Source organism: Bubalus bubalis, chromosome 1 (genome assembly GCF_019923935.1).
Source record: "Bubalus bubalis isolate 160015118507 breed Murrah chromosome 1, NDDB_SH_1, whole genome shotgun sequence".
NCBI lineage: Eukaryota > Metazoa > Chordata > Mammalia > Artiodactyla > Bovidae > Bubalus > Bubalus bubalis.
In genome coordinates, this window is record NC_059157.1 from 126519352 (window position 1) to 126644345 (window position 124994).

Sequence of the window (124994 nt, forward strand, 5' to 3'; positions counted from 1 at the left end):
CCTGGAGAAGGAAATGGCAACCCACTCCAGTATTCTTGCCTAGAATACAGTATGGACAGAGGAGTCTGGCAGGCTACAGTCCATGGGGTCACAAAGAGTCGGACATGGCTGAGCACACTTACACAAGAAGTCACTCGCACCTTCACATAGTCATTCATTTTTAGTGACCTCCTGCTAAGCCACAGGTGCTGTGTTTGGGGCTGGGTAATTCACAGGCATCCAGGAGGGTCCCTATTAGAGGAATTTTTCCCTTGGGCAACACAGCCACACAGACAATGTGATTGATAGACACTCTCACGGAGGACAACACAGGAGAAGTCGTCTTTGTGTGCCTTTTGGTTGATATCTGAAAGCACCTATGTGTATCCTGTGATTTCAAAATGTGAATGATCCCCCTTTAATGACTATATAGGATCCCTGATGCCCTGTCCCCAAGTACCCATTCTAGCTCCCCTCTCAGTCACATCTCCTCCAGGACGGACCATCTACAGTTTAGCCACACCCTCCAGAGACCACCAGGCCTCCGTGTATGTGCACTGTTCTCTCTGCCTGGAAGGCTCTTCCCTCCTGGCTCAGCCCAGCAAAGTTCTAGTAATTAATCACTCAAAGGTTGGCCCAAATGTCAAGCTTCTCTAGTTCTTCCTTGACCCTAACAGGAAGTACTCACTGCTCCTTCGTTTGTACTCCCAGAATCCATTTACAGGCCTCACTTATGACACCTGTAAACATTGTATAATAGCTATTTGTTCCTGTGCCTTTCACCCACCTCCCACCAGACTGGGAGCTCTTCTCAGCAGACAAGCCCCACGCGGAGGACACCAGTCAGTCAATAAATGTTTATGGACGTGGAAATGAAGTTTATGGCTGGGTAAACCCCCGTGTGTCTTACCTTAATAAGGTAAGGGCCCATTAAAAGTGATGGCCCAGCTTTGTCTAACAGATGGGAAGTGCTGTTCACCTTCCACGGCCAAACACTCTGACCTACTTATTGCTGAGCCTCCAAAGTGCTGGGGTGAGGGGGAGGGTGTGGGGGGTGGGAAAGGGCAGGGTGCAGAAATAGAGGGTGGTAAAGTCCAACTTGTTTTTTAAAGGCTAAAATGCATATACTTAGGTATGATTGTCTAGGCAATAGAGCATATCTAGAAAGTGTTACTAGTGTAGGATTTTGGAGAAGGAGTACAGGCTAAGAGATGACGTAGTGGGGTTTTCCATTCTGTACCTTTCTGTGATGTTGAGATTTGTCATGAGTCTGTGTCACTTTTCAAACAAATAAGACATGAAAATGAATCCTGTGACTATATCTTAAATGAACAATGAAAATTAGGTGGTGGTTTACCAAAGAACATACACTAGAGTCTCACTGGAGTGTTCATGGGCTTCCCTGGTGGCTCAGATGGTTTTAAAAAAAAAAACAAAACAAACAAAACAAAAACTGCCTTCAATGCAGGAGACCTGGGTTTGATCCCTGGATCAGAAAGATCCCCTGGAAAAAAAGAATGGCAATCCACTCCAGTATTCTTGCCTGGAGAATTTCACAGATAGAAAATCCTGGCAGGCTATACAGTTCATGGGGTTGCAAAGAGTTGGATACAGCTGAGTGACTAACACACAGAGTGTTCACAGCAACGTCATTAATAACAACAACAACAAAAAAATCTGGAAACCACTCAAGTGTCCATTAACAGTTGAATGGAAAAATCAGTTGTAATGTATTCATACAATGGAATACATACAGCAAAGAGAATGAACAAGACACAAGTACACACTACAGAATGGATGGCTTTTCCAAACATCATGTTGAAGAAAAGAAGCCAGATACAAAAGAGTCTGTACTGTAGGATTCCACTTTTATAATGTACAAAACCAGGCAAAACTCATCTGTGATGCTAGAAGCCAGGACAGTAGCTACCCACGTCGGGGGCGGGGTTATGTTAGTGACTAGAAGGGGGATTGAGGGGGTCTTTTGGGAGGGGTGAGCTGAAATGTTTTGTAATCTGGGTCCTAGATGCACAGACGTGTTTGCTTTGTGAAAATTCATTAAGTTCCACACTTATGATCTGTGTACTTTCCTATATGTACATTATACGTCAGTGAAAAACAAACAAACGCATGAAACAGGCCGCAAACGAGGTGCCTGAGCATTCCATTACATCAAGCTGATAGTCCCCCTGGGAGTCAGACGCTGAACTTCTAGTTTCCTAGACGTCCGGTTGATGGCATAGCAGTGGGAAGTGGGATCTAAACCGTGGTTCCCTAATGGTTTTAGGAGCACCTATGCCCACACAAGGGAAAAGTGCAGAGCACCTGAGCACCTCCAAGACTCAGAGCAGCCCGAGTTTCCTGGGAGGAGACACTGTTCTCATACTTCGCCTTTCTAACCAAGTAGTTTGGCTTTATAAGGACTTCCCAGGCTGCACTAGTGGTAAAGAACCCGCCTGCCAGTGCGGGAGACTCAAGAGACAGAGGTTCAATCCCTGCGCCGGGAAGAGAAGACCCAAGTGACTTAGCATGCAAGCACAGGGTTTTTGATGGGCGAAAAGGGAGAGGAGCAGGGGTAAGGAGAGGTTTTCAGGTGGGCTCTGGTTTAAATGGAAGCTGTCTTACATCCCAGAGATGAGGTGTCAGAGACAGACTATTAGTAAGAATCGAGATGGGGTAACATTAGCAGAGCCCATCTGTTAGTTGTGCAGTTGCTAAACCGTGCCTGAATCTTTTACAAACCCAGAGCCCATGGACTCTAACCTGCCAGGCTCCTGTGTCCATTGGATTTCCCAGGCACGAACACTGGAGTGGGTTTCCATTTTCTTTTCCAGGGGATCTTCCCGACCCAGGGATTGAACCCATGTCTCCTACCTTGCAGGAGTCGTCTTTACCACTGAGCCACCTGGGAAGCCCCAGAGGCCACCTCCGTGTTTTTAAACACTCTGTTTGGCTTCAGGTGACAACAGGCAGGAAGACTGCTGGACGCCTGATTTGAAGCCTTGGGATGGAATGCACACTGGGGGAGTACTTCACCTGCGGGCTCTATTACCAGTCAGGCACAGTTGATCTCTTTGTCCAACTCAAAATAAATACAACCCCCCCTCCGCAGGCCTGACAGAGCCAGGGCAGGCACTCACAAAACAAGCCAAGAGCCAAAAAAACCGTCCTCCTCACCACCCGCTCTCCGCTGCCATGGTGAAGCAGGTCCATGAGAGGATGGGCCTCTCAGCCCGCCATTCACTCAACCTGCTCACCCAGCATGGCCAGAGCAGACTTCAGAGCCTGAAGTCTGAGCCCACCCAAGCAAGGGTTAACCTTTGGCCAAAGGAAACTCTCCATTAAGGGCACAGAAAGAAGCAAAAGGCAAACTCCAAAAGGTCAAAATAGTTTTTGTCAAGTCTACACATTCAAGTTCATTCACTTCCTCATTAGAGGGGACCCTTTTGCTCTCACTCAGAACCCACGGGCGCAGTTTCAAACTCCCTTGGGTTGCGGGTTTCCAAGGTCATGGTCCATCTGAGGCTGAAAATCCTGGCAAATATGAAGAGTTGCTGGAAAAGCATGTTCTTAACGTACTGACAAGTTCTGATCAACAACCTATCATGGAAAAGGAGCAGGAAGACTCTCAAGATCAGACACGGGATTCCCCAGAAGCCCATCAACCTGAGGCTGCTTCACACAGGAACCCTTCACAGGCCTCAGAGGTACAGTAGATGCTGACAGGTGACTGGCAGCTGCGTCCTGCATGGCCAGACCCAAGGGCCCAGGAGCCTCAGGAGTGACTGCAGGGCCCCCAGGGTGCAGTAAAGGTCCTGCTGCTGGGCTGGACTCCTTTCTGAAGGCAACAGGAAGTCACAGGAAAGCTCCAAAGATTGACACCCACTGTTTTGAGAAGGTTTGAGGCTTAAGGAAGAAATTCCCCAGTTATCAGAAAATCTAAATATGTCATGTGCCCCCAGGTTTTCTTGATAGTGGATGTTTTATAAAGTCCAAGAATTGACAGTTGGGAGAAGGAGGTAGGAGAGAGGGTGTCCTCGAGCTCAGAAAATGAGCCAGGAGAGGAACGAGGTACCACTAGGCCATGAGTCACAGGGTCAACCTGTTGGGTCAGAGGCCCTGCTTGCTCCTAAGTGTGAAGACTCAGACATCAGCTTTTAACTTTTCGCTTTGTTTTCACATCTGCAAATTGGGTTCAATCACCACCTTTGAGGAGGAACGGGAGCACTAAGTGACCATGTACGTGAAGGGTCTTAGCCCAGAGCCTGGCATCTAGGGCATCCTTAGTACAGGGAATTTCCAGTCTTTCTTCTGTGACTGATAAAGACAAATTCTAGCTGGCCCGGAATAACAATGCAGAAGTCTGCCTGGGATTGCTGGAGCACGTTCCTAAGAAAGCAGAGCAACTCTCGTGGGAGAGCCCAGGAAGCAGCCCGAGCCCCAAAGGCAAGACGAGGAAAACCGACAGAGTGGGAGATGGCTGGAGTGAAGACCGTATGGTAAAGTGGCACCTAGCAAGGGCTGCTCACGATCTGAACTGGGCTCCTGACTCCAGCTCTTCCTGGCTGTGTGATCTTCAGCAAGTTACCTCTCTGTGCCTCGGTTTTGTCATGTATGAAACAAGGACAATAATGGTTATCTACATCACAGGGTGGTTAGGGGGTAAGTATAGGCAAAGCCTCTCAATGGCCTGGCATAGAAAAAGATCTTTCTGTGACAGCTATTGTCACTAAGCATGCGCGCCTTCCCTGGAGCTGAGATGGCCCAGAGAATGGTTACTGGCCGGGCTCCAGAGGGGGCCCAGTGGGTACCCTCACCCTCTGAACATGTGCTAGCCACATAGCAATTTACGTAACCTCCCTGTACCTAACCTTCCTCCTCTGTGAAAAGTGGAGGTGATAATAATAGTACCTCCCTCAGAAGGTTGTTGTTGGGACTAAATGTGCTAATATGTGTGAAGTGTTTAGAAAAGTGTCTGGCTCATATGAAGCACTCAGTAAATGTCAGCTATTATTATTCCCTGACTACAAAGAACCCTGAAGACAATATGGCACCTAGCTGTTTAAAGAGACGTTAAAAATCTAAAAGATTTTCTTTTCTTGCCTCAGTTTTTAGGGTATTTATATCTGAATTCTACAGAGGAAGGTGTGCCAGCCAGAAAGAATTCTTTATGCCATGAGGACAAGAAACACATTGCTGTACCTTTCAGATGTAGTCCTCAAGTTCCTTCAACCATCCTGAACAAAAATGGAAAAGGACTCTCCACAACCCAGGGTCGTGAAGCCCACACCATCACCTTCAGACAGAGTTACACTCCTCACAGCATTTTTTTTTAAGATTTTTTTTTCATGTGGACCATTTTTACAGTCTTTATTGAGTGTATTGTAATATTGTTTCTGCTTTATGCTTTGGTTTTTTTGGCCACAAGGCGTGTGAGATCTTAGTTCCCCCACCAGAGACCAAACCCTTACCCCCTGCACTGGAAGGTGGATTCTTAACCACTGGACCACCAGGGAAGTCCCTTGACACTACTTCCAAGAGAGGAAAGGGAGGCACTGTCCCCTGTGAGGGGCGAAAATCGCCACACTGCCACATTTCCCACTGCCATTTTGGTGATCAGCTCAAGGCAGGGTTACCTGCCTTATACTTAAACATGCTTTGGGGGTTTTAGAGGAAGACTTTAAAACCAGTCCTCTAACGGGAAACAGAAGTTTTCAGGCTGGGGGCAAGGGACTCATTTTTCTATCCTTCCATGTTGCTTCTCTGAAGACACACTGCAAATTGAAGAACAAGGGGCTAGTTATCCTACTGTGACTGAGTTTTGCTGCTGCCAGAGAACAAAGGCTAGATTGACACGAGATAAATGTTTCTGAGGGCTGATCTCTTTTTGTTATCTTTCCCAGTCCCGTTTCTCTCCTGAAGAGACAGTATGGTACATCAGAACACAGGCTAGAAAAATCCTCCAATGATGTTCTTAGGAGGACACACTCAGTGTACTAAACAAATAACTTCAAAATATTGACCCATATTAACTCTTTCAAAGGGCTTCCCAGGTGGCACAGTGTTAAAGAATCCACCTGCCAATGCAGGAGATGCCAAGTGACACAGGTTTGATCCCTGGGTCTGGAAGATCCCCTGGAGTAGGAAAGGGCAACCCACTTCAGTGTTCCTCCCTGGGAAATCTCATGGACAGAGGAGCCTGGTGGGCTACAGTCCATAGAGTCAGACACGTCTGAGCGTGCACACAACACAACTCTTTTTTAAAGCAAAGTTCATTCAAGCAGATGGGGGTGGGATGGGGATGGGAGCTGAGGAGGTAAGTCATTAGAAGGAGAAGCAGGAGAAAGAGGTGAAGACAAGAGACATGATAAAAACTTATCAGTAAGGAACCAACTCTGGGCCCAGGAGTCAGTCGGGCAAGTTCATCATGAGTTATACCCTCACATTTCACAGCAGAGCCAAGATGCCTATGCCCAGGGCCTGATCCCCATCTAACACAAGCTCCTAATCCTCAGAGTCATATTCTTCGATCTGGAGCAATCCTTTAAGTTCATCTAGCCCACCCAGTGTAATAGTCTCTCTGCACTGAATCTTTCTGCCCTAATGCCTCTTGTGACAGGAGACTCATTACTAGCAGCGGTATTCCTTTTGGAGCCACTGCACACATTCCAAATTCCTTCCTAACCCTATACTGAGTTAAAAACCTGACTCCTTATGACTTCAACCAGTTCTGCCCTTTACGATTTGGGGTTCAAATTATGTTTCCTGGTGGTTTTCTGAGCAGAGACACATGCTCTGTCTGCCACACATGGGGTCTGAAGCCTACTTGCCTTAGCGCTATCCAGGTTCACAAACCTACAAACTGTGCAACTATTGGCAGATTAGTTAATCTGTGCCTTTGTTTGTTGTCTATTGTTAATATCTGTACTTTATAGAGACCACTTCAATTCTATTCTTATGAGGATTAAATGAGAGACTCTGTAGAGAATTATACATGGCATGCACAGGTTTTACATTAGGTAAACTCAAGTCGTTGAATGGTACAATAGATGGTGGGCTCCTCCAAGACAAGGACTGGATCTTATTCATTGCTAACATTTTTGCTGCACACAGGGTTTGGCTGAGTATTGGGTACAAAATAAATGTTTACTGAATGACTAATAAGTTGGCAAGAGCTCTGCTCTGGTGCAAATCCCTCCATGATCTTCTGTCAATGACAATCTTCTCCTAAAAATCCATCCTCCAACTCCTTCCTTGCCCCCAGTCTAGCTGCTATTACCACTTGGGCTTCCCAGATGGTACAGTGGTAAAGAATCTGCCTGCCAAAGCAGGAGACTCAGATCCCCTGAAGGAGGAAATGGCAACCCACTCCAGTATTTCTGCCAGGATGGGCTACAGTCTATGGGGGTCACAAAGAGTCAGACGTGACTAAGCATACATGCATCATTACCACTTAAACACCCAGCTTTTCTTCCCAAGGCAGGATGGAGAGCCTTGGCTTGAGGCATAGGTCATCCAAGTTATACTTTAGGCTTCAAGTCCAACCCCATGGAGGAATTCACTGAAGTGTCCTGTATAGTTTCCCTGTAGCCAGTGTGATTGATGTGCCAAGACTTGTATGGTAAAGGACATGTGGCCCCATGGGCTGCAGGCCTACCCAAAGGTTGGGGCCTGAAGACAGATTGAAGAGGAGTTCTGAAGCTCTTCTGGAGAAACTAGATCAAAGGGCAGTACAAGATGGGATGAAATGGGGCAGGAGGAGGGCAGACAAGCTGGGGAGGAGGAGGACTGGAACCTGGAACTATCTGGGCCTTGAGTCTAGGGAGGGAGACAGCCCTCAGCAAAACATAGGGAGCACAACTGCTCTAGGGCTGTGCTCTCTAGGGGAAAACTTCACTGCAGCTGGGGTGGGTAGCATATTGCTCTCCTAGGACACTAGATGGGCTTCCCAGGTAGCTCAGAGGTTAAAGCATCTGCCTGCAATGCGGGAGACCTGGGTTTGATCCCTGGGTTGGGAAGATTCCCTGGAGAAGGAAATGGCAACCCACTCCAGTATTCTTGCCTGGAGAATCCCATGGGCAGAGGAGCCTGGTGGGCTACAGTCCACGGGGTCGCAAAGAGTTGGACACGACTGAGTGACTTCACTTACTTACTTTCACTTACTTAGGACACTAGATATCATGGAAGTGAAGTGAAGTAAAAGTTGCTCAGTGGTGTCCAACTCTTTGCAACCCCATGGACTATACAGTCCATGGAATTCTCCAGGCCAGAATACTAGAGTGGGTAGCCTTTCCCTTCTCCAGGGGATCTTTCCAACCTAGAGGTTGAACTCAGGTCTTCCGCATTGCAGGCAGATTCTTTACCAACTGAGCCACAAGGGAAGCCCAAGAATACTAGAGTGGGTAGCCTAGCTCTTCTTCCCGACCCAGGAATCGAACCAGGGTCTCCTGCATTGCAGGTGGATTCTTTACAAGTGAGCTATCAGGGAATCCCTAGATATCATGGAACTGCTTGCTAAAAGTTCAGAGCACTTTCCCACCCACCCACTCATGCCCATCCCATTCTTTTGCAAAGGTTCATGCCTTGTCAGCACTGGGCCTAGGAATTACAGGTTTTCCTTGGTGAATTCCGATCTTTCTTAGCTATAAACGACAGACCAAGGCTTCCCTGGTGGTTCGGATGGTAAAGAATCTGCCTGCAATGCAGGAGACCTGGGTTTGGTCCCTGGGTCAGGAAGATTCCCTGGAGGAAAGCATGGCAACCGACTCCAGTGTTCTTACGTGGAGAATCCCATGGACAGCAGAGCCTGGTGGGCTACAGTCCACAGGGCCTCAAAGAGTGGGACATGACTGAGTGACTAACAAGAACCCTAAGTGGAAGCAGAAAAGAAAGTGGGCAAATTTTGACTTAAAAAAATTTTTTTTCTCTAAAATCCACACTCCAGGCCCATGGTGGTAGGAGGCAGCACCAGAGTTGGCTAGGGCCCCCTTTTATTAGGGGCTCTCTCTTGATATTTGGCTTCTTCCCTCTCCACCCCTGGCACATGGGGTGAATGGCAGGGCACACAAACTAGAACAGAAGAACTCCCTCACAAGCCCCAGGATCCTGGGAGAGTAGAGAGCTGCCCCACGGCCTTCACAGGAGGGGACAGAGGGGGCGGAGAGGGGAGAGGATTGCTTATTTGTTTCCTGGAACACTGTGTTAAGAATCTCAGCAATTGCAGTTAGTGCCCGGTCGTTTGGCAAGCAGAGTAGCTTCTCATCGTTCCCAGCTGCACGGGATCTAATTCGCAAATACACCATCTTGCATTCAACACTTAAATGGAAAACAGCAGCCCCAGGAGGGAGGCAGGCGATCTACCTCTGTAAGCCCCTTTCGGAGGGATTTATGTTTCTAGGTCGGCTGACTGACTGGCGTCGTCTCCGGAGAGGATTTCTTTGAGCGCCGACCCTCTCTCATCTCGGGTCCTAAAACCCACTCTGGCGGTTATAAACTGCAATTAAACGTCGGGAGAAATCGAGATTTGGTTGGGCCTTGGCCTGCCAGCATAAAATAGTAACTAAAATCTGTTTGAGAGCTCAGATTTTAAAAGGAAGATACTGCTTATTCTTCCCCCACTGGAAACCTAGTTAAAGGAAATTAAGGCCTCTCTTAAAGGTAACTAAGATTAGAGAGCTCGGTTTCCGTTTTCTGTGTTTCTGTGGGCCGAACGCCCAGGTCGGTCAGCGAGTTTCTTTCTGGGTGGAATGACGGATTCCTCTCTCCTGAATCCTAAAATGATAGCTTCTCTTGGTTCTGCAGCTGCGAACGACTGGCGCCCAGTAGCCCTATCCTGGCGGGGGTGTTGCTGGGAGTGGGGGGTATTGGGGGAGAGACGTAGGAGTGAATGGGAAAGGGGAAAGAGCCAAACCTCGGTAAAAAGTTGAGAGAGCTGCGAGGAAGGAACAGCGGCTCCTCGAGGCTCTCTGCCCCTTTAAGTGCTTCACTGACTCAGCTAAGCTTCCCCCTCAGGTCGCGTTTTTTATGAATGAAAAACGTCCTTATATTCATTATATAAACAAGCCTGAGCTGATTGGTCAATGGTCCCCCACTGCATAAATTATGCAAAACAGACCCCTGAGGGGGTAGGGAGGGACGCGCTGTTGACCAATGGGAACCGGAGTTGATGGGGCGGCTTGGCTGGATTTGCCCGCAGACAGGGTAAACAAGAAGCGATGGACAGCCGCTGGAGCGGCCTCGGGCCAATGGGAACGCGGCTGGGCTACAGCCGCGGGCCAATAGCAGAGGGCGGAGCGGCAGGCCGCTGGGGGCCGGGCCAGCGCTCCAGCCTGGTTGGCAGCTGCGGCGCAGAGTCCAGCCGCTGGTGCGCGGAGCGGTTCAGTGTCCCCGGAGCGGTTCGGCCCAGCCATTAGCCTAGGCTCCCAGGCCCGGTGCGCGCGTGCGTGAGCGCGCCTGCGCCCCGGGGCCGCTGCAAGGGGAGGAGAGCCGCCGCCTCAGGTGAGGGGGCGTCAAGTGGACAACGGGGGCTTCTGAGGGGGGTGTCCAGGAAGGGCCCAGCTGGCTAGAGTTCACTGGCTGATCAGAATCCTCAAAGTCGGGGTGCACTTTTTAAATCGAAGTTGGGCCCCCCTCCCTCGCGGAGCTCACCTTCCCCCTCCCCTCCCGGGGCCCGGTCCGGTTCGGTTCCTGGGAGGCGTCGGACGGGGGCGGCTAACGGTTCCGGAGCGCGAGGAGAACGGGTTTCCGCACGTCGCGGGGGAGGCCGGCGGGAACGCGAGGTGCGGGGGCTCCCGGGTGGGGATGGAGGGGTGCGGAGTTGCGGTCTTTACAGTCTCTGGAGATCTGAGAACCTCGAGGGGACTTGGAGGCTCGCGAGAAAAGGCACTCCGCCGATCTTTGCAGTGGGGAGGATGGGGGAGAAAGCAGCTTAGGGGGAATGTTTGAGAGGTGATGCACCCCCACCCCAGTACCAGGAGGGGTTAAGTGACATAGGCATGTGCAGCCTGTGGCGTTGGGGGTCTGCCAGGAACTTATGCAGGCCTTGCAAGTTTCAGGTTGTGGAAAGCGGACACCCAATCCCCCCCATCTCTGAGGGCGTCAGGTTGCCGGCGATTCTGGAGAAATCGGGGAACATAAGAACCGCGGCCTGGGGATGGTGGAAAAGAAAAAGATGGGTGCGGAGGGGGATGGAGAGACGATGGAGCTTCGAGCTGGATTTGGGATCTGACCGAATTTTCAGAGGGGAGGGGACCTCTAGGGGGGAGCCGAACTCCTGATTGAGGAGGGGTGCCAAAGAGAGATGTTTGGAAGGGTTTTTGGGGTGGGGGAAGGATTGGAGGCGGTTGGTAGCTCCCGGCGCCGCAGCTCGTTTTTATGAATGTGGGTGACTTTATGAATGAAGCGGGTTTCTTTCCTTGGCTCGCTGCTCCCTGCGGCTTTTTTTTTTTTTTTTTTTTTTCCCCTTTTTTTTGTGAATGAAGCATTGAGCTTTCTTCCTAAAACGCTGGGGTGAGGGGCCTGCGTCGGAGGCAGGGCTTGCGTTGGGAGTGGGGGCGGGGGCTCATCTGAAGGAGTTTTCATGAATGGAGAAGGCTGGGAATTGGGTGGAAGTGTGTCTTGTTTTGTGAATGGGGCCCAGTGCGAGGGATCCAGTTACAGCCTTTACCTGATGTGGCGGCTGCGGCTCGCTCTCTCATTCATAAAACCGGGCCCGCTGCGCGCCGCGGGGGAGGGGCCTCGATCGCGCCGCTAAGCTGTGTTAAAGTTTTTCCTGGGGGTACCGGGAGGTGGGGGTGGGGGGGGGCACAAAGGAAGTGGTATAAACTCCTGGATGAATTCGAGCTCTCCCTTCAAGCTTAAAAAAATATGTATACTTTGAACGCGATTTTTCTAGCCCTTGAACTTTAAGAGCTGCTTTAAAGACCTTCGATACCTCTTCTTTTGAGTTTGCTTATAACAGCTTTTTAAATTTTTAAAAACAATTTTTGCTGTTCCTGGTGAAGTATTTTTGCGTCGTATTTCATTGTGAGTCTCTGAAAATATCTCCCCCTCCGATCTCCTACCCGTTGTCCACTTCTCCTATAGACGTTTATAGGCTTTCTAAGGCCATGATTTATTTAAACTGACAAATTTTTGATGGCTACAGAGAACTCATTTTCTTGCCCTTCAACTCGCTGCTGATGCCCTCTCTGATTTTGTTTACGGGTTGGTGACATTTGGGAAGAAAACTTTATGTTGAACTTTTTAGCGCTTGTTTGGAAGACATTCAGGCAAGCTACCTGGAGTGTTTTTCTAGGAAGTTACGAAGTGTGTAGTTTTGCTTCTCTCCCTCTGACTTTGAAAATATTTTATTACTTGGACTAAGGTGCGGAGGGGAGGCTGGCGGTGAAGGGTTTCCTAGTATACTAACATACAAAAATTTGATACGCTTCACATAGTATGAAAAACAAATTGGATGCCATTGCCCACTGAGAAAAGGTTCCCTATTTAAAATTTGTATACTAGTTAAAAAGATTTATCCTTAATTATTTTGAATTGCTTAGAGCTGGGATGAGTGAAATTAATATTTCTCTCATTTTATTGACCTAACTGCATTTTTATTTGAAGAATGGTACCTTCCTGACATTGTTACTTTATACCTCCCAAATTAGAAACAGTTCCCTCCTGTCCATTTGGATCCCCAGCCTCTCTTTCCAAAACCCAATACTTGAGAGTGCTGAAACAGTTTAATTTTCTAAATCATGTAAGAAAAATTGATTTCACTATAATAAACAGATTTTTCTTTCCATTAAACTTTTACTTTTAATGATTTTTAAAGATCTGTGGTAGACATGCATTTAAAATATGTGTAATGGAATTTAGTTAACTTTATGCATTAGTTTTCTTAGCTGTTTTATTCTTTTAAAAGTTGGAAATGTTATAGCTTTCTTTGTGAGTTGCCATGGAGAGATCTGTGACATTACCAACACTATACCTGTTTGGACAAAAGATTTAAGTTTTAATGAAGAGTTGTATCTGAAGATAAGTATATCTCTGGATCCTTGTATTCTTGGAACTATATATAGTTCTTTACAACTGACCTACAAAATACTTTTAGAAGCACTATGTATGTCAGATTCTTAATTGCAAATAATTTGGTATGCTTAAACCCAGTTTCTCTACTTCCTGTCACTGTATTATCAAAAATTAAATTCTCTTAAAAAAAAAAAAAAACCCTACAAACACCCTGGGGAATCTTTTTACAGAAAGAATCTTGAAATCATCTTTTTAGATGAAAATAAGGTCCTTTTTTTTTTTTGGTAGGAGACAGATGATAGTAAACCTATAATCTTAATAATTAAATAAAAAAGATTAAAAGAATGACTAGGTGAGTGGATTTGGCACTAAGTGTACCATGAATCTTTGATGCCCTTAATCAAGCCCAGGTTAGTCTATAAGGCTTACACCTTGAATGGTGGTCTTTAAGTACCTCAGAGAAAGTGAGTGATTTCCCACAGAAAAGAACATTGCTAAAAGAACAAGCAATATAAAATCACTTTATTTCTTTCCCCTCACCTGGGCTAAAATCTCCCAAATTCCTATTACAGGAGGACCCCTTCCCCCCAGAAATTGCTCAATGCTGAGAACTTCCAAAGTGATATTAGAGACGCTGGAAGCACCATGGATGGGTTTTATGATCAACAAGTCCCTTTTATGGTCCCAGGGGTAAGTTTATGTGGCTTTTGGTTTGTTTTGTCTTCCTTCTTCGAACGTGAGTCTTATGGCACAGCCCCCTTTGGACCCCTTTACTACACTTACATCTTAACTGTCTATTGGCCTCTTTCAGAAATCTCGGTCAGAGGAGAGTAGAGGGCGGCCTGTGATTGACAGAAAGAGGAAGTTTTTGGACACAGATCTGGCTCATGATTCTGAAGGTAGTGCAGCTCTCCCCTCTGCTGTGGCTTGTTCTTATGGCTCCCTGTGAAAACCGCAGCACACAGCCAGCTTCTTCCCTCTTCCCCCTAGGAGAATTCTCCTCATTCTGGTTCTTCTGTTTTCAATTCCAGAGTTGTTTCAGGATCTCAGTCAACTTCAAGAGGCTTGGTTAGCTGAAGGCAAGTTTCTTGGCTGTTCTGTTTTCCACATAAAACATTTTACTGTGCTTTTTAATCAAACTTAAAGATCTAAAATAAAAAATCTCTTTTCTAGCACAAGTTCCTGATGACGAACAGTTTGTCCCAGATTTTCAGTCTGATAACTGTAAGTACCTTTCTGGTGGTGGCACATGTGTTCTGAGAGTGTTTGGTCCTCGATCATCCGTGTCTAGAATACTTTTCAGCTGTAGCCAGCCTCTTTGGACAGTGGTATGTGTTTGGTTTCTTTTAATAATTCAGAGTTAACCCCCTCCCCAAACTCTTGTTTCATTCCTTACTGAAGTTATTTCTAAAGTGCTTTTATTTTATTGCGGGTAAGGTTTCCCAAACATGATTTTATCTTAAAATTTTTGCCTAAAGAATTTTGCAAAACTTCAAGCTTAAAAAATCCTAATTCTTAAGTTAACTAAAGTTATATATAAGTTACTGGACCAAGCATCCATTAATCAGACATTCTCTTCCAGTGGTTTTTTTTTTTGGTTTTTATAAATTAAGTCCTTGATAGAAATCATGAGCCTGACATTTTTTTTTCTTTTAAAGGTGCAGAAAATAGTTAATTAAAGATTCCAGTTAATTGTGGCTTCACCCAACATGTTGTCAGTTTCTTTTCTAGCTCAAAGTTGACCAAAAAATGGTCACAGAGTGACCTGATTTACACTTATTTTTCATGTAGTTGTCAAGACTATCATTCAAAGAGTAAAAACCTTTACTCAAAATGGTCTTTAAGTGCTCATATCACTGAGATAACAAATGCCGTGGAAGCTCAGAAGACGGCTCTAGGGTACTGGCAAGGGCACAGTTAGCTTTGCACTGATCTTTTGGGGGCTGTCCTCAACAGGTTTGGGAGCTTTTATGGTCCAGGCAGAGCTATCAAGGACAAAGCTGACTGATGAAATTTGAGCAGCACAGGGCAGCTCTAGAGAGCATTAGTCACTGGCGAATGAGCAGGTTTAGAAGAGAGGCCTGGAGAAAATGCTGCCTCTTGAGAGTTGCATCATAGAAAAATTTGTATCTTAGTCATAGTTTATAATAGCAAGCACCTGAGCCAGGCAAGGATTTGATTTCTCATTTTGCACCAACGTATTTTTCCGAGCTTTGTTTTATCTTGTGTGTGTGTATGTAAAAATGCCACTGGGAGAGAGGATATCTTTGGATCTAAGTAAAAGCTGTATGTTCTAAATCAATACATGAAAGGCCAGAGATACTAGCTAAACATTCTTTAATGATAGGCCTCATATTCATGGGGAGATGCTAGGAAATGTGAAAAGGGAACAAAGTGTAACTCACAGATGCAGGGTTACCTTAGCTTTGTCACAGCTTGATGTGGATGTTTTCCATAGGAAAGTAAATGCATGTTAATTATTGCCCTCTGATTGCTTTCAAATGATTGGGAAACTTGCCACTGAAGGGCTAAAGAAAGATAACCTAAAGTGTGTGTGTGTGTGTGTGTGTGTGTGTGTGCACACGCTCGCGCATGTGTTTGCAAGATAAAAGACAGGATTGTAATCCTACTTTGTTCTGTGTTGACAGTTTGGCCCAGCCTTTCCAGTTCTTGCTCAGAGCAGCATAAACTGCAGTCTGTTTGGGAGGCTTTCTTGGCAGAGGTTCTTTGAAATGCTTTTATGACACTTTTGTTTGTTTCTCTATAACCCAAAAGAGTTAGAAGGGAGGTGAGATGACTGCATTCAGATAGATTTCATGTGCTGAAGCAGAGGTAGGTTCCTTAGAGAAAGATGTCAGCAGACAGGATATTTGGATAGATAATTTATCTGCAGGAAGAGGCTTCAGTAAAGGAATCAATAAATGTGTTCTGGCTCCTTAGAAATAATTCCTGCTTGGCAAATAGAACGTGCTAAGTTCTTTAAAGCGCCATACCTAAAATGGAGCTGCTTTGGGAGATGTTTCTGCTTAACAAGTGTGATGTGTTTCTTTGTTTGCTTTTTGCTTTAACTTCTTAAGGTTGGGGTTTTCTGTCTTTAAGGATAAAGCAGATGTTTGAGTAGCCTCAGAGAGTCTTTGAGAATACAGCCCCCGCCCCCTCCCGCCCCGACTCTTCTTTCTAGAGATGGAGCTGAAAGAAGGATAGATTCAGACAGAGGTTAGGCAGGAACACAGATGTGGGGAGGTGTATTCTTGAACTATGTCTCTTTGCTGTTATATGTGTGACTTCTCACTGCAGTTGAGACAGGCAGTATAGACTCACGGGAGCTGGCAGAGCCCAGGGCTGGGCAGACCCTTTCTCTGTGAGTACATCTCACAGTCTCCTATTGAGGATCAGCTTCCACTCCAGCCCCCTTCTGGAAGAGCCCTGACTGTTTCAGGGAAGTAGGAGAAGCTCATGCAAATTTAATAAAATCTTAAACGAACTGGTTTAAATCACTGGATCAATGAACTGGAAACCAAACTTGCACTTGCAGGGTAAAGCAAATCCCTCCCCTAGGGTGGCTGAAACATTTGTAACAAATACTCTTATGTGACCTGCCATGAGTAGTAGTCTACCTTTCCTGTTACTGTTGACTTCACTAGTTTTCCATGTTGAATGTGAGAGTTTTGGTATGTATGTGAGAGAAAAAGAAATACCAAGTAATGTGGGTAACTTATTTTAGAAGGTCAGGTTTGAAGATGATGGCTTACTTTTTTTGGTAAACGCTATCAGCTCAGCTTCTAAAGAGATTTTTGTATATTTTCGAGATTTTGGTTCCTACCCATAGGTACCCATTCATAAATATTTTTTTTTAATAAATGAAACCACTGTTCTTAAGAGTTAAAAGAGAGGTGAGACATTTCTTAAGTCTTAAAGAAATGCCCAGCCTACTTCTAGTTGTATAGATTTCCCTTTACTTCACAAATACAGAAGTTAGTTAAGTATCCCTCCTAGAATCTCTTAAAGGTCATGTTCAAGGGAATAAAAAGTGCCACCTGTAGACATAGGGATTCTGCCTTTGCCACCCATTGTCCCTTGATCCTGATAAATAACCCTGAAGATCCCAGATTGTTTGAGCTACAAGTCCCTTTTAGAGATGGTCTTGCCTAACCCTTTCATTTTATTAAGGGGATAATATAAGGTCCAGACAGCTGGAGACACACTGGCGATTAGGGGCAAATGGGAGGGGTTAAGTAAAATGAGGGAGGAAAAGTATATAAAATCCTGTCCTTAAAGAAGCTGTCACAAAGCTGCAGAGCCAAGGGCACTGTCACACTCAGAGGCTCCCTCATGATTTCAGATGCCTGGAGCTGGCCTTCAGGAAAGCCTGGTTGAGGGTGGGCTGCCCAGTCTAATCCATAGTTCTCTTCATTCTACAGTCCCAAGAAACTTATTCAGTACCTTGGTGCTTTGAGTTTTTTGCATAGGGTTTGAAAGAAAGAGAAATGATAAAACAGAAAAATCAGAAAACTGACATGTTTTCCAAAAGACGTTTGTGTGTGTACACACTATTGTATCCTGTGTGTTATAAATGTGTTTAGCTACGTGTGCAGTAACACACAGAGCTACCAAGCCACGGAATCTGGGCCAGTAAATAAGTGTGTACTACATTTTACAGAATTAGCTGCAAATCGAAACCGAGGATAATAATGGAAAATCAAAGTGCTTAGTGTTGGGTTAGGGGTGGGAGTTGATAATTCAGTGTTCTGAACTGTTTGTTTGGACACCTTAATATTCAGTTTTCTGAACTGATTGTTTGGGCATCTTAGGGTATTACTCACTTTTCTCAATCTGGTTCTTTGGGACCCATGAACTGTAGCCCACCAGTCTCCTCTGTCCATAGGATTTCCCAGGCAAAAATACTGAAGTGGGTTGCCATTTCTTCCTCCAGGGAGTCTTCCTGACCCAAGGATTGAACCCGTGTCTCCTGCATCGCAGGTGGATTCTTTACCGCTGAGCCCTCAGGGAAACCTAGGGTATTACTAGGTTCTAGCATATATACAGGGAGAAGGCAATGGCACCCCACTCCAGTACTCTTGCCTGGAAAATCCCATGGATGGAGGAGCCTGGTAGGCGGCAGTCCATGGGGTCGCTAAGAGTTGGACACGACTGAGCGACTTCACTTTCACTTTCATGCATTGGAGGAGGAAATGGCAACCCACTCCAGTGTTCTTGCCTGCAGAATCCCAGGGACAGCAGGGCCTGGTGGGCTGCCGTCTATGGGGTCGCAGAGAGTCGGACACGACTGAAGCAACTTAGCAGCAGCAGCAGCAGCAGCATACATACATAGTGTTTTTAAATGCAGATTTAAGTTTTGAGTTTTTAAAATTTCACTCGTTTCAGTGTGATATTGTGACTGTTATACCTGTCAGCATTTTGAAGAACTAAAATATTTTACGCTGAGAAGACACGGTAAAATCTTATTTTAAAACATGATCTCTAAACAAATATAGTTTAAAGAATGGTTTTAAAATCCAAATGGCCATGTTTTCCCCTTGAAGTGTTCTTTTTAGATCTGTGCTTCAAAAAGAATGGACTGACTGGAGGAAGTAAGGGTAATTTCCTAAGACTGGCTAATTAACTGATAAAATCAACTTTTCATAAAGACATTTGCAATAGATGGCTGGGAAATAGGATTAACTGTTATGGCAGCCCTTGAACCTAAAGTATATTGATCTTAATCCCATTTCAATATGAGATTATTCATCTGGATTTTTTTTTTTTTTTAACTGCTCAGGAGGTTGATATGGTGGGGGGAGGGGTGACTTCCTTTGGGAGAGAGCAGTCATTTTGGCCCCAGACATACTGTAGCAAACTCGCCGTTTACTTGCTTTCTGTTCTTGGGCCATTTGTATATGAAAGGAGCATCCTAAAGTCTTTCTTAGCACAAGGTGAAAAAGACAACAGTAGGCACTTTAAAAATAAGAGGCTTGAGGGAGTTGAGGCTCTTATTTAATCCTTTGCCAGAGCCTATAGCTCTGAAGGTAGGAGAAACGAGAGCTAAAGCAAGAGCAGGAAAGCTAGAGGTTATTTGACTCCAAGTTTTACAAACCTTTCAATGTCTTTGTTAGCTAGTCCACTCCCTACCTTACCACTGAGAAAGAGCTAAATGATTTGAAATCCTCTCCTTGATAGCCTCCAAAATCCTCGTAATGCAGGACTCCTAAGAACCAAAGCCCTAGCATTCCCATTTATTGAACAGAGCCATGTGTTTACACAAAATCTGTTTTCATCTAACTTTAATTCAGTTAGGCTTATTAAAAACAACAGACTTTTTCTCTTCCTCTTCTATGTCTCTCTGCTCTCAGTCCTCTAATAAAACCCAGTAACCCTTCCAGCCTCCCATGTTTGGTGCAAAAGACTTGGGATAGAAAATTACACCTGTGTCTGCTGGGCAGATCACTTTTGTAGATTCCAGAGGTAACAAAATCCCAGCATCACGAAATTACAGTCTGTCCTCTGTTTTTCAGCATTCTTCTGCCTTAAGATTAAGATGTGGGTAGTCTGATAAAGCTGAGAATTTCTATTATCTGCCATTTCACCCACCTAGTATCACTGTTTTAACTTCAGTCCTAGAAAAAACATTACCACTGGTGGGGTGGGGTAGGGTCGGATGTGTAATCCTCTACCCAGAGACTGTTCCTCCACATGTTTCTGGGGTTTTAATTGTGATAAAGCTCATCTGGGCTCAGAGGCTGACAGCTCCCCCTTGGGCACATGGCTGCCCTTGAGGCAGCCTGGGCCCCATCTGTGCCCTGGCACATAGCGCTTCTCCACTTGCAGTCCAAGGAGCTCAGAGTCTTGTCATGTTGCAGCTCCCAGCTCTTGGACAAGCGCCAGGCATGCTGATGCCAGTACCGGATTAGGTTTCTTTTTTAAAAATTCATTTTGTGAACTCATCAAGCTCATTTAACAGAGGCTTTGGTCGTCAGTTTCTATCATTGTCCCATTCCTGTAAAAGACTCAGCTTAAAATAAAGGAGACACAAAGACACTAGGCCCCTAGTGTGTCTGGGTGGGTGCGCACGTGAGTGTGCGAGTGTGTAACCAAAAGGTTAAGTCCACCTTTGAGTTTGGCAGGTAAATGACCGTGGACTAGCAACTCAGAAACTCAGATGTTACAGTTGAGAAGAGTCCTTTCATAAAGGGGCCCTGCCTGGCAAAGAGGCACACCTGCCTAACAGGAGGAGGCATCTAGACGAAAGCTGCAGCTGAGGGTGAAGATTCCAGGGAGCAGGACATGATCTAGCCAGGAGTTTCAGACTGTTCTGCAGAGTAGCCAAGGCACTGAATGGAGAGTCTGGTTAGTTAGATTCAGAGAAATGCTTCCAGTGGTCAACCATCTGAGTTCACTGGCTTGTGGCAGTGGGGGCAGGCAGTGAGAAGCGGTCCACATAAGACATTTGAAAATAGTCCAATATGTTTTGAAAAAGAGGGAAAACCCACGTGCTAACATTTATCCCCTGGATCTGGTTTTCCTGAAGCAGCATATTCTTCCCTTGAAACGAAGTCTACACTAGACTGGCTTCATAACATCTTCCTTAAGGTGATTATTGAAGGTTTGAAAAGACTAGAAACCCAACCAGTTTTTAGCCCTGTACTTTGTGTTGCCCTTGGAGTAGGTTTCACCCACAGACGATAGATCTCTTCTCTTTTGATGTCTCATGAGCATTCAGGGGGAGTATTATAAACCTTTCAGGCCGGATGCAAAGCCAGGAAAAGAAACTGTGAAACTTCATAATAGATAGCTTGACCCCTCCCCCCTTTGCAGCCAGACTCCTGTAGTGTCTCCAGAGACCCACTCCCTTGGGGAGGAAACCAGGTGGCTCCCAATACTGTTATTGGAATGGAAAAGCAAGGAGTCTGGAAAGGCTGGCTTCCAGAGAGAGCTGCCCTCTAATGCAAACCAGCTCACCCCTGGGAGCAGGAGAAATACCGCTGAAGTCTGTTTCAGCTGGTAGCTACAGTCAGTTTCTGAAGTGGGCAGCGCGAGATAGATTCCTTTTGCCAGAGGGCACTTGCCGACCTCACTTGGAGCTGACTTGCACACCCTTGCGGATTTCAGCCAGGGTCTCGGCCATCTGAGTCTTAGGGAGAGTGTGGAGCAGGCAGGCGCCTGCAATGTCTGAATTTCTTACATAAACACTGCGCGCTGGGCGAGCAAGCGTCCCTGAGGCGACAGCTGGGCTCTGCTCCGTCTGCCCCAGCGAGCTTAGCTGCTGAGTTCCCCCACCCCCCTTGCCTGAATGGAGCATTCCAAATTGGTTGTGAATGGAGGGCGGGGCTCCCTTGCAGACTTTTTCAATGAATAACCAGACCCCATTGTGCAGCCTGTGGAAAAACAACCAACTCAAACAACACTGGGACTGTTAGAAATATGCTTGTGATTGGCAGTTTGGAGAACCTCCAAAATTAGTTTCCTTTGGCTTCCCTGCTGCTCCCTGTTCTCCAAGCCTGGGCTTAATAGGGTTTGAGTTTTCTTTTAAGTGCTGATTTTTAACCCTCCAACTACCAGGCTGGTGGCCTGGGCTTAGGCGGAAGGGCTGCTACCGACCCTCCGATCTGCCCCCACCCCTTTGTCTTTCATTTTAGACCGAAGCTGTCTAAAGGGAGTGATAATAGGAGAGGGTGGTTTAGCTTCCCTGGAGAGAGAGGTGTTGAGACTTGATCTGAGAATATTACCCTTTTATCTCTTGGTTCCCTTGGGGCTGAGGCTTTATCTCTCCACTGAAGATTCCTGCCTCCTCTTCTCCAGTCTTTATTCCAGTCCTGAAGAACTGGTGGGGCGTTTGCCTGCCACAGCACTCACATGTACCTTTTAACATGGGAGGACCCAGCTGTAACTTCTCTACTCCTTGGCAGTCTCTCCCCCATTTAATTTCCCACTGTGGCCAGAAACATACCATTTTAAAGTGACCCTTCCCAGACTGCTCCTCAGGTAAACTCTCCCACCGGGCACTCAAATGCCTTGCCTCATCAAATGAGCATCTCAGGAAGTGCTAGAATGAACCCAGCCTCTGATGAACCCCCAAATCAGAGTGGCCTCCTCACTCCAAAACTAGGCCAGCTTCTAGGGGTACACTTGCCTCAGTATTGCCCACCCTAAACATCTCCCAGGCTCTTGGCTAACAACTCACAGACAACCCCCACCCCCAAAAAGGACTGTGTGGGCTAGGCCATGGCTGGGCTTGATAAGCATGGAGGACAGTCCATTAAAAACCAAAACAAAACTTGATAGTAATGATCCAGTGCCATTTTCTCAGGGTTTTCAACTGAGATCTCTTAGTTCCTGCTCTTCATCCTCACAACCTAATGAGGCTATTTGCATTTGTGTTTTGCTCTAAGGATTTTTTTCCTGAAATATTTCCCTTGCTATAAATTGGTTTTCCAAGGATGTCGTCCTTTCCCTATTAAAAAAAAGAACAGGCCTGGGCAGATTGTCCTTTTGTGAGAGTTTGAAACCTCTCAGGAGGTAACCCTAGATATCTGCTGTGTAAGAGGATGCTGATGTTTGTGCTGCTTCTCCAGAGGGGCTGAGGAGGACTTAGCTTACATAAACACTTTTCAGCTGAGTGCCTGGAAGTGCTTTGTAATTGCCTGAAAGGGCACTTAATGAGGGTCTTTTATACTTTTCCCATAGAAAAGGTAGAATAGAAGGAGAGGCGGGATGTGTCCTCCACTCAGCTGCCCACTGTAAAGACCAGATCCTGGAAGGCCTACCCCACGTTTCCTAATCTGAATTTTAGTAGAGAATAATTCAGTGGTGATCACGTCACTGGGTTGGGGTACCCTCAGAGTCAGAACATTTCTGCTCCTCCCCAGCTTCCTTTTCTTTCTTTCCCCACCAGCCTTGAAATCTTTATTTCTTGAGGAATAAGGAAATAGCAACATAGGGCTTTAATGTGGTCTGTATTTTGACATATTAAACATAGTCCCTGCTTCTCAATTCACATTCCTGTTGAAGCAGGAAGCAACCAGTTTCTCTTAGGCTCTCAGTGTCCAAAAGCAGAGAACCCCTGTCTTTTGTTTCTTCACCTCTGTCTGAGCCACAGCATCCTTCTCTGCGCACAGCCAACCCTTGGGGAAATGTGTTTTGCTCACCACCACTCCGTTCTCTTGCCTCCCTACCCTGTTCAGCAGCCCCCAACACCAGCCTCCAGCCTTCAGGGAGGTAAGTCTGTAACATTAGTTCTAAGAGTCCTTGGGGTGACCTTAGGGGTGAATAGGAAAAAAAACGAGCTAGGGCCATTTTCCATTTTCTAATTCTTTTAAAATGCAAACTCTACCCAAGTCTTCCCAGGCTGCCTCTAGATTTTGTGCAGCTAATGCTGTACCCCAGTAAGACTCTGTGCGAGGGGTCAAGTCACCCTGTAGGCCCTCTTCACACACTTGATGCGTTTCTGCCTTTAGGAGCAGCAAAGCTGTAGATAAAGAGGAATGATTCTCTTGGAGGGGGAGCCACTTTCCTTAGGGTTTGAGTTTCCTCCTGTTACATTTTTAAGATGAATTTTATACTTGAAGGTAAAATTTTCCACAGTGATTAAATCCCACTTCAAGTATTGTTGCTGCTTTAATGCCAGTTTGGATGAGAATCAAATGAATTGGGAATAAATTATAGAAGGGCTGTTAAAGAAGGCTTGTTTTGCATTTTTTCTCTATTCAGGAGGATTGCCCTGTTTCCCTCTTTCCTGACGGTGTGTTCCATCTTGAGCAGCCCCTCATGGTAGAGTCTGCTGTGGCTGACGGAAAGCCTACAGTGGGGCAGGCCAGCCCTTCACTTCCAATAGAGCTGGGAGAAGAGGGCTCTCTCTAGGCCTCTCTCTTGATGGTGAAAGTTAAAGAAGTTGTCTATCATATTGGTTTCTCCACAGCCCAGAGTTTGCGGATGTGACACTCTCATGCAATTAGAATACACGTACTGTGCAACATTCTCTGATGGCAGAGCCCCAAATCTACTAATATGCAAGCCCTACTTCAGTCAGAGTTGGGCCTCTTCTTTTCTAAGCTCCTTTTTCTCCCTTTCATTTCTAACTCTTCAAGGCCTCTGGGTTTCCATTTTCGGAATTCTAAAATAACAGCCCTAAATTGTTAGGATAAATGAGTTGCTGGAAGAAAAGGAACTACACAAATCCAAGCTGTTTGAAGAATAATGCTGAAGTGTGGCAAGAGTGTGAACTTGAAGGAAGTCAATCTGAAACTAGTTCATCCAGGTCAAAAAAATCAACCTGTCTACTACCATTGGCATTAGATTATCTTCCCTGTTTGAGAACACCCGTTTTCTGTTTAGAAATGACTATTTGAAAGATGCAGTTTTGTGCTGAGGACATGTAACTGTTCAGTAATAGGTCCTCTTTCTGACCTGTAGTTCCCTTCTGTGAGTCAGGACATTCCTGATTTAGTACATTCATCCAAGGTGGGTTCCTCTTACTAACATGACCACTTCTTTTGGGAGGAGAAAAAAGTATTAAAGAGTCTTTTCCCGTCTATTTTAGCCAGACTTAGAATAGAAACCCTTAAAAAAAAAAAAAAATCACCTGTCATTACTGTTAGTACTAGTAGAGGTGAAGAAAGGATAAGGCCAATATCCTAAATTCCAGTTAGAAACTGGTCCTCCTAGTCGATAACCAAGGACATGAGCAGCAACCTCCTTACCCTGGCAGACTCGCCCCTGGCCCACAGGTTCCCCTTGAGGACTCCTTGGCCATTCAGGCTTCCCTGTGCTTAGCCCATCACTTTGACCTCTTCCCAGCTTCTCCCAGCGTTTTCAGCCCCTTTGCAGAAGAAGAGGTAAATAGACGGCCTTGAGGCCCCCTTCTCTTCCTAGCCAAAGCTATGCCCCCTGCCCACCCTTTAGGACTTGGGCATCTTCCTTGACTTGGGTCATGATTTTTCTTCTCTGGATGGGGGGAATAAAGAGGTAGGGGGAACCTGGAGCACCCCCTGGAGACTAGAGGACCCCACACACATTTTGAGTGGTCAGCCTGGGTGGTGCAATTCTATCTTTTGGGTTGCAAGCGTACATTAATACCTGCCAAACTGACTTCCATAGGTGAAATTTAGTTTTTCATCTTTGCCCAATGGTATTTCAGCCAGCAGCTGCTGTTGCTGGAAGAGGCAGTGGAAGAGGAAGGAAACTTGGTGGGATGATGTAATTAGTCATTGAGCTGGGCCTAACAGAAGCAAACCTCCTCTCACCTCTCCTCCCCATTATATGAATTTACTAGAAAACATAAACATGCGTGCATGCTAAGTTGCTTCTTTGCAACTCCATGAACTGTAGCCCACCAGACTCCTCTGTCCATGGGATTCTCCAGGTAAGAATACTGGAGTGGGTTGCCATGCCCTCCTCCAGGGAATCTTCCAGACCCAACCCATGTCTCTTATGTCTCCTGCATTGGCAGGCAAGTTCTTTACCACTAGCGCCACCTGGGAAGCCTCTAGAAAATATAAACATTCTAGTTCAAATAAGATCCCAACCTAATAAAAATGCCCCCAATAAAGCCCTTTCCTATAAAGTATAACCCCCTTGTCCAGTCAGTTCCTCTTTTCCACAGAGAAATTAAAATCCCTTTATAAGTAAAACTGCCACTTATCTTTTCCTGCTTTTACCCTAGCCGCAGGGCTTTGTTTGGATGTCTAACAGAAGCTACAACCTGGGGGCCCCTGAAGCTAGAGCTTTGGTATCTTCAGAGCTGGAGTTCTCCATTGAGAGCTCCAGTATATTAATATCTAATATCTCCAAGATATTAATATGTTGTGTCATATATTTGACATTCCAGGGAACGATAAGAGCATAAAATACCGTAACACCAGTCCCGCCCAAACACAAGTTAGCAGCACGTTACTCTCCAGAGCCAGTATGAGCATCGCAGCTTCTTGCCATTGAAACGCCGACCCCATCTGAAGTCTTTCCCCCAGAGACAGCAGCGTTTGGCAAGCCCAGTACTTGTCTAGGACACAACCTAGACCCGTATCACTCTTGTCAGCTTGAGTCCATAGCAGAGATTTAGGGTCATCGCTGGTAAACAAAATGGAAGAGGGGCTTACAGAGCATGGTTTTAACTTCTTCGTGGTATCAATTCTGTTGTCTAATTTAAAACCCAGGTGGGAGACATTCTATCAATAACCCTTAATTCCTGTCTTCCAGGAGAAATTCCACTGCCTTTGCAGGTGACCTCTCAGGAGTTTCAGATACCGCTCTCTACTGATGCTATTTATACCTTTTCAAAGTTGGGCCATTTTTTTCTTTTTGAGCTCCTTTTTCTCCCTTTCATTTCTAAACTTGTATTCAAGACCTCTAGGTTTCCATTTTCAGAATTCTGAGGTAATCTCATGTCCCTGCTAACCCTGTTTTTCTGCCCGTCCCATTTGTGAACTGATAGGTATGGAGACTGTCTCCAGAGAGACCCCTGTGTTAAAAACTTTTTATTTTATATTGGAGCATAATTGACTAACAATGTAATGTTAGTTTCAGGTGTACAGCGGAGGGATTCAGTTATACATATACATGTATCTATTCTTTTTAAAATTCTTTTCCCATTTAGTTTATTACAGAATACTGAGCAGAGTTCCCTGTGCTATATGGTAGGTTCTTGTTGGTTATCTATCTTAAATATAGCAGTATATACACATCCAATTCTCAGTTTCCCCAGTGGCTTAGCAGGTAAAGAATCTACCTGCAATGCAGTAGACACAGGAGACTCAGGTTTGTTCCCTCGGTTGAGAAGATTCCCCTGGAGGCGGAAATGGCAAACTACTTCAGTATCCTTGCCTGGAGAATCCCATGGACAGAGGAGCCTGGCAGCTACAGTCCCATGGGGTCGCAAAGAGTCGGACATGACTGAGCGACTACTCATGCATGCACACACACATGCATTAATCCCAAATTCCCAATGCATACCATCTTTCAAGTAAGTGCCTATCATTTTTTATATAAACTCACCAACAAAGTATTCCTGGACTTACATTCCCCCAAAGGTTCCTGCCCTAGAATTTCCAAGTATTGATACTTGGTATAACCTCATTTACTCTTATGAGTAAGAGAAGTGTCTTCTGCCCTCACCTCTTTTTCCACTGTAGCAAGACCTAGCTCTGCTTCTGCAGGTTATTATTTCGCTCTGGTATTCCCTAGCCATCTTCATGCAGAGTTGTCAAGATTCAAATCTTGCTCTTAGGTTGTTTCTGTTCCAATACTGTGTAATTCTAACCCTATTTGTTGGGATCTGATAGCCTTTTCCCGTAGTCCATACCACGATAATAAGTTCAAAGACGTTTTTCTCAAGCTGACCCATATTACCCCAAATTTCTAGCTCTAAATCATGAAAAGTAGAGTGGTTTTTTTTTTTTTTTTTTGTCCACACCCCAATTCCCGAAGCCTGTCTTATGCTGACTGTAGGTTTTTCCCGCAGCATGGAATAAATCTGATTCCTGGCACCAGATGTTCTAGGAACTAGCTTTATCAGTTTCTAATTTGGCTCTTGTGTTATTTATTGTACAGAAGATGGTATTGGCCATATAGGAAGGACTTCCATAGTTGTTAATTGATGAATTCTGCTACTTCAGGGTTGATTCTTTACCCTAGGGCCCTGAGATATACCACGAGGGTAATTAATATCCAGTCCTTTGGTCCTCACTGAGAAACAAGGAAGTAATAAACTGGAATAATCAACACCATAATTCCCTACCACCATGATTAATCTCTAGTCTAAAACCCTGAATATTATTGTTACTCACCATAAACCTTATAGTTCTATTTGATTTCTTAAACTATGTAAATTTATTAGTATGATGGAAAACAGATTACTTAAAATCTTGAATACTATTGCTGTGACAGTCATGAAGAGATCTTTTTCTATACCTGCTGCTGCTCCTGCTGCTGCTAAGTTGCTTCAGTCGTGTCCAACTCTGTGCGACCCCATAGACGTCTGGCAGCCCACCAGGTTCCCCCGTCCCTGGGATTCTCCAGGCAAGAACACTGGAGTGGGTTGCCATTTCCTTCTCCAGTGCATGAAAGTGAAAAGTGAAAGTGAAGTCGCTCAGTTGTGTCAAACTCTCAGTGACCCCATGGACTGCAGCCTACCAGGCTCCTCTATCCATGGGATTTTCCAGGCAAGAGTACTGGAGTGGGGTGCCATTGCCCTCTTCGTTTCTATACCTACTGATACTAAATTCTATCCCAGAACAGAAACCTTGCTTTCTCCATGTAGGACTTTGCCCAGGACAAATATAGCTGTTCTTGCTGTGTGAGATTCAGAACGAACCTACCCGGAAATCTCAGCCCCTAGATGTGGTCTGCTCACCCAGGTGTTGGCTGCACCAGACGTTTGTCATATTTCGCATGAGTTATATGGAGAGCCTTGTTTCCAGTCCAGAGTCCTGCTGCCATTCTTGATTCCCAAGACAAATGCACAGAGGATTCTCCAAGCCAACAAACTTAACACAATTTAGGTCTTAAGCTCCACCCTTTTCTGATCGCTTATCCTAATAAGCTAGGTTGGGCCAGTTGGAGCCCCCAGAAACTCTTGTGCCTTTCTCCCCACCCCCAGGTACTCAGGGCCCCAAAAGACCAGGTCACCCAATCCCAACCTCCTGTCTGGGCCCTGGCCGTGCTTAAACCTCTTTGGGCAGAAGGAACCAAACCAGCTGCTTAGAAGGAAACATGAAGGAGAACACTGGGGAAGAGAACTTTCATTCCTTCTGTCACCAGCACAGGTTGGTGATGGCTGCAGGCTGCCCTCCTGAGGACTCAGGGGATGAAATCTTAGTTGTCCTGCCTTCTGGTTGTGTTCTAAACCTGTTATGCACATACATTCACAAGGAGTGGGCATTCTCCATTTTATTTTTTCCAAAAATGCTTTGTGATCTTGAGTTGAGCTTCTGTTTTAGTTCCTGTTGAATGTGTTATTAATGTGTATACGGAACTACTGGTCGATTTTACTTTTGTTACTGTTTTGTACTTGTGTAATTGCGGTCTTTTTACCCAGCAGCTGTAGAGATGGCATGGATGGTCGTCATGGTGATAACAGGGGCAGTTCATTTTTCCCTCTCAGGTGTTCCCTTCTTCTTTCTAAGTGGGCCAGGGCCAAAAAAATATTTGAGAACCACTGGCTTAGATGTTAGAGTATGACAACATTTGTCCTTGTGTAATTTTAGATTCCTGGGGCTGTATTATCCAAACATGGTAAAAAGTACAGATAAACAGGACAGTCTTCTTCAGATTTGGTAATAGGCCAGGGGTGACTTCCTTCATGTGTAAGGGCATGGTTTTGAAGTTGTTAGCACGTCTGCTGACCTGTTCAGTCAACCGTAAGATAGGTTTTTTTTCTCCAAGTATCTCAGAGGAGATGATATAATAGCCATTTTATTGATTTTTTTTTCAAGACATATTGCTACATTTACTTCATTTCTCTATATATTCTTCCCAAGTTATTGGAAAGTTGCAAGCTTTATCACATTTCACCCCCAGATACTTCAGTGTGCATCTCAAAAGACTGAGGACATTCTTCTACATAGTCTAAGCATAGTCTAAGAAACTTAACTTTTATTCAGTAATACTCAGAATTCCCCAGCTGTCTTTTATAACTGATATCAATATTGTTTTTGATATAGGATTTAAGAATCGTACATCAAGCTTATTGTTACATCTCTTATCTCGGACAAGAATCTGCCCACCTTGCCCTCCTCCCCCCAGTAACACTGACTGTTTTGTGTTTTTGTTTTTTTTTTGAAGAGTCCTTGCCAGCTGTTTTGTAGTTGACTTTTTAGGGTACATATTTAAAGGATATGTAGAAACACAAACATACAGAAATGCTGACCTTAGGCGTGGAAATTCCCTATGTTGTGGGTTTTCTCACCTCATATCCATGTTATTTTGTTGACCTTAAAACAGTGGTGAAAGAACTGAGTAAGTCAAATGGAGAGGTTTGTGCACGGTTGAAGAGAAGGCTTTTGAGGGACTTACAGTTTTTAGCACAGCTTACTAAATAGTTGATTTTTTACTATTTATGGATGATTTTTGCTACATTCAATTTTTTAATTTATGCTTACAAAGGTTAGCACTGTCAGATATTAGAGAAAATGGCAGTCCCCCATATCTCCACCAATTTTACTTTTAGAACTTGTGCCCCTAAATTTGATAACATTTCAAATTTTTATTTTTGGAAACTGTTGCCAGGCAGAAACAGTGCTAACCATCCATTCAAACGGGTTTGAGCATGTCTCTTATTTGGTTTAGAAATCCAAAAGGCATCCAGATATTTTTCCAGATATTTTTAAAGTGCCAGAACCTGTCCACTTAATCTCCCTTGAACCTATTTTGTTTCCCAGAACAGGGAATTATAGCCTGTCCTTGTCATTTGCTATAGCAATTACAAGAAATACCAAGATTAGGAATATGTTTTATGTTTGAAATGGTTTCTAATCTACTCAAAGTAGTAGTAAACTAAAATAAAGACTGATTTCCAACTTCCAGTAATATGGTAGAACTTAAATAAACCTCAGCCTGTCTATCCTTTTCTTACTAACTGGCTGACTATGCTTTGTCTCAGAGTTTGTCCAAGGAAGGCCAGGACTAAGGAAAGTCAGCAATATGTTGGAAAGTAGGTCTTTTGGGGTTTATTTGTGTGCAGAACTCAAGGGACACCACATCTAGTGACTTAAAGCCCCCTCTCGTCTTTGCCAGTGGCACCCTGACAAGCTAGGAGTAATCAGGAGAGTAGAGACCACACATGCTCTATTTTGCCAACATCATTTTTAAATTGACATGTCCCTCTGTCTTCTTTCCTGGTATTCTACTCGCTGCCACAACCAAAGAGCAGTATAGGCAGGTGTCTCGGGCTCCCCCTGCCACCATTCTTGGAACTACACAGTACGTATTCCTTACGGAGAAGGAGGTGAGGTGGTAGTGGTCTGAGAAAGGAACAGTGACCCACCGCTGGTGGCAGAGAGAGCAGTAAGCTGAGGGATGAAGCTTCTTTGTAGGATTATGGCTCTGGGAATCCTGAAAAGTCTCTCAACGATGGCCATGTACATCCGCACCACATTTGTTTACAAGTGCTATGAGAGGCTCTGGAGACATGGGCTAGCACTGGGGCATAGCCGCAAGGACGTGCCATGTGGAAGCAGATGTTAGTGTTCTGGTCAACTTGCATCATGAGACACAACCTTCCATGTACAATAAGATCATGGCTGTCAGGCGTAACCAAATAAGGTCTGCCCTGAGGTCAGGCCTGCATGCTGATTTGGGACAGATGAGTCTGCTCTAGATGAAGGTAATGAAAATGAAACTGAAGAAGGTGGAGAGGAAAACCCCAAAACAAAACCTTAACAGCAACACCTAAGAGAAGCAGGCCACTGTGTGAAGCCAAAGATGCAGGACTGGCTTAGTCTCTCCCCGGTCAGACCGCACTATGACTGATTGGCAGTTTCTTTAACACTCAGTATCTATTACATAAATGCTGTATGTATTCACAACAAAGGCTGTGGCAAATTGAAACTTTGACGATCATGAGGCACCAAAGGAAAGGCTTATTAGACAAGGTGGTTTTTGTCTTTCTGAAAAAATTCCTTTTGACTCCAACTGTCATTTATCGTAACATTCAACAAAAGTGTTTTCCTTTGTTTTGCTCCTCTGCGCTGCAATAGTGAAGTTCACTGCCAGCACTGGCATCGTAGCTGCCTTGGACAGAAGCCACAGGCCTGTACTTGTGGGCAGGAAACAGATTTTGTCAGAGGGAATTATTATTTCTCTTGAATGGGTTAGTTTGTCTACTTATTTCTATTTTGAAACAATTGGGTTATTTCTTGAAAGGCTGCTTCTGCACCATCACCAAAGAAGGATTTTCTAAAGCTTGAAGAAATCTTAGTGTTAACTCAGTGGTGCTGTTTGACCAGGACAGGAGCTGCCTTTTTGGGGGGCCGGGCCCCAAGGCATGTAGGGATCAAACGTAGCATGGAGTCCTGACCACTGGGCCACCAGGGAAGTCCCAGGGCTGTTTGTTTAAATAGAAACAACTGAAATAATGCATGACAAGAGTAGCTTGATAAATTTTCACAAATGGTACAGGTATTTAGATCAAGACCTAGAATTTATGAGAGTGAGGAGACTCTACGTGCCCCTTAAAGAGGCACCACCCCTAGAGACAGGAGTAACCGCCATCCTGACTTGAAACACCATAGAATAATTCTGTTTCCTTTTGAATATTATTGTAAATGGGGTCATGAGGTATCTGGCTTTTTTGGTTTTTTGTGAGACTCCCTGTTAAAGCTTGATTGTAATTTCTTCATTCTCATTTCTGAGTACTGAGATTTTGTGGTGACTGCAGCCATGAAATTAAAAGACGCTTACTCCTTGGAAGAAAAGTTATGACCAACCTAGATAGCATATTGAAAAGCAAAGACATTACTTTGCCAACAAAGGTCCGTCTAGTCAAGGCTATGGTTTTTCCAGTGGTCACGTATGGATGTGAGAGTTGGACTGTGAAGAAAGCTGAGCACCAAAGAACTGATGCTTTTGAACTGTGGTGTTGGAGAAGACTCTTCAGAGTCCCTTGGACTGCAAGGAGATCCAGCCAGTCCATTCTGAAGGAGATCAGCCCTGGGATTTCTTTGGAAGGAATGATGCTAAAGCTGAAACTGCAGTACTTTGGCCACCTCATGTGAAGAGTTGACTCATTGGAAAAGTCTCTGATGCTGGGAGGGATTGAGGGCAAGGGGAGAAAGGGATGACAGAGGATGAGATGGCTGGATGGCATCACTGACTCGATGGACTTGAGTCTGAGTGAACTCCGGGAGTTGGTGATGGACAGGGAGGCCTGGCGTGCTGTGATTCATGGGGTTGCAAAAAGTCGGACACGACTGAGAGACTGAACTGAACTGAGATTTTGTTTGATATTGAGCCTATAGATAAATTTGAGAAGAATTAATATCTTTGTAGTATCAAGCCTTCCAGCCTGTGAACTGATGTATTCTTCTATTTATTTAGAATTCTTTGATTTTCCTCGGGGCTTTATAGTTCAGTTTAGCTACCTTGCATGTCTTTTATTAGATGTGTTCCTAGGTATTAGATGTGTTCCTGGGTATTTGATGCTGTCTGTTGCTATTTTAAATGTATTTCTTTAATTTCACATTGTTTAGGTTACTATGTATGTAAGTCATTCTTTTTATGTACTTGCTTTGTAGCCAATGATCTTGGTAAGTTAGCTTATTGATTCTCATACTTGGTGGATACTTTCATATTTTCTATGTACCCACTTGGCAATAAGTGATTGAGGTATTTTTCCTTCTCTTTTTTCCTTTAATTCATTTTTCTTAACTTACTACACTGGCTAGGATCAGGCTTGATTTTTGATCATGGTGTCAGATAGAAAAATCTTCCAAGGAGTTTCCTAGTAAGAAAAGGAACTATGAAATTAAGTTGGTTGATTTGTGAACATCCTATCTAAATTTTAAATGGTGTTATGGTGGTCTACAGAGCAATACATTGTACTTTGTAGTGCATGCCCACGGATGTAGACATATCTTATCAGCCAGCCAACCCGTCTTTCCTACCCCTGACAAGTGGAGACTCTCATTTGTGTATGGATCCTTAACAGAGTTCTGATAGTCAAGTAGAGGTCCAGAGAGCCCACTCACAGTGTTCTTGTCTCAGAGGTGGCATTTAGGAGGGAATTGTCAAGCAACAGCTTCAGGAGGGGCGGGGCATTTGGGGGTGCATGAGGGTATCCACAGCAATAGTGTGGCATCTGACTGGTCAGTGACTGGCTGTAGATGCCAGGTCTTCCACAGTGCCAGCTATCTGGAAAGATTTTGATTAGCTGGACAATAGAGGGGGAATGAGATCTTATTAGATGGAATACTGGGATGGGAGGCAAGGACTAAGAAGTAGAAACCGCTAGAATCAAGAGATGTTTGTTGCTAGTAGGAGTGAGGGAGGGAACCTGAGCGTTTTGGGGACCTAGAGACAGGAGAAAGTGTAAGTCCTTGAGTGGCTTCAGATGTGTCAGGCATGTCAGCAGCTGGAGAGTAGAGTACTCGAGGATACAGACCCTGAGAACTAGCAAAGAGCATTCCTCTGCTTCTCTGCAGTTGTCTTCTTTCTCCATCTCTTTCCCTATTTGTTCTAATCCCTTTTTGATTTAGTCCTTTTTGCTCAGATTCCATTTGGGAGGCAATATAATGGAATGACTGACAACTGATGGGTATACTGACCACTGAGAGCTATGAGACTTTGGCAGATTACCTTTAGAGCCTTGATTTTTCTTATCTCTAAAATGGAGACAATGAAAGCAGCTTTCTCACTGGGTTCGGAAGATTGGATAAAATAATGTTAAGTAAACTAGCCAGGGCCAATGATAAGGGATCCGTCTGGTTGCCTCTTTCTTGGTCTACCTGGTTCTTTTCCAGAAGTATTAGTTATCCATTGTTCTTTTGTTCTAGAACACTTTCTCTTAATAAGGTGTAATGTGGTATTTTTGTTGTTTTCATTGAAAACAGGGTTTATGTCCTCTTTTTGATGAACATAGTGGGTGAGTGCAGTATCGCCCATTTCTGCCAATGTGGCAGATGACTGAGATGACAGTTGGGGGCGCTCTTCCTTCCTTTCCTCTCCAGTATCAGCAGCTTCAAGACCTCAAGCCATTCCTTTAACTCCTTTGGTCCTCAGGGTCCTTATCCATAACTGTAAAGGCCTAAATTAAGTGGACTATCAGACAGACTCTAGTCCAACTCTAATTACATTTATCGGAAGATGCTAGAAGTCAGATCCCTCACTAAATTATGCATGCCATGAGAAAAGGACCACCATGTCTTTTTGTTTACCAGCATATCCCTAACACCTTCAGGAACCTGACCCATGGAAGATGCTCAACAAATGAATCAATGGATGAATGAATGAAAGAAATCTGTACAATAAGGAAGGTGGCCCATATTTGCCAGAAATTGTTCATAGGACATCATTGGCTTTATGGGTCCATCTTCTGTAACTGAGCTTAATTAAACTCAAGTTTTCTGTTGTAGAAAATGTTTATCAATTCAAACAGCTTTTTTTTTTTTCTTTAACTTCTTCAGGAGTTCATGCTCCTCTTTTAATTGTGATTCATTGCCATGGTTTATAGTCCTCAGTCTCTGTCATGGTTTAGTAAGTCACCTGTGTGAAGGTAAGTACTCTATTTTTGAAACCATAGTGTATGATTATACAACATCATAGCACTATCTGCAAGGTGCTGTGCCATTTTCTCTATTTCTCAAGGCAGCATCATATATCTCATTTTACAAAGAAGGGACAGGTTAAAAGTTACGAGCATTCCTTGGGCTTCTACTTTCCTACTTAAAACACATGCATATGACTATCAGGCTCTTTCATACATCCTCTGACCCAGCAACCTCTCTGTGGAGACTGAGCGTCCTTCCTTACCCCTCAAACGGCCCCCTCCTGGCTTTCCTGTCCATTATCTGTGAAACTTCCAAATCTCATTCCTGCCACATTCTCCTCTCCCTCCTTCGAATGGTTGACTCCCAAGGAGAAAAAAAATATGACTAACATCATGTCTAGCCTTCAAAGGTAAATGTGGACCCTGCCATCAAATTTTAAAAATTAATTGGAAATATAACCCCTGAATCTTAGTAGAGCTTGAAGGGAAAAATTGAAGGCAAAAGGAGAAGACGACAGCAGAGGATGAGATGGTTGGATAACATCACTGACTCAATAGACATGAGTTTGAGCAAACTCCAGGAGGTAATGAAGGTCAGGGAAACCTGGCGTGCTACAGTCCATGGGGTCACAGAGAGTCGGATGCAACTTAGTGACTAAACAAGGATACTACAGACTGGGGAGCTAATAGACAACAAAAATTTATTTCTCACTGTTCTGGAAGCTAGAAGTTTGAGACCATGGTGCTGGCATGGCTGGGTGGGGGCTCCCCTTCATTGACTTGTGTCCTCAGACACCTCTACCCTCGTGATCTAATCATCTCCCAAAGGCCCCTCCCCCTAATATCACATAGGACATTAGAATTTCAGCATATGAATTTGAGAGGTTACAACAATTCAAACCACAGCACTCATTTACTCCTTGAACTCCTCCTTTGGATAGAGAACATAAGATTCCAGGTATAGGACAGTTATGGTATGATAGAGGGTACCATATAATGTAGAGCCCAAATGGTGTGGTACACACTAGGAGTGCCATGTAGATTTGAGGAAATTAAGACATCAGAATTGGGCTCCCCAGGTGGCATTAGTGGTAAAGAATCCACCTGCCAGTGCAGGAGATGCAAGAAACATGGGTTTCTTCCCTGGGTTGGGAAGATCCTCTGGAGAAGAGAATGACAACCCATTCCAATATTCTTGCCTGGAGAATTCCATGGGCCGAGGCACCTCGTGGGCTATATATATAGTCCATGGGGGCTATATAGTCCATGGGGCCTCAAAGAGTCAGACACAACTGAGCGCCCACAGATATCAGAGTTAGCCAAAACTTAAGACTTTCAAAATGGGTATATGGTATTTCTGAAGACATTATAAAAGTTTGCTTTCTGGAAAACTTTGGTTTACCCTCTGGTATTAATCTTGTCAGTAGAACTGATAACTTTTATAATACCGTGAAAATGTCAAAACATTTCTTAAGCCTGAAATGAGGAAGTTGAACAATGCCATTACTGTTTACTCTCCAAACTTAGGAGAAACAGTGATTATAAATGATTTTCTTAAAATAAAGTCAGAAAAGTACTTTCTAGGACATGTAACTGCTGCTTACGTTGGGGCATCATCACCAGTCCAAAACTTTTATGACAGAAAACTGGTAAGAGGAGAAGCAATGACCCAGGAGCAGTGCCGAGAACCAGAACATCCCCTGCATACCCGACTCTCCCTTCTCGTTTACCAACAGCATTCTAACAAGAGCAAGCTTAGCCATTTTCTGTGTCTGAATGTCTGAAAACATTTGATAGCAATTGAGGGTTGGCTGCCATGATGTCACCATCAAAAAAATCACGAGAGAGACTCTAATGACTTCTAAATATAATCTGCCAGTTCCGAACTTATTTTGTGTGTTTGGGAAAAGCAGTTGGCGTTTTGTAGGAAAGGAATTATGAAAACCTGCCCTTGCCAGTCAGTCACTGGCAGGACTTTGCTTTATAAACTTGTCATCTGTGATCAAGTCTTCAGTCTCATTTGTTCACTTCTGAGTCCAGAATTCAGGGTTGGAGGAAGCACCTGAGAAACCAGTTGGTGGAAAGATTGTTCAGTCTTAGAAAAGAATTGTCATTTCACTAATTCTACCTAATATAAATCACTAAGAAAACTAAGCTTCTGGAAGATGGCTCAGGAGTAAACATTGAGTGCAACAGAAAAATTCGGTGGTCACCAGAGCACTAAGCACTGTTAGCCATTTAACGAGAACTGCAATCCCATGGATAACAGCCGGTAGAGAAGCTTAACTCGTTCCTTTCCCTCTCCCTCCCATAGCCAGAAGACAATCCTTACAGTACAGCGTCTTCTAAGAGTTTGCCCTTCTACTTTGGGTAAAGCACCCTCTTTAAAATGAGTTAGCCCCTAAATACATTTGAAAAACTCTTAACTCCTCTGCTGTCTCAGCATCACATATGGAATGTTCGATCGACTTCCATACAAAGCAGCAGCTCTGCTTTGTACTATCAATTTAGGAAGAGTAATTGGCACCGTCTGTGAAAGGATTGGTTATGAGCGCCTGCCCTTCCTGGTAGGGCACTGGAAAGGCATGAAGCAGACACAAGCATGGAGGTTTTCCAGGCCTCCTGTATGCAGCTAGCCTCTCCTCATTTGTGGTTTGGGGTCCATCCTTGTATTCCTTTGCTTTTGAAAATTTGAGATTGACATGTACACACTGCTGTATTTTAAGTGGATAACCAATAAGGACCTACTGTGTAGCACAGGGAAGTCTGCTCAATGTTATGTGGCAGTCTGGATGGGAGGGAAGTTTGGGGGAGAATGGATGCATGTATATGTATGGCTGAGTCCCTTTGCTGTGCACTTGAAATGATCACAATGTTGTGAATCTGCTGTACTCCAATATAAAATTTAAAAGTTTTTGAAGTGCCCCTAAAGATTGCGTATTTCTTACTCAGAGCTAATATTTACAGTTGCTTGAGGAAGGAATTTAAAATCATATATTTTTAAGTCATATTTAATTTGTATATACACCTCTTTTTTTTTTTTTTTTTTTTTTTTTTGCCATGGCAATTTTAAGCCTTAGATAAGCTAACGTGTAATGTCTACCAGTATATTTTTGGGTGTTTTGTCCTTCTCAGAAACAGAATTGTTCTTGTCTGCAATCCTTGGTATTCTTATCACACCTGTGTTTTTCTTGAAGCACCATCACCTACAGGATCTTTAAGGGCTTCAGAGCCTCCAGGCAGTGGACCCAACACAGAAAAAGTTTGCGGGGGTGGGATTGGGGGTGGGGGTGGGGAACCTTGGCTAATTTAAAGTGTCAGATGATGATTTCTGACTTTAAAGAACTTTTCATTGGTTTTAGATGGAAGGCTCTGTGTTAAGTGTTTGGCTTCCTCTGGCGTGTGACTGGACATGAGTTCCAAGAACAATCAGCTAGTATAGGGTTTGCAGAAGGAAGCATTGTGCTCCCTGTTAATCACTGTCGTCTCTGTCCCTCCCCTCATCCCTCTTCTGATTTCAGTGGTGCTTCATGCCCCACCTCCAACCAAGATCAAACGGGAGCTGCACAGCCCCTCCTCTGAGCTGTCGTCCTGTAGCCACGAGCAGGCTCTCGGTGCTAATTATGGAGAAAAGTGCCTCTACAACTATTGGTAAGTGGAGCCAGAGAAAGGCTGGCCAGGAAGTGGCCGGCTCGTTGATTGTTTCCAGTATTATTCAGCAGACGCTCAGTGTAGCACACCCGTCTCTGGTGGCAGTATAATGATCCTCTAGCTGTAGCCAGTCCAAATGGGCTTTGTCTGCATGTAACGTGCAGAACTGTTAAATCAGCCCTGCAGGGGACTGATTTCATGGGGCCCTGAGCCCTCCCAAGGGAAAGAACCCTGAATGCTGGGCTATTTGATCTGTGGCTTCAAGGGAGGGACTATATACTCCTTCATGTCTATCATATGTTAATGTGAACTTTAAGCACCAAAGAAGTAATCTTCACATCAGAATATATGAAGAAAATCCCCATGCCAGTGCCCTTTACTTAAGAATATCCAAGCCCCAGGAATGAAGCTTTAATTTTAAATCATTCTTTGCTCTAGAAGATAAACATAGATCTGCCTGAAAATGGGAGGAGAAGCTTTGTTAAGTGATGTTACAGCAGAAATTTGTCTTTCAAAGGTTCTTGTTCCTGGGAACCCTGGAATTCTTGGGAGAGGGGGCCAGAAAACTCCCCCAGGACCTAATTTCTCCCCTCATCCATCCACCCCTGCACGCGCATACATGGAGAATTCTTTTAGAAAAGGGGAAAAAGGAAACCGGAAGCTGAGGCTAAAATTATCTTTGAGAAGAATCACTAGAAGTGTTAAACAAGTCCCTGTGACGCAGTGTGTTTGTCACTTTTCAGAGGTACAAATATTCCCTCGGGGCTGCCAGCAATTTAACTATGTTAATGCTGTCATTTCCTGGCAACCGTGGGCTGCAACCTCGAGTTCTGCTGGACCTGGTGACCACGCTAATGGCTTCATTGCGGCTAAATGGTTCCTTCTCTTTTTCTGTTTACAGTGCCTATGATAGGAAGCCTCCCTCTGGGTTCAAGCCATTAACCCCTCCTACCACCCCCCTGTCTCCCACCCATCAGAATTCCCTATTTCCCCCACCTCAGGCAACTCTGCCCACCTCTGCGGCACATGCCCCTGCAGCTGGCCCAGTCCCAGGTGTGGGCCCCACCCCCACCCCTCATTCGCTTCCGGAACCTGGACCACAGCAGCAAACCTTTGCGGTCCCCCGGCCGCCACATCAGCCCTTGCAGATGCCAAAGATGATGCCTGAAAACCAGTATCCATCAGAACAGAGGTGGGTGCTGATCTGGGCTTCCTTTACCACCTCCTCCCACCCCTCTATCTCCCAGGGCAAGGGAAAGCAGTAGTCATTTACCAGGTACCTATAAAGCTCTCATTCCACTGAGGTATGTTTTGAGGTAGGACTACTAATAATATGAATATGACCTGTTTATATTATCACTTTGGGGCTTCCCTGGTGGCTCAGTGGTAAAGAATCCCCCTGCAATGCAGGAGACTAGGTTCAATCCCTGGGTCAGAAAGATCCCCTGGAGGAGGGCATGGCAACTCACTCCAGTATTCTTGCCTGGAGAAGTACGTGGACAGAGGAGCCTGATGGGGTCGCACAGAGTCAGACATGACTGAGCAACTAAACAACGTATCACCCTGCTCCTAAGGTACTGCAGAGGGGATATAGGCCTTGCAACACCCTTATGAAGTAGGTAAGGGAGAGGTGGCTGGTACTCTTCCCCATTGTAGAAGCAGAGGAAGACGGACCTGCTCAGCATGTTGACCCTGTCTGTTGACCTTGGCTGAGGGCAGCTTCGCTGGTTCCTCATTGGATACCACCTGCTAGAATCATACCTTGGTTCATGCTACCCACTAATACTTTATTACTATTTTACTTACGTATTAGGGAAGATTGCTGAGTTATCAGAGGTGTTATTACTCATTTGATTTTAATACATTTTCACAGTAGGGGATTACCTGAGGACTGTATTTTTTTTTTGGACTGTATTTTTAATTTTCTACTTTTGAGATAGAGATCTTGATTTCACTCCAGGTATTTCTGCATTCTTAATAAGGAAATAGAGGCATCAGAATAACTTGTCCAAAGTGATTCATTCTCAGAAAAACTAAGATGTAAAAGGAATCTACTCTGCAAGCACCAAACTTAACCTCTTAGGTCCCAGCCTTTGAAGTTCATTATCTGTGGTGTTCTAGAACTTTGTGTGTTTGTGGCCTTCCCTTAATACAGGATATTCTGGGGGCCTTTTTTATTTCAGTCCCTCTGGAATGAAGTGATAAGGTAGGCAGGTAGTTATCTGTGGTTACCAATGGCTACAAGGTGATGACTGTTGTTTGTCCTTTCTTGCTCTGCTTGGGGGAGAGGAAGAATATGTAAGTTATCTTCCTCTGGCCTGGTCCAACCCAGATGCCTGCTGGTATTTAATTGGAGGTCACTATTTCTAGATGAAATGCAGAAAAAAGCAAGTACTCTTGTCTGGTTCCAGTTCCCTTCCCCCTTTGCAGTGAAAGTCACCATAAAGAACTGCATAATTTGTCTGGTTAGTGTTTATCCCCCTGCTGATCCAGGGGCCGTGAACACCACTGGTACACAGGGCCTGAGGGGAGAGAGTGTTGACTGTGGGCTGGCTCAGTGGTGGGCCTCAGTTTCCACAGGAAGCCGCTTCATCTGAAGGAGGCAGGTACCCCAAAGTGTGTGTTAGTCACTAGCTTGTAATAACAGTTGTACTTTAAGAGAATTTGGAAATTTGGAATTTTAGTGTAGAAATTCCAGGGGTTTTGTTTTTGTTTTTTAAAGCTGGCAACTAATTCAACTTTACTGCTGTAAAGTATTCCAGCAGTAATACTTTGCAGACTAAACAAAATCTGTGGGCAGAATCACCCCCGAGGCCTGCCAGTTTGTGAACACAGGCCTGGATGCCATTTTTATTTCAATAATTTCGGTTTTGTGTTTTTAAATTGTCTTTTCTGATTGTATGCAGAGATTAGTAATTGAAGAGGCGGGTTGGGGTGGGGTATATATTTTGTATTTGAAATAATTAGCCAACTTTAATTTGTTATACCATATGTAAAGGGAAATCACTTTGTGTTAAATCTCTTATTCATATTTTCCCTTAATCTGTTTCATGTGCAGAGAGCCTGTGTAAACAGGTTGTATCAATGGCTCACTGAACTGGGGGAGAATCTCCTATTACTAATTCTGCTGGTAGTTATTCATCTTCCTGCAGCCCTGGAAGATAGGATGCCTTAGTCTCAGTGATGGAGTAGCTTTGTCTCCAGGCTACCCGGCCTCCTCCCGAAAGGAGGACATTTGATCCCTGCGATTTGAGTGTCTGTCCTCAGGTATCCAAAGGCAGGAGCCAGAAAGTAGATATTTCTTTTAGGGGGCAATTCCTCCCTGAAATCTGCCTTCCATCTTGCACTCACCTCCCTTTACCCTCCGCCTTTAGGACTGGTGGGTCTGAAATCAAGACCTCACCCACACACAGAGTGATACTGAGATCTTTAACAGAACTGAGGTGAAGGGCAGGTGCCTGCATAGATAAAACACAACAAACATGGGCTCTTGGGCTTCTGTCCCAGAGCACTGTATTATCAGATCTGAAGGTGTACTAGAGGAGTCTTCAGCGGGGGATTATTAGTAGCATAGACTTCTTGCTCTATTCCAGAGATGGAGTTGTGGGTCTGGGGCAGGACTTGGAAATATTACTGTCGTACTTTGAGAAATCATGGTGCACCCCTGTCTTTTACCCCCACACCTATTCAACTTTTTTTTTCCCCTAAGAATCAAGTGCCCAGTACTCAGTTTTGTTTTATTGTGCTTGTCTATTATTGAGATAATGATATCTGTGTGATGCAAAATACACCAAAAACATGACAAGTGATTATGCTTGTAGATAGAGGATTGCACACAGAAAATGAGACAAACTAAAATCCGCAGTCCAATTCTGGCTCATACTGTAAAGAATCTGCCTGCGGTGTGGGAGACCCAGGTTCAGTCCCTGGGTTGGGAAGACTCCCTGGAGGAGGGCATGGCTACCTACTCCAGTATTCTGGCCTAGGGAATTCCATGGACAGAGGAGCCTGGCAGTCTATAGTCCATAAGCTCACAAAGAGTCGGGCACAACTGAGCCACTAACAACACAATAGAAATTGCAGTCAGGTATGATAAACTCCAGTACTCTTGCCTGGAAAATCCCATGGATGGGGGAGCCTGGTAGGCTGCAGTCCATGGGGTTGCTAAGAGTCAGACACGACTGAGCGACTTCACTTTCACTTTCATGCATTGGAGAAGGGAATGGCAACCCACTCCAGTGTTCTTGCCTGGAGAATCCCAGGGACAGGGGAGCCTGGTGAGCTGCCATCTATGGGGTCTCAGAGAGTCAGACACAACTGAAGTGACTTAGCAGCAGCATGATAAGCTTAGTAACTACACATTTAATAACTTATGCCTGCTTGAAACTGGAGTAGATTAGTTAGTAACTGGAGTTTTTCTTGTGCTTTTAAGTTAGAGGGAATGTTACTTCAAAATTAGCCCCATAACAAAAATGTGGTATTTTGCAGGATAGAAGGAAATCAGTCTTATCTGAGATTTTCTAAATAGCTCTGTAACAAAGGCAAGATAAAAACAAACAAACAAACAAAATGTATCTTACAGGTTAAAAAAAAAAAAATTAGACCTCAGAGCATCTAAAGGACTTCCTAAAAGTCACATAGCCAAATACCAGGTCCTACCTTTAGAAACCAAAAACATAAGTACCCCACTTTGGTTATGCTTACAGGAGAGGGGTTGCTGACAATGTACTAAAAGCTAAGTAAGGGACCTTGAAAAATCATTTCAACCTTGAATTTTATCCATCTGTTTCTTTAAACTAGCAGGACTTTCTCTTAAAACTACAAAATCCTACTTAATTCCTACATCATTTATCTAAACCCATGTTGTCACACCTTTATTTTTTGTTTTGCTGAGTGCTTTATTCCTTCAATTGAGTAGAACAAGTTCTTTTGAGGTTTAAAAACCATGATGTATACCCCTTTCTTTAGGCCATATTTCGCTCAATATCTTGTCTTCAATGTGTTTATTGACAGTGATTGTTTGCTAAGACTATATAATCTAGTCAGTTATATTCTTAATGTTTTATATAATCAGTTTATAATTCTTTACAACTCAAAATTTGTTTTAAGAGATAAATACTGTATTTGAAAGCCATGATTTATATTTGTGATTTCCTCCCCCCAAAGAGGAAAAAAATGCCATGTAATTTGGCATGTTCAGACATGTTTCATTTACCCTTAAAGACCAGCTGCTCCTTGAAAAGGAGGACTGCTTCTCATTCAACCTTCCCACTCTCATAGGAGTTTATTGTGCTGTTTACAATGTGCACAAAAATCTTCCTATGTTATGCCCATAGTACTAGCCAGATATGGTATAAAGAAAAACTGTCATTCCATCTCAAGTTGAGTCCCCGCAGTGCAACTGAAGAGACTCCTCTAAGAAATGCAGCATCTAGAAATTTTGGGAAAGATTGAAGGCAGGAGGAGAAGGGGGAAACAGGATGAGATGGGTGGATAGCATCACCGACTCAATGGACATGGGTTTGAGCAAACTTTGGGAGATAGTGAAGAACAGGGAAGCCTGGTGTACTGTAGTCCATGGGATCGCAAAAAGTTAGACACGACTTAGCGACTCAACAGGAATTTTGAAATCCACTGCACACTCATGTGACAGCAAGAAGCAAAAAATCAAAAAGCAAAATTTAAGAAGATACCCCTGATGGGGAAATCGTCTGCTTCGGGCTTACCATGGTGGCTCAATGGTAAAGAATTCACCTGCCAGTGCAGGGGACATGGATTCGATCCCTGGTCCTGGGGAGGTCTCACATGCCTCGGAGCAGCTCAGCTCCATGCACCACAACTACCAAAGCCCACGTGCCTAGAAGGCTGTGATCTGCAATGAGAAAAACCACTGAAATGAGAAGCCCACGCACTGCAAGAGAGTAGCCCCTGCTCACTTACAACTGGAGAAGGTTCTCGCACAACAATTTTTTTAAAAACTCCCTTTTTAAAAATCCTCTACTTCTTGATGCTCCCTACGGGCATTAGTATTGCAATAGGCTATCACGCTGAAATTGGTAATCAGAACCCAGTCCCCAGAGTCATCAAGAAAGGGTCTGTTGTCTGAATGGCCTGTTGAGAAGGTTCTCTCTGTGGTTGTGATCAATACTTCAGAGCTTAGAGGATGAGCTTACATGTTCTATAATTGTGATTTAATAGAAAACTACTTATTCCCTGAAGATGCTAAAGAGACATAATACATGCAGGTTTTTCTCTTCTCCTTTCTCTCAGGTCTACCCTAATTGTTCATTTTTGTCCTTCACATTTTGTAGTTTTTAGACAGGGAAGAACCTGACGGTGAGTCACACTTGTAGCCTGTCAGACACATCCCTTTCCATGCACTCCTGTTAACAGTGTGTTACGTGTGACAGCACAAATTCACTTTACTATCCGAAACTGAGTTTCATAGACGCTTAATGGAACCTTCAGCAGACTGAGTTGTGTACTTCTAGTCAGACATGACTTAGCAACTAAAAACAACCACAGTTCGAGTATGGGAAGTTTTTTGGGTTCTGCATCTTAAGAGGGCTCATTTTCTGCATTTCCTTATGTTTAAAATAGGGTTGTTTTTGTTTTACCTTTTATTAAGCTGAAGAAAATTTCCTTCTATCCCTAGTATGTTGGGTTTGGTTGTTTTTCTTTTTTAATATGAATACATGTTGAATCTTATCAAATGCTTCTTCTGCCTCTATTGAGATCAAATGAATAGCTCTCCTTTAATTTTTCTATGTAGCGAATTACACTGATTTTATATGAAACCAATCTTGTATTCTTGTGATAAACTGAACTTTGTTCTATATAATCATATATACATTGCTGGGCTAGGTTTTCCAACATGTATTTAGGACTCCTGCATCTGTATTTATGATTGAGAATGATATATAATTTCCCTTTCTTATATTATCCCTGTTGGGTTTTAGCATTGAGGTTATTCTCACCAGATGAGTAATGATATTTTCCTTTCTATATATTCCAAAATAGCTTGTGTGAAATTGGGGGTTTTTACTCCTTGAAATTTTGGAAGAATTTACCAGTACAGCCATTGGGGCCTGATATTTTCTTTGTGGGAAGATTTTTAATTACTGGTTCAGTATCCTCACCTTTTATGGTCTTGGTCTGGATTTCTGTTTAGTTGAGTGAATTTAACAAATTTTTCTAGGAATTTGTTTCACAAGTTTTAGAAATTGGCATATGGTGTTCCCTGGTGGCTCAGTGGTAAAGAATCCGCCTGCCAATGCAAGAGATGTGGGTTCGATCCCTGATCTGGGAGGATCCCACATGCCACAGAACAACTAAGCCCATGTGCGTTAAAAATGAAGAAGTAAAAATTGGCGTAAAGCTGTTCCTAATGTCAGCATGCTGCAGTCCATGGGGTCACAAAGAATCAGACGTGACTGAGCAACTGAACAAAAGTGCCCTTTTAACAACCTCTATAGCATCGTCTGTTTATCCATTTTTCATTTTTTATTCTATTTATCTAGACTGTGTTAGTCTTAGCAGGTTATATCACTTGTCTTTTCAGTAAATCAACTCTAGATTTGCTTGTTCTATTGGATACTTTCTATTTCATTGGTTTCTGCTCCTACTGAAATTTTCTATATTTTTTGCTTATTCTGTTTTAGCTTCTTTGGTTGGCTAACTTGTAGCTTCTTTATACTCTAAATACATGACCAAATAAGATTTCTCCCAAGGCTGGGGTGACCATACCTTCAGTTTTTCCTGGGTCACATAGCTTGTGAAAGTAATTCCTGATAGCTTTTCTTTTCACTCCCCAAAATACCCTGGTTACAAGTAATCGATTATTTGATCTCCCTACCAAGTCCTGGTTTAGGTATACCCAACAAGTTCTGACCTGTGGTATTTTGAAAATTCAGTTTCAACTATTTATTATTTCTTTAATCCTAGAGTTCTTCAAGTGTATATTTCTGAATTTCCAAACTTAAGTTTTCTAGCTGCCTGGACTGTATGATATTTAAATGTCATCAAGAAGGTATTTAAAAGCAATTATTGAAACAATTATATGAATAATATAGGCTCTGGAGTTGAACTGATTAACAGATCTGGAATTGAGTCCCATCTCTGCTACTTCCTATCTGTATGACCTCAGGGAGGCATTTAACTTTCCCAAGCTTTGGTTTCTTTATCTGAAAATGGAAGACTACTAGATACTTACCACATAGAATCATTGGGTGACTTAATCACAGTGGCATAGGGAAAGTACTCAAATGTTAGCTTCCATGACAATCTTGTTTTAAAAATCACTTTTATGTTCCATAAAGAAAACTACTAAAGGAATCTTCCTAAAATGCTATAGATACTATTACCTAGAAACTTTTAGCTCTTTGTTTAAAGTTTTAAAAATGTAAAGTTCTCTACCCCTAATCTTTTCATCTTTAGATTCATTAATGTTGTATACATAAAAAACTAATACTTTTACCATCTAATCTCCTGGGAAGATCTTGTATTTATATCACCTTCCACATTTGATCTTGAAAAATCAAATATCTAGGCCTTTAAAAGGCATACTTGGTTTCTCATCTCTGTGTTCTATCACAGTTTGGATGGGCCAATTTGAGTTTAATTGCCGACAGGCCTAACACAAAGTTCTGAGAGCTGTTTCAGAGCTCTTTGGTGGGCTTTTAGGGACAGCGTTTGGGTTTTCTTTTGCAACAGTGCCTGGCTCTTGGTATATGGCAGGAAAATAAATATTAATTGAAATTGGGTGGCACGATGCTACCTGGAATAAAAATCAGCATTCTCTTTTTGAGAAAGGAGACTAGAGGCTGTCTAGGTAGCAAGGGAACTCATGTCTGTGAAAGTCTCCCAGTTCCTTAAGATCTTCCCTACCATTTTGCATAATTTCTGAATTTAGCTTGTGGCAGGCTGTAGGGAGGAGGTTGGATCGTTGATGTTTGAGAGTAATGGTATCTAAGAACCTAGCAGTGTGCTGGGACCTTTTACATGGATTGTCTTATGTAACCTTTACAACAGATCTATGGGACAAGTAACCTGATTGTTCTTACTTCCCTGATGAGGAAACTGAGGTTCAGAGCAGTTATGTAACTAGCTTTGTGACCTTGGGTCAGTAAGTGATAAAGATCGGATTTCAGCCCAGGATGTGCCAACTTCGCAGCCAGAGCCTCTTTTACTGAGCTGTGCTGCTTTGCTGTCAATTTTTTCTTTGCTCTAACGGGAATATTAAGTGCATGGTGGTTGTTTTTTGGCCATTTTTCCATATCATTTCAGCTGGCCTTTGAACTGCTCACTCCTTCACTGGGCACCCAAAGCCACTGTGTAGCCTTCGTTGAATCCACACTTTTCTCCTTTTTTTCTCTAAGTATTGTGTTTACTCTGTGTTGGCAGCAGAAACCAAAAAGGAAATGCAGAAAAAGCATCTAACGGTTTTCATAATGTAAACCAAATGTTGGTAGCGTGGGTGAGCTCTTGGGAGGAAAGGCGCTATATAAATCTGACAAATAAATAAATAACTGGTTCTTTAAATAAATTGGCACTGAGAAAGCCTTAATCTGTAACCTATTGAATATAGGCTTGCTCAGTAGTCAGAAGTGTCCTTTTGCTCACCAACTGTGAGCTCATGATGGCCTGAGCTCTGTTGGGATAATGGGTGGGGGTAGAGGGTGGGGTGGCTAGTGGGGGGAGGAAGAGGTCTGTTAGGAACCAAGCCTTCCCTCCTTGGAAAATGATTGCCTGCCTCAGTAAACAGCAGGCATCTCTGTCGAAGCTGTACTATGTATACAACACATTCTCAGCTACTTCAAAAGGATTGCGGGAAGGGGGTTCAAATGAAGGTCAGTGGTTGAAGTGCAGAGTGTATTTTGAGGACAAAAACTGAATTACTTTACTAATCTCTGCAAATAAAAGCTGTTATCGGCAGCAAGCTCGGAGAGAAATCTTTCTTCCAAATATGCTGGTTTTATGACCTACCCTTAAGCTGCCCTTTGCAACAAACCAGGACAAGCCAATCCCAGTTGTAGAATGTGTTCCACAGATCCCAGGCCTGTAAGCTTCATACATCCTTAAAGTTATGCTGCAGGGAGGGGATGAAGGTTGCTGGCTGGTACCCACATGGAAGCACCTTTTCCTGAGGGCATCGGACGAGGCCAACTCTCGAGTTTCATTCTGGAAAGTGAGACGATGAGCTCTGAGTGGAAGTGAAGAGGTGGGCCTGCCAGCTGCACTGGCTCTGGTTACAGAGCGGAGTTGGTTCCGTGCCGTCTCAGAGCCATCAAGGAAGCGATTTGGGGAGGTCACCTTGGAAGGGGCTAGGAAGGTTGCAGAGGCAGGAGGGGGGAAACCGTGGACAGTGGGTGCCCTTGTTACTGTTCTTGCTGGCATAAGCTCTGGGTACTTTAATGAAAATAAGCCTAAAGAATATCTTTACTTTCCTGCCCACTTCAGAATTTTCTTTACAAAATTAGGTTTGCAGCCTGTTGCTGGTGCCTGTATTCTAAATATCAAGCCTAAACACAAGTTTCAGATTTATACTTCAAAGACCATGTGCAAGGCTTTCCTGAAACAGCAGTAACCTTGAAAATCAGCATGCCTGATTGCCAGTCCACAGTCACAGCGTTCAGTACCCCCTGATCCTTAGAGTTCATAAAACTTGTTTCAGTAATTTCATCAGGCAGATCCTGAGCTTTTGGTATAAAAGGATAAATGTATGTAAAATAGTTCGGGATCTTCCTGTTATAAAGGATCTTGTGGTACTGCTACTGGTAAGATAGTAAAGACTCAGAGAGCGAGCCCTGATTTAAAACGTTTTATTCTACACACGAATCTCTTCACTAAAATTTTAAATCTTGATATTCTAGAAATCTGTTGGCCCTTAGATGTCACAAATTGATTCAGATCAAGTTATTTGCTTCAAGCTATTGATAGGATTCAAACTAAAAGTAGAGAGTAAGACCTTATAGGCTTACATTGTTGATTTTTAGACTTATTTTTATTACTGATGAAGTTGAACTTTGTTTATGACTGTTTGCATTTCTTTAGTGATTTTCCTATTTGTGTTCTTTACCCATTTTTTTCTGTTGGCATGTCCATCTTTTATTAATTTCCCCCACCGCAATCTGTATTCTTTTATTCTATTGCTTTGCAACATTCTTGAGTTGGGGGTAGGTTTTCTTTCTATAGGCTACTAAGAATACAAAGCATGGCCCTTATATCAAACCGTATGAACATTGCTATAGCTGCTAGAGATTTTCAGTTTAATTTGAAGTCTTATTTCTCGTATTTTCTGACTATTACAGAATTATTCCCACAGTTTGTTTTTCTTTAGGTTTTGTTTCTGGTGTTTGACTTACAGAAATTTATGCAAGGATACATACCCATGTTTATCTTGATTTCTGCTATTGGTATGATATATAGAAAGGTTTTTCCTCCACCCCCCCCCAAGATTATTTTTTCTTCGTATATGTTTACTATCATGGTTTCACATTGAAATCTTTTTTTTTAATTTTATTTTATTTTTAAACTTTACATAATTGTATTAGTTTTGCCAAATATCAGAATGACTCCGCCACAGGTATACATGTGTTCCCCATCCTGAACCCTCCTCCCTCCTCCCTCCCCATTCCATCCCTCTGGGTCGTCCCAGTGCACATTGAAATCTTTATATAAAATTTATTTTGGCATATGGTATAAAACAGGACTTTCCAAGTCCTAAACATTTTATCTTTAATTAGATCTGTTGCTCAGAAAAGTTTTAAGTTTTGTTGTATAGCCTACACATTTTGTGGTTTTTCTTAGGGATTTTGTTTTTGATTGCTGTTACATATGGCTTTTTTTTTTTTTTTAGAACTATGTTTTCTAACTGGTTAATTTCTGGTTAAATACTCTTTGGTCTTTAAAAATTCTGTCTACAGATGAGCAAATGAATCAATGAACAAACATAATCTAATGTTAGTGGTATTTGCAAATAGTTGGTTTTATATATTCAGATACATAATCTGGCTCAACTATACACATAGACTGTGCATAAAGTAAACGTGCACAGAAAATAAACCATGATGTAGTAATTTTTTTTTTTTTTTGGCCAGTCCCTGACTCACGAGGTTTAAAATGTGTGATATAATTTTGGGGAAAAGGATGAAATATCCAGAACTAAGCATTAATGAGTACTTTGAATTTGTAATCCTCAATGCTAAAATCATAGTAGATATTCATCCTATATTTACTTAAACAGTGTAACTACTTTCTTCTTGCAGATTTCAGAGACAGCTGTCTGAACCCTGCCACCCATTCCCTCCTCAGTCAGGAGTTCCTGGAGATAATCGCCCTAATTACCACCGGCAAATGTCAGAACCTATTGTTCCTGCAGCTCCCCCACCCCCTCAGGGATTCAAACAAGAATACCATGACCCACTCTATGAACATGGGGTCCCAGGCATGCCTGGTCCCCCAGCACATGGGTTCCAGTCACCAATGGGAATCAAGCAGGAGCCCCGGGATTACTGCGTTGATTCAGGTGAGCAAAACATCATACGATTCTTTTCTTCATCATCTCATTCATTTGTCTGGTTGTTACTGAGTGCCTTCTGTATGCAGGGCTTTGGGGACTAGTTTTCTAAAATTTGCCCTCAAAGAAGTTAGGAGCTACTAAAGCAAACATGTTTATGCATAACTTAATACAAAAAAGAAAAGTCATGCAAATGGTAGGAAGCACAATAGACATTCAGATGTCATGCAGAGTATACCTGAGTCCATACCTGAAGATTGCTGGCACCCAGCCTTCAGTTCAGTCGCTCAGTCGCGTCCAAGTCTTTGCAACCCCATGAACCGCAGCACACCAGGCCTCCCTGTCCATCACCAACTCCTGGAGTCCACCCAAACCCGTGTCCATTGAGTCAGTGATGCCATCCAACCATCTCATCCTCTGTCATCCCCTTCTCCTCCTGCCCTCAATCTTTCCCAGCATCAGGGTCTTTTCAGAGGAGTCAGCTCTTCGCATCAGGTGGCCAAAGTATTGGAGTTTCAGCTTCAACATCAGTCTTTCCAATGAACACCCAGGACTGATCTCCTTTAGGATGGACTGGTTGGATCTCTTTGCAGTCCAAGGGACTCTGAAGAGTCTTCTCCAACACCACAGTTCAGAAGCATCAATTCTTCTGTGCTCAGCTTTCTTTATAGTCCAACTCTCTCATCCATACATAACTACTGGAAAAACCATAGCCTTAACTAGACGGACCTTTGTTGGCAAAGTAATGTCTCTGCTTTTTAATATACTGTCTAGGTTGGTTATAACTTTCCTTCCAAGGAGTAAGCGTCTTTTAATTTCATGGCTGCAATGACCATCTGCAGTGATTTTGGAGCCCAGAAAAATAAAGTCAGCCACTGTTTCCCCATCTATTTGCTATCAAGTGGTGGGACCGGATGCCATGATCTTCGTTTTCTGAATGTTGAGCTTTAAGACAACTTTTTCACTCTCCTCTTCCACTTTCATCAAGAGGCTCTTTAGTTCTTCACTCTGCCATAAGGGTGGTGTCATCTGCATATCTGAGGCTATTGATATTTCTCCCAGCAATCTTGATTCCAGCTTGTGCTTCCTCCAGCCCAGCGTTTCTCATGATGCCCTTTAAGGCCTGTTATCTTAAAGTCACTGGACAAAGGATATTTCTGCATGTTAGTCCTGCCTCTAGTTTTGTGACCTTTTTTGAATACAGTGACCCATTGAACTCCCAATATAAGTATAGGAGAGTCCACACGTAGGACGGGACTCTATTGTTGAATAGTGTTCTGAGAAAGTATCTGGTTTGTCATGGCTGTATGGGATCTGGGTATGCCATGGAAAAGTTTGTCCTGTTGGTTGCTTCATAGGAGTCACTACTCTGTTGCAATACTTTCATCTGGGAAAATTCCTGTGTCCTTCAGCTGCCAGTGTACACAGGGAGAGGTGTAACATCTTCAAACACCTATTGTTTGCTTTTGGGCTTCTTGTCTAGAAAGTTAAACACAAAGTACCAGCTGTCTTTGGGGGTCCTCTTTACTCCCACCCACACATTCACTGATTACCCGTCTTGTAGGCCAAGCTTATCAAATGAGATCATTAATGGAAAGAGTGGGAATTTGCAGCTTGCACGTTTAGAAACTCTTTCCTCTTCTTTCAGTTAAGCTCAGTCGCTCATTCATGTCCGATTCTTTGTGACCCCATGAATTGCAGCACGCCAGGCCTCCCTGTCCATCACCAACTCCCGGAGTTCACTCAAACTCACATCCATCGAGTCAGTGATGCCATCCAGCCATCTCATCCTCTGTCGTCCCCTTCTCCTCCTGCCCCCAATCCCTCCCAGCATCAGAGTCTTTTCCAATGAGTCAACTCTTCACATGAGGTGGCCAAAGTATTGGAGTTTCAGCTTTAGCATCATTCCTTCCAAAGAACACCCAGGACTGATCTCCTTTAGGATGGACTGGTTGGATTTCCTTGCAGTCCAAGGGACTCTCAAGAGTCTTCTCCAACACCACAGTTCAAAAGCATCAATTCTTCAGTGCTCAGCTTTCTTCACAGTCCAACTTTCACATCCATACATGACCACAGGAAAAACCATAGCCTTAACTAGACAGACCTTTGTTGGCAAAGTAATGTCTCTGCTTCCTCTTATTTCCCCTTATTTTAGATTTTTTTTTAGTGGGGGGGTGCAAAAAATGGGTGGTATGCCTTTCCCAAAACAAGGCCAGAAAGACATGACCTCAGGGCTGGAGGTTTAAGGGCTTTCCCTCTGCCAGTTTCAGCTGCAGAGACCATTGACAGAAGTGTGTTTCTCTTTCAGAAGTGCCTAACTGCCAGTCCTACATGAGAGGGGGCTACTTCTCCGGTAGCCATGAAGGTAAGTAACTCTTTAAGAAATCATAATACTCAAGGAAGCCCAAAGTGGCTCAGTTTCCAAGCTAAGATTTGAGATCATAGTTCAAACCTTCCTTAGCTCGTGAACACAAGCGCTCACTGATTGTGATCCCCAGTCATCTCGGACACAGAGTTTGAGGCACGCCCCTGACCTGTGAGGGCTGCCATCCTTTTCGGTAGTAATGACCCTAACTTTTAAGAAAGAAGTGAACTGCCTGGTTTCTACTTTTCCACGCAAGGAGGCCATACAGCTGTAGATAACGCTACCTAAACTGGAACTTAGGAACCCCGTCATGACCTTCAGGACTTCTTTTAAACATTCAAACAGGGAAGTCTTTCTTTCTTAGAACGGTTCCTCAGAAGTATGTCTTATTTCCTATCATGCACATCTCTGTAAGTGTCGAGAGCGGTGTGATTCTCCAAACCTGCAGCATCAGCTTCACCTGGGACTTGCTAGACATAGAGATTTTCAGGCCCCACTCCAGACCTACTGAATCAGTCTCTAGGGGTAGGGCCCAGCTCTGTATTCCAACAGGCCCTCCAGGCAACCATGATGCACCCTCACATTCAGTTCAGTTCAGTCGCTCCGTCATGTCCGACTCTTCACAACCCCATGAATCACAGCACGCCAGGCCTCCCTGTCATCACCAACTCCCAGAGTTCACTCAAACTCACATCCATCGAGTCAGTGATGCCATCCAGCCATCTCATCCTCTGTCGTCCCCTTCTCCTCCTGCCCCCAATCCCTCCCAGCATCAGGGTCTTTTCCAGTGAGTCAACTCTTCACATGAGTTGGCCAAAGTATTGGAGTTCCAGCTTTAGCATCAGTCCTTCCAATGAACACCCAGGGCTGATCTCCTTTAGAATGGACTGGTTGGATCTCCTTGGAGTCCAAGGGACTCTCAAGAGTCTTCTCCAACACCACAGTTCAAAAGCATCAATTCTTCAGTGCTCAGCCTTCTTCAACAGACCAACTCTCACATCCATACAAAACCACTGGAAAAACCATAGCCTTGACTAGACAGACCTTTGTTGGCAAAGTAATGTCTCTGCTTTTGAATATGCTATCTAGGTTGGTCATAACTTTCCTTCCAAGGAGCAAGCGTCTTTTAATTTCATGAGAGAACTACTAGAGTTGTAAGGCTTAGGTTTGGCTACACGTTAGAATCACCTGTGTGCATATTGCTCAGTCCCTAAGTTATGTCTGACTCTGCAACCCCATGGACTCTAGCCCACCAGACTCCTCTGTCCAAGGAATTCTCCAGGCAAGGATACTGGAGTGGGTTGCTATTTCCTCCTTTAGGGGATCTTCCCGAGCCAGGGATCAAACCCACATCTCTTGCATCTTCTGCTTTGATAGGCAGGTTCTTGACTGCTGAGCTACCTGGGAATCCCTAGAATCACCTGGGGAGCTGTTAAAACTTCTGGCGTCCAGGCTTTACCCAGAGCAACTAAATCAGAAATTCTAGGATGGGGCTCGGGCGTTAGTAGTTTGTGAATCTCCCTGGGCGGTTCTGTTGTGTTCAAGGATGACAACCACTGTTCTAGAGTTTTAGAGCTAGTTTGAAAGAGCTGGTAAATCAGCACTAGCTGGTTATTATGAGTGATTTGGTTCACAAGAGTGATTTCTATGGGTGGCTGTCTCCCAATGACTTGGTTGGAAGGGAGACCAAGTGTGGCTGCCACGTGCACCCAGGGATATTCTGAGTGAGTGTCCAGCCCTGGGAAGGAAGGGTTGTCTACTGGACCTCTGTGATGGGCACACATGTGTAGTAGGGCTCTCTTCCAGGTTCCCAAATGTTTCTGCAGCAGTTGATGTCTGCAGCAGGTGAACTAGGAAAGAGGAAAACACTTTGCATAACTACAACATTTAAAGAGGCGCATGCTCTTAAAGGAAATACTTTTAGTAAGGTACTGGGGCTGCTTACTACACACAGAATATCTGGCAAGCTTGTGTTTTCCCCCACTTCTTCCCTGAATCAAAGTAGTTAGTTTCAAAGATATCTGCATTCTTAATTACTCTAAATTACTCTGACACAGTTTTTCTCTCCTTATCCAGGCTTGACCACAGATGCCCGTGAAAGTTAGTGAGACAAGTGTCTCTGATTGGCATCTGTGATGACTAAGATAGCCATCCTGCCTTAGCATTCACCTGGAATCTTTACATACTATTTTGAATCTTTCATTTCCACTTTGCCCCTCAAGCAGGTTCTTCCTTCCTGCCACCTTTGAGTGATTAGATGGTTGTGACCACAACTGATGGCAACTGCTGTGCAAATGCAACTGACAAATTCACTTAAACCAACAGCATCTTCCAGATGTTTTAGAGAACCACAAGTGGCAATGACTAGAAACCGCAAAATATACCAGAACGATACTCATGGGCAGGGCTTCATCTGATTAGTTTGAAAACCAAACCTAGAATTTAATCTAGGTTTACATTTTTTCCCCTATATACTGTGAGTGTATTATGCTCAAAGAAAAGCTCTAAATATAAGATAGCAATTTTGGCAGGTGTGTAAACTTTGTAGTTTACTTTTGACTTTATATTAAGGCTGTTAAAACATCAGAGTAGCAAAATTCATGTAGAAAATCAGGAAATACATAGCTTCCCAACAGCCAAGGCAGTAAATATGAAGCATGATGGATTATGCAATTCTTAATATACATTGTGACAGTTTGTTGTAAGTCAGTTTCCTAGTCCCAAACTGGAAAATTATAGGAGTCCCTGAGAAGTTAGCATTGCATTCTTAAATCTTTTAATGGAAAACTGTAGATTCCTTCATATTTATTCCAGTAGTTATAGAGCACTTACATACTAGGTGCAGTAAGGATGCTAAGATATTCAGAATATGGTCCTTACCCTCTAGAAACTTAGAATTCCATGACAGAATAAGGTAAGTGCTAATAAGAGATTAACTGTAGAGATTTATCATAATGTGCAAGTCCTTACTGTCTTGATTTCTTTTAACTATCCTGCATTGCACACCTATGACTGGGAGCTATTCTTAAGCTCTCTGTTGTAAGGATAAATCAGTCAATGAACAGAATATATATCAACTCATTAAACTCTCACTAACAAGCCTGTAAGGTAAGAATTATCTTCCAAATCCTTAGATGAGAAAAACGGAGCACTGAGAGATTAATCTGTTCTAGGCCACACAGTTAACCTAGGTCCAGTCAGTCTGGCTTCAGGGCCCATGCTCTTCACATTACACCATGTTTTGGGGTTTTTGTTTTTTTTTTTTTGCCTACTTTGTCATCTGTCTCCACTAGTTGGGATGCAAGCTCCATTAGAGCAAGCACCCAGTCTACCCTCTTCTCTAGCACAAACATGTGCCCAGCATAAATATCTATTGGATTACATAAAAATATACTTCTTTGTAGTTAAGCAGAGAAAAAAATGCTTGGGGCTGAGGAAACAAAATGAATAATACGAAACCTGAAAACAATCCGTTTCCAAGTTGGGCAGTGTTTTCCCAACCCCAGGCCTCTTTAAAATTGTGCTGATCCTGCCAAGAAGAACTTGATCCAAGCTGATTGTAATGAACAGATTATTTCTTGGAGCCTTTACCAGGGAGTTTAAGTCATAGAAAATCCCTCTCAAAAATCTAGTGCTCATTCTTCACTGCAAATGGCCTCCCCTGCCTGCCGGGACCGCATACTTGACACTCATAAGCCTAGTCCACATGCCAGACGAGTTGACCGGAGAACTGAGCGTGGGGAGTACCGCCATGCAAACAGGAGCTCCTGGTGCGTCCTCTTGAGAAGCATGTGGTTAGAAGGGAGTACACAGGGATGCTCACCCCTGAAATAGGCTGGACCCCAAGCAAGGGTGTGGTCCCACCATGCCTGTCTATTAACTGGCTTTGCTCTGAGCTGCTGGCCTCGTCAGGGTGCCTGCTGACCTGGTAGTCAGCACTGAAACCCGTATTAGGGGTTAGTGGGTTTACTTTTTTGGCCCTATCATGTGGCATAGTTCCCCAATGAGACTGAACCGGTGCCCCCTGCATTGGGAGCCTGGAGTCCTAACCACAGGACCACCAGGAAAGTCCCAGATTAGTGGGTTTAGAATGCCAAGCCATCATCCTTCCTTCTCCTGGACACCTTCCACTTTTTGCCCTGCCTTCCTTTCATTTCCACTTAACATATGTTGTTGGCCCAGTCAGTTCCCCTCTTTTCTTAACAATGCAGTAAGTGTTACTGCTGGAATATCTCTTCATATTCCTTTCACAGTGTCTGGAGGTGATGATCCCTCCAACTTACCTTTCAAATTATTGTTTGTCACAGTCTTTACTCATTTGGCATCATTTTCTACCTTCCAAGCTCTTTCATAATTGAATGAAGTGTGTGGGCAGCATGGACAAGCTGTACGAAAGATGGAAATTAATATTTGCTAAAAGGGAAACGGCAAGACCACATATAGGTCAATTAGATCCCCCCCAGTGAGGCCAGCTAAAATAGATGAGATATCATTTCAGATATAAAGGCTTAGTCACTGATCCATGCAGACCTCAGGAGTAAGATGTGCAGGAACGTTCTGGTGATTCAGTGCCTCCCTGCAGTCTCGGCTCTAATAGCAGGAATCGATGCCGTTCTGACTGCAAAGCGGGCAATTGCATCAGAACACAAACACCTAGGTTCTTGTGAAGTTCTCTCGCAAATTCAGTCTGGCATAGATACAGCAGTTCATTGGACTGAGGACCTGAAATGGTAGAAAATTCTGTTTTAGTCCTTCAGAGTTTTCATAGCAGAGATTCATGTTAAGCAACATCTTTCTAAATTCTCTTTCAGGTTTTTCATATGAGAAGGATCCCCGGTTGTACTTTGACGACACTTGTGTCGTTCCCGAGAGACTGGAAGGTAAGTAGCCCCATCTGGTTTGGTGCAAAGCTGGAATTCTTACCGTGTCAGAGCACCTTCATCAGTCGTCTTGATGCCAGGTTGGCGACATTTGCCCAAATCAGGTGAGAAACTTGAGACTAAAGTACCGCATATGTATCTTTATCCCAAACAGGCAAAGTGAAACAAGAGCCCACCATGTATCGGGAGGGGCCCCCTTACCAGAGGCGAGGTTCCCTTCAGCTGTGGCAGTTCCTGGTTACCCTTCTTGACGACCCAGCCAACGCCCACTTCATTGCCTGGACAGGCCGAGGCATGGAATTCAAGCTGATAGAACCCGAAGAGGTAAGCACTGGGTGCTGATTTTTGATTTGTTGATGTTTGTTCCTATTTAGTTCTCCATCTAGCCTTTATTACTGTGTCAGATATGCTCTTCTCATTCAGATTCTGGCCTGGCCAATGGGCTTGACAGTGCGTTTTCTATTAATGGGACAGGCAAAGTTCTCCACTGCAAAATATGTAAAAAGTATTAGTAACCCTTCTGCAAACTCTGGGGAGGGAGGCCATGAAGACTTACATTCTAAAAGGGTCTGCTTTCTCTCTTGGAAAGTCTTTCAAGTGTTCTTTCAGTGATACCAACTCTTTTGGTGCAAGCCCTCATATGACACAAGCCCTGTGTCAGAGATTATGTGAACAGATTGTAAGACATTTTTGGTAATATAGGTTGCAACCATCCTATGGTGTATTTAAAATGGCTCTAGAGAAATAACATTATCAGAGATGAGTCAATCTCAATCTCAGAAACCTAGTGTTTTGTTTTGTTTTCATGTAATATCACAGGAGCTTCCCTGGTGGCTCAGTGGTAAAGAATCTACCTGCCAGTGCAGGAGACACAGGTTCAATACCTGGTCTGGGAAATCCCCACATGCCGCAGAGCAACTAAGCTCTGTGCACAAGTACTGAGCCTGTACTCAAGAGTCAGCCATAACTGCTGAGCCCACAGGCCGAAACTACTGAAGCCCGAGCACTCGAGAGCCTGTGCTCCGCAAAAGAGAATCCCCCGCAGTGAGAAGCCCAAGCACTGGAACTAGAGTCGCCCCTGCTCACCTCCGCTAGAGAAAAACTGGTGCAGCAATGAAGACCCAGCACAGCAAAAACAAAAAAGTTAATGTCATCAGATTCTTACTATCTCTTTTTTAAAGTACCACAATGAGATAGCAAACCTTCCTTATTTTGTTAATAGAAAAAATCTCCCTTATTTTGTTAATAGAAAAAAACATTGTTACAATCTTTTTGCCCAGATTGACAGAAAGGCCAGTGGACAGAACCAATGCCATTTCTTCAAAGGAGAGGACACATCATAGAATCTCCCCTTTCCTAAATATCACAAAGCAAATTAAGTCAGGCTCTGGGCTTGCCATTATTTCAAAGGGGTTGATTTTTGTTTGATTTAGAATCTAGAGGTTAGAAATGGAAAAGAAATAACTTCCCTGAAAGTCTGACATATGCTTCTTTTGGTAGCATATACTTGAGCGTTACACATTAAGCCAGCAGAACAAAAAGGTATCTTTGGGTTGGTGTGATTAGAATGAGACAATGCTCTCAAAGGCCTCTGAACAGGAACTGCGGTTGTAGATGTTCAGTCAGTTCCAGGGCTCACTTTAGTACACCCAAGGGGACAGGTGTGCATGGGGGTTGACGGCAGGAAATTGGAGGGAGAAAATGGCCTGAAAGTTAAGATGAGCAAAGGAGAATGTGTGAATTGGAGGCTTAAGGAGAATCCTGACTGGTAGAGGAAGGCAGGCTTCATTAAAGGCCGTTAGAGAAGATATACTTATGTACATACATATACAATTTCTGTTAAGACTTGTTCTACCTTCAAAGCCAAAGTTTGGTACTGCTGTGTTCTCCTGAGGGTGTCTTTTGGCTAAGTCATGTAGAAATGGAGCCATGTTTCTGGCCACACGGAAAAGCATCCACCCCACATTCTTTTCTTCATAATGTGGCCTGGTTTGTATGAGGCTTGAGGAAAGCATGTCGCCCAGACTCACTGAGGCTTTTTGAAAGTCAAGTCTGTCATGTGAGCAGCCCTTTTTGATTTATCTCATTTCACAAAAAGGAGCTTTTAAGACTTTTTTGCCACTGCCTTGGGCCTAAGCAGAGGCTGTACAGCTGCAGGTAAACCTGGTTACGACCCTTTGTAAAGCTGTTATTGAATATGTTGCTCTCCAACCAGTGGTAAAGAAAATGATGAACAGATGGCAAAGGACCCCGGCTTTCTTAAAGAAACTAATGCTAATCCAGAATGCTCACATAAATGCCAAGCTGCCCAGTCACAGGGGAGTCTCCTGGTGGCCTTGCACCTCTCTTAGCTGATTAAACAGCTCTGTTTCTTCAGAAAGTACTTCTTGCCACCGCAGCTTGAAATCCCCGAGCATTCCATGAACTCTGAAATATTCCATTCCCTTAACCCCAGGATCAGCTCTGTTCCAGTGTGCACTTTGGCCCCAGGACATGCAGCACTTTTTTCCCCACTCTCTAATCCTTGTATAACTTGGCAGGCCCTCCTCTTGGTAGTGTCAAGAAGATACCAACTCCTCGAAAAATGCTGTAAGAAGTTGTCATGGGGGGAGCTTGAAGGGTGAAGCGGAGGAGGAAGCTGTTTGGGACGTAATTGTAGGCAGCTGTGTGGCTGAGTAGTGCACTCTGGGTAATTATCCATAATATCCATTACACTGTGCATGGAAATTGTGGTTTTAGAACTGCGTTTTGGCAGGCCCCCTAATCAAATGTCTTTTGATAGTCATCCAGCTTAGCACCCTCTCAATTATGACTGACTCGGCTTTAATCTGGAGCCATTTTAACTGTGAATCTGCATTAATGAATATTTTGGGGGGTAGGGTTGTTTGTTGAACATGTGGCAGATAACTGATGCCATCGGGAGGTTTAAAAGGACGTGCTGCTTAGAAAGAGCCGCTCCCTGTGCTGTGGCTGCGCTCTTACAAAGAGAGGAAGAGAGATGTGAGTTTGGGTTTTTGTTTTGTTTTTAACTCCTTCGGCCTCCATCCTCAAGATGCTATCAAAGTAACAAATGTGAAAGAGGAAGGAAAGAAGGAGCTGGCAGCAAGCTATTGCCTGCTCCCTCCACCCCCCCAAAAATGGGGCAGCCGTTATTCCCAGCTGCTCTGCAGTTGTGCCGCATCATGATTACTGCATTAGGAGCAGCCCCAGTGAGGGCTACTGAATCACAGGGCCCTGGCCCAAGAGGATGAGTCAGTAACTATGGCCACCAGAGCTGCTTTGAAGTCGACACATATACAAAACCTGTCTCCAGTACAGCTACTGCATATGCAAGTGACAGCAAAGAAAGGTCATGGCTGAAGTTAAATAGTCAAGAACTGTTTTCCACCATTGCAATACAGTCAAATGTGAGGCTGGGCCTCTTTTAAGGGTTCCTGCATCACTTGTGGCCAACAGCAGTTCAATAATACCTTCATGGTGTTATTTCTTTTGGGAAAAAAAAAAAAAAAAAAAAAGGACATGTATTGATTTACCAGCTTTTCTTTCTTACCACTATTTCTATTGGCTTAAACTGTTTTTCTCTAAACAGGGGATATGTTTTTGCTTAATTTTGCCTTTTTGGTCATTTCAAAGAGTTGAATGGGTGCAATATGGAGAAAGGCAGAGAACCAGGGTATCGTGTGCTGTGGGGCATGCAGCAAATGAATGGAAATTTAACCTTCACATAGTTTCTTACAAGGGAAAAGGGAATCATGACTGTTGAATTTTTGTAATATAATTAGGACAGATGCACTTCTTCCTTATCAGATCATTTCTGATATTTATTAAAGGTCATCTTGAATCCTGAGTTGAGATGTTGCTTTCATTCTGCCCCAAATACTTTTGAATAATACTTTAAGTGAAATGTGGCTTTATGATCCACTTTTCCATTTGCAACCCACTCCAGTATTCTTGCCTGGAGAATCCCATGGACAGAGGAGCTTTGTGGGCTACAGTCCACGGGTCGCAAAGAGTCAGACACGACTGAGCAACTTCACTTTCACTTTCCATTTGCAGTCTCCCTACTTCTCATTCCATGTTTACCTTTTTTTTTAAATGAATGTAGTTATTTTGGTTAAGTTTCCAAAACTGACCCAGAATGTTCCAAATATGATCGCTGGTTTGCATGCATTTAAAGGCCTCATATTTCCAAGGTTAATCTGCCTTGACAGTCATCCTTATACATAGGGCTTGGGATGTTGGATACTTGAGCAGAGTTGCTTGACTGTCTTGCTGAGCTCCACTAGTAAGTGTTCTTGCTTTAAGGCTTCTTTGCCCCGAGTTCCAATTACATCCCCCATCACTGCACCTCAGGTGGATCGGGTTAGATATAATGCACTTCACAACTATTTGGGAAGCCATGTTAATTTTTCATTAAATGGATAATGGTGCTACATGTTTTAATGTCCATTCTGCAAGTCCACTGGGAGCAGGGGATTGGATGGCAGCAGGCTGAAATGATCTGATTCCCTTTTACTCCATGAGCTGCAATACGTAAACATCTCCCAGCCCCTCTCCAATCTTATTAGAATTGAACTTTTGCTCTGCTGGCCCATTAGCAACTCACTAGTGTGTTTCTAATGTTTCAGGAATGACCATTCTAATTATTCCTTATTGACTGCTACAGAAACCATAGCACTTAATGGCAACATGTTAATGGTCTATGGGTATTGGTCAATAATTCATATGTGGAGAAACAGTAGAGAGCCTGCTTCCTCTGGGATGCTAGCCAAGCCCTCTGCAATCTTAAAATACTAGGATTCTTCCACCTCCAGGTCTCACCTCTTAGCATCTATGACTGAATCATCACCTTTGTTGAATATTGGTCTTAAGGGAATTAAGTGCTTTTCCATTCAGGTCAGAGAAATGGATCACTGACCAGAGCAGTTGGGTTCTAGAACGCTCTCCTGGGATTGGGAGGAAACCCACTAGACCCAAGGAATGAGTTTCCATTGCTTTCCTGTCTCTTCAGGTCGCTCGGCGTTGGGGCATTCAGAAGAACCGGCCAGCCATGAACTATGACAAGCTCAGCCGATCTCTACGCTATTACTATGAAAAGGGCATCATGCAGAAGGTGAACAATTATGAGAGACAATTAAGATCACTCTCAGAGAAACTGTCCAGGGCTTCTGTAATAAGACTAATGGCTTAGAGGAAATGTTAGCTTCATAATTCTGTGGTAGGAAAAATCTTGGAAAAATGAGTTTAAATGTGATACAAAGAGCACCTTTAATACTCTCGGGTACCTGAAAACCAGAGGTTGTGGAAGACTCTGTAGGAAAATTAGCCTCCTCTGCTTTATTTAGAGAAATAAACCATCTCTACTTACAGAAATGTCCAGATAGGACTTCCCTGGTGGTCCAGTGATTAAGAATCCACCTGCCAATGCAGGGGACAAGTGCTCGATCCCTGGTTCAGGAAGATTCCACATGCTGTGGGGCAACTAAGCCCCTCCGCCTAGAGCCCATGCTCTGCAGCAATGAGAAGCCACTACAATGAGTAGCCCCCCACCCTGCCGCAACTAGAAAAAACCTGCATACAGCAACAGAGACCCAGTGCAGCCAAAGAAAAATATTTTTTAATTGTCCAGATACTTAGGCCAACTATTACATCCATAAAGGAGCCAGGGAGAGAATCAACTTAAAGGTCTCTGCTCCCACAAGAGCTTAGTTGAAGTCTTTAGTTGTTAAGACACCAAGACCTCCAAATATGTTGGTTTAATACTCTTAAGTGTTAGGACTAAGAAAATCTTCTTCAAAAACTGGAAACTACAAGTTAAAAAGCCAAGATTTGCAAAATGGGAGCAGAATCGCCTGATAACAAGTTGCAGAATAAAGGATGAAGCATATTTTGAGGAAGCCAGAACAAAATCCTTATTGTGATAGGTGGTGAAAGACCAAAATCTTAAAAGCCGTGTATAAGCAGAAGATGAAGACGGCAAATCTTTGGTTTTTCTTAACCAGATTTTATACTGTACTGTTACCCAGATTCTAGCACTTATACATTTAGGCAGTCTTTACATGGTAGATGCACTCAGAATTACATGGTCATTGTTGCTGAGAACTTGTGCTAAAACCAGGCTTATCTTCTCATAGGCAGGTGGTAGTATGACCCCATATTCCTCTCATCTCCTTAAATTATTAAAACTTTTCATGCATGGTCTTCTGGATAAAACTCAGACTTTCATGCTTCGTACAGGCTCTAAGGCACCATCCAACCATCATTTCCTCACTTGCACTTGTCTGCTTCCACTACCACAGCCATCTGTCTCTTAATATGTATTGTTTGGTAAACAAACACTATCAGTCATGTAAGTTATTGAGCGTATTATAAAATGAAAAAACACCTATTAAACTACCATCCTACTTAAGAACATTCCTAACACCTTCATTACCTGGCCAGCTCCTACTTGTTTATCAATCACCTCTTTACTCCAAGAATCTGAAGTTCTCAAGCTGAGTTACATGGTCCCATCTGCATCTGAGACCACCTGCGTTCATCTCCATCACTTCCCTACTCACTGTATTGCAAATCACTCCCTGGCTTGTCAGTATCTGCCACAGGAATATCACCTCCTTTAGGGCAAAATTGAGAATTCGACTTCAGTGCTTGGCATGGTTAATACTCTAAAATGGGTTATCACCCCACCCTACCTATTCACCCCCTTTTTTTAAGTACAATTCAATATGGTTTTAATATGTATGCAGAGTAGTACAACTGTCACTCACAATCAGTTTTAGAACATTTTGTTGTTCAGTTGCTAAGTCGTGTCTGACTCTGCAACCCCATGGACTGTAGGCCCACCAGGCTCCTCTGTCCATATGGTTTTCCAGGCAAGAATGCTGGAGTGGGTTGCCATTTCCCTCTAGAGGGGATCTTCCCAGATCAGAGATTGAACCCATGTCTCCTGCACTGGCAGGCGGATTCCTGACCACTAAGCCACCAGGGAAGCCCATTAGAACAATTTATCACCCTAAAAAGAAACCCTGAACCCATTAGCAGTACTACCCCTGCAGTGCAAGCTTCACACATTCTCCCCATTCAGTGTTAACACTACCAGGTACAATTCTAAACTTAGGAAGGAGGGCCAGTAGAAAAGAAACCACTGGCTTTGTGGTTCCTAAATACAGACCCAATCCAAGGGAATGTAACCAAGACAGTTAACTTGAACTATCAGCAATGAATTGCACCTATGAACTTCCTAGGTTTTCGAAGAAAGAAGAAGAGAACTCTGAGAATTAAGCATAAAATAGTACAGAGGAAGGCATAGAAATGAGACTTGGGTAGGCTCAGATCCTAACACTCCTATTTATGCTTTAAGGGAAGTCAACCTTTCAAAGCCTGTCTCCAATGAAAGTGTAGCTAATAATTCTTGATCTGATCTCAAAGGGGTAATATATATGTGAAAATGCCCTAGAAATAGTAACATGCTATCCAGTGTAAGAGATCATTGCTTTATTATGTGACCTGTAAGAAATGAAAACTAAATGAAAGGGGAGTGGTAGCATACTGATCCGGGGAGGGACTCGGAAAAGCATTAGTTCCATACCCTCAGGTTTCGAAAGGGAAAACTGGGATTCATCGAGATTGAGACTTGCTAGTGACCAAGCCGGAGAAGGCAATGGCAAGCCACTCCAGTACTCGTGCCCAGCAAATCCCATGGACGGAGGAGCCTGGTGGGCTGCAGTCCATAGGGTCGCTAGGAGTCAGACACGACTGAGCGACTTCACTTTCACTTTTGACCTTCATGCATTGGAGAAGGAAATGGCAACCCACTCCAGTGTTCTTGCCTGGAGAATCCCAGGGAGCGGGGAGGCTGGTGGGCTGCCGTCTCTAGGGTCGCACAGAGTTGGACACGCCTGAAGCGACTTAGCAGCAGCAGCAGCAGTGACCAAGCCAGGGCTAGAAGCCATTCGCTCAACTTTCAAAGCTAGCATTACCATCACTGTATCCTCCTGCCTATCTCTTCCACATGTGAGCTGACTCTGGCTGAGGAACCAGAGATTTAACAGTAAACTGGCTTTTAAAAAAAACCCAAATAGGAATGAGTGATTGTATACACCTGCCACCCTTAATCAAGACTAGTTGGTTCAAGTAATGTTATAATGCATAAAATTCATATAAAGGTAGTTTGCAATTCCTTCAGTGTAGCAAAACCATGACATTAGTCATTTTCAACTGCAGGTAAGCCAAAAAGCAGTTCTATTTGGTTTGGGAACAAGCTGATAAAATCCCACATAGCTTCTGAATTCCTAGTCCTGTGGGACAACAAAGCTGTCCTGTGAAGACTGTAAACTTGAGGAAGCTGAACACATGGGCTGACTCCTGCATCTTTCAATCCTTGTGAGGATGTTCTTTTAAGAAGAACCTGAGTTTGATATTCATATATTCTTTTCAGCTGCTAAGCTGTGGTGTCAAAACACTTAGCAGGTAACACGTACCCATGATTTATCAAAATAAATCGAAGAATTTGGATAATCAACTACCATTGAGCCTCTGGTCCCAGGCTGCCCAAGAGCTTGGTGGCTTAATCTCATTCTTCCCTTAGTGCCCACACCCCATGCCCTGGTCCAACCGGGCCTCATAAGGTGCATTTTCTCTCTAGGTGGCTGGGGAACGGTACGTCTACAAGTTTGTCTGTGACCCTGATGCCCTTTTCTCCATGGCCTTCCCCGACAACCAGCGTCCATTCCTGAAAGCAGAGTCTGAGTGCCACCTCAGCGAGGAGGACACCCTGCCGCTGACCCACTTTGAGGACAACCCTGCTTATCTCCTGGATGTGGACCGCTGCGGCAGCCTCCCCTATGCCGAAGGCTTTGCTTACTAAGTTTCTGAGCAGCTGAGCGGCCAAACCTTAGAGCTAGCAGTTCCCATGCAGGCAAACGAGAACAGTGGTTTTGTTTGTGTTTCTGGCTGTTCCTAAAGCTTGCCCTTTGAGTATTATCTGTCTCCGGAGATAGAGAATCCAATCTGTCTCCGGATTGGCACCCTTAAGGACAGAAACTTTGGCGGGGGAGTGGGAACAGGGAGGGGCAGAAAACCACCCAAAAGCTGGTGCCTCAGCTCTTGATCCTGACAAGGTTTCTGGGAAGTGATTGAAATGGAGCCTCCTTCCCATGGACAATATATATGCAAAGCAATACCTTGTTCAGGTTGGTACCCGCAAACCAGGACAGAGTATGTGACAATCTGCATTGATCAAGGACTACTAAATGCCTTTACATAGAAGGGCTCTGATTTGCACAATTTATTGAAAAAATGAGTCACAAAACCCATAGAACAGGAGGTAGGCTAAGTTGGGGAGGCTCAAACCACGAAGGGTTGCCAAGTATTACCTTAAAACTTGGACAGCTCTTGCAGCTCACTGAAATGTTTCCCCTTGGTCTAGAAAGAAGGGGAAAAGGATGAATAGCTGTTACCCACTCCATGGTTCTCAAATAAACCATTGCTACTCTTGGGAACCTTCTGGCCATGTGGTCACCAAGTAGAGCAAGCCCCCTCTCTCTTCCCAGTCACATGGCTGTGTGTGGATGGCTTTAATTTTAGGAGAAGGTGATTAACACTTTTGACAGTATTTTGTTTTGCTTTGATTCGGGGGATTGTTTTGTTTTGGAAAACCAGTTTATAAACTGATTTTTGTAGTTTTGGTATTTAAAGCAAAAAAAACAAACCTTTTGGTAACTGTGCACTGTGCCCTATAAACAGGGCAGTGCCGACTTCTGAAGACGCTGCAGCTTGAAAGGGGCTTTGCTGGGGGCGTCCCCTTGGCTGAGTGCAAGCCCTCTTTATTGCCTGCTTTGTGCTTTCTGCACCAGACAGCCTGACGGAACATTTGCACCTGAGTTGTACATTTTTGAGGTGTGCAGGGCAGCCTGGACACACCGTTTAGATTCTATGTGTATAGTCCCCAATGTTCCCTCCCATGCCCTCTCTGGAAAGCATATGTACATAATACATGTCATGTCCATTTGAAACCTGGTCACCTGATGGAAACCCTAGGGAGTCTTCCCTGGGCATGACGGATGACAATTTCCATTTCATCCATTTTTGTTTTTCCTTTTTCTTTAAATCCTCAGACTTTAAACCCTGCATATGATTCAATAGGGTTTGAGACGTATGCGCGACACCAACAGGTAAAACAGTGCTAGCGCCTTAGTTTCCTGCCACTTTACAAAAGAGTTCTCTGATCACTGGATTTTATTGGAAAAGTTTTAAACAACCCAGCTAAAGCTACATGAAAGCTCAAAGTAGAGGAAAAGGCATTAGAAAGTGGTAGCACCTTGGTGCCTGCTGTTGAGAATTCTGTGCTTCCCCTGACACTGAGCACAGAAACAATGATTATGCTACTCTTCATACACAAAGGACAGTGCTTTGTTTTTCTATTGATGGAATGCTCTGCAGTCTCAAACAGTCCCCCAGGTGACCAGGAGCACATTTGTGAAGAGGGTCACAGATAAGGGGTGCATTTCATAGCTGTGGAAATACAAGGTTTCCCTCTTGGAAGCTAATTAGCCCACAAAGGTATTGCGCCTGTAGCTTGGGCCTTAATTAGCATTGTATTCTAATCAAAGGACTCTTTCCAAATGGTATTTATAGCTTTCTAACCTACACATAGTCTATACATAGATGCATATTTTACCCCAAGCTGGCTAGAGGTTAATTTGTTGTAAATGCTGTATAGGATTTTTTTTCCTTTCTTATCTGGGTTTGGGTTTTGTTGGGATTTTTTTTTTTTTTTTTTGATGGATTTATGCTGTCTTAGCAAGTATGAAAAGAATCGTCTGTAGCCTGAGCTCCCCTCCCCCGCTATGGCCACGTGGCCCGTGCGGTCTCGGGACACAGGATGGCGGCGTCACCGTTGCATTCCCATCGGACTCATGCACCTCCCTGATGATTTGGGGTTTTTCGGTTTTTCGTTTTTGCTTCTTTTCCGGAGTGTGGAAAATCTACAGTGCAGAAAGGCTTTAACCTGCCAGTTGATTTGAAATACTTTTCCCCTGCGCAGGGCTGTTTGCATCCTGCCAAGCTGCGTTATATTCTGTACTGTGTACAATAAAGAAGTTTGCTTTCAGTTTACCGAGTGCCTGAAACCCGCATCTTTCTTGCCCCCATCTTAAAGTAAGCAGAAGTCACCTGGCACCTTCCTCTCCCTGTCTCTCCCCCCTTAGCTATCTAGCCTTATGACTGTAGAGTTGAGAGTCAACTTGCGCACAGCTTCTCTCTTCTAATCTCATCTCTCAAACTCTGGCTAAACATTTGATCCAAAAGAGTAGAAGGAAAGTAGAAAGCAGAGAGGTTTTCCCAGCCAGTGGGGAGCTGACACCATCCCATCCCTCCCGTCGAACCCACCTACTCGCCAACTCAATTTTTTTTTTTTTTTTTTTAAAGCATAGCTCGCTTTCCTTAGGCCCTGGGTTCATTGTGAGAAGATCACTAACTAGGCTGGGAGTTTGAGTTCCAGGATGTCTGGCTCAGCCCCTTAGATGAATTCTTGGAAAACCAGACAGAAGACGACCACCTCTTTTCCTAGTTTCTCCCCAGATTTTGACCTTAAATAAAAATTTTATTAGTAGTTCCCTCAAAAAATAACAGCTTAGGAAGATCGTGGCTCTTTTGTTTTTTCCAGCCATAGAGAAGAAAAACCTTTCTTCTGAGTTTGAACCCTGTTACCGAACCAGGTTCATTTTGCCTGATGCTCAGCAAGCCAAAATGCTGAAATGCCGAGGTTTGCAGCAAAAAGAGGAGACAGGAAAACAAGCCTGAAAACTGCCTCCTGGAAGGCTTAGGAATAAAACATCAGGGTAGAGTGAGATGTGGGGAGCCTGGGGAAATGTGATTGGGAAAAGATGAGGGATGGAAATTCTGCACAGGTGTAACCAGGATACAGGCACATTGTGAGGGTGGAGTTTGCAGCCTTCGGAAATCAAAAGATCACCCACTTGTGCATGCCCAGTGGGAGAGCAAACATGTTTAAGCCACATGCTGCTTGGGGACATGCAGGTCATTAAACAACCTTGATTAGGGAAGGCAGGTGAAATGAATTTAACCCACAATTTTAGGTGCATATATATCACTTGGATAAAGTTTGCAGGACTCCGTGCAGTATTAAGCTTTTAGTGCTCTTATTTCACCCTTTTTCTGCACCTTAATTTGGGCTTTTCAAGGCTCCTATTACAGTAGAGAAACAAGTAGATCCTTTTTTCTAGTCTGTAACAAAAGGCTTTCTGTGAGTTATCTGTATCTTTCTTTCACTGTTTTACAAGCCCTAAGTGTAGAAACATCTGAGCCTGAATCAGTGCACAGCCGCTTGAATCGGAGCTCGTGAGGAATGAATGCCTGCCACATAAACCCATTGGCTTCAACAGCTTAAGAGATGCTTGGAGAGAAGGCTGGGGAGCCAGGACAAAGTAAGCCCTGCCACTCAGCTTCACCACAATTAGACGTTAACAATCAGCTCCCCATTCTTCATGGGATCATGATCCCCCTGGGCCCAGATCCAGATTGTTAACCTAATGCAGGAGGTCACCAAACACTGGGCCACCCTTCTGTAGAGCACTAGGATAAGAAAGCCTAGAAAATAGGAAGTTTACTCTTCATCGAGGTCCCCTTTCTTGAGCCAGGCCAGTAAAACAATGCTTTTTCAGTGGTTAGATGACAGAGAAGTAGTGTGAGGGCAAAAGAATGTGGTTTTGAGAGCCAGGGTATGCACAGAATCTAAATTCTAGTGCAGCTGGGACCAATGTAAACCAATGTGGCAGAAAAACACTCACGTACACAGACAGTCGGAAATCTTGGAGAGCTGGTCGATGCCCAGTGGTACAGGTGGCTGGAGCTTAGTGTATGGCTTCTAAAACACACAAAAAAGGGGAAAAGATCAGAAAATGATCATGTGTTAAAATTATGTTTTAACACATACATAACATAAGCATCCAACTATCTTACTCAGCAAGAGTGGATTATACTTGGTGGGTGGGGGTGAGAGACAAGCCCCTGTGTCCTGGTCCCAGCAAAGACACCAGTGTCCCGTCTGGAAGGGGCCCTTGAATGACCAACTTTTTTTTGCTCCTCTGATTTAAGAACTGGCCCTACACCCAGGTCTTGTTGACCTTGGCAGTGGACCTCAGATAACTAACCTCTGGATAGCACTTCACAGTTTACACAGTACATTTTTATCTGCATTATCTTTCTGGCAGGCTTTCTTAAATGGTAACACTTTGCTGAAATTAAATCTGAAAATATCCATGGCTGTTAGCCTCCAAAATTATGTTCTTGGAATGTTCTCAGTGGCTACTACGGAAAGAGAGCTAGACACTAGGAGGCGGAACATAGGGGTTCTGGTTCCAGCTCAGAGATTGATTGGATTTGACTAGATGATCTCAGAGGGCCATCCTGGCCTAATCTCCTACATCGATGAAGCCCCTGATGAATTGTTACTTCACAGATCCCTTAGGAGGTAGAGGAGAAAGGAGTTCCTTGGGAACTCAAAGCGGAGGTTGGGGGTTGGGGGGATGGGTGTGTGTGTGTTGGCAGATTTAACAGATATCTCATCTTTGAACAAACCCTGAAGGTTGCTTAGCCCCACCATTAAAGGCATATGTTTGTTCATTCCCTGAGCATCCCCTGAACACCTACTAGATGCCAGGCACTTCTGGATACGGAAAATAAAGGTTTAGGATGACATGTTCAAATAAATCCCTATTCTTGACCTTATAAATGTTTAAGTGCTCTACTCACTAGCTCCTATTGCAGCACCACTGGCCTCATCTTATTCAGACCATATTTCAGAGCCTGAGGAGGCTGGCACATTTACCCACCAACTCCTGCCCTTACTGGTTAAGGGTCATCCCCAGGGAGGCCAACCCTTCAATTAATTCCTACAGGAAGGGAAGAAGAGCAAGTATTCAGTGTGGTGGGCAGTAATGGCGGGTGCAGTAACTCAGGTGGGCTCAGGAGCAGGCATCAAGATCTGTGACATTTAACACCAGTATGTCCTGGTTTTGTCGAACTTAAGGTGGGTGGGTGATTCTTTGCTTCCATTATTCCATTAATGGACATATATCAAGTGTTTATTGTGCAGGGACCACCCAGTGGGTAGGGACTACCCAGTGAAAACCCGCACCCCCTAAATAGCTCACAGGCTAGTGGGGAAACATTTGTCCACCTGAAAGTAGAATGCTTTGGAGAAGGCAATGGCACCCCACTCCAGTGTTCTTGCCTGGAGAATCCCATGGACAGAGGAGCCTGGCGGCCTACCGTCCATGGGGTCACAAGAGTCAGACACAATTTAGTGACTAAACCACACCATCCGATACATAGTGCCTATTCTATGCCAGGTACTGCTCTAGGATTACTGGAGGGGGAAAAAAACAGATAAAAATCTGTGCTCTCAAGGATCTTACATCTGGGGAAGGGAGCAAAAAAAAGGAAACAAATGATAGCATTTTTTAGATAATGTTGAGTAACTTATGGAGAGAAATTAAGCAGAGAAAGGGATGTGATGAGTGGTGGGGATGGGGGGGGGGTTGCAATTTTAAATAGGAAGATCATGGAAGACCTCACAGTTGAGCAAAGACTTAACAATAGATAAAGAGCCAGATGGTTATCTGAAGGAAAAGCATGTAGACAGAGGGAAGAGCAAAACCCCGAAACTTTAAACATGCTTGGACTATTTATGGAATAACAAGGCCTGTGAAACAGGGTCTGAAGGAGTGAGACAGGACACAGTAAGAAAGTCTAAAAAGTAACTGGGGTGGTGGGTATCATCTGGGGTCCTGTAGGTTTTTTATGAACTCTGGCATTTACTCTGTTAATGTTTAGCTGTTAGAGGCTTTGAGCAGAGAAGTGACATGATCTGACTTATATTTTAAAGGATCACTGGCTGCTGAGTTGAAATCAATTGCAGGAGAGTGAAGAAGTAAGCAAGACCAAGGAGTAGGCTGTTGCAATAATCCAGATGGGGCGAGAGGATGTTCTGCATCACAGCACATGGAGGTCATAATCTGCATTTATTTTTAAGATAGAGCTGATAGGTTTTGAATGTGTAGAATGAGAGGAAGAATGGAGTCAGTTACGACTCCAAAGCTCTGGGCCTGAGCACAAAGAAGTGTGAAGCGCCGTTCAGTGAGATCGGAAAGCCTGAGGAGGACAAATGCAGGGTGGGAAAGGGGGAGGAGAGGCACTCTGTTTGGGACATAATAACTTTGAGACGCCTATTAGAAATCCAAATGGGAATGTCGACTTGGATATACAAGTCTGGAGTCCAGGGGAGAGATCCAGACTGGAAAGAGAAATTAAGTGCCATCATTGTGGAGAGAGTATTTAAAACTGAGACTGGATGAGATCACTAAGGCAGTAAGTCTGGATAGAAAAAAGAAATCCCGGAGACACTCCAAGATTAAGAGGTTGGGGAAATGAAGAACCATCAGAAGAGACTGCAAAAGAGTGGCTGGTGAAGTAGGGATAACCAGGAGGGTATTTCCAGGAGGCAGGAGATCAGCTACAGCAGGTGCTTCTGATGTGTCAGGCAGGGTGAGGATGGGGACTGAGTTGACAACATGGAGTTCATGGGTTACTTGCACAGGCCATTTCTATGGAGTAAGAGAGATAATAGAGAGAGCTGATTGATGCTACTAGAGAGCCAAAGGAGGTTTGCATTTAGTCTCAGTTGGGGGCAGAGATCAAAAAAAGCTCCTTGGATTCCAAAATCCTGGGTTTGAGTTTAGCCCAGTCTCTCTCACTAAGCCCTTCCATTCTCAAACTCAAAATCTGAGAGACTTAGGAATCCTGGCCAGTATCCTGCCCAGAAGGTATAGGGTGAGCCATTTGAGGATAAAAGAGAAGAAGATGCTGTTACCAACACCTTTCCCATCCCAATGGGACTCTATTCTTGTTTTGTGCTCTTAAATTTCTTTTTCTGAAATGTTAAGTGTTTTTTTAAATAACTTTTTTTCATATTACACAATTAGCATATGTTCCTTGTAGAAAAACAGAAAAAAACCATAGCCCAAATTTAAAACTACTCTGAAAACTCAACATGGAGACCATAGCTAACACTTTACATCTTTTCAGAAGGCTTTTCTCTGTAATGTTATTCAAATGGAAAATGTGGCTATACCATATATTATACATAGTTTTGAAATTTATTTTTAACCATATATTTTAAACATCCTTCCATATCATGAAATAGTCTCTTATAATTCCTGACCACATGCTATCCCTAAGTTCACAAGTCTTATGACATATTTAAGCAATCCCCTTCATTGGAGATTAAGGCACCACAAATATACATCCAAAATCAAGCCAAGTGATGTCCATCCCTCAAAATCAAATTAACAAAAAATAATAATTTGAGCTTTTCCTAGGGTTACCAATTAGCAGCCAACTCCTATTAATTTTATCTTCTATTAATATTTCTCAGATCCATCTCCATCGTCACTGTCATAATCAATTCACCGTCATCTCTCACCTGCACTTCTGCTGGCCCCCTTAGCAGGGCTCTTAGCCAGTCTTACCACATCACTCTTACCCCATTCCCACTCTTCTCCATATTGAAGTCAGAGTGATTTTTTTTTAGCCCAACTCATTCCCTTTCTTGGGACTTTAATGACACCCACTGGAATACCTAAAATTTAAAAAGACTAACCACATAAAATGTTGGCAAGTATGCAATGCTGGTAGGACTAAAATGGTACAGCCACTCTGAATATCTGTTTGATAATTCCTTTTTTTCTAGAAACAAGTAATATTTTGAGTTGGTAAAATGCTTTTTTGAATACACATTTCTGGTATCTGGGACAGAAAACCAAATATCCATTTTTGTGTAACTCATGCAGCATTGGTTTCATCTATGCCACCTCTCTTACCTAAGTATTAAAAACATTTGACATTGTTATTCTATGTCTTCACAACACACCCGGTAAGTAGTGCGGTAAGTAGTATTGACCCCATTCTACAGATGGGGAATTCAAGGTACAGAAAGATTTAGTGCCTCCTCGAAAGCCGCATGGCGTGGCGTAATGTGGCAGCACTTCCATGTTTGGCAATTTCTTATCAAAGTAAACATGCATCTACTCTATGATCCAGCAGATCAGGAAGCAACAGTTGGAACTGGACATGGAACAACAGACTGGTTCCAAATAGGAAAAGGAGTATGTCAAGGCTGTATATCGTCACTGTGCTTATTTAACTAATATGCATAGTACATCATGAGAAATGCTGGGCTGGATGAAGCACAGATTGGAATCAAGATTGCTAGGAGAAATATCAATAACCTCAGATATGCAGATGACACCACCCGTATGGCAGAAAGTGAAGAACTAAAGAGCCTCTTGATGAAAGTGAAAGTGGAGAGTGAAAAAGTTGGCTTAAAGCTCAACATTCAGAAAACAAAGATCATGGCATCCAGTCCCATCACTTCATAGCAAAATGATGGGGAAACACTGGAAACAGTGTCAGACTTTATTTTGGGGGGCTCCAAAATCACTGCAGATGGTGACTGTAGCCATGAAATAAAAAGACGCTTGCTTACTCCTTGGAAGAAAAGTTATCACCAATCTAGACAGCATATTAAAAAGCAGTGACATTACTTTGCCAACAAAGGTCCATCTAGTTAAGGCTATCGTTTTTCCAGTAGTCATGTATGAATGTGAAAGTTGGACTATAAAGAAAGCTGAGCACCAAAGAATTGATGTTTTTGAACTGCGGTGTTGGAGAAGACTCTTGAGAGTCCCTTGGACTGCAAGGAGATCCAACCAGTCCATCCTAAAGGAGATCAGTCCTGGGTGTTCATTGGAAGGACTGATGTTGAAGCTAAAACTCCAATACTTTGGTCATCTAATGTGAAGAGCTGACTCATTTAAAAAGACCCTGATGCTGGGAAAGATTAAAGGCAGGAGGAGAAGGGGACGACAGAGGATGAGATGGTTGGATGGCATCACTGACTCAATGGACATGAGTTTGAGTAAACTATAGAAGTTGCTGATGGACAGGGAGGCCTGGCGTGCTGCAGTCATGGGGTCACAAAGAGTCAGACACGACTGAGCAACTGAACTGAACTGAACTGAACACAGGTTCAATCCCTTGGTCAGGAAGATCTGATCCACTGAAGAAGGAAATGGCAACCCACTCCAGTATTCTTGCCTGGGAAATCCTGTGGACAGAGGAGCCTGGTAGCCTACAGTCCAGGGGGTCACAAAAAGTTGGACAAAACTGAGCAACTGAGTACACATATCATACCTTGTATATGACACATTATTTTAAATAATTCCCTTTGGTGGTTAGGCTTTACAAGTTAAAAAATTATGCTATATAGAGTGATTACTACAATTATTAGTTCATAATTGATCAAAACAGCATAAATATATGACCAAATCTGATATGTAATTATGAAACATAAAAAGTAAAAATTTGTCAGAAAAGAAAAACTCTCAGTGATCTTATTGGGATAGAAGTGTTATTGTTTTTTCCATTTCTTCACTTCAAGAATGAGACATGGTTTAGCATCGGTTCTGTTTCTAATTTTCAATTTAAAGTAAGTGCTAAGAAATATCATATAACAGAAAGTGCTAGCTGTCCACCAAAACAAGTTTTCTTCTTCCTTGGTAATAAGATTGCCGGCAGACAAGTGGCTGGACTACATTTCCCAGCATCACTTGTAGTGGGCTAGGGCAGTTATCAATGTATTACCTCTCAGCTCAAATTTATCCTTTTTGTTTGCTCTGTGAAACAGATCTGGGCCCTTTAAACGTCTTTCCTTTGTTAGCTGGCACTGAATCTCTGTCGACAGAGGGCACTGGTGTGACATTAAAGGGGAAGAGGGTTTAATTCCTAGTTCCTGTGTGCAGCCTCCTGACGTGATCAAGGTTCCCCAGTATCCAACTGCTGCAGGGCACAGTAGCCAGCTTCCAGCAGCTTTCTATGGTACCACTTACTTTGGGTGATTTTGCAGCAGAGTGCCTCTGACTCCTGCTATGCTCAGCTTCTCCAGTGCCTGTGAGGGTTCCTGCAATACACAGTAGTCAGCAGTACCCAGGAACCAGCAGCTCCTTTGGCATCATTCCCTCCCAGGCAGTTAGATAGCATAGTGCAAAGGTAGATTTCCAACAAGTTCCACCAGTCAGGCATTTCTCTGCCTTTTGGTGAGCCATAGCCATGACCTCTATTGCAGTTTTACATTGTCTGAACCCTGCACATTCCAAAAAAAAGTTTCACCTTTGCTTGGCTTCTGGAAGATAACCTCTAAGCCCTTGGAATATTCTGCTTGAGAAGGGTGACTCTCTTTACCTAGGACCTTGGACCTTACTGGTGGTCTGTGCTAACAATGTGACTTATGGTGGGGCAGTAGGGGGAGGCCTTGGACCACACAGTATCAACTGACCTCTGGAGACTGAGTGACCAAGGTCACCCATGTGGGCAGTAAGCCTTAGACAGCAAGGCTCGGGTGAGCTTCTGTCATTGGCAGTACTTCATAAATATATTCACACATCATTGCTGGGAGAATTAAATGCTGTCCATATGACTCCCCTGGAACAGGACAAGCGGAAGCTTGCCACAGGGTCTCCCCTGGACTCTGCCTAGTGCCTTTTTTCTTGCTGATTTTAATCTATATCCTTTTACTTTCATAAACCGTAACCCAGAGTACAGTAGCCTTTCTGAGTTCTTTGAGTCCTTCTCACAAATCATTGAACCTGGGTGTGATTTCAAATACACCTCTCCAATGAGTGTGACTCAGCCCTGAGGGTGGAGAAGAAGGAGGGTCCCTTCCTTGGGCACTCCATATCAGCTCTATGAATAGTACCTGCTCTGTATCTGCTATTTCTTTACTTCTGAATGACCAATCTCGTTATTTCAATCTCCTGTCACAGTTAATAAACTCTTCCTATTCAGATTACTTTGTGGCTTCTCTCTTGAGTGGACTCAGATAGATACGGTAGTCATGTTACTTAGTTCTCTCTCAGGGGAAATACTGTGTGCTATTTCTGGACTGGGCTTCCCTGGTGGCTTAGCAATAAAGAATCCATCTGCAATGCAGGAGATGCAGGTTTGATTCCTAGGTCGGGAAGATCCCCTGGAGGAGGAAATGGCAACCCACTTCAGTATTCTTGTCTGGGAAATCCCACGGATAGAGGAGCCTGGTAGGCTACAATCCATGGGGGTCTCAAAGAGTCAGACATGACTTAGCGGCTAAACAACAATTTCTGGACTAGGGCTATGAAGAAAGCGTGTGTACTTCCTCCACGCACTATTCCAGTTGGATGTAGATGATGACAAGATGCTGTAGGGTGATGGAGGCACAAGGTGGGAGAAGCCAGGTTCTCTGATTCACCACCTGCAGAACTCCTGCCAACTAAGAAATAGCAGTGATGATGTTTGAACCATGTTTGAGTCTATTTGTAATAGCAGTTTAACTTACCCTAATTAATACACCTTGGTCACTTAAACAAGTACTGAGGAATGGAAGGGGTTGTGTGTATGTGTTGTGGTTGTTGTTGTTTTAATAGAAATGCCACTCCATTCTTGGAAGTCTTTCCAAATTCTATGCCAAAATTCACACACTGATCTTTCATCAGAAATTATCTAACAACTAACAGCTCTATTAGGCTGTCCTTCAATTGTTGAAAATAAAGGATTGAAAACAATTTAACTTGACAAAAGTAAAAGTTACCAGTTATTATAATCTAATCATTTTTTCATTTTTTTATAAGTATACCAAAAAGGTTTTACCAAATGCTTCCGCATCAGTGGTTCTAAAAAATGTGGATTTCGGATGAGTTACATTAGCGTCCTCTGGCTAGTTTATTAGAAATGCAGTTTCAGGCCCCACCCCAGGCCTGCTGAATCAGAAACTCTGGAGGCAGGATCTGTGTTTTACCAGCAATCTGTGTTTTACCAACAAGCCCTCTAGGTGTTTCTGATGCAAGCTGCCCCTTATGTCTGTGATTCTTTCACCTGGACTTGTATTTAATCTGACAGTTTCCAACAGGGTTCAAATATTGAAAAATTAACTTCAATGTATCTTTACTGTTTGTATTAGGTATCCATTAGCACACAACAGTATTACCACAAACACAGTTTCTTCAAACAGCCCACATTTATTTTCTCCTAATTCCTGTGAATCAGGAGTCCCGGAACGACTGAACCAGATCATGTACTTCAGGGTCTCACACGGCTGCAGTCAAGGTGTCAGCTGGGACAGCAGTCTCCTCTGGGGCACAATAGGGACAGGATCAACTACTAAATCCGTGTGGTTGTTGGCAGCTTTTATTTCTTTTAATTTAATTGACAAATTGAATTTAATTGAATTGAAAATTTTTTCCACAGGCCAGGGGTGGTTTGGGGGATGATTCAAGGACATTATATCTATTGTACACTTTGTTTCTATTATTATTACTTAGCTCCACCTCTGATGATCAGGCATTAGATCCCGGAGGTTGGAGCCTCTCAATTTAGATCATTCAATACTGCTGCTGCTGCTGCTAAGTCACTTCAGTCATGTCTGACTCTGTGTGACACCATAGACGGTACCCAACAGGCTCCTCTGTCCCTGGGATTCTCAAGGCAAGAATACTAGAGTGGGTTGCCATTCCCTTCTCCAGTGCATGAAAGTAAAAAATGAAAGTGAAGTCGCTCAGTCATGTCCGACTCTTAGCAACCCCATGGACTGCAGCCTACCAGGCTCCTCCATCCATGGGATTCTCCAGGCAAGAGTACTGGAGTGGGTTGCCATTGCCTTTTCGCATTCAATACTAGACATTCTGAAAAACGTTTACTAGAACATCTTTTGGCAGAGCTGGAACTCATGATCAAACCTATCAGCCAACATGACTACGTACTACTTTCTAATAGAAACAGTATGATGTCATTTTTCAAATCAATGTGTCAGTAAAAATTTTAAGAAACAATATAAAAAGTTTGGAATATGTTTTGTAGCACATAATGTAAGAAAGATTACTAAAAGCAGGTCAAGATCAAATTGATGCAGAGCTAATATAATTAATCATATCAGAGTTATCAAAGCAGGATGATAATGGTAGTATTCATTATCTTCTAATTATCTAGTATAATATGTGGCTAAAGTTATCAGTTATTATTAATGGGATGAGGGTTACTGACAGCAATGTGCTCTTTCAGTAAATGTGTGTTCATGTGAATGTTGAACTCTAGTGGACAGTTTTTGGGGATAATGCAATAAAATAATGCATTAAAAAGCCAAAATAGCTCCATTTACTTCATTAGACATTATGATTAAATTTCCCAAAGGTATATATATTGCTAAAACTAATTGGCCTGGCAGCTAGCATATAATTTTATTTTTAGTTAATAGCAGCTGGAAAATCTTATTATAAGCTGAAATAAGATGAGTATTGACTATAATCGTAATGCACATTTCACAATATGATTTGACAAAATAGGTTTTAACTATTTAATTGAATGATGCACACCAAATTTGTAAACACGTGAGATTTTTTTATAAGAATATATTTTGTGGGCTTATATGAAATATTTCCTTTGCAAATTTGTCTTATTTCAAGTCTATGAAAAGTTATAAAAATAATATAATGAACACAAGTAAATACTTCATTTAAATTCATCTATCCTTCTACCTACTTACATACTTTTCAGTGAAAAGTGTATGAAGTGCAAGCTCTGAAGTGAATGGACATTTTCTGAGCCTGTTGTGTAGTAGATTGTCGCACAAGCTGCGTTTGATGTTTTCAGATTAAACATTTTTGGCAGGACTGCTACTTTTGTGTTACTGTGTTTCCTACTACATCACCTCAACAGACACATGACGTCAATTTACCCTGATATAAGTGATGCTGAGTTCTGTCACTTGGTTAATGCACAGATGCCAAAACAAAAAGTACTATAAAAGTACTTGGTTCCCTACTCATAATTAATAAGCAGCCTGTTCCTCAACTAAATTTCACCTAATCATGTTATTATCCTCTGATAACCTGGCTGAATAAATAAATATACACATTGGTTTTTGCCTAATGTTGATTTTCTGATGTGTCTTGAAAGGTGAGTATATCCAGAAAACTTGGCAGATACATTTAAAAAATTAATATCCTTAATCTGCGTTGCTTCAGTTGTTAGAGAGGCAACTCTCTCCAGATAGTGATTGATCCTAGGAATGAGAGTTGAGGACATCTGAAAAGAATTCCCTCTCTCTTAGGTCAGGTCCTCCAGAAGCAGAGCCTGAGACTGGGATTCTGTGCAAGGGATTTATTGGGAAGTATTCTCAGGAGAGAAGTAAAGGCAGTCGAAAAGGGCAAGGGGACAGGCTAGGCAAGAATGCTCCAGAACAGCGGTCTCCAGCCTCTGGGATCTAATGCTTGATGATCTGAGGGGGAACTGATGTAATAATAATAGAAATAAAGTGCGCCATAAATGCAACGTGCTTGAGCGCATGCTCAGTTGCTCAGTTGTGTCTGACTCTTTGCAACCCTATGGAATCACCAGGCTCCTCTCTCCATGGAATTTTCCCAGCAAGAATCTGGAATGGGTTGCCGTTCCTCCTCCAGGGGATATTCCCGACCCAGGATCAAACCCGTGTCTCCTGCATTGCAGGCAGATTCTTGACCACTGAGCCACCAATGATGTGCTTGCATCATCCCCAAATCATCTACCCCCCAACCCCCGTCCTGGTCCATAGAAAAATTATCTTCCACGAAACCATCCCTACTGTAAAAAAAGGCTGGAGACTGCTGCTCTAGAACATAGTCTTACTTTAAGAAAAGAAAATTGCCCTTTTTCAATTATACGACAGTCAGTCACTAGCAGAGTCTGGGGGCCCCAGGGGGCATAGCCTCCCTGGTAGGAGGGCTCTCCTGTTTGACCAAGAACAATTCTCTAAAGAAGAGGGCAGTTAAAAATTATTACCAGCCAACACTCACAGCACATTCAAATTCAAAATGTTTAAAACATTGAGCCAACTAAGCAAAAGTTACCTGAAAATAAATTTCCTCTAATTTATGAAACTTGGAACAGATAAATAGGTCAATGAAAAAGATTAGAGAGATACATTCATATCATAATTTTATATATGATAAAAATATTATTTCAAGTCAGTGGATTTTTTCAGTTACGGGTCTTTTGCTGACAAATGGAAACTGGAACTGTGTATGTATAAATTGGCTCAGGTCACTGAAAAGTCCAGGGGTAAGACACAGTTGGATCCATAGGCTAGGATATTTTCATCAGTATCTAGTCTCTTTCCATCACAAAGACTCTGGCTACACATGGTGGAAGTCCCTGAAAACCCAGGCTTAAACTTTTACAGCTTCAAGTCTAACAGAAAAAAACTATCTCTTCTGAAATAATACCAATGAAAGTCTTAACGCTGAGTCATCTTGACTCTGATCATCTTAGCTTGGGTCATCCCCCAGCCCTGAACCAATATCCGTGGGCAGGGAGATGATACTAAGGTTGATTTACATACCCAACCCTGGAGCAGGAGCTAGTGTCAGTTCCAAACAAGCCATATGGACTAAGAGGAGGTTCCCCAAGGAAGCTCAAGGGGCTGCTATTAAAAAAAGAGGCAAAGGATTCTGGGCAGGAGGCAAAAACAACAGATGTTTCCCATAAACTCATTATTCAATAAAGATGTTTAGACATCTGATAAGCCATCTGAAAAGACCAAGGTTGGGGAGCGGGGAGCGAAGAGAGGCACCTACTTACTCTTTACATCAAAATAAATTCCAGATGATTTTAAAATTTTTATGTAAAAAGCAAAATCACAGAAGTACATGACTAAATAATTTTAAAAGCTGAGAGTAAAGACAGTCTATTAAAGCATGACACAAAACACAGAAACTATAGAGGATACTGATAAAAGTTGACCACAAAACACCTTAAAAGCTTTTGTACATCAAAAGTATACTGAATGAGATAAGATTCACAATGAAGGTATAATAGTTATGAAAATCTATATACAATGTAATGTAAAACACCATAAATTATAAAAGATATAAGAAGAAATAAACACAAACATGTTAGTAGGAAATTTTAATTTTCCTCTCTCAGTCCATGACAGGTCAAGAGGCTAGACAATGATGGATAAGATCCTTTATATATATAAGTATTAGTAAGGAAATCTGATAGACAAAATTTCAACTCTGCACGCTGAAAAAAAAAAACAACTTTCTCCCTCCCCCAAGGGCCCATGAAACATTCACAAAATTCCATGAAGTGTTAGGCTGTAAGAAAGCATACTCAGAACAATATACAATAAAAAAAGAGAGAGAGAGAGAGAAAGACTACAGCAACAATAAGAAAATGAGAAACTAAAAATCCTTCCACCTTCAGAAAAAAAGAATGTTAAAATTCTATCTTTAACATTTCTTGGGCTTAAGGGAGAATAACAACTAAAAGTGTACTCTGTCTAGAAATGATAACGAAAACAACATATCAGAACCTAGAATTAAGCAATGTGAAGAGGAAATTCCATATCTTTATTTGTACGGATAAATAAGATAGAAGAGAAACCAATTTAAATTTATGACCCCCAAATTATAAAAAGAACAAGATAAAGAATAGAGAAGTAGAAAGAAGAATAAATCAATGTGTTGCATGCGTGCTAAGTGGCCTCAGTCGTATCCAACTCTTTGCGACCCTATGGACTGTAGCCCACCAGACTCCTCTGTCCATAGAATTCTCCAGGCAAGAATACTGGAGTGGGTTGTCTGCCCTGCTCCAGGGGATCTTCACGACCCAGGGATTGAACCTGCATCTCTTATGTCTTCTGCATTGGCCAGGTGGGTTCTCTACCACTAGCATCACCTGGGAAGCCCAAATCAATGTGTTAGGAAATGGAAAATAGTAAAAATAAGAATAAATAAAAATGAAATGAATAAAAGAAAAAATAAAAAATAGCTTAAAATTTAACCAATCTTTTTAAGAAAAAAAAGAATACGGCAGGCAGAATAATGACCTCCCAAAGATGCCCACACTCTAACCCCTAGAACCTGTGACTACATGGCAAAAGAGACTTTGCAGATATGATTAGGATGAAGGACCTGGAGACGGAGAGAGTCTTCTGGATGATCCAGGTGGATTAAACCTGATCTATGAGTCCTTAAAATCAGAGGACTTTTCCTGGTTGTGAACAGAGAGAGAGAGGTAGGTGATGGATCAGAGACATGTGAGACTTTGTCCTGCCATTACTGGTTTTTGAAGATGGAAAGAGGAGACCAGAAGCCAAGGAACACAGGTGGTCACTAGAAACTGGAAAAGGCAAATAATCGGCTTCTCTTCTAGAGCCTCCAGAAAGGGACACAGCCCTGTGGACATCCTGATTTTTAGGCTGGTGATGACCAAGTTGGACTTCTGACGTACTGAAATTTAAGATGATGAGCTACTATGCTTGTGGTAATTTGTTACAGCAGAAAAGCAGCAACAACAACAACAATAAAATTAATTCAATGAGAAAGTGAAACTTCACAAAATAAGAAATGACAAGGGAGAAATAAACCTGGCATTGCTACTGCTAAGTTGCTTCAGTCGTGTCTGACTCTGTGCAACCCCACAGACGGCAGCCCACCAGGCTCCGCCGTCCCTGGGATTCTCCAGGCAAGAACTCTGGAGTGGGTTACCATTTCCTTCTCCAATGCATGAAAGTGAAAAGTCAAAATGAAATCACTCAGTCATATCCAACTCTTAGCGACCCCATGGACTGCAGCCTACCAGGCTCCTCCATCCATGGGATTTTCCAGGCAAGAGTACTGGAGTGGGGTGCCATTGCCTTCTCCAACCTGGCATTAGAGAAAATTTAAAAATCATGAAACTGATTTGTTAATTCTATGCAGATAACTTTAAAAATGTGAATGAAATGAATACATTTCTAGGAGAATACAATTCTCTAAAATGAACTCCAAGCATAGGTAGAAAATAAAAATAGACCAGTTTCCACAAAAAAGAGGTGAGAAATTTATCAGTGAGCTACTCGCTCAAAAAGCAGCACACTCAGAGAATTTCATAGGGACTTTTTACCAGCCATTCAAGTTGATACTGCCAGTGTTATTTAAACTATTCCACAGCTTCGGGGAAAAAAAGAACACTTGTAAATGTTTTTCATAATAAAAATATAATATCAATACACCAAGACAGAATGCACAAGAGAGATAAATCTAATTTATAAATATGAATGCAAAAATCATAAATAAATATTAACAAATACACCCAGCAGAATTTAAAAAATAATAATAATAATAAAGCCTATGTGACTTTTACTCTGTGAACACACAGATGGTTCAATACTAGCAGACCAATCAGTATCACTTCACTTCAGTTGCTCAGTCATGTCCGACTCTTTGTGATCCCATGAATTGCAGCGCACCAGACCTCCCTGTCCATCACCAACTCCTGGAGTACACTCAAACTCATGTCCATTGAGTCAGTGATTCGATCCAGCCATCTCATCCTCTGTCATCACTTTCTCCTCCTGCCCCCAATCCCTCCCAGCATCAGAGTCTTTTCCAATGAGTCAACTCTTCACATGAGGTGGCCAAAGTACTGGAGTTTGAGCTTTAGCATCAGTCCTTCCAAAGAACACCCAGGGCTGATCTCCTTTAGGATGGACTGGTTGGATCTCCTTGCAGTCCAAGGGACTCTCAAGGGTCTTCTCCAACACCACAGTTCAAAAGCATCAATTCTTCGGTGCTCAGCTTTCTTCACAGTCCAACTCTCACATCCATACATGACTACTGGAAAAACCATAGTCTTGACTAGACGGACCTTTGTTGGCAAAGTAATGTCTCTGCTTTTCAATACGCTATCTAGGTTGGTCATAGCTTTCCTTCTAAGGAGTATGCGTCTTTTAATTTCATGGCTACAATCACCATCTGCAGTGATTTTGGAGCCCCCAAAAATGAAGTCTGACACTGTTTCCACTGTTTCCCCATCTATTTCCCATGAAGTGATGGGACCAGATGCCATGATCTTCATTTTCTGAATGTTGAGCTTTAAGCCAACTGTTTCACTCTCCTCTTTCACTTTCATCAAGAGGTTTTTTAGTTCCTCTTCACTTTCTGCCATAAGGGTGGTATCAGCTGAATATCTGAGGTTATTGATATTGCTCCCAGCAATCTTGATTCCAGCTTGTGCTTCTTCCAGCCCAGCATTTCTCATGATGTACATTGCATATAAGTTAAATAAGCAGGGTGACAATATACAGCCTTGATGTACTCCATTTCCTATTTGGAACCAGTCTGTTGTTCCATGTCCAGTTCTAACTGTTGCTTCCTGACCTGCATACAGATTTCTCAAGAGGCAGGTCAGGTGGTCTGGTTTTCCCATCTCTTTCAGAATTTTCCACAGTTTATTGTGATCCACACAGTCAAAGGCTTTGGCATAGTCAATAAAGCAGAAATAGATGTTTTTCTGGAACTCTCTTGCTTTTTCCATGATCCAGCAGATGTTGGCAATTTGGTCTCTGGTTCCTCTGCCTTTTCTAAAACCAGCTTGAACATCTGGAAGTTCACGGTTCACATATTGCTGAAGCCTGGCTTGGAGAATTTTGAGCATTACTTTACTAGCGTGTGAGATGAGTGCAATTGTGCGGTAGTTTGAGCATTCTTTGGCATTGCCTTTCTTTGGGATTGGAATGAAAACTGACCTTTTCCAATCCTGTGGCCACTGCTGAGTTTTCCAGATTTGCTGGCATATTGAGTGCAGCACTTTCACAGCATCATCTTTCAGGATTTTAAATAGCTCAACTGGAATTCCATCACCTCCGCTAGCTACCTTTGTTCATAGTGATGCTTTCTAAGGGCCACTTGACTTCACATTCCAGGATATCTGGCTCTAGGTGAGTGATCACACCATCGTGATTATCTGGGTCGTGAAGATCTTTTTTGTACAGTTCTTCTGTATATTCTTGCCACCTCTTCTTAATATCTTCTGCTTCTGTTAGGTCCATACCATTTCTGTCCTTTATTGAGCCCATCTTTGCATGAAATGTTCCCTTGGTATCTCTGATTTTCTTGAAGAGATCTCTAGTCTTTCCCATTCAGTTGTTTTCCTCTATTTCTTTGCATTGATCGCTGAGGAAGGCTTTCTTATCTCTCCTTGCTATTCTTTGGAACTCTGCATTCAGATGTTTATATCTTTCCCTTTCTGCTTTGCTTTTCACTTCTCTCCTTTTCAGAGCTATTTGTAAGGCCTCCTCAGACAGCCATTTTGCTTTTTTGCATTTCTTTTCCATGGGGATGGTCTTGATACCTGTCTCCTGTACAATGTCACGAACCTCTGTCCATAGTTCATCAGGCACTCTATCTCTCAGATCTAGTCCCTTAAATCTATTTCTCACTTCCACTGTATAATCATAAGGGATTTGGTTTAGGTCATACCTGAACAGTCTAGTGGTTTTCCCTACTTTCTTCAATTTAAGTCTGAATTTGGCAATAAGGAGTTCATGGTCTGAGCCACAGTCAGCTCCCGGTCTTGTTTTTGCTGACTGTATAGAGCTTCTCCATCTTTGGCTGCAAAGAATATAATCAATCTGATTTCAGTGTTGACCATCTGGTGATGTCCATGTGTAGAGTCTTCTCTTGTGTTGTTGGAAGAGGGTATTTGCTATGACCAGTGCATTCTCTTGGCAGAACTATGTTAGCCTTTGCCCTGCTTCATTCCATATTCCAAGGCCAAATTTGCCTGTTACTCCAGGTGTTTCTGGCAATGGCACCCCACTCCAGTACTCTTGCCTGGAAAATCCCATGGATGGAGGAGCCTGGTAGGCTGCAGTCCATGGGGTCGCTAAGAGTCGGATACGACTGAGCGACTTCACTTTCACTTTTCACTTTCATGCATTGGAGAAGGAAATGGCAACCCACTCCAGTGTTCTTGCCTGGAGAATCCCAGGGATGGGGGAGCCTGGTGGGCTGCCGTCTATGGGGTTGCACAGAGTTGGACATGACTAAAATGACTTAGCAGCAACCAGGTGTTTCTTGACTTCCTACTTTTGCATTCCAGTCCCCTATAATGAAAAGCACATCTTTTTTGGGTGTTAGTTCTAAAAGGTCTTGGAGGTCTTCATTGAACTGTTCAACTTCAGCTTCTTCAGCGTTACTGGTTGGGGCATAGGCTTGGATTACTGTGATATTGAATGGTTTGCCTTGGAAATGGACAGAGATCATTCTGTCTTTTTTGAGATTGCATCCAAGTACTGCATTTCGGACTCTTTTGTTGATCATGATGGCTACTCCATTTCTTCTAAGGGATTCCTGCCCACGGTAGTAGATATAATGGTCATCTGAGTTAAATTCACCCATTCCAGTCCATTTTAGTTCACTAATTCCTAGAATGTTGATGTTCACTCTTGCCATCTCTTGTTTAACCACTTCCAATTTGCCTTGATTCATGGACCTAACATTCCAGATTCCCATGCAATATTGCTCTTTACAGCATCAGACCTTGCTTCCATCACCAGTCACATCCACAGCTGGGTATTGTTTTTGCTTTGGCTCCATCCCTTCATTCTTTCTGGAGTTATTTCTCCACTGATCTCCAGTAGCATATTGGGCACCTACTGACCTGGGGAGATCCTCTTTCAGTATCCTATCATTTTGCCTTTTCATACTGTTCATGGGGTTCTCAAGGCAAGAATACTGAAGTGGTTTGCCATTCCCTTCTCCAGTGGACCATATTCTGTCAGTATAATTTATATTAATTCTATCAGTATAATTTATATTAGTAGGCCTAAGAGGAATAATAATATCATTTCCATAGACACTGAAAAGGTATTTGACAAAAGTAAAAGAGCATGCATTTAAATCATAATAAGTGTAAAAGGAATGAAGAAATTCGAAAATCATCATTTGGGAATCATTAGGGTAATGTAATTAATTTAAGCTAAGAATCATCAAGAGTGCTAAAATTAGTACATGAAATGTTTGAGGACTAACAGGATACTTGCAAAGTCTCAGTGTATCTCCCCAAAGATAACTGCAATGGAAAAACGTGGAAAGACCACGAAGTAATGAACTTTAATATCACAGATAATAAGACAAATCAACATCATGTGCCTCTTGGTATGATGCACGCAGAAAACACAATACCACTTCTGTGGTATTCCTGCCAAAGAAGTATAACCCTGTTCTAATCGTGAGAAAACATCAGACAAACTTAAATTGAGGGATTTCCTACACAGAAGAAAAAAACCAAAAACCGACAACAACAAACCCTGGCCTCTACTGTTTTTTTTTTTCTTTAAACATTTATTTATCTGGCTGTACTGGGTCTTAGTTACAGCTCGAGGGATCTTCGATCTTCGTTGAGACATGCCGAATCTTTAGCAAGCTCCTAGTTGCATCTAGTTCCCTGACCAGAGATCCAGCCCAGATCACCTGCACTGGGAGCACAGAGTCTTAGCCACTGGACCACCAGGGAAGTCCCTCTACAGTTTTTAAAATGTCAGTGTCTTGAAACACAAAGAAAAAACTGAAGACTGTTTCAGATTTAAAAAAAAAAACTACAAAAACCAAAATAATTTCTAAAGGAACATGACAAATGAATACAAAGCATGCATGATCCAGAATTTTCCTTTGCTATAAAGGACATTATTGGGACAGTGGGTCAATCTGAATAAGGTCTGCAGATTAAATAATATTATGTTAATAATAATTTTCTTATTTGATAATTATATTTACATTTATAGAAAATGAAGTATTAATATTTAAGGGTAAAGGAGAACCCTACATGCAACAGCTCAGGAAAATACATATATGAATAAATCCATGTGTTAGAAAACACAAGGGGAAAATAGTAGAAATAAGAAGTCAAAGATATAATGAAGGAAATAAAGGGATAAATATATACATATAAACATATGTTTATGCATTTATATTAGAGAAAGCAAATATAAAATGCAAGCATTTGGAAAATCTGGGTAGAGTATGTGGGAATTCTCTGTACTATTTGTGTGATTTTTAAACAGATTTGATTGTGATAAGGGGAGAGATAAGTTGGTCAAAGTTTGGAGTTGGTTTGGTTGTTTTTTTTTGTTTGTTTGTTTTTTCGATTTTTTGAAGGAGAGAAACTTGAGCACACTTAAATACCAACAGGAAGATGTTGCTGCCACAGGCAAATACGAACAGGAAGATGTTGGTGACAGGGGGAGAAAGAGCATGAGAGCAAGAAAGGGAAAGAACAAATGAAAGATAAGGCAATGGCTGTGACCGTGAAAAACAATACGTGTGGAATACATGTAGACTGCAAAAGGGCTTCTGTAAAAGAATACAAACCATGACGTCAAGAGCTAAGCACCAAGGCTCACTGATGGAGGTGTTTCAGGAGCAGGCAAGCCAGGAGGCTGGAAGCACGGAGGAATAGAGGAGACCTAAGAGGACCTCTGGACCTGCTTCCTCATTGCTTAGATGTGGAAACGAAGGCTTGGAGACATGAAATTACATTCTTTAGATCACAAAGCTAGTTAATGGCAAACATCATTTTCTAACCCCCAGCAGTCCATAGTGTCACAAGGAATCAGACACGACTGAAGCGATTTAGCACTAGCACATCACCGAATTTGTCAACAGGGAGGTACAGTTCCCTTGATGCCATGGAGTGTGTGGGAAACTTTTTGATTGTCATAAGACAAGGGGATGCTGCTGCCATTTAGTGGATGGGGAACAGATGTTAAACTTGCTACAGCAGCCAGGAAGATGTGCACAACGAAAAGAGCAGTGTCCAAAACACCATCTCCCCCTCTGTCAGGAAACCTTCCAGAAGTTGTGCCTAGAAATCAGACTTCTGGAGTCAAGGTTCAGGCCACCAGTATTGAGCTATGTGACTGGGCAAGTCATCAATCCTTCTCATCCATCTTCAAAATGAGCATTTTATAGTAGAAGGAAACTCACATCCTTCAGTCTTTGACTTGTCATCACATGCGGTTGGCTCCTCAGAGAACGCCAACAGCGGCTATGAGCTGCTTCTGCCAATGACACACAGGTGCAGGCAGAATATTACTAAGTCCCCAAACCCTCCACTTTGTAACCTCCTTGGGCTGGGCTGGTTCACAGATTCACTAAACTAGGCATCTAGCATCTTAGGTGGTAACTACTCTCTTGTTTGTAAAACTCTTTGTAGTTACAAAACCTTTTCATATGCATTATTTCATTCAATCCTCCCATTAACCTTGTGAAATCATTATCACTACAAGTCCAATTTTATAAATGAAAGAGACTAGGTTCAGAGTACAAATGACCTGCCCCAGTAAATGGGTCAGTAGTTGAAAGATGGGGCTTGCCTGGTGGTTCAGATGGTAAAGAATCTGCCTGCAGCGTGGGAGACCTGTGTTCGATCCCTGGGTTGGGAAGATACCCTGGAGAAGGGATAGGCTACCCACGTCAGTATTCTGGCCTGCAGAATCCTCATGGACAGAGGAGCCTGGTGGGCTACAGTCCATTGGGGTTGCAAAGAGTCAGACACGACTGAGCAACTAACACACACCCACATTTTAAAGATGGAGCTGGCTTGAAGCCCTGTCTCCTGAAATCAAATTCACAGCTTTTTTCAGGTCCCCTCACACTGTCCCCCATTGCCTTGTGGACAAGTGCCAGTCTCGAACCTGCTCCCTTTGGTCAGGCTGAGTAACACCTTCTCTTTCCCATCCTCCTTCTCTCAGACCACTCCTTTCACTTGGATAAGAAATCAACTTAAAAACAAACAAAATGACCTCAAGCCTGCTCTCAGCTTCCTTACGAAACAGCTTTCTGACATGAACAATAGACAGCCAACTGATTTGAAAGGTAGTGAGCTCTCTGTCACTAAGGGTGTTTAAGAAGATATTGGAGGACTATCTAGCAAAGATGTGGTAAATTCCTGATTCGCAAACTAAAGGTCTCTGAGGTCCTTCCCGAATTTGAAGCAGAGGCCTCTATGCTTGGGAAGACAGCACCGTTCAGAAGCTGGCTGGGCAGAGGACCAAGCTGTGGAATAGAGACAAGTCTGGAGAAGAGAAAGAAAAAAAATCTGAGAGAGATTGTGAAGACGAAAGCAGAGTCTGGTCTTCCAAGAAAGAGACAGGATACCCAACAGGGATGGGGAGAGAAACTGGGTTGATGCCTAAGGAGGAAGCTAGGGGAAATGTCAGTATTTCTCAAATTGCCTTGCCCAGAAAACGTGTCCACGAACACCCAGCCAAACTTCACTGCCTACAACTCAGGCACCACAGACCAGAAACAGAGGAGCAGTCTCTTGAGAGAGAAGCACTTAAATTGAGTTAAAAATATATTAACTTCACAACAATCAAAAATGCTAACATCTCAAAGAGTATCTTTGAATGAGACGTCTTCCATTTCCCTGAGAGTAGGTGGTGTGGGCTTCTTTTTAAAGCATTACCTGAATCAACATGTGGGGGTGGAGGGTGGGGAGGACTGGCCTTTGGTGGGAAATATGCATTTCATCTTTCAGTTGGAGCCTTGTTTTGAACACACTTCCAGAGGAGTTCTGGGACTACTGCTTTTCTTATAATGGACACCAGGCTCAGAATGTATCTTGGTGGCCTGGAGTCATAAAGAATTTCAGGTGAAAAAAGGATTCTCATTTACAGTATCCTACAGACTGCCCTTTCCACAAAATCTTTTAGAAATTCAATTCCTCTTTTAACCAAAGGTACAAAGACTTTTAATAAATTTTGAAAAAACTTTTAAAAGTAACTCCTTTTCTTACACATATAAAATACAGATGTACCAAGAAGAGGAAATACCTGTTTCTCCAGCACTCAAAAAAATAAGCGTTTTGGTTTGTTTATTAGAATCTTTTTTAATTTTAGTTTTTTGAATAGTTCAAAATCAAAGTGGTATTAAAAAGATATTCCTTAAGAAGTGGTGTCACTAACCTGCCTTCATCTATCATGTTTCTTGTGCACTCCCACCCTCTTGAAGTATTAGTCACTAGTCTTATGGACTACAGCCCGCCAGGCTCACGCTGCCCATGGAATTTTCCAGGCAAGAATACTGGAGTGGGTGGCCATTACCTTCTGTAGGGGATCTTCCTGGCCCAGGGATTGAACCTGCATCTCCTGATTGCAGGCAGACTCTTTACTGTCTGAGCTGCCAGGGAAGCTGACTCCCACCCACCCTCTTCAGTGAACACTTCTTGATCGTTTGTGTATCCTTCCCATGTTTCTTAATGCAGATACAAGTACAAACATAAATTCTCATCTTACATCCTATAAAAAGCAGCATATTACATGTACTGCATCTAGTGTTTTGCACTTGACAATATATCCTAGTTCAGGTTTTTTCCATGTGTTTATGCAAACATTCTAGTTTTTTACCAAAACAGGATCATACTTTTGTAACTTGCTTTCTTCATTTAGGAATTTTTTTTACGTAGATGTATTCTACAGCATGATTTTTTAAGGGCTATGACATCAGGAAAAAGCTGTGGGATACTAATGTGGCTGTTTTTTGCCTCCCGTCCCAGGTGGTGCTAGGGGTAAGGAACCCACCTGCCAGTGCAGGAAACAAAAGAGACCCAGGATCCATCCCTGGGTTGGGAAGATCCCCTGGAGGAGGGCATGGCAACCTATTCCAGTAGTCTTGCCTGGAGAATCCCGAGAACGGAGGAGCCTGGTGGGCTCCTGTCCATGGGGTCGCAAAGAGTTGGACACAACTGAAGCAACTTAGCATGGATGCACAGGATAATCTCTGGAATAATAGGGAAGAATGCTCTGGCTCCTGTAGTCAAGAGGTTTATGAGTGAGTTCTGGCTCAACCAGTTACCAGCTGTGTGCACACAGGTAACACTGAAGCTATGAGCATCAGTTATGAATATTTACGCCTTTCACCCACAATACTGCCAGTCTAGCCTCTAACCCAGGACTTTTCAGTTCAGTTCAGTCGCTCAGTCTTTGTGACTCTTTGTGACCCCATGAACCTCAGCACGCCAGGCCTCCCTGTCCATCACCAACTCCTGGAGTCCACCCAAACTCATGTCCATCGAATCAGTGATGCCATCCAACCATCTCATCCTCTGTTGTCCCCTTCTCCTCCTGCCCTCAATCTTTCCCAGCATCAGGGTCTTTTCCAATGAGTTAGCTGTTCACATCAGGTGGCCAAAGTATTGGAGTTTCAGCTTCAACATAAGTCTTTCCAATGAACACCCAAGACTGATCTCCTTTAGGATGGACTGGTTGGATCTCCTTGCAGTCCAAGGGATTCTCAAGAGTCTTCTCAAACCCACAGTTCAAAAGCATCAATTCTTCGGTGCTCAGCTTTCTTCACAGTCCAACTCTCACATCCATACATGACCACTGGAAAAACCATAGCCTTGACTAGACGGACCTTTGTTGGCAAAGTAATGTCTTTGCTTTTTAATATGCTGTCTAGGTTGGTCATAACTTTCCTTCCAAGGAGTAAGCGTCTTTTAAAGATTAAATGAGACAATGGTTAGGAAAAGACCATTCAATATAAGACAACAAAATGTTAAAATATTGACATCATACACACACACATACACAAATATATACACCCATACATGCATAAATATCAGCATTTTAATAGGGAACTCTTTTCATTGCTATTTTATGGTTTTTCAAAAACATTTTTTGCAAAATGTAAGCTTTCTAAAAACATTTCTCTCTTTATATATTTAATGTATATGCAATATAGAGAAATTAGGAAGGAAAAGGAGAAAATTGAAATAATCTACAATTTATAAAAGTCTTCCAAATTTTTCATATATAAACATACATGAATGTATGTGTACACACACAAATACAAACATAATTTACAAAACTGGGCTCATACTGTTTAGTTTGCTTTTGTAATCTCCTATCCCTACTCAGTAATATACTATGAGTACTGTTTCATATTCACAAATGTAATTTTATTGTTATTAATCATTATATAGAGTTCTATTGTATTAATGAATATACCACACTTTGTCTAAACAATCCACCATGGTTGGAAATTTAGATTCTTTTGCTGCTGCTGCTAAGTCACTTCAGTCATGTCTGACTCTGTGCGACCCCATAGTCGGCAGCCTACCAGGCTCCCCCGTCCCTAGGATTCTCCAGGCAAGAACACTGGAGTGGGTTGCCATTTCCTTCTCCAATGCATGAAAGTGAAAAGTGAAAGTGAAGTCGCTCAGTCGTGTCCGACTCTTAGCGACCCCATGGACTGCAACCCACCAGGCTCCTCCATCCATGGGATTTTCCAGGCAAGAGTACTGGAGTGGGGTGCCATTGCCTTCTCCGAGATTCTTTTGAGATTTTGTATTATTAAATATGATGCTATATATAGGTTTCTACTCGTAGGTCAAGACCCAATCCAAATATCCCTTGCTCTTTGGAGACTTCTCCGACCCCTCAAGAAAGAATAAGTCTTTTCTACGGCCCAGAGCGCCTGTCTCATTCCATTTGTAATTATCCATATACCTTTCTATCTTATCACTTTCTCAGCAGTGTAGATTCCTTGGAGTTTAAAACTTTGTTGTATTATTTCCAGCTATGCCCACAAGATGCCTAACACGGAGAAGGTGTCATCACTGAATGTTTATTGAGTGGCTCACTAGTACCATGTGCTTAGTACAATAACAAATAAACAATTAAAGTTACATTATTGGAAAGCAGGCCTCTTTTTTTTTTTTTTTTTTAGCAGGCCTCTTATCTTAGCAAAAGCCATGGTCAGCAGTCTGTTTAAGGGAAGGTTCAGCTGTCCTGGCCACAGGATGAGCCAGATTTTCCCACGTGCATATTTTGTCATTCTTTCTCTTGATCCTGACGATTGAAGCCCTCTGCTCCTAAGTGTCTTGGCTCACTTAGGCAGTCAAGGGATACCATGGGCTCACCAGGGCCTAAAACTTTTATAATTAGGGGAACTTTTTAAAAGAAAAATACACAAAATCATGAATATGAAATAGGTACAAAAATTATGTTTATTTTAACCATGGAATGAAATCACAAGTTACAAATCTTAAGAGCTGACCAACATCACAAAATCCATCTGTCTGACACATTTCTCTAATTTAAAAAAAATTTTAAGTTATTCTGAGAAAAACATACATTCATCTGAAATTGAGTACACAAGAACAAATCAAATACATTTTAAATGGCTACAGTCTGGACCAGGAAATATGCACCATCAGCCTGTAGCATGTTGTTATGCCAGAAAGTAAAGACACACTAAAAAAAAAAAAGATGTTCATCTGTCAGAGGGACAGAGGAGCTGACCAGAAAAGCTACCAATGGCCAAAGCTGGAACAATTTGAGCAACAAAAATAAAGAAGTATTGGATTATATGGGACTTCCATGGCAGTACAGTGGTTAAGCCTCTGTGCTTCCAATGAAGGGGGTATGGGTTCAATCTCTGGTTGGGGAACTAAGTAAAATCCCATGTCTTGTGGCATACCCAAAAAAGTAAAAATATTGGGTTATAACCCAAAGAATAAATATTGAGAGTCCATACTGATATAAATAAATGATTGAATAAGTAGTAAGGAAGGAGGGGGGGAGGGAAGGAAGAAAAGGAGGTGGGAAGAAGAAAGGAAGGCAGGAAGGAGAGAAAAGTCTTCTAAGTCAAAGAATTCCAAATGATTTATGTAGTTACCACTCCCTCAAGCAAGGTTATCTAACTCCCCATCCCTTAAGGGTGGGCTCCTGACAGAAATTCCTTTCCAAAGAGTACAGTAGGAAAGGGAAGTGTTGGGAAGAGGACAGTGGAGAAAGGTGACAAATGACTACAGCCAGTCATTAAGGTTGGCATCAACAGTGACAAGCAATGTCGACAGCACATACCCTGGATATGACATGAGAGAACAGCACTTTTCCTCTGTGGTTTCTGTCCCCCAGCTCATAACCCCAATCTAACCATGAGAGAAACAACTAATTCCAACAGAGGGGCATCCTAGAAGAGCTGACCAGTACCCCTCAAAGTACTGGTCAAAGTCTTCCGAAGAACGAAAATTCAAGAAACTGTTACAACCACGGAGAGTGTTAAGGATACATGACACCTAATGTAATGTGGTGCCCTGGTCGGGATCCTGAAACAGAAAAAGACGTTAGGTCAGAACTAAGGAAATCTGAATAAAGTATGAACTTTAGTGAATGAAATGGCAACCCACTCCAGTACTCTTGCCTGGAAAATCCCATGGACAGAGGAGCCTGGTAGGCTACAGTCCATGGGGTCGCAAAGAGTCGGACACAACTGAGTGACTTCACTAGTTAGTTAATGATAATGTAGCAATACTGGCTCACTAATTATAGCAAATATACTTACGTAAGAAATTAATAGAAGGGGAAAACTGGGTACAGGGTATGTGGGAAACTCTGTACTGTCTTAACAACTTTTCTGTAAATACAAAACTGTTCTCAAAAATAAAGTCTAGTAGGAAAAATTGCTCTAGTGTTGTACTGAACTCCATAAATGTTTAATTAAATTATTCCTCTTAATGAATATGTGTTGGAATTTTATCATGAGGCTACTTGTTCTTAGGCCATCTTGCTGCATCAGGAGAAATTTTCCCTGTTCTTTTGTGCGGCAACCTGCTCCAAATATTCTTGCCTGGAAAATTCCATGGACAGAAGAACCTGGGGGGTTACAGTCCATGGGGTCACAAAGAGTAGGCACAACTGACCACAGCACACATTTGTCTAAAACAACCAGACTTGATCAGTATATGACAAGCTTCCATATCCTACCTGGAAGTATATATTTTAAAATTAACAGATAAAAATGAGGACCTGGTGCCCAGTAAATTGGCCCTCATCTCCCCAACCATCAGTGGCATCCAACAGACTGCCCAGGACTCCAAGGAGTAAGTCTAATTATTCTTTCAACAAATATTTGTGTTGCTAGGGGATACAGTGGTAAACAAGAGAAACAAGACCTCTGCCTTCAGTAAGCAATGGTCCAAAACACTTGCCTGGTTCTATGTCCTGGCTGGACTTTAGACTCACCTGGGAAGACTTTTTTTTTTTTTTTTTTTAATATCAATCCCTTGGCTCTCTCCAGCCTCTCTGATGGTGTGACCCATGAGCGTGTATGCTTTAAAAGCTCCCCAAGAGATTCTAAAGTATAATCAGGATTGAGAAACCTTTACTAAATGATCTAAGAACAACCTGCTCTAAAATGAGTACCCTGTGGTCTTAGTCATTATGGAAAAGGAGAAAAGGGTTGAAGTCCAGACACTGGGGAGTGTGCCCTCCCCCTGAGGGAGTCTCAGGGGTAAAGGAGCAGGCATGGCAGAGGTTCCTCAGCTGAGAGCAGGGCTGGCGCTGACAGAAGTGGGGGCGAGGGGAGGCGCCGAGCAGCAGCCCTGCGTAGCAGCCCACGCACTTGCTCCTTTTAGAACAAGTCAGCTCTTCTCAGACATATGTACTGAAGAAGCCTCCTCCTGGAATTTTCCAGACAGAGCTGAGGACTACTCCCAGCATAAAAGCATCAAGCCTAGATTTTTGGCTTATCTTGGTACAAAGAAACTCAAGACTGGAAGGTCCTTAAAGGGGCGCTATTCTCCCCCCACCCACCCCTGCCCCGACGTGCACACACCTCAATACCGATAGTGCCACAGGCTATTAAGTTTCACAGGGAGTTTTCGTTGCGGGTCCTCACAGACCATGTAGTTACTTGATCTTCCTTTTGGCATGTTTGCAGCTGTAACCAAGTACTCTGTTAAAGGAAACGCCGAGAAAACATGTCTGAGGGGTAAAGAAAGGGAAGAACATAGACCTGGTGGCCTAGAGTTGACCGATTTCACACCCCATTATAACCTTATTGGGAGGGTATGACTCGCCCCACTTTACAGAAGAGGAAGCTGTGCCTTAAAGAGTCAGATGTCTTCTCCAGGGTCGTTTAGCAAGGACAAGCTAGGATTTACTTCATCTGTACAACTTGATGAAGGAAGTATTATCATCTCTGTTTTCAGATGAGGAAACTGAGGCAGGAGGATGGTGGACAGCAGCATTAACCATTCACGTTGGTCTCCTTCTCCAAGGTCAGTGCTGTGGTGTCAAGCTGCCTGTTGACCTGGAGGGCGCTGCGCTTCCTACCTGGCCCACACCAGGCAAGATTCTGGAGAACTCTGTGCACCATCTTTGCAATTTTTCTGTAAAATCATCCCAAAATAAATTAATTTTCAAACAGAAAATACTCAATATTGTTGCTCTCAAACTCTTTACATGCAATAAACAAGATAAAATTATATTTAAAATATTAGTTTTTTATTTTTACACATTTTAAATACCTATTTCTATATATATTTTATAATATGCATAATATCCCAATACAGTAACACGTATCTGAGTTATATTAGTTTATTGGAGTTGCTGTAACAAAGCACCACAAACTACATAGCCTAAAACGACAGAAATGTATTGTCTGTTCTAAATGCTAGAAGTGTGAAGTCAAGGTGTGGGCAGAGGCATGCTCTCTCTAACATCTCTAATGCATGCGTGCATAGTTGCTCAGTCACATCCAGCTCTTTGCATCCCTATAGACTGTAACCTACCATGCTCCTCTGTCTGGGATTCTCCAAGCAAGAATATTGCAGTTGGCGTTGGGGGGTGGAGGGAGGGCGGGGGGTGGAATCTTCCCTTGCAGCCCAGTGGCAAAGTCTCTGAGCTTCTACTGTGGTGGGCACAGGTTTGATTCCTGGTAGGGGAACTATTCCTCATGGCACGTGGTGTGGTTAAAAAAAAAAAAAAAAACAAAACCTGGGGACTTCCCTGGTGGTGCAGTGGTTAAGAATCTGGGCTTCCATGGCAGGGGGTATAGGTTTGATTCCTGGTTGGGGAACCAAGTTACTGCAATGCTGTGCAATGTAACCCCAAAATAATTAAAAACTGCAGATGGGTTCTTTACCCTCTGAGTCACCAGGGAAGCCCTTTGAAGGCTCTAGGGGAGAACCCATTTTGTGACTTTGGTGTCTTCTGGTGTCTGGTCTTTGGCATTCTTTGGCTTCTAAACACATCTCTCCCATCTCTGCTTCCTTTGTCACATGGTCTTTTCCCTGTGTGTCTCTGTGTTCATCTTTTCTTATAAGGACACCAGTTATATTAGATTATGGGCCCATCCTACTCCAACATGAGCTTATCTTAACTTATATTTTAACTGTATATGCAACAACCTTATTTTGAAATAAGTTCAAATTCTGAAATTCTAGGAAAGACATGAATTTTGGGGACACTAGCCAATCCAGTACAATCTGCCCTCTGGCCCCCTAAAATTCATATCTGTCCCATGTACAAAATACCTTCACCTGATCCCAGCACCCCCAAAGTCATTCCAGCATCAATTCTTAAGTCCAAAATCTCATCTAAAAAATCATCAGTTCAAAAATTTCATCATCTAAATCATTTACGACTTATGGATATTGTACCTCCTGGAGCAAAATTCCTCTCTATCCGTGAACCCAAGAAACCAGAAAACAAGTATGTCCTTCCAAAACACAACGGTGGGCCATGACAGGCCCGGTATGGATAGTTCTAGTCCAAAAAGGAGAAAGAGGAAGGGGAAAAGTGGCTCACGGGTCCAAAGCAAGTCTGAAACCCAGTGTGCAAATCTAAGTAACGGTCTAGGTTTAATAATCTAGTATTGCTATTTTTATATTTGTTCAAAATGTTCCAAAATTAAAAAAAAATAAAAGGAAAAATAGCTTCTTTTCTCCCTACTATTAAAAAGTGCAAGCTAATTGCAGGAAAAAAATATAAGCAAACAAACAATAAATAAGTCACTCTCAATTTTGCAACCCAGAAGTAACCCAGTGTTCACATCTGGCACATTTCTTCATATACATCAAATTTGTTTTGCATATTTTTCACTTTTCTACATTATATCTGCACTATATATATGAGAAAAGGAAAATGATATATGTTAGACATAGGCTGTAACTACTTTGGCCAAGCAGTCTGTGTCCATGCCACAAATTTCCTAGCCATTGTTACAAATAGCCTTGTTGGAAGAGGTGGTTGTAATTTCAGCTGAAATCCAGCCACCAGCCAGCAGCCAAGGATCACCAATAATGAAATTTGTTGGAGCAGGGAAGATTTCTAATAATAGAATGAAAAGTTACCTTTTTCAGATCAAAGTCCTGGGTTTTTTAAGCTTCAGAACAATGACTTGCATTTTTTCTTTTCTCTTCTGGCTATGATCGAGGCTCTGAAGAAGTTAAGCTCTGAAATATATCATCACAAAATATTGTGGAGGGAAAGGATCACAGAAATAATTTTTTGAGCTAAGGTATCCATAGCTGTCAGAATCTGTAGAGTTATTTATTTTGTTTTCAAGTATGGACCAAACTTCTAGGACTTTGCATCAATTCTGGGAGGGATATTACATCAACAAATAAATGTGGATGGAAAAGAAACTTTCCTACTATGACTAGAGAAAAACTAGGATTGAATTAAACTGGTTGATAATACAATATTGAAAATTATTCAAAACGCCTCATAAAGTTCCATCAGCATATTTGTATCTCCAAACATTCAATAAATTCCCTTTACTGATTAGGGTTTGGTAATAATGTTGAAGTTCAACTATTTAATAAAATGTTTCATTTTTCTTTAAAAATAAATAAAATCATAGTTAAATATAACAATCCCAGCAACCTAGCATCCATCACCTCCCCTTCCATCAGACCATGCATCTTTCACCCACGACTGTTTTTATTAACTGGGATTCTGTCCACCTCTGTGTAACTTTATGAAATATGTTTTGGCTTAGAGCACAGAAAATCCATTTAGACATTAATAGTCTAGCTGCAAGTTATGTGATTCATTCACAAGAGTAACAACAGTGTGCTGTGATTTTTTTCCAGCGTTTTCCCCTTAATTTTATTGGCTAATAAAATCCAAACACTGGAACTTTTTGCCCAGAAAGTGATGCCAAAGGAAAGCAGCTCCCCAACCAGACCCCCAGGGACCTGAGTCTTGGGTAAGGCCCCAAGGAAAAGAGGAAAACCTGAACTCCAACTCATAGGCCTCCGCACTGGGTCAGCCAGAGGTCTCCTGCTGCCTTCCTGACTGAAGGAGAAAGGCTCGGGACACCCTCTAGTTCTAGAAATTCAAAAGGACAGTATCACAACAGAGCATTCCCTCACTTAATTCCTTCACTCAAGCATTCTTTTTCTTCCAAACCTCAACAAGCAATTTTGAGCAAATATCATATAAAAAATCCTATATAAGGTGTTGGGGGTATAGAAAGGAACTGATGGATCACCAGAAGAGTGACATATAAACCAGTAATTGCAGTCTAGCCTGGTAGGCACCAGAATGAAATGGAAACAAAGTACATGGAAGCCCAGGGTAAATTTGGCACAAACTCAGGCAATGGCAACCCACTCCAGTACTCTTGCCTGGCAAATCCCATGGACGGAGGAGCCTGGTAGGCTGCAGTCCATGGGGTCACTAGGAGTTGGACACAACTGAGTGACTTCACTTTCACTTTTCACTTTCACGCATTGGAGAAGGAAATGGCAACCCACTCCAGTGTTCTTGCCTGGAGAATCCCAGGGACGGGGGAGCCTGGTGGGCTGCCGTCTATGGGGTCGCACAGAGTCAGACATGACTGAAGCGACTTAGCACCAGCAGCAGCAGCAGTTAAACTAAGATTTAAAAAGGAGAACAGCTGGCCAGTGTAACCATTTGTAAAAATAATTCTCCAAGAGCTATCATTTACACTGTATAAAAACAAGTTGCCAGTCCAGGTTTGATGCACGATACTGGATGCTTGGGGCTAGTGCACTGGGAGGACCCAGAGGGATGGTATGGGGAGGGAGGAGGGAGGAGGGTTCAGGATGGGGAACACATGTATACCTGTGGCGGATTCATTTTGATATTTGGCAAAACTAATACAATTATGTAAAGTTTAAAAATAAAATAAAATTTAAAAAAAAGAGTCAGACATGACTTAGCAACTAAGCTACAACAATAAAGTTCAGTATTAATGAACTCTTAAAAAAAAAATGGATAAAATATATTTAAGAACATCACCTTAACCCCATTAGACAAATGAGAGCAGACCAAGGTAGGTAATTAACATGATAATAGCAAAAGTAAATAAACAGGAGTTTTAAAAGATCCTTTACTTTAATGGTCTTCAAAGACACAAAAATCAAAACAATAAAAACAAAAATGAATAAAATCCAATTCACAGAAGTCTACAGAAAAATTGAAATTCACTTAATCCAGTAGCAACATAAATGTATGCAAACTTCTAGGAAGACAGTGGGCAATATGACACAAGTCAAAATAATAATTATATTTTAAGGGACTTCCCTGGTGGTCCAGTGGTCAAGACTCTATGCTTCCAGTAAAGGGGGTTTGGTTCGATCCCTGATCAGGGAACTAAGATCCCACAGGCTGGGTGGTGTGCCCTCCCCCAAAATATCATATTTTTAAAACCGAGCTTCTCAATTCCACAGAATTTATCCTAAGACAATAATTGTAGTGAAAGAAAAAAGCTGTATGTATAAAGATGCTTGCCACTGTTACTTCTACTGTTATTACATATTACTGTCACTGTTATTTACATTAGGGATAAACTGGATATAACATAGATACTAATACAAGAGGAATGTTTTAGGAGAGTACAAAAAATAATTATAAAGGCTCTGTCATAACATGAGGAATGGTTTTCTTCTTAATATAAAATTTAATAAAAGAAAAACACAACATTGTACATAAGAATAAATATAACTCTAGCCTCCAGACCCATCTAGGACTTCAGCATTAAAAACCCTCAACTGGAAGGGAGGTCCAAGAGGGAAGGGATATATGAATACACACAGCTGGCTCACTTCATTGTACAGCAGAAACTAATGCAACATTGTAAAACAATTACACCTCAATACAAATTTTTTTAAATTAAAAAAATAAAGAAATCACAATGGAAAAACCCTCAGCCGAAACAGGTTTCAAAACGGTTTAGGGAACATTCAGACAGATAATTTCATAGTCAGAGTGAATGCACCCTTCTCTTTTATGTTTCTTTCTTCCTTAGCCACCTCCCACTCTTGTCATCCCCTGCTTGATTTATTCCATTTTAAGATTCTTTTTACCTCTCCATCTCCCTCCCTTTGAGGGTAAAAACTATATCCTATATATCCTATATTTTTGTAACCACCTACCCCTTCACCAGCCGCCAACAAATTCAATAAAGTCATGATTATCTAATTTACTTAACAATGTACAAATATGTATGAGGGAGAATGCAGAGAAATGACAATCATTTTGTTAGGCTGGTAGAACTGAGCATTTAAAAATTTCTTTCTTTTGTGTTTTGTTTTACAATTTTTTTTTTAGATAGAACCCCAATTACCTGGGCAAGGTTTCAGTGTGCTAACAGAAATCAACCTCTAGACATTTCTATCCCACATGAGCTGGCAAGCTTATCTGGAAAAATAAATTGATAAACAATCCAAGACTTTTTTGGAAAAAAAATTAAGGAATGGGCCTATTTCTGTAGTGATGATAACTTCCTTTAAAGCTACAGTAATTATGGCACTAATAAAGAAGTCAACAATCTGGGCTCTGGGTGTGACTGTGGTTGTATCTTCACTGGAATAGGTCTGACTTTCAGACACACACAGAGCACATATGTCCAAGTGTGCGGCAGTGCTGGACACCCACACACTTCACTGTGAGCCTTGATGAGGTTGAAGGGCCCACACTTGGCAGGGTAGCATAGAACCCACCTTGGACAGGACTCAAGTTCACAGAGAAGCATCATTGATTTCCTTTTTCTTCTTGTCAGTAATTCTCCAAAACACTGCAGTTTCATGATACGGCTTTTAAAGGAATTAAACTTGAATAGCACAAAATTGTATAATTATGTTAAAATTCAATTGCAATTATTAACAGATCCAAGTCTGCTACATCATTATTAGGTAATAATGATGATGCTGATAATAATGATAGCTAACATCCATAGTCTGGTGACCAAGTGCCAAATACAGTGCCAAACAATTGGGAAGATAATTAGGCCTACCAGACCGATTGTTCATATGTGCCACTATTTAGCGTAAAAAAAATTCTAGGAGGAACTTCCCTGGTGGTCCAGTGACTAAGACTTCACACTCCCAGTGCACGGAGCATGGGTTCAAAACCTGGTCAAGGAACCAGATCCCACGTGTTGCAATTAGGAGTTTGCATGATGCACCTGAAAGATTCCCGCATGCTGCAACGAAGACCTGGCACAGCCAAATAAATAAATAAAAATAAGTATTAAAAAAATTCTGGGAAATTCAGGTTAGCCACAATGTGGAGGCACATGAGTCACATTTAGCTCCCAGAATATGTACTTGGTGCTTAGAGAGGTGCCCACATCCCCACAAGGCAACAGTGGGAAGGAGCTGAATTTCTGAGGTTTCATTTAGACACGACGTGCACTTTCCAGCTCACCATACTCTCTATGGTTCCCTACTGAGCTGACATCAAGCCTCCTCCTTTCATTTCCATAGCTTGCCTGCTATGCATTTCAGCTTTCAGTCCCTCCATCTAGACATCATGACAGCAAGTCAGGCATTGGCCACTAAATGGTACAATGCCTATCAGCAGGCAGAAAACTGAAACAGACAGTAGCAATTGTATCACCTGATTGCTTTTCCAAACTCTTTAGAGCAGTGAAGTATTTCTTCTAACAAAGTCTTACACAAAGACCTGATCTCTAAACAGGAGCTGTTCTGGCCGAGAGTGGGGAAAACCCCAAGAAGTACCCAACGTGCTTGGCTCCTTCTCCTCTGTACCCCTGGGAGACCTCTTGACACTTTAGGGATGCTGGCTACAGTCCAGTTTCCTCATTACAAAGCAGAGGGTACATATAAGTGAAGCCACCTGGTCCTCAGTCACACAGTTAGTTAGTGGTTGAGAACCCAGGTCTCTGTTAAATGCCTCGATATTTGGCAGTTTCTTCCGTTAAAAAGGTGGTGAATTTGTAGACAGTCAATGAAGATTAAATAACTACTACCCATCTGCTTGTTTTATCAAGCCCTCTTGTTACTCCATGTCACACAGCAGTGGTTACCTTTATTAGCAAAGTTTTAAACTAAATAGTCAAGCATAGAATCATGAAAGCACAAGGTCTTAGAGCTGAAACACTAAAGGTGTTTTTCCATCCCACCCCCTCATCTTATAGACCAGGAAAATGAGGAGTTGCTTGAAACCAATTCTCGTCCTTAAGTGTTCCAAGTTACCATCCTGTTCAATATATCCAGGACTGTTACAACTTGACTTGGTAAAAGCCAGAACTTTCTATTTTTAAACAGTTTCTCTATGAAAATCACGAAGTTAAGATATAAGTTAAAGTTGTGATTTCTTTCTCTTTGTGAATTTTCTTCCATCTTTGAAACATACTCTCCCAGCTGGGCATGCAAATATCTCTTTACTCCAGAAAGTTCATTTACAAACTTATGGGAAGATTGTTTCAGACTGAACTTTTCCAAGAGAATTCAAGTCCACAGTCTGTAGTCAAAGGGCTTTTATATTTAAATTTCCAATTCACCACATTGTAGGCCAGTAACTTTAAAATACAATAAATTCAATTAATAGACAAGTGAAATTTTTAAAAAACTAACAAAATACAATTTTTTATGATTAGATAGATGCCAAACCAAGGGAAGACCAAACATAAAATTACCCTATAAATTTCCATAATAATTTCTAGATGCATGCTTTCTTTCCTATACTCACCCCATCATGAACCAGTAACAAATATTTCATGGACCAATTTTGGAGCTACTTTAAGAAGACCCAGGTAAAGCACCACCCTGGTGGTTGGTCCGGATATAGGGCATGTCAGTAACGCTGCTCATCTGAACAAGGTCCTGCTTCCCATCTTTTAACCCCAGCCCCAGTCAGCCACTTTGAGGATGTGGTTGTGGTCCTCAAAGGTCTGGGTCATGGTCTCCGTACAGCTCCAGGGGAAAGACAAGTACACAGGCTTCTTTGCACCACCTGAGAAAGGGCAGGGCTCAGATCATGGCAGGCTTGCAAAAGGGACTGTGTTGTGTTGTGCTAAGTTGCTTCAGTCGTGTCCAGCTCTTTGTGACCCTATGGACTGTAGCCCACCAGGCTCCTCTGTCCGTGGGATTCTCCAGGCAAGAATACTAGAGTGGGTTGCCATGCCCTCCTCCAGGAAATCTCCCTGACCCAGGGATCAAACCCGCATCTCTTATGTCTCCTGCATTGGCAGGCGGGTTCTTTACCACTAGCGCCACTTGGGAATCCTGCAAAATAGTTTTAAGTAGCATATAATTTGGGGACTTCATCAAAAGTAACAGGAATTGTTAACACACTTGAGTCATATTCGGGTGTAAGAAAGATAGTTTTGCCTGCAATGTGGAACACGGTTTAGAGGGAAACAAGATCAATTAGGAGGCTTCTGCAATTGTTTTGGATAGAGATGATATGACCTGAACTCAGTATCTATAGCAGTAGTGCTTCAAGAGTGATTTAGAGGAGCTGGTTATTGATTAAATGTAGGTGATGAAGGGCAAGTAAAACTGAGCAGTACCCCTTGGGTCCTTGGGAAGGGGAAATCCCTCCACCATATCCTTTGCTTTAGCTCCTCTCTGAATAACAGTATCTGATATACATTTCCTGAGTTGTTTTACAGCTTCAAAAACCCCCACCAAAAGAAAGACAGTAACTATTTGATGACCATGAGCACAAACCCTCAAGCCCATAGGGATCTGAGGATTGATAACGTTAACCCCTGTGACACCACCCTGTTATGTCACCATCAGCCAATCAGATACTTATGCACAAACTGATCACAGAGCCCTCTCTCATCTTGCCTTTAAAAATGCTTTGCTAAAACCAATTGGAGAGTTTTGAGTATTTTGAGCACTAGCTGCCCTGGACTTCTTTCTTGGTGCCCTGCAATAAACACTGCACTTTACTTCACTACATCGTGGGATCAGTAGATTGGCTTGACTGCATACAGGAGAGTGGACCCAAGTATGGTTCAGTAAACACAGGGAGAGGTCAACAATGACACTCAGACTTTGGCTTGAATGACATGATGGCTGGTGGTGCTATTCACCAAGATGAAGAGCCCAGAAGGAAGAGAGTGTTGAAAACAATGAGTTTAGCTCTGGACCCTCTATCTGGGAGCTTTTCTGACCTTCTGCTCTGGCTCATGGTGGTCACTAAACTGGAATGCCCTATTCTTATATTCAGTCATCAAATCCCAACCATCAAAAAGTTTTGTGATCATAAAAGAGCTTATTAAGACCATTGAAGCAACATGGGAAACATTTATTAAGTAATGTTAGGCAAAGTAATAAAAATGCAAATTAAAGCAACATAAAGTTCTTCCCCTATTAAACTGGCAAAAAAAAATTTTTTTTAATTAAATTGTCCAAAGCTGCCAAAGATGTGGGAAAACTGGCACCCTCACACATTGCTGGTGGTAGTATAAATCGGTACAAATCTTTTAAAAGAAATTTGGCAAAATGTATTAAGAACCATAAAAGAGTTTGTATCCTGTGACCCTGTAATTCCACTTCTGGAAATTTATTCTAAGGAAATAACTCAAAATGTGGGCGAAAGTACTTCATATCCAGAGATGTTTATCATAGAAGAAATTGAAAACATCCAAAGTGTCTAATAATAGGAGATTGGTTAGATAAGTTATGAAAAATTTATTTGGCCTCTTGTACATAATGAAGATGAATATAATGTAAAGTATATATACGTATAATATATCTGCTATTGTGCTGAGTCACTTCAGTCATGTTCGACTCTTTGTGACCCTATGGACTATAGCCTGCCAGGCTCCTCTGTCCATGGAATTCTCCAGGCAAGAATACTGGAATGGGTTGCCATGGCTTCCTCCAGAGGATCTTCCCAACTCAGGGCTTGAAGCCGCATCTCTGGCATTGCAGACGGATTCTTTACCACTGAGTCACTGGGGAAGGCCTTATCTGCTCTCCACCCAGTAAGTTCATTTGTGCTATTTTTTAGATTCCACATAAATGATATCATATAATATCTGTCTTTCTCTGTCTGACTTACTTCTCTTAGTATAATAATCTCTATGTCCATCCATGTTGCTGCAAATGGCATCCTTTCTTTCTTTTTATGGCTGACTAATATTCCATTATATATATACACACACACCACATTTTCTTTTTCCATTCAACAGTTTATAGACTTGTAGGTTCATTCTATGTCTTGGCTACTATTAATAATGCTGCTGTGAACATTGGGGTGCATGTATCTTTTCAAATTAGAGCTTTTGTCTTTTCCAGTGATAACTTTCTTGGAGTTGACCACTTAAAGCAAGTTACATCAGTGCTCCATGCTTTGGCTCAAGCTGTTCCTCTGCCCAGATTGTCCTTCAACCTCTATCCTATTCAGATCTCTATACATCCCAAACTCTCATCTTTGTAAGTCCAGCTCAAATGCCATCATCTTCTCTGTCACTGTCTCTCTCTGCCTGTCACCCTCTTCACCACCCCACCAATAAACCTTCAGTCCTGAATGCTCATGGTAGCTTGAAGCTGTGTTGTTTAGACTCATTGTCTTTGCCTGTTGAACTCCTGTACATTCTTTAATGTTCAGTCCAGTATCACCTCCTTTAAGAAGCCTACCCTGATGCTCCCAGACTGGACTGAGCATACCATCAAACTTCTGTCTTGTCTTGAAATTATGTATGTGTCTATCTGTGAGGACCCCCATGGCAGGCACAGAATCACACTCACTTGTGTGTCCCCAGAGTCAAACACAGGGTCTGCCACATACTAGGGATCACTTCCAGGAGCTTAACTGAGCTGGAGTAGTTGCCAGTTGGGACAATGTCTTGGAGACATGTTCTCAGGGAGCAGTAACCCAGAGTAAACGAGAAGGCATTTCCCTAGCACACTGCACTGCTCTGGAGATTAGGACAGGCAGAACCCATGAGCCTGACACAGCCAAAAACTCAGTGTGCTTCTCTGGCTTCTCCTTGGCATCGTGGGAGTTTGTCTCATCAGCTTTCATAAATCCAAGTAACGGAGTATAAGCTGAACAAGGCACTAGGTGAGGGTGGGGGAGACACAGACAAGGTCTAGTCCAGCTTCAAGGTCCCGCAGTGGCACAGGTGAACAAGTGCGGCACGCTGTCCCATGGAGCAGAGAGGAGGTGGCGGTAGCTGTGTTTGGAGAAGCTGAGACAGGCTTTGTAGAAGGAGCCGTCCTTGAACTGAGTCTGGGAGCCCGCAGAGGGATCCAGGTGCAGGTGGGAACTAGGATTGAGCCATCCAGGCAGAAGGACCAGCCTGGGGAAAAGCTCAAAAGGTTGGAAGGTACTGTACTGGCAAGTCAGTGGATAACCACGTGTCTACCTAGCTGGTGTTTGAGGCCCTGTGGAGGATGAGGGATGAGCTGAGATCAGGGGATAGTTTGGGGCCTGCTTGAAGGTAGGGGTACAGGGGAGCTTGAGCACTCACCTAAAAGTGGGGCTTTTGTTTAATAAGCACTGGGGAGCCTTGAATGTTTTTAAGCAGAGGAATAAAAACTGGCAAATGTGTTTAGGATGAACAAGAGGGACAAGGAGGTAGATTAGAAAGTATCGCTGTTGCTGGTAAGGGTGATGAGGACCAGGACAGGGGCTGAGCTAGAGAAAGAGAGGAAGGAATGGCTTAAGAGATGTTGTGTTGTGGGGGTGGAATCACAAGGAGCCAAGCCCGCTCAGCATCCTGAATCTTTCCAATTCCTTTCCACACACCTACCCCCTCAGCCCCCGGCTCCCAGCTCCCCAGCATCCTTCTTCCCTCCTTGGCTGTTATATTCTAAGGCAAGGAGATTCCAAATGCTGACTACATCTTCCTTGGCCCATGTCAGCTTTTGGCAAATAAGCTGGTGTCGCGTTCCCCAGAAAGCTTTTCTCGAACTTCATAAAGTTAGCAAAGAGGAGAAGTGTTAACAGTATGATCTGTTGAGTCTCAATTTCTAATCCCAGCCCTAACACTAACCCAGCTTTTCACTCCCTGAAGTTCTGCCAAAATGAAAAGAGAAGGTCTGTGCCAGACACGAGTGATTTCAGCTGAACAAGCACTTGGAGGGTCACAGAGCGCTGCTGTGCTCACAAAATGCTCTTGCTTCAGAATGGGCTTTGGGAGGCCGGTGGCGGTGCATCTGGGCGACATGGTCAAAAGGAGCATGGAAAGTATTTTTCTTTGGTAAATAAATATTCCAAACGTTGATGCTGAATTAAATCAGAAGCTCCAAGGAGACAGGTGCCTTTCCTTTATTTAAAAAAAAAAAAATTGTGGAGGGAAAGAGAAGGAATGATTTTGGACAGCCTTCTTCTAGTTAGAGACATAAACAATTTAGCCCCAACAGCTGGAGAAAAGTCAAGGTTTGGGAGACAAACATTGCACATTCTTGTGTGTCTAATCCTTTCAAAATACTGTTGCATTTAATTCCCACAATCATCCAATATGGCTGAAGATATTATGCCCATTTCACAGATGAGGCATCTGAAGTTCAGAAAGATGAAGGCATGTGCCCAAGGGAATATATAATCAAATGTCATTATAATGAAGTACAGGCTGTACAGAAATAGTCTTACCTTGGGAAAAGTGAGGTGAAAATGCTGTCAACTCCCTTCCATTTGCATAGGGCTCAGAGTTTGCAAAGCTCACTCACATATGTTATTCTCACATCGTGCTCAGAAAGGCCCTGGGAGGAGGACAGTAATATTCTCCTTGTAGAGAAGGGGAAACTGAGAGTCAGGGAGAAGAAGGGGTTTGACGGCTGGAAACTGGGACTGGAACACAGAACTGAGTCCAGACTTCGCTCTTTTTCTATAGAGGGTGGTTCTGAAAAAGCCAGGGGGGTTGCTAAGAGAGAGAAGGGCTTTTCTGGGAGAGAGAGGACCAGGGGAAAAGCCCCGAAGGGGAATTTAGGGTGTATCATAGAAGCACAAGCTGGTATCAAGATTGCTGGGAGAAATATCAATAACCTCAGATACGCAGATGACACCATCCTTATGGCAAAAAGCAAAAAAACTATAGAGCCTCTTGATGAAAATGAAGGAGGAGAGTGAAAAAGATGGTTTGAAACTCAACATTCAAAAAACTAAGATCATGGCATCCAGTCCCATCACTTCATGGCAAATAGATGGGAAAGCAATGGAAACAGTGAGAGATTTTATTTTCTTGGGCTCCAAAATCACTGCAGATGGTGACTGCAGCCATGAAATTAAAAGATGCTTGCTCCTTGGAAGAGAAGCTACATCCAACCTAGACAGCATATTAAAAAGCAGAGACATTACTTTGCCAACAAAGGTCCATCTAGTCAAAGCTATGGTTTTTCCAGTAGTCATGTATGGATGTGAGAGCTGGATCTTAAAGAAAGCTGAGCACTGAAGAATTGATGATTTTGAACTTTAGTGTTGAAGAAGACTCTTGAGAGTCCCTTGGACTGCAAGATCAGACCAGTAAATCCTAAAGGAAATTAGTTCTGAATATTCTTTGGAAGGACTGATGTTGAAGTTGAGGCTCCAATACTTTGGCACCTCATGTGAAGAACTGACTCATTGGAAAAGACTCTGATGCTGGGAAAGATTGAAGGCGGGAGGAGAAGGGGATGACAGAGGATGAGGTGGTTGGATGGCATCACCGACTCAATGGACATGAGTTTGAGTAAACTCCAGGAGTTGGTGATGGACAGGGAGGCCTGGCGTGCCGCAGTCCACGAGGTCGCAACGAGTCGGACACGACTGAGCGACTGAACTGAACTGATAGGAAGTCTAAGATCCATGGGGCTGAGTTACACAGGCAGGGGCATTGTGGTCGTGTGTCAGACCTGGAGCCACATGGCCAGAATTTGAACCCAGATTCTGCCATTTAGCCCCCTCTCCGTGTCTCCATTTCCTCACCTGTAAATGAGGAGACACTAGTGATAGGAACTGTTACCCTCCAAGAGAATGCTGTGACAGTGAGCATGGGAGAAGCACTTAGAAGAGGACCTGAGGCGCATACAGTCACAAGGAAGCTTCTCTATTCTGCTATGGCTATGATTGCTGCCTCTGCCAGCAGAGTCCTGGGGATAAGGCTGGGCTGAGGAGGGAGGGCTTAGGATCTCAGTGTGCAAAGTTTGACCCTTGTTTTTTCATGCTGCTACAATAAAGTACCAAAGACTGGGTGGCTTATAAACAACAGAAATTTATTTCTCCCCATTCTGGAAGCTGGAAGTCTGAGATTGGCAAGCCCATTGGGTCAGCTTCAGCTGAGAGCCCTCTTCTGGGTTGCAGACTGCTGACTTCTCGTTGTGTCTTCACACGACAGAAATAGGGCAAAAGAGCTTTCTGGGGTCTCTGTTATAAAGGCACTAATCCCTTTCCTGAGTGCTCTGCCCTCATGACCCAATCACTTCCCAAAGGCCCTAACCTCCTAATAATATCACACTGGGGGCTAGAGTTTCCACACATGAATTTGAGGGTTAGGAAACATTCATCCCTTTGCAGACCTGAAGAAGCAAAAGTAATCGGAGGCCCATTGTGGTTAAAACAGGATAAAATTGTTATTTTATGAAAATAAGTCTGGCAGCAGTGTGCAGACCTCCCTAACACTTCTCCTCATCTGGACTTGGACTCCCTGAGGCATTCCCTAGCAGCTTGTACCCGTTCCATCAACACACTCACCCTCAGGCACCGTAATTGCCTGACAATTGCAACTGGACCATGTTTGTCTTACTCACTGGTATATCTTGTGTCCAATACATTACCTGGCACTTTGTGGGTGCTCAATAAATATATTTTTGATGAATGAATAATAAATGGATATGGGATGATAGTCTGAAGAGGAAAGAGTCTATAGAGAGACCAGCCAAGGAGCAGATGCAAGAGTCAGATACAAGATGCTGACTCGGGATGGAGGCAGAAAGAGTAAAAAGAAGTAAGAAATGCAAGAGGCATGGGGGAGACAGGACTGATAGGATTTTGTGAATGAGACTATGGGAGTTCCCGGGAAAGGAAGGGTCAATGTGGACTCCATTCCAGGCTTCCTGGTCACTGGCAATGGCCCTTTTAAAATGGGAAAAAAGAGGGAGAAATTAGCTTGTAAGAGAAGATTCAGCAGTGACTTTGCCCTTGCTGAGCTTCACAAAAGTTGCCGGTGAGGAAAATGGTGTAATAGGGGGCACTATGGGGTAAAAAAGTACTGGCTGGAGTTGGGGATTTGGGAAGAACCAGTTTGGTGACCTTCAGTGAGTGCCTCTTCCCTGGGAAAGGAGCGAGCACCAGGAGGCCGGTGGGACTGACAGTCGGGGGCGCTTAGAGCAGAGAGGAAGCAGGTAGATGGCAATAAGCCCCTTGGATGTAACAGTGTCCCCAGCTGTCAGCTTTGTCTCAGCAGCCCCACCCACTTCATGGAGCTGGCTTTACAGGCAACCCTTGCCCCTACCCAACCTTCCCTGGTGGCTCAGCAGCAAAGAATCTGCCTACAGTGCAGAGACACGGGTTCAATCCCTGGGTCGGGAAAATCCCCTGGAGGAGGACATGGCAACCCACTTCAGTATTCTTGCCTGGAGAATCCTACAGACAGAGGAGCCTGGCGGGCTACAGTCCTTAGGGTCACATAGAGTCGGATATGACTGAAGAGACTTAGCACACACACACGCACTTGGCCCTCCCCAAACTTGGACTTCCACCCTACCTCCTCATGATGCCCATCCTTGCTCTTCCCTTTCCTTGGGTGGTCACCCCACCTTTCCCCTGCTTCACAAAGAAAAACAAAAAATACAAGCAAGAAGAAGAAGGCACATTCATCAAGTGTCCTAAAAGAAGGCACCTCTTAGCCCTTGGGACTGCTTGTTCTCCTCTTCCTTTCTTCCTCAATCCACACCCCACCCAAGACCTGCCAGTGAAAGAATGACATCTGAAAGGAAAACCATTTTGTACCCGAAGGCCAGTTTAATGTAAAGTGAATTTAGTGAAAAAGAAGACCAAGCCGTTTTGCGTTTGTTTTGTTTTCTTGAAACACTGTATTACAGTCATGGCTACTATGAACTCACAACTTCTGGTTACCTCATTTCTGCAAGAAAACTATGACCGCTGGGGCTCCAGAGAGTGCAAGCACAGAGCCATTTCTGCATGTTTTTCTGGTGGGTAGAAAAATCAGGGAAAAGAAAATAAAGTGGGACTTCCCTGGTAGTCCAGAGGTTAAGACTTTGCCTTCACATGCTCAGGACTTGGGTTTGATCTCTGGTTGGGGAACTAAAATCCCACATGCCTCACAGCCCAAACACAAAAACATAAAAAACAACAGAAGCAATATTGTAACAAATTGAATAAAGAATAAAAAAAAAAAAAGCTAATGCTTGTCCTCACTATGGGACAATGGGGAAAATTTACTTTGGAGTCAAATAATCTTTTTTATTGAAGTATAGTTGATTTACAGTATTGTGTTAGTTTCAAGTATATAGCAAAGTGATTCTGTTATATATTTTTTCAGATTATTTTCCATTATAGTCTATTATAAAGTATACATTATAGTTCCTTGTGCTCTACAGTAGATCCTCGTTGCTTATCTATTGTGTGTATAGTCATTTGTATCTATTAATCCCATACTACTAATTTATCCCTCCACTCCCTCCCTTTTCCCTTTGGTAATCATATATTTCTTCTCTATGTCTGTGAGTCTGTTTCTGTTCTGTCTATAGATTCACTGGTATTATTTTTTGGATTCCACATATGAGTGATATCATTCAGTACTTGTCTTTCTCTGTCTGACTTCACTTAGTATGACAATCTCTAGGTCCATCCATGTTGCTGCAAGTGATAATATTTCATTCTTTTTTTAATGACTGAGTAATATGCCATTGTGTGTGTATATACATTATACATACATATATATATACACACACACGCACAGTAGGTGGCGCAGTTGGTAAAGAATCCACCTGCCAATGCAGGAGATACAAGAGAAGCAGGTTCAGTCCCTGGGTGGTCGGGAAGATCCCCTGGAGAAGGAAAATTTTTGCCTGGAAAATCCCATGGACAGAGGACCGTGGCAGGCTACAGTCCATAGGGTCACAAAGAGTCGGACACAACTGAGCATGCACACACGTGTATGCATACATACACATATACACACACATATACACAGCATACTTCTTAAGCCAATCATCTGTTGATAAGCAGTTGGGTTGCTTCCATGTTTTGGCTATTGTAAATAGTGCTGCTGTTAACACGGGTGTGCCTGTATCTTTTTGAATTAGTGCTTTTGGGTTTTTTTGATATATACCCAGGATCATATGGTAACTCTATTTTTAGTTTTTTAAGGAAGCTGCATACTGTTCTCCATAGTGGCTGAACCAATTTACATTCCTGCCAATAATGTAGAAGGGTTCCCTTTTCTCCACACCCTTTCCAGCATTTATTATTTGTAGACTTTTTGATGATGGCCATTCTGACTGGTGTGAGATGACACCTCATTGTGGTTTTAATTTATATTTCTCTAATAATTAGCCATGTTGAACATCTTTTCATGTGCCTATTGGCCACCTGTATGTCTTCTTTAGAAAAAGTCTAAGTCTTTGGCATATTTTTTGATTGGGTTGTTGGGATTTGTTTTTGTTCTTGTGTTTTTTTTTTTTGATATTGAGTTGTATGAGATGTTCGTATGTTTTGAATATTAACCCCTTATTGTCTGCATTGTCTGCAAAGATTTTCTCCCAATCTGTAGGTTATCTTTTCAACTTATTGATGATTTCTTTGCTGTGCAAAAGCTTTTGAGTAGGTCCCATTTGTTTATTTTTGCTTTTATTTTTTTGCCTTGGGAGACCCATCTAAGAAAACATTGCTAAGATTTATGTCAGGGAATGTTTTGCCTACATTCTCTTCTATGTTGTCACATCGTATATTTTGGTCTTTAAACCATTTTGAGTTTATTTTTGTAGATGGTATGAGGGTGTGTTCTAATTTCGTTGATTAACACACAGCTATCCATCTTTCCCAACATCACTTGCTGAAGAGATGGTTTTTGCAGTCATTCTATATTCTTGCCTCCTTTGCTGTAGACAATTGCCCAAAGGTGTGCGAGTTTGGAGTTGTATAATCCCAGGTGTGATCTGCAACTACTGGGATGGCTCATCGCCTCTCAGAGCCCGTCCACTCATCGATCAAGCACAGCTGACGATGACTCATACCTCCCAAGATGACATGAGGAAGCAACACAGTCAAGCTCTTTGCACAATGTGGGTGTGCCCTGAGGAGCTACTTCTGATGGCCCTTCACGTTTCTCCCAGGAGCCTCCCAGCCTCTGCTCCCTGCAGGCCTCTAGGGGAGCCACAGAGGAGGGATGAGTTAGGGGCCCACTCCAAACAGAGCTTTTCATCTACTGATTTCCAAGAATTTTCACTTTATTACACTTTTTTTTCAGGCTTCAGTCTGACTTGACTAAAATGTAAAGAAACCTCACATATTTGGGTGGCCAGAGCAGCATGCCTGCTTTCCTAGGCTTATCACATTCTGTCAGCCAAAGCTGAACAACATCTTCAAACAAAATGTCTATTTCTAGCCAAACGAAGGCCCCAGAAAGACTGAACCATCTACCTCATCCATGGTGCACTTGCTTGGAAAAGATCCAAGCGTGTTGGAGTCCTGGCCAGCCCAAAGCACCCCAGCCACTTTCAGCGAGAGCAGGTGGAAGTGAGGGCTCTGATTTTCATGTGAAATCCCCATTTGGCCTCGGAAACGTTAAAAATAAACTTTCACCTGCATCTGATTTTCCTCTTTGTTACTGCAACCATTGTCTGTCTGAACAAAGAGGTAGCAAGAGCCTCTTTGAGCAGTTCACAGAGTTCAAGCCAGAGCCCGAATTGGAGGGGACACAGATGTTAATGAACAAGAGGACCAAGCGAGAGCGCTATTGGGAATGGAAAAACCTCCCTGGGATTGTCAGGCCCCATGCTGCTCTGCCAGCCGCCGGCCTGGCTCTCAGGAGAAAGACCCGGGACCTGCCTGTGCTTTGCCCCCTCTGCAACTTGATGGTAGAGCGAGATCTTGGTGAGTCATACATGATTTCTTCCCACTCGCTTGCATTTTGGAGGCACCCATCAGATTTGGGGGGTGGGTGTGCTGGTTAAAATAAGGTGCGAAATCACAAATTATGACTGTGGCATTTATCGTTTCTCTTGGAAGCAGTATGTTTTTATAGAAAGAGCCTGGGCTTGGGAACAGGATAAACCTGGGTTCAACTTCTTTCATTTTCAGTTTGTGACTTTAGGCAAATTAGTTGACTTCTCTGACCTTCATTTTACTTCTCTGTAAAATGGGTGTTTAAAATGCTGTATTGGTTAAAGCAATGCTAGTGGCTGTGATACACACACACACACACACACACACACACACACACACAGTTAGAGCTCATTCGCTCTAACATTATAGAAACTGATTTCTGATGCTCATAAAGTCCACAACAGGTTTTCCTGGTCTCTGGGCTGCTCTTCTCCAAGAGAGGAAATAGGTGCCTGCATCCTTTCTTTATCTGACTTCACCATTTTCTAAGCACGGCTTTCAAGGTCACCAGCCTTGTAGATGTCCAGCCAAAGGTAGGTGGGAGAAAATGTAGGACTATGGCAAGTGGAAGGTTTTCTGCTGGGCCTACAAACACACCGCATCCCTTCCACTTGCAGGCTAGCATCTATCACTGCAATGAATTGCAAAGAACACTGAGAAATGAGGTCCAGCTGCGTGCCCAGGAAGATGAGGAAACAGGTTTGGTAAACATCTAGCTAGACTTGGCCACGTACACCAACTTTTCAGCGAGATAATAAGACTTAAATGAGATGATTATGAAACTGTGTGACTCTCAACAAATGTTAATTCCTTTCTTCTTTTTCTTCCCCCATGGCCAAATTTTGCTGGAAGCAATGAGAGAAAGCTTCACTTGTAATGACATACAAACATGAGCAGTTGCTGCCAACAAGCTCCTCCCCGACCCCCACAGCCCTTGCCTTTGACATTTTCCCCATTGACAAAGCGGGGACCCCAGAGTCTTGTTTCTGCTCCTTCCTCTCATGATCTGTCCTTACGGCCTCACCAGGTGCCTCTCCTTCTACAAAATAGGAAGATGCAGCTATTAAACCCTGAAGTCAGAAAACCATCATGTTAGGAACAGTTGAAGCAATGATGCTTGGTGACACTGTGTTTCTCCTACATTCTGTTCTTAACCCCTGTGGTGTAGTTGGGTCACCCAGGCTCTCACTGCTGTGGTTCCCAGCATCCTTTATTGTGTTACATCTGGCTGCTTCATAAAGTTACCCGCCTGGCTCCAGGAAACATTTGGAGTTGACACAGCCAGCCCTCCTGAGGGTTCCCAAGTTTCTAGGCTGGGCTTTGTCCCTTAGGCCCACCCCTCCTATCCTGGATGCCTCACACAGTCAGCCATTCAGACGTCATGGCTTTTGCTGTACCCTGGGTCACACCTTGATTCTGCTTTCTCCTTTTTCACACATACAGCTTGAGACAGCCTTTTCATGACATCCCCAAGTACTGACTCGTCCTCACCCCTATACTCACTTGCTTGTACATCTGGGAGAAAGGGTTAGCAAGAAACACCTTATCAAAAGTTGTGGTTTCACAGTAAATGAGTAATGTGGTTTCACCGGTTTTGGAGGCTGGTCTTTATACAGTGTTGTGGGTTAGCATTGACAGTATTTCTAAGAGAAAAATATGCCCCCAATTCCAAACAACTAAATTCTGAATGAATTCGATGACCCAGTTCTTTCTTAAGTTGAGAATTGCATTGATCAAAGTCCTGATATGCAGAACAGCTCACAGACTTTGCATACATACGAACCTGAATTTAAATCCTGGCTCTGCCACCTAGTAATGTGTGACTTTGGGCAAATTACCTAAATTCTTCAAAATATGTTTCTTTATCTGTAAAATGAGAAAGATAATCTTGTTTATAGTGTTTGTGTAAAGATTTAGTGCAAGAATGTTCATACAGCTCCTATCATAGTGGCTGCTGCTGCTAAGTCGCTTCAGTCGTGTCTGACTCTGTGTGACCCCATAGACGGCAGCCCACTAGGCTCCTCTGTCCCTGGGATTCTCCAGGCAAGAACACTGGAGTGGGTTGCCATTTCCTTCTCCAATGCGTGAAAGTGAAAAGTGAAAGTGAGGTTGCTTAGTCGTGCCTGACTCTTAGCGACCCCATGGACTGCAGCCCACCAGGCTCCTCTGTCCCTGGGATTTTCCAGGCAAGTGGCTAGTACATAGTAAATAACAATTATTATAGTTGTCATAACATAAGGAAGAATTAAGATCATCTATGATATTTGTTAAACTTTAAAAGGAACTTTTTTACACAAAATTTTAATGTCTAACATATTTTAATTACGAAAACCTGGAAAAAAGGGAAAACTTAAAAGGAGAAAGTAGAAACCAACCAAAATCTCACTGTTCAACGAAAACCACTTTTAATGTCCTGGTGGTTTTCCTCTCAATATTTTACCATATACTTGCATATTTTACACAACTGGAATTAAGCTAGGTATAACATTATTTTGCATACAATATTTTCTTTTTTTGCCACACTGTGCAGATATGGGATGTTAATTTGCCAAAAAGGGATCAAACCTGGGGCCCCCTGCATTAGAAGCACATGGGCCGCCGCTGCTTAACCACTTAACCACTTAACCACTGGGCCACCAGGGAAGTCCAACATTTTTCACTTGAAACATAATGTTTTTTCCAGTAAAATTATTTACAAATTCTAGCTTTTAAGAATTTAAAATTTAAGGGAAATTTAAAACTATTCAATAATTAAATTATCCATTCCTTTAATGCTGAACATTTAGCTTATTTCCATTTTTTCACTCACGAGCCAACAGTTTCATATAAAATCCTGGAAATTTAATTGTTATCTGTATTTGTGTTTATTTACCTAAATAGTTTCCTAGAAGCATTGCCAAGTCAAAGGGTGTGCACGTTTTTTTTGTAACCGTTAGCTGACTAGCCCTTCAGAAATAGTCTAACAGCTTATACTCTGGGGAGTTTTAAAGTCTATGCTCTTGCCTTCCTGCTCACTTCTGCGAGGACTCCAGGAGCTGACTCTTGCCAGGGAACAGCTGCTTTGGAGAGTGCACAGTGTTTGGCCCAGTAGACACTTCCTTTTCCTAACAGTGCCCCGAATTCCTTTCGGGGAATCGTCTCTGCCCCTTGTGCAGTTTGGTGGGACATCAGAGTTGGAAGTGTGCCCTGGGCAGGAGAATGGATGCTGGTGAAGAAGCCAGCTTCGATGAGATTGCAGGGACCCTTTCCCATGCTAGATGCTAGACTCGTCCTGCCATCTAGTGGTCGGTAAAGGGAGATGGCAGCAGGGACCAGACCTCCGGCAGAGGGCAGGGAGAGCAAGATGAATCTGCACTCCAGGAGGCCACGAGTGCATGGCAGGTTAGTATCCCATAGGTACCCCCGAACTCAGAGTGCTATATGAAGAAGGTTGAGTGTTAGTCACTCAGTCATATCCAACTCTGCAACCCCATGGACTGTAGCCCGCCAGCCTCCTCTGTCCATGGAATTCTCCAGATAAGAATGCTGGAGTAATCCACACACATATGGACACCTTATCTTTGACAAAGGAGGCAAAAATATACAATGGATTAAAGACAATCTCTTTAACAAGTGGTGCTGGGAAAACTGGTCAACTACTTGTAAAAGAATGAAACTAGAGCACTTTCTAACACGATACACAAAAATAAACTCAAAATGGATTAAAGATCTAAACGTAAGACCAGAAACTATAAAACTCCTAGAGGAGAACATAGGCAAAACACTCTCCGACATACATCACAGCAGGATCCTCTATGACCCACCTCCAAGAATATTGGAAATAAAAGCAAAAATAAACAAATGGGACCTAATTAAACTTAAAAGCTTCTGCACAACAAAGGAAACTATAAGCAAGGTGAAAAGACAGCCTTCAGAATGGGAGAAAATAATAGCAAATGAAGCAACTGACAAACAACTAATCTCGAGAATATACAAGCAACTCCTACAGCTCAACTCCAGAAAAATAAATGACCCAATCGAAAAATGGGCCAAAGAACTAAATAGACATTTCTCCAAAAAAGACATACAGATGGCTAACAAACACATGAAAAGATGCTCAACATCACTCAGTATCAGAGAAATGCAAATCAAAACCACTATGAGGTACCATCTCACACCAGTCAGAATGGCTGCTATCCAAAAGTCTACAAGCAATAAATGCTGGAGAGGGTGTGGAGAAAAGGGAACCTTCTTACACTGTTGGTGGGAATGCAAACTAGTACAGCCACTATGGAGAACAGTGTGGAGATTCCTTCAAAAACTGGAAATAGAACTGCCTTATGACCCAGCAATCCCACTGCTGGGCATACACACCGAGGAAACCAGAATTGAAAGAGACACGTGTACCCCAATGTTCATCGCAGCACTGTTTATAATAGCCAGGACATGGAAGCAACCTAGATGTCCATCAGCAGATGAATGGATAAGAAAGCTGTGGTACATATACACAATGGAGTATTACTCAGCCATTAAAAAGAATACATTTGAATCAGTTCTAATGAGGTGGATGAAACTGGAGCCTATTATACATAGTGAAGTAAGCCAAAAAGAAAAACACCAATACAGTATACTAACGCATATATATGGAATTTAGAAAGATGGTAACAATAACCCTGTATACAAGACAGCAAAAGAGACACTGATGTATAGAACAGTCTTTTGGACTCTGTGGGAGAGGGAAAGGGTGGGATGATTTGGGAGAATGGCATTGAAATACGTATAATATCATATATGAAACGAGTCACCAGTCCAGGTTCGATGCACGATACTGGATGCTTGGGGCTGGTGCACTGAGACGACCCTGAGGGATGGTATGGGGAGGGAAGAGGGGGAGGGTTCGGGATGGGGAACACATGTATACCTGTGGCGGATTCATTTCAATATTTGGCAAAACCAATACAATATTGTAAAGTTTAAAAATAAAATTAAAAAAATTAGTACTGTAAAAAGAAAATTAAAAAAAAAAAAAAAGAATGCTGGGGTAGGTTGCCATTCCCTTCCCCAGGGCATCTTCCAGACCCAGGGATCAAACCTGGATCTTCCTCATTGCAGGCAGATTCTTTACCATCTGAGCCACCAGGGAAGCCCAAAGGGGATGAGGGCAGGAATTTTTCTCAATAATAATTAGTGAGCACTGACTATCTGCCAAAGACTATCTAAAGTGCTTTTTCCACTTTTAATCTTGTAGCCGGAGCCCAGCAGCACCTGTGAGGATGGGGAAACTGAAGCCAAATCCACACAACTAGTCAGTGGCACAGACAGAAGTCAAACCCAGCATTGTGTGACTTTATAGCCAACGTTTCTAGGAACATTTATAGAATCACAGAGAGATACCGCCCCCTGAACCCCTTCTGTTCCTGCACTTCCACCCTCACCCCTACCTGCCGGGAGCTGGCATATTGCATATTGAGTGCAGCACTTTCCACAGCATCATCTTTCAGGATCTGGAATAGCTCAACTGGAATTCTATCACTGCCGGGAGCCAGCGTGAGGAACTCCGCCCGTGACAAAGGTCATGAGGAAGGAGGCTCGGCATACGCAGAGGCGGGATCGAGCCTCAGGAGTCCCCCTGGAAATTCTCGAGCATCTACCCCCCAAACCTGAGTCTGCCTACTTTCTGCTTTGTGCTTTCACCTACACCTCTGACTTTACGGGGGCTGTCCCCCACTACCTCTCTCTGAAAAAAGAGTTAGCTTACAGCTCCAGTTAATAAGTCCTGGGTGTGACAGTGTTTAAACCTACAAACTCCTTTGGAAATCCTCTAGCCTGCCTGAATAGGTTTTTCCGGCCACATGTGATTGTTCAGAGCCTCCCAACTGTGAGAGGCAGGAGATGTTCTAAACTGTCTAAACACAGATTCTTTTGAGTAGTTAAAAGATTGATTAGAAATTGTATTGGTGAAGGGTTTTTCACTTATTGGGCCAATGTTTGCTGCTAAGTCTCCATACTCCTTACCTACTGTGTCCTTGGCAGTGTATTGATTGATAGAATGGGTGTATAGAAATGTAAAACGCAGCTTTGTCCAATGCTTTTTTGGAGGCTGGTGCCTGACTTTGGAGTAATCACCTTTAGAGAAAAATAAGTTTCTTAAAATGTTAACAGGCCTCCTGGCCAGAAGATGATGTCAATCACCTGAACTTTTGCATATGATAAGTTTGAAAGCCTGGCTTTGATTAGGACCAGGAACTGCTGTCCTTGCATGACTCCACCCCTTCCCCCATTATCCTCTATGCATAACTTAAGGTATAAAAACTACTTTGGAAAATAAAGTGCAGGCCTTGTTCACCGACAGTCTCCCCATGTCGCTCTCTTTCTCAAATTCTGGCTGAGTCTCCATCTGGAGTGTGGAACCCGCCATGCTTGCTAATTATGCC

The 124994-nt window shown here is 42.9% G+C and overlaps 1 protein-coding gene and 1 long non-coding RNA gene across 3 annotated transcripts; one reads left to right on the forward strand and one right to left on the reverse strand.

Moving 5' to 3' along the window:
• The first annotated feature begins 9205 nt into the window (after positions 1 to 9205).
• Positions 9206 to 69710, forward strand: ETV5 (ETS variant transcription factor 5). Of its 2 annotated transcripts, none has more exons than XM_044943874.2 (13): positions 9206 to 9636; positions 13566 to 13683; positions 13805 to 13892; positions 14025 to 14072; positions 14167 to 14217; positions 38704 to 38833; positions 39735 to 40025; positions 51100 to 51359; positions 53659 to 53715; positions 58527 to 58595; positions 58750 to 58919; positions 63607 to 63708; positions 67240 to 69710. In XM_044943874.2, the coding sequence occupies exons 2-13, from the start codon at positions 13639 to 13641 to the stop codon at positions 67459 to 67461; spliced, it is 1533 nt and encodes a 510-aa protein (XP_044799809.1). In that variant the 5' UTR covers positions 9206 to 9636; positions 13566 to 13638; the 3' UTR covers positions 67462 to 69710. The 2 variants fall into 2 exon arrangements, with proteins under 2 accessions (XP_044799809.1, XP_006058688.1); XM_006058626.4 differs by lacking the exon at positions 9206 to 9636 and adding an exon at positions 10257 to 10476.
• A 26782-nt stretch (positions 69711 to 96492) lies between these two features.
• LOC123334164 lies at positions 96493 to 106565 on the reverse strand. The gene is made up of 5 exons (XR_006551997.2): positions 106168 to 106565; positions 105270 to 105379; positions 101649 to 101750; positions 99128 to 99683; positions 96493 to 97619 (listed from the first exon to the last, which is right to left on the reverse strand). It is a non-coding gene; the product is annotated as an uncharacterized LOC123334164 (long non-coding RNA).
• Positions 106566 to 124994: the final 18429 nt, after the last annotated feature.

Bases quoted from the DNA above. Each gene is read 5' to 3' on its own strand.
- ETV5 (XM_044943874.2), top strand. From the start codon at position 13,639: ATGGATGGGTTTTATGATCAACAAGTCCCTTTTATGGTCCCAGGG. The intron at 13,684-13,804 runs GTAAGTTTATGT...GGCCTCTTTCAG, and splicing joins TCCCTTTTATGGTCCCAGGG to AAATCTCGGTCAGAGGAGAG. The intron at 14,073-14,166 runs GCAAGTTTCTTG...TCTCTTTTCTAG, and splicing joins AGAGGCTTGGTTAGCTGAAG to CACAAGTTCCTGATGACGAA.